This window comes from Enoplosus armatus, chromosome 7 (assembly GCF_043641665.1).
Source record: "Enoplosus armatus isolate fEnoArm2 chromosome 7, fEnoArm2.hap1, whole genome shotgun sequence".
Classification (NCBI taxonomy): domain Eukaryota; kingdom Metazoa; phylum Chordata; class Actinopteri; order Centrarchiformes; family Enoplosidae; genus Enoplosus; species Enoplosus armatus.
Window position 1 is genome coordinate 26,759,553 of NC_092186.1, and position 132,902 is coordinate 26,892,454.

At 40.4% G+C, this 132,902-nt stretch overlaps 7 protein-coding genes across 10 annotated transcripts; 3 read left to right on the forward strand and 4 right to left on the reverse strand.

Moving 5' to 3' along the window:
• Positions 1–20,553: 20,553 nt before the first annotated feature.
• Positions 20,554–33,884, forward strand: lrrc40 (leucine rich repeat containing 40). Its single transcript, XM_070909038.1, has 15 exons — positions 20,554–20,695; positions 22,234–22,415; positions 22,996–23,069; positions 25,086–25,215; positions 25,322–25,445; positions 26,165–26,304; positions 26,816–26,988; positions 27,368–27,458; positions 28,078–28,123; positions 29,602–29,704; positions 30,915–31,022; positions 31,180–31,290; positions 32,146–32,223; positions 33,051–33,236; positions 33,351–33,884. The coding sequence occupies exons 1-15, from the start codon at positions 20,554–20,556 to the stop codon at positions 33,454–33,456; spliced, it is 1,794 nt and encodes a 597-aa protein (XP_070765139.1). The 3' UTR covers positions 33,457–33,884.
• Positions 33,885–34,793: 909 nt separating this feature from the next.
• Positions 34,794–43,818, reverse strand: LOC139287948 (prothymosin alpha-A-like). 2 transcript variants are annotated; one of them, XR_011597427.1, is made up of 5 exons: positions 43,661–43,818; positions 40,943–41,011; positions 40,762–40,843; positions 38,512–38,704; positions 34,794–35,816 (listed from the first exon to the last, which is right to left on the reverse strand). XR_011597427.1 is itself a non-coding variant. In XM_070909166.1 (5 exons), the coding sequence occupies exons 1-5, from the start codon at positions 43,703–43,705 to the stop codon at positions 35,778–35,780; spliced, it is 318 nt and encodes a 105-aa protein (XP_070765267.1). In that variant the 5' UTR covers positions 43,706–43,818; the 3' UTR covers positions 34,794–35,777. The 2 variants fall into 2 exon arrangements, 1 of the variants encoding a protein (XP_070765267.1); XM_070909166.1 differs by having other exon boundaries at positions 38,622–38,704.
• Positions 43,819–55,188: 11,370 nt separating this feature from the next.
• On the reverse strand, positions 55,189–72,747 carry LOC139287523 (prohibitin-2-like). Its single transcript, XM_070908579.1, has 10 exons — positions 72,716–72,747; positions 70,612–70,744; positions 68,326–68,410; positions 62,000–62,079; positions 59,227–59,411; positions 58,773–58,902; positions 58,382–58,485; positions 58,011–58,088; positions 57,800–57,879; positions 55,189–55,815 (listed from the first exon to the last, which is right to left on the reverse strand). Exons 1-10 carry the CDS (start codon positions 72,734–72,736, stop codon positions 55,788–55,790), a joined length of 924 nt encoding a protein of 307 aa, XP_070764680.1. The 5' UTR covers positions 72,737–72,747; the 3' UTR covers positions 55,189–55,787.
• A 5,813-nt stretch (positions 72,748–78,560) lies between these two features.
• On the reverse strand, positions 78,561–93,397 carry pde6d (phosphodiesterase 6D, cGMP-specific, rod, delta). Of its 2 annotated transcripts, XR_011597429.1 has the most exons (6): positions 93,244–93,397; positions 84,024–84,112; positions 82,661–82,786; positions 80,832–80,937; positions 80,155–80,307; positions 78,561–79,697 (listed from the first exon to the last, which is right to left on the reverse strand). XR_011597429.1 is itself a non-coding variant. In XM_070909231.1 (5 exons), exons 1-5 carry the CDS (start codon positions 93,291–93,293, stop codon positions 80,226–80,228), a joined length of 453 nt encoding a protein of 150 aa, XP_070765332.1. In that variant the 5' UTR covers positions 93,294–93,397; the 3' UTR covers positions 78,561–80,225. The 2 variants fall into 2 exon arrangements, 1 of the variants encoding a protein (XP_070765332.1); XM_070909231.1 differs by having other exon boundaries at positions 78,561–80,307.
• A 10,170-nt stretch (positions 93,398–103,567) lies between these two features.
• On the reverse strand, positions 103,568–106,817 carry rpl36 (ribosomal protein L36). Its single transcript, XM_070908448.1, has 4 exons — positions 106,732–106,817; positions 105,836–105,930; positions 104,152–104,286; positions 103,568–103,690 (listed from the first exon to the last, which is right to left on the reverse strand). The coding sequence occupies exons 2-4, from the start codon at positions 105,926–105,928 to the stop codon at positions 103,601–103,603; spliced, it is 318 nt and encodes a 105-aa protein (XP_070764549.1). The 5' UTR covers positions 105,929–105,930; positions 106,732–106,817; the 3' UTR covers positions 103,568–103,600.
• A 2,594-nt stretch (positions 106,818–109,411) lies between these two features.
• On the forward strand, positions 109,412–119,167 carry lmnb2 (lamin B2). 2 transcript variants are annotated; one of them, XM_070909562.1, is made up of 13 exons: positions 109,412–109,681; positions 111,232–111,368; positions 111,530–111,686; positions 112,127–112,252; positions 112,727–112,825; positions 113,285–113,356; positions 113,593–113,718; positions 113,868–114,088; positions 115,775–116,009; positions 116,262–116,369; positions 117,217–117,336; positions 117,521–117,592; positions 119,098–119,167. In XM_070909562.1, exons 1-13 carry the CDS (start codon positions 109,469–109,471, stop codon positions 119,131–119,133), a joined length of 1,722 nt encoding a protein of 573 aa, XP_070765663.1. In that variant the 5' UTR covers positions 109,412–109,468; the 3' UTR covers positions 119,134–119,167. The 2 variants fall into 2 exon arrangements, with proteins under 2 accessions (XP_070765663.1, XP_070765664.1); XM_070909563.1 differs by having other exon boundaries at positions 117,521–117,598; positions 119,098–119,133.
• A 5,780-nt stretch (positions 119,168–124,947) lies between these two features.
• On the forward strand, positions 124,948–131,137 carry commd2 (COMM domain containing 2). The gene is made up of 6 exons (XM_070908897.1): positions 124,948–125,109; positions 126,284–126,361; positions 128,748–128,830; positions 129,426–129,500; positions 129,616–129,714; positions 130,086–131,137. The coding sequence occupies exons 1-6, from the start codon at positions 125,043–125,045 to the stop codon at positions 130,293–130,295; spliced, it is 612 nt and encodes a 203-aa protein (XP_070764998.1). The 5' UTR covers positions 124,948–125,042; the 3' UTR covers positions 130,296–131,137.
• Positions 131,138–132,902: the final 1,765 nt, after the last annotated feature.

The window sequence follows — 132,902 nt, forward strand, 5'->3', positions numbered from 1 at the left end:
GACTCGTGACTATAGTGGAACATTGTGGTGGGTGGGTCAACAAAGCGTGTGACTGTGACAAAGGAGACCACTGTTTGTTTCCTGTTTCCTACCAACAGTCAACATTGCTTTCCAACTACCAAACCTTAACCAAGTAATTCTTCTTTTACCCATGACGACTCAGGCTCCCTAACCTTAACAATAGTTTTCTTAACCCAAACCACAATCTTTACTTAACCTTAACCAAGTGCTTTCTGCGTCTAAATCAAACCAAACCTAAACCATAGCAGTGGCAGATCAGAAAATGCTCATATCATACATATATCTTTTTGTAACAGTAAATTGTATCAGTTTTGGAAGGCACTGGCACAAACTATGTTATCCTGTCAATACAGGCATGAGATCCAAAAAACACCGATACGGCTAGCGTTATTTAGCATTTCTTCGTAAATCAATCCATTTACAGTGCCTTTACCCTCAGCAGAGAACCATTGTGTAGAGGACCGGTGGTTTTTCAGGGTGTGTTGACAGTGTGGTCGGGTTAGTGTCTATGTCAGCCCACAGAGCTAGAGCCTTACAGCTGAGGGCTTGAGGTCTCTGGATCAGACCAACCACAGCCCACTGTGGAGAAGGTCAGGACTTATCCACGAAATGTCACACTGCTGTTTTAGGCTCGCCTTTAACTGGCATCATTATTTATGGTAGCATTGCTCCTCATTGTTCTTTTCAGTGGATTTTACATTATATTTACTACTGCAGGAGAGGAAAGGAGAGGAGAGGAGAGGAGAGCATTGAGACTTAAACCTAAGGGTTTAGCCATGTGAACCAGCCCACCTCCCACCACACACATGCACAATCTTATAATTAGTAGTCCAATCAATCGCCCCCTCAGTTAATTAGCCAATTAACCTCCCTCAGAGGTGTAAACATCCAGCCAATCAGACTTAAACACAGCAGCCCTAAACCAATCACAGTGTTGGTCCAGAAAAACAACAGGACATAAAGAGAGAAAATTACAGGACAGAATACACACACACACACACACACACCCACCCACACCCCGTTACCCAAACCTCCTTCAAAATCTGCTATACTTTTTCTGTCAATGCACAACATTTATCCAGTGCTGCTACCCTCTCAGGTATCACACATAATGTGCTCCACAAAAAGTGCCTGTGTGTATTTTTAGTTTAGAGTTTAATTGGAACAGCTAAATTTAGTCAACAAAATTTAATATCAGCAAGCTGTACTTGTATGATGTATGTTTGACATTATGTTGATTATCAAATAATTCTCATTTCAAGATGGACGTGTTTGAAGATTGTTTTGGTTTTTCCTCACTTTTTTCCTCACTTTTTTTTCACCTTACTTTTAAATGCTTCAAAAACAGGAGGAGATCTGAAAAATCTACATTTGAGATATTTTGCCAGCAGAATCTATTCAAGATATTCAAGCTTTGTTTCATTAGAATACATTTGTTCCAAATGATTGACAGGGATTGCATAAAGGTGATAAAGTATGTCAATGAATAGATATGAGTTTACAATTACAATTCTTTCACTGCATTGAGGATCTGAATAGCTGAGTGTTTGGTCTGTGGCGTTCCTCTGATAACTCTCATCGCTTCTTGTTTTGTTTGTACACCCCTGGCGTTTTGGAGAATACCGCAACAGACAGCGCATCGAGCATAAACGCCTGTGTGTGCACTCACAGCTTGCGCGCCCAGCTGTGGAGACCCACGCCACCTATAACATCGACCCCCGTTTTAGAAGTTCCAGACCCACTGTTTTAGACGTACGCATGCACGAACCCACCGTCATAGACATAGGCATGCACAAGTTCCAGACCCACCGTTTTAGACGTACACATGCGCGACTTGACTGAATGTAGGCCAAAGACACTGCACACATGAAAAGCAAAATGTACAATCGTTTTATTAAAAATGTCAAAATACGTGATAAAAAAAATTTATTATAGACTAACGTTATCAGCATTTGCGGTAGACGCTAAAACAAATGCCCTGCCACTGAAATCTAAGAAGTTTTTCATCCAGACTTGAATGAATCAAATCTTTGCCGCTATATCATTACTATTGATAAAATTCATGAATTCATGGTAACATTCATAAGGTACAATTCAATCATGAAGCTAGCAAGCTACCCCAAGTTATGGCTGGTTCCCAGGGTGTTAGAAAGGGTAGGCTGGCATTATTCATATAAAGTAGCAAGCTAACGTTAGCTTAATAACATTTAAGTTAACCAGTTAACCACTGTGTATGGTTATCAAAGCGTTAACATTAAAACCCAAATTAAACGGTGGGACTGGAACTCCCACATGTATATGTCTGAAACGGTGGGTCTGGGTCTGCAACTGCTGCGTCTACTTGGAGTTGAGGATGCCATCATCTACCTGCGTCTACGCCCACCTGGATAAGCCGGCGAGCACTGTGAGAGTCATGTTTTTTGACTTCTCCAGTGCGTTCAACACCATCCATCTGGCTCTACTGGGTGAGAAGCTGACGGAGATGCAGGTGGATGCCCCTCTCGTGTCCTGGATTGTCAACTACCTGACTGGCAGACCACAGTATGTGCGCTTACAACACTGTGTCAGACAGAGTGGTCAGCAACACCGGGGCCCCACAGGGGACTGTCCTCTCTCCCTTCCTCTTCACCATCCACACCACGGACTTCAGCTACTGCACAAAGACCTGCCATCTTCAGAGGTTTTCTGATGACTCAGCAATAGCTGGATGTATCAGTAATGGTGATTATGAGTACAGGGCTGCAGTGGACAACTTTGTCGCATGGTGCGAGCAGAACCACCCGCAGCTCAACGTGACAAAGACAAAGGAGCCGACTGTGGATCTGAGGAGGACCAAGGTGCTGGTGACTCCTGTTTCCATCCAGGGGGTCAGTGTGGACATTGTAGAAGATTACAAGAGCAACATTTGAATCAGAATCTGACGACAGTTTGTGGTTTGTTCGGTCAATCAAACCTGATCAAACTACACCCACACAGTCCTGTTGAAGCAGATTAAGCTGATAGCTGCTGACGTACTGAGGTATTGCGGTAAGCGTATTGCTTCACTTCCGGCTTCTGTGTCATTGGTACTGCTCTAAGCTCAAACAAGTTATATTTGTTTGGTATATATTTCATTACAGCGGCTAACCAGCCGCTAACCACTTAAACGTACATTAGTTTTGCTTAACACTGATAGTTCTCTCCTTCTTTTAGCTTTTTCGCTAATCTCAGTTGTTTACACACTATTCTGTCTGTTACATTAGCTTAGCAGCTAGCGATGGCTTCGCTCTCTCCTTCTCGCTCTCCTTCTCACTCTCCTGCTCTGTCCTGCTCGGTGTGTCAGATGTTTAGTTATTCCCCCGCCTCCTTTAGCGATAATGGTAAATGTAATAAATGTAGTTTATTTAGCGTGCTGGAGGCGAGGCTCAGCGAGTTGGAGGCGCGGTTCCGCACCATGGAGACGGCTGTAGTCAGCCAGCCCCCAGTAGCCGGTGCGGACCGACTCAGTGTAGCTCCTGCTAGCCGTCCATGGGAAGCCAGGGAGGCTGGGTGACTGTCCGAAGGAAGCATAGCCCTCAGCTGAAGCCCACGGTTCACCACCAACCACTTCATGTTTCTAACAGGTTCTCCCCACTCAGCGACACACCCGCTGAGAAGCAGATTCTGGTAATTGGCAGCTCCATAGTCAGAAACGTGAGGTTAGCGACACCAGCGACCATAGTGAAATGCATTCCTGGGGCCAGAGCGGGCGACATTGAATCAAATTTAAAACTGCTGGCTAAGGATAAGCGTAAATACAGTAAGATTGTTATTCACGTCGGCGGTAATGACTCCCGGTTACGCCAATCGGAGGTCACTAAAATTAACGTGGAGTCGGTGTGTACGTTTGCAAAAACTATGTCGGACTCCGTAGTTTTCTCTGGGCCCGCATGTCATCATTCAACCGCTGGCTGTCGAGGTGGTGTCCAGCAAACGATGTGGGCTTCGTAGATAATTGACGGACTTTCTGGAGGAGACCTGGTCTGATGAGGAGAGACGGCATTCATCCCACTTTGGATGGAGCGGCTCTCATATCTAGAAATCTGACTGACGTTATTAGTGAACCAAAACCGTGACAACCCAGAGTCCAGACCAGGAGGCAGAGTCGCTCGCAGTCCTGCACGCTTCTCTGCGCTTCCATTAGAGCAGTTACCCACCCAAAACCCCATAATGACTGTGTCTGCACCCCGACCACTTAAATTAATTCAACCAAAGTAAAACAGGAGAGGAGTCATTAATAAAAACTTAATAAAAATTAAGACCACCACTGCTATAGGCCAAAACAATAGGAAAATTAAGTGTGGACTGTTAAACATCAGATCTCTGTCATCTAAAGCTGTATTAGTAAATGAGCTAATATCAGAGAATCATATTGATCTACTGTGTCTGACAGAAACCTGGCTGTGTCATGAAGAGTATGTCAGCCTGAATGAATCCACTCCGCCCAGTCACACTAATACTCACATCCCTCGAGGCACCGGCCGAGGAGGTGGAGTTGCAGCCATCTTTGACTCAAGCCTGTTGATGAACTCTAGACCTAAACTGGATTATAACTCATTTGAAAGCCTCGTTTTGAGTCTCTCACTCCCAACCTGGAAAACACTGAAGCCAGTCTTATTCGTTATAGTCTATCGCGCTCCAGGTCCATACTCTGAATTCTCAGAGTTTTTTATCAGGTTTAGTCCTTAAAACAGACAAAGTCATTGTCGTAGGGGATTTTAATATTCATGTGGACGTTGATAAGGATAGCCTTGGTACTGCATTTACCTCTTTATTGGATTCGATCGGCTTCTGTCAGAGGGTACAGAAACCCACTCACTGTTTTAATCACACCCTCGACCTGGTTCTGACATATGGACTTCAAATTGAACATCTAATTGTCTTTCCACAGAATCCTTTGTTATCGGACCATTATTTAATAACTTTTGAATTCCTATTACTGGACTACACGCCATTAGGCAAAAAAGCTTACACCAGATATCTATCTGATAGTGCTGTAGCTAAATTTAAGGAAGTGATTCCATCGGCATTAAATTCAATGCCACGTCTCAATACAACTGAGGACTCCTATGCTAACCTTCGTCCCTCTCAAATGGACAATCTTGTTGACAGTGCTGCAGGCTCAATGCGATTGACACTTGACTCTATTGCCCCTCTTAAAAAGAAGATAATAAAACAAAGAAAGTCAGCTCCATGGTATAACACCCAAACCCGCAAATTAAAGCAAACAGTGCAGAAACTTGAAAGGAAATGGCGCTCCACCAAACTGGAGGAATCACGTTTAATTTGGCAAGATAGTCTTAGAACTTATAGGAAGGCCCTCTGTAAAGCCAGAGCAGCCTATTACTCAACATTAATAGAAGAGAATAAGAACAACCCCAGGTTTCTCTTCATCACTGTAGTCAGGCTGACAGAGTCACAGTTCTATGGAGCCATGTATTCCTATAACCCTCAGCAGTAATGATTTCATGAGCTTCTTTAATGATAAAATTCTAACTATTAGAGACAGAATTGATCACCTCCTGTCTTCAGGTAGTACCTTACCTTCAAACACAGGAATCTTAGAAATAGCTGTAAAACCTGATGTATATTTAGATTGCTTTTCTCCCATTGACATTCACCAAATTACTAAAACCATCTCTTCATCTAAGCCATCAACTTGTCTCTTAGACCCCATCCCAACCTGGCTGCTCAAAGAGGTTTTACCTTTAGTCAGCACTTCTTTACTAGACATGATCAATCTGTCTTTATTAACAGGCTACGTACCACAGTCCTTTAAAGTAGCTGTAATTAAACCTCTTCTTAAAAAGCCCACTCTTGATCCAGAGGTTTTAGTCAACTATAGACCTATATCTAACCTTCTTTCTCTCCAGGATTCTTGAGAAAGCAGTCGCCAACCAGCTGTGTGACTTTCTACATGACAATAAGTTGCTTGAGGACTTTCAGTCAGGTTTCAGAGCTCATCATAGCACAGAGACAGCACTGGTGAAAGTTACAAATGACCTAACTGCATCAGACAAGGGACTTGTCTCTATACTTGTTTTGTTAGATCTTAGTGCTGCATTCGACACCATTGACCATCATATCCTATTACAGAGACAGGAACATTTAATTGGCATCAAAGGAACCGCACTAAGCTGGTTTAAGTCGTATTTATCAGATCGATCTCAGTTTGTACATGTTAATGATGAATCCTCCATGTACGCCAAAGTCAGTCATGGAGTTCCACAAGGTGCTGTGCTTGGACCAATACTATTCACCTCATATATGCTTCCTTTAGGGGATATTATTAGAAAACACTCCATACATTTTCATTGCTATGCGGATGATACCCAGCTATATTTATCGATCAAGCCAGAAGAACCTCATCAGTTAGCCAAGCTCCAAGCATGCCTTAAGGACATAAAGACCTGGATGACCTGTAATTATCTGATGTTGAACTCAGACAAGACAGAAGTTATTGTTCTCGCCCCTGAACACCTCAGAAACACAGTATCTAAGGATATTGTTACCCTAGATGGCATTGCCCTGGCCTCCAGCGCCACCGTGAGGAATCTCGGAGTTGTCTTTGATCAGGACATGTCCTTTAACTCCCACGTAAAACAAACTTCAAGGACTGCCTTCTTTCACCTCCGTAACATTGCAAAAATCAGGAAGATCCTGTCTCAAACAGATGCAGAAAAATTAGTCCATGCATTTGTTACGTCTCGGCTGGATTATTGCAATTCCTTATTATCAGGCTGTCCCAATAAGTCCCTGAGGACTCTCCAGCTGATCCAGAATGCTGCGGCACGTGTACTGACAGGAACCAGGAAAAGAGATCATATTTCTCCTGTGTTAGCTTCGCTGCACTGGCTCCCTGTAAAATCTAGAATAGAGTTTAAAATCCTTCTCCTGACTTACAAAGCTCTTACTGGTCAGGCACCATCATATCTTAAAGAGCTCATAGTACCCTATTACCCCACTAGAGCACTGCGCTCCCAGAATGCAGGGTTGCTTGTGGTTCCTAGAGTCTCCAAAAGCAGAACAGGAGCCAGAACCTTCAGCTATCAAGCTCCCCTCCTGTGGAATCGGCTCCCAGTTTGGGTCCGGGAGGCAGACACACTCTCTACTTCTAAGAGTAGGCTTAAAACTTTGCTTTTTGATAACGCTTATAGTTAGGGCTGGCTCAGGCCTGTGTGGACCAGCCCCTAGTTATGCTGTTATAGGCCTAGACTGCTGGGGGACTTCCCATGATGCACTGAGCTTTCCTCCTCTCCCTCTTCATCTTTGCACATTCATCACAGTCCAATGCATGTTACTAACTTTATTTCTTCCCCGGAGTTTCTTTGTGCTTTGTCATCTCGCAGGTTGCTGTGGATCGTGGTCCTGGTACGCCTGGGTGCTGCCGCCATGGGCCTGCCTGACTCTCATCACTACAGTTATTATGTTTAGTCGTAGTTCTGTTACTATTAAAGCTGCTATTATTAATCTCAGCTAGTATTACAGCTGTAACTACTATTATCAGTCATATTTCCAGTATTATTATAACTATAGCTGCTATTTCTACTGCTAGTGCTGCCATACATCTCTGCCTGTCTGTCTGTCTATCTGTGTCTCTACGTCTATCTCTCTCTGTCTCTTTCTGTCTGTCTGTCTGTCTCTCCCCCTCTCTCTCTCTCTCCCCCTCTCTCTCTCTCTCTCTCTCTCTCTCTCTCTCTCAAACCCAACCGGTCAAAGCAGATGACCGCCCACCTAGAGTCTGGTTCTGCTCGAGGTTTCTGCCTCTTAAAAGGAAGTTTTTCCTTGCCACTGTCGCCAAAGTGCTTGCTCATGGTGGGAACTGTTGGGTCTCTGTAATAACATTATAAAGAGTCGGTCTAGACCTGCTCTATTTTGTAAAGTGTCATGAGATGACTGTTGTGATTTGGCGCTATATAAATAAAATTGAATTGAATACAAGTACCTGGGAGTTCACATTGACAATAAACTGGACTGGGCGAAGAACACTAATGCCCTCTACAAGAAGGGCCAGAGCGGCTGAGGTCCTTCAACATCTGCCAGACTATGCTGAGGATGTTCTATGAGTCTGTGGTGGCCAGTGCTATCCTCCATGCTGTTGCATGCTGGGGCAGCAGGCTGAGGGTAGCGGACTCCAACAGACTCAATAAACTGATCCGCAAGGCCAGTGACGTTGTTGGGGTGGAGCTGGACTCTCTGGCGGTGGTGTCAGAGAGGAGGATGCTGTCCAAGCTGCGGGTCACTTAAATATTGTAAATGTGTATATTTTTATTCTCTATTTCTTATTTTTATATTTTGTACACTTTTATTTCTAAATTTATGCTGCTTTCTAATCTTGAATGGGAGCACCAGTACTGTACAATTTCCCCCCAGGGATCAATAAAGTATTTCTGATTCTGATAGAACTGCAGAGGCTCTCCGGCTGTACAGGTTGATGTATCTCCACGGCACTCGCTGTACAAAGCCTCCTGAGGACATAATTCAGGACTGTTCACATTCATTCGTTTCACCTATTCATTTCGAAAGAGCAACTGCCAATGGGGTAACTCCAACACTTGACTGACCTGAACTTCATCACTCATTCACTCAAAATCAGGAACAGACTGTTTATAGGGTTGTCCCCGCTTTGCTGCGGTCCAGCCAAAAGTAATATCATAATTAGATTTGAATAACATTTTTATGGCCTCTGTTATCCCATTCTATCTGCTGGATGTTTTATGGAGCGATAGTATTTGAACATTACAGTGACATTACTGTGTAGACTTGTGTAACCGACTGCTGCATCTAAAACAACCTGCTTCATCTTCCAGGCTTCACCTAAATGTTGCATTTATAATTTACTAAGAGCTTTGGATTTACTTTTCATTTCCAATTATCAATATAAAGTTGCTCCATGTTATTATGAGCCACAGGCCTGGAATAATAGTGTAAAAGCATCAACACTGTCAGGAATGCTGTCTGTAAGGAAAGAAACTTTAAATAGCCTGCTATAATCACCAATCATTTTTTAGTGTAGTAATCTACACCATCCTATCTCACCTTGACAACAAAGGGAGCTATGTGAGATTAGCACCATTATTCCCTCCAGGCTCATCAAAAAGCTCAAGGACCTGGGATTAAACACCTCACTGTGCGGAGTGAGAGCCTTGACTTCCTAATGGGGAGACCCCAGGTGGTGAGGGTAGGTGGACACACCTCTTCCACCCTCATTCTTAACAGCAGAGCACCCCAGGGCTGCGTTCTGAGCCCCCTGCTGTACTCCCTGAACACACAACGTGTAGCCATTTTCAACTCCATCACCATCAAGTCTGAGGAATTTCTACTCCTGCACCCTTGAGAGCACCCTGACAGGGAACATCACTGCCTGGTACGGAAACAGCACCAAACAGGACTGCAAGGCCTTGCAAAGAGTGGTTCATTCAGCTGAACGTACAATAGACAGTGCTCCACCCTGCCTGAAAGATATTTACAACAGGTGCTGCAAGAATGAGGCTAGGAGAATCATTCAAGATCTCAACCACCTGGACAACGGCCTTTTCTCCCTGCTGCGGTCCGGAAGAAGGTACCAGATGCACCAAGCCAGCACTGAATGTACCTTAATAAAGTCACTGCATAAGACACTGCAAAATGCTGTACATAGGCAAAGAAAAGCATTAGAATGACATTAAAAACAATAAGTGATCGTCTGCGTAGCTGTGATAAGCAATGTTATTGTCATGCATGATTTGACCAAGAGAGAGCATGTACAGGTTGAACAATAGTGGCCAAGAATCGAACCCTGGGGGACTCCACGTCATGGTGATCCGCTCAGATTTATGGTCACCAATGGTAACAACATAGACCCTGCCATTGAGATATGATCTGAACCAACTAAGGACTATGCCAGATAATGCCACCCACTTGTCCAGTTTGCCAAGAAGTATTTTATGGTCTACAGTACCAAAGGCTGCACTAAGATCAAGCAGCACTAAAATTGATGTTTTACCTGAATCAGTATTGAGGAAATTTAAATATTTAAATATGCTGATGACTTGGCCTTTGTGGTCAGTTTAACAGATGAGCGCTATTGCACCTATATTGGTGCACAATGTGACCGGGGATGTGATCTAAAAGGGATTTTTTTCCCATCTCAACTTTCATGTCAGACAGGGCATTTTTACAGCAGCATACCACTCATCGTATCAGTCATCACATTCAACATTGCATCCTGGGACAACTTCCTCACAGAGAAAAGCAAGAAAACACTCAAGAATCATCAAGCATGCAACCAAAATCACCAGCACCACTCAAACTCCACTCTCAGACCTATACAGTAGTGCAGTAAAAAGAAAAGCAGACTATCACTAAGGACCCTTCACATCCCCTTCACCACTCCTTTCAGCTACTCCTATCAGGCATCCGCTTCAGTGCACCTCTGGCCAAAAAGAACTTACAAAAACTTTCATTCCCACTGCAATATCCATTTTAAACAAGGTCAAATAGATTTACTTATTTTGTTTTTAAAGCAGCTTTGCACACGTATTTGCTCTTATTTATTTATGTGAGTCTGTCATGGGTGTATGTTTTTATGTTGTTTGAGTCCCTAACCTAAGACAAACTTCTATCATTATGTGATAGACAATAAAGTTTTGAATCTTGAATCTTAAATGAATTAAAGCCTCTCAGTGCATAGTGTTTAGCTATCTGTCTATGTGTGCACATCAGACATGCATACAGAGGGCATAATAATACTTTTTATTTTCAATCAGCAATACAAAGTCATCTCATTATTCTGAGCTACAGTGATGGAATAAGAGCGTAAAAGCATCTGCACTGTAATCACAAATGAAATGCAGCTATAATCACATTCATTATGTGTTTAATAAAGTTTAGTATGTATGTAGTAAACTATCCCTCTGTCAGACATCCAGTATTAAACTCAGAGCAGACATAGAAAGCCTGGAACCTCAAAGTCATTCTTCTGACCTATAAATATAGTATATCTATTGCTCTTATCAGTACACATGTCCCTGTCACAATCATGTTTACAGCTTTTTATCTTGATCCTCTGAACTGAATGTGCTCCAGTGTAGGTTAGCCGTGCAGCATAGGTCACCATGGTGATCTATCTCGGTTTAACTGAGCGAGGTTTTGAGATACCGGAAAGCCTGATCCATGCCCAAAGAAACTGATTAACCCACTAATTTTGTTTTGTGTTTGTTTCCAAATTTCCATGAAGAAATGATCAACACCACTTTGGGAATAAGAGATAAGAAAGCATGCTCACTGAAGAGGTAAAGTGAAATTGTCATCATTTTATATTTAGTAATAACATAGTTTCAGTTTTGCCTTACACAAACAAGTAAATAAGGTTTTGTTACTTACTGATTAAGTATAAAGAATGCCAACTGAACGTCGGTTTGGAACCCTCTCAATCCTGGAGCGCTCCCCATTGAATGAATGCGGTTCACTCTTTTTACCTCAGTTTATATCACTCTCCTTTGTCTTCTTTGCCTCCTCCATCAACTGGGCTCTTTTTCTTTTGTTGGGTAGAGTTTCTCATTTAAATTAGTCATTAAATTTATCATTAAATTTGTTAGTCATTTAAAATAGCATATGTTTACATTTTGGAAATAGCCCTCTTGCAGTTGTAGGAGTAAATACTTTGTTCTGCAGTCACAAAAACCTGAGACAAGGCCAATTCACCATCTTGTACCAACAGGCGGCATGGTTACATTTAACTATGACCAATGATCTTTAAAGAGGAGGTATTATGCTCATTTCTAGCTCTATATATTTATTCTGGGACACCATTAGAGTAGCTTTGCATGATTCACAGATCAAATATATCCTTATTGATCTTATTCTGGCCCTTCATGCTGCCCCTCAGTTCACCCTCTGACACAAGCCGTTTGAACTCCTGTCTCTCCAAGGGCCGCCTTCCTAAAAGCCCACTTTCTTCTGATTGGCCAGCTCCCTGCAGCCCATGAGGGGCAGAGCACCACTTCATACTCGAGCTGCTGTGGTCGACTGCATGACAGCAACAGTAACTTAGGTTGGAAAATAGAGATATGGGGCAGTGAATTTGATGAACTTACTGTTTATCAGACCACAAATGAGACAAGAAGTAGGTTGGAAAAATGATAGCTGCTGCTGGAGCTGAGTGTTTCTGGGGACTGGGCCTCACTGATAAGTGTACAAAAACACAACTTTATTCACTGATTTTGGTGAAACTCGATCATTTTATGGAGAAAATATTTTCTGGTTTTCCCTCCGATGTCCTCCAGCTACTCTGCCTCAACTCAAGTTTCCTGACGGACAGAAAGCTTTATAAAGTAACTGCTAACTGTAGCTGCCATTAGCTCAGTTCGCTCTGAGCACCAGGGGAGTGTTGGTGTTTACACCGCCAGCACAGAAGCTTTGGACCGCCGGGAGGAGGAGGTTTTCAGGCCCGGGCTCCGAAAGTCAGATGGTTAGTCAGCTAACGAAGCATAGATACAACATCTAACATCAAGAATCTACCTACCTACCTACTTTCCTTCACAATAGAAAAAGCACTTTCTGTGAGACATACTGAACAACCTAAGAAGTAGTAAAGGGCAGTCCTGAGCAGTGCAGCCGGATAACTCAGACAGACTGAGCAGGTGGATGAGCTCGTCCCTCTACTGGACATGGACATGTTTTCCTCATTATATATCAATTATTCAGTTTTCTTTGTCATCTAAAACCAAACAAGTTGAAGACAAAGTCAAGTAAGTGCTTTGTTTAAAACAAATGTGTCCCACACCCCTCTAAAATGGATGTTTCCCAGTCCTAATTTCAAATATTTTTGGCGGGAAAGGTTGCAGTAGACACATTTCAATGTTGAAAACATGACCCAAATACAATGTTGATTCAATGGCATTTTTTCAACATTGAAACTGTAACTGCTTAAGAAATGTTAATTCAAAGTAGATTTTTCAACCTCAACCATATACCAACCTTTCTGACTGTGATGGCCACAGCCACACAGGATAATAACATCTCAATTCACACTCTCACCTTATTAGTTTTGTAAACCTACACAAGTAATTTAATTTGCGGTCAACAACACTTTATCAATTAACATCAAACTTGCTTGATTGATAATTTGTTATATTGATCATTTGTTTCTTTGTCTTTGAGTTACCGTGGTTGTTGGGGGAGGTTCCTTCCTGGTCCAGCAAAAGGCTGGCTGAGGGGCTGAGGGCTCTTAAATCCTGGCACAAGCTCATTGGGCCAAACCATGTGCTGCCTTGTCATGGGGGGAATTTGGGTTCATTTAGTTCTGCTTTGTATTTAGTTGTAGTTGGGGTCCATTTTGTTTACCCCTTGCGTTTTACTTGGTTTGGCTGAGCCACTATATATATGTTCCCTTGTGCGTCGTGGTTGGTCAGTTTGTTCAGTTAACACAGTTTAATTGTTGTTACATTACATACAGTTATGTTGTGTTGACCTCTTGTATAGGCCTAATTATCAATACCTTGGTGTATGATCCCCCCCCCCCCCCCCTTTTTTTGCTGTCTGGGTATATATTTGGATCTTGTATGCCATACATTTTTCCACAAATAAAATGTTTAAAAAAAAAATACAAGTTTATGGGTTATTATTGTGCGGCCAAAACAGGTTTTGGTACTGGGACACCACAGCAACACATTTGAATAAATACAAATAAACCAATAAGAATCAAGAGAATCGTTATCATAGTATAGCAAATTCTACTGATGAAGACTGTGATATGCAGTTAAAAGCTAGTAAATTGACTTTGAATAAACCACTGACACCAAGGTCAACAATGAACCTTCAAACTCAAATAAATATGTGTCATTGTTCACGATAGTTCTTTGTAGCACTGTAATACCATGGTAGCTCTGACAAGTAAATACTACAATTCTTGTAATTGGAGCAGCAGTGATGTAAGTCATTATATAATTTCTACAGTATTGAGAACTGTAGGGTTATTTGTCGGTGTTGTGGGCCCCTCTGGTGGTGACAGAAAACTACAGCAGTTCATAAATGTGTAGGACAGGGTGAAAGCAGGACCAACACTTATTATGCTTACACTAAGTGAAATATTCAAACCCAAGACATGGATCCATGTATTTTATGGCTGCACCATTCAATTAAATGGAAATATTCTACATGTCTTGTGCAGTATTTTAGATACATTTCCACAAAATTTAGCCTGTCAGATTGGTATCCCTGGAAACTTTCTCCACCTGAATTTAAAATTAAGTGGTTAATAGGTTACATATTCCAAAAGTACTGTGATTGGCTCACCCACCAAGAAGACTGGGGTTTAGGCAATGGATTGAAATTGTTATAAAGGTGGATGCAAAAATCAATTTTATATCTGCTATTTCTGACAATTGAAACCAAAGAAAGTCTTTTTAAAATTGTACTTCTGAATTTTAGAATGAAAAGCAAATGACCATTTGTTTTTTATTTTTCCATTTATGTCTCTAAAAGAAAACCAACAAAGGAAAAAGACAGATATGAAATAATAACAGAAATGAAAAACTTTAATTTAATACAACAATTTAATACAACACACCAGATATTGTTAATGGAATTGACAGCATAAGTGAATTCAATGCAGCCACATTCTTCAGTGAAAAGAGCACTGATAGGCCTGTGAGCAGGTGATTGATTTGATTTGATGGCAGAGTGGTGCTCTTCAGCTGGGTTTCTACAGACAGGTTTGTTTAGTATCACCTCCATCCATCTCTATAGCCCTGTTGTCATAACCCCATCCTGCTTCATCCTCCCTGCAACACAAGACAACAATAAGCAGACAGGTTAGTTATTTACTTTTCACCTGTTTTACTTGTAGTTATCAGGGGGTTAAAGTAAGTCATAATACATATGCAGTTAGCACAGTAGGGCTAAACCAGAAGCGGACAATTCTCATCCGACCCTGCGAGCATATGCGTTAACATTCTGCAAAAGTAGCGAGCAGCAGTGAAATGGCCAACAAGAAGGATGGAAAAGAAAATGTCAAAAAGTAAAATAACTTCTTTCAGTTATCAGAATCAGAATCAGAAATGCTTTATTGATCCCCAGGGGGGAATTCTACAATTAGTAAGAATTAGTAAGAATGTAAATTTTGAGCTGTTTTATTTTCTATGAAAGATAATAAAAGAAGTAACAATAAAACGTTTTTGGAGTATTATTTACCTTAAAATGTGAACAGAAACTGCTTTTAACAAAGATTGGTGTACAGGTGTCACAGTTTTAATGGAATCATGCAGTCCTCACTTGGAGATTTTTTTCATAAACTGTAAACCCTTTTATTTACTGCAGGGGTTTTCCTTGTTTATTCTGGTCGGTGTTTACATCCCACCTCAGGCCTGTGTTAGTGAGGCGTTACAACACCTGGCTGACCAGACAATTAAGGTGGAGAAAAACTAGACTCCCTGCTCATTGTTCTTGGGAATTTTAACTGAGTAAACCTCAGCCATGAACTTTCAAATTACAGGCAGCATATTAAGTGTCCCACCAGGTCTACAGGTCCCGTGCAGCTTTGGGACTCTCTGATCACTTTCTGGTTCAACTGCTAAGCCTGTGGTCAAGACTGTGAGGAGATGGACCAACGAGGCAAAACCACCTCGCTAATAAAGTACTTGCACTGCATCAGCTCTGCCCTAGTGGTCTGCATTTGGGTCCTATTCCCCGTGTGTTAATATATATATATATATAAAAGTTTAATGTTTATGTTTACCTTGTCGAGCTTGTTGTCCTTGTTTTTAGCTGAATGTATGTCTACTTTGGGGGGAAATTTTGCCTGCATCTTGAATGTCTTGGCCACCACCTGAGCTCTCTTGGTTAAACTGTTGACAGAAACAATGTTTGAGGTCTCCAGATATACAATTCTAATGACCTCCTGTCAGCCAATCGGGGGTGGCATGGTGATTCAGTGGTTAGCACTGTCGCACGGGAGGTAGAGCAGGGTAGAGCGGGTTGGGGTTTGGATCCCTGGCTCCCCCTGTCCATATGTGGAAGTGTCCTTGGGCAAGATACTGAACTCTAAGTTGCTCCCGATGGAGGTCAGCACCTTGCATGGCAACTCAGTCGCTACTGGTGTGTGAAAGTGTGTGTGAATCGGTGAATGAAACCAAACTGTATAGCGCTTTAGGAGCCGTTAAGGTTGACAAGCACTATAAAAGTCCATTTACTATTTACCACAATGAGTGATATTATAGCCACCTCTCATATCTGTTTAATTGCAGCTGAGCCAACGAAGCCAGGTTGTGTGTAATAGAATTTACAATGTAGAATATATTTCCCATCAGTGTAATAGCCTCCCAACTAATACTACCACTGTGAAGCTTTCAGTTTATACTTACAGATACTGTCAGAGAGGAGTTGACTCAGCTGTTGAATTTTGAGTCCCTAGCTTGTGGAGGTGTCTTATTAGATTGAATTATACAGCACATATTGTATTATAAAATATGAGGTGTAATTGACAGTTGACAATACTTTCACATACACAAGTAGACTTTGTAAAATTAGGCCATCAGTATCTGCCCTGATATCCAGACTCTAGCTGTTGTGTCACTCTGAATCTCTGAAGAATCCAGTATCAGATCTGTGGCATCACATGGCCCAAATAACAAAATTGGAACAATAGGGGGGCATGACTTGAAAACTGTGTACTTCTATGTCATCGTTAATATGTGACATCAATGCTTTACTAGGAGAGCAAGGTAAATAAAGGAATCTCCCAAACTTAGTTTAGCTGCAGGTTAGAGTTAAGAAGAAGGGTTTTGTTGTCTGGAATGAGCCACATCAACGAATTGGAAGCGCGGACTGACCCAGTGTAGCTCCTGCTAGCCATCCCTCGGCAGCTCCTCACCTACAAAGCTCTTACTGTTCAGGCACCATCATATGTTAAAGTGCTCATAGTACCCTATTACCCCACTAGAGCACTGTGCTCCCAGAATGCAGGGTTGCCTGTGGTTCCTAGAGTTTCCAAAAGCAGAATGGGCTCCCAGTTTGGATCTGGGAGGCAGACACACTCTCTGCTTTTGAGAGTAGGCTTAAAACTTTGTTTTTTGATAACGCTTATAGTTAGGGCTGGCTCAGGTCTGTCTGGACCAGCCCCTAGTTATGCTGCTTTAGGCCTAGACTGCTAGGGGGACTTCCCATGATGCACTGAGTTTCCTCCTCTCCCTCTCCATCTTTACACATTCATGTCCCACTAATGTATGTTACTAACTTTGTATCTTCCCCAAAGTTTCCTTGTGCTTTCTCGTCTCGCAGGTTCCTGTGGTCCTGGTACACCTGGCCGCTGCCATGGGCCTGCTTGACTGTCATCGCTACAAGTATTATTATTAGTCATATTTCTGTTTTTATCAATGCTGTTATTGCTATTATTAGTCATATTTCCATTATTATTATTATAGTTGCTATGGCTATTACTGGTGCTGCTATACATCTCTGTCTGGCTATTCGTCGGTCTGTGTGTCTGTGTCTGTGTCTCTATGTGTTTCTGTGTTTCTGTCTCTCTCTCTCTCTCTCTCTCGCTTGCTCTCTCTGTGTCTCTCTCATGAGATTACTTTTGTTGTGCTTTGGCGTTATATAAATAAAATAAAATTGAATTGAATTGAACATGGTCATTTTAAACTTGACTGTTCTCAGAAGCCACAGTCAGATAGACAGATGTTAGCCTGAGTTGGCTGCTATGTGTTATAGAAATCATCTGACTACCATTACAGGTCACTGTATCTGCTGCACACATGACATTCCAGGCTACAGAGAGGAACTCACAACTCACATCATTTTAATATTTATTAAAATGAATACATGGAAGAATAGAAACTCTTCTGTGAATTTTAAAACCAGAGGGATAAATGATTCACAAGTCTATTAAAGCCATTGAAAAGCAAAGCACTTTTTTCCCTTCACGGTTAATGAAACAGTGTATTAGAACATCAGTTTAGAAAACTTCTTTTATGTTTAACTAGGTGTGAAATGTGGAAACTGAACTAGCTGCATTACACAGATCATTGTGAGGTGTTGTGTGTGAGACCATTTGTGTGTGTAGTTGACCTGTTCTTCCTGAGCAGTCTGCGAACAATCAGGATGACGAAGACGATGAACAGGAAACCAACTACAGCTGTCAGACCCAACAACCAGGGCTGAAGAGTCATTGACTGAGATCCTGCTGCTACACGTATGCCAGACTGCACACCTGAGCACACACACACACACACACACACACACACACACACACATCATTGTGATCATTAAAGTCAAGAAGAGATTGGAATTTGGTGATAAGTGCTATGAAATGAATAAAATGGAAACTGATAGTGGACTATTTGTCTGACAGCAAATAATAACTGGAGTGTCATATTTGAGATGAGTGCACAAGACAAACATTAGTAACATTGTGATACACAGTAAGCGCATCTGTGTCAGAATCAAAATTTGAACTAAACATTGGGCCACTTTTAACATGAGCTGAGATTTTGAGTGAAGTTAAAAGAGTCTATTATGGTATTATGTGTAGGTTAGGTTTACAAGATTGAGAGAAAACATTTATAAAATCAAAATATTTAGGGAAAGAGTTGTTATATTTGAGAGAAGCTGTAATTTTATGGAAATATAGTAATGTTATGACACTAATTATATAATTTTGAAAACAATGTCACAATGTTTTGAGACTTTTTTAACAGTGCCACTAATACACCTGGGCAGGTTAACAACAAAGAGAAACATAAAATGTTATTAGAACACATTATTTCAGGGTTGGTTCACAGAATGATTTTGCCATCATTGTTTCTTACTTGAATGAGCAACATACATAGATGAATAACATATATTTATATATGTCGAGAGATGAAACAGAATAGAAAAGTTTTACCTTTGTTAGCTGAGCAGCTGGTGGCAGACAGCAGCACACACAATACAAGAAAAGACAGATTCATCCTGAATACAACAGGCCAAGTCGACTCAACACAGTACACCGGGACTAGACCGTCAGCTAAACTGGATTGCTGAGGAACACACACACACACACACACACACACACAACTCTAACTGTGGTCAAAGTTCACCATTGGGTGTGTGTTATCTGCTGTGTTACTCATCAGTAGTTTTCAGTCAGTTCCTGTATACTACATGCTACATAAACATGAAGAAGAATACAAGAATTCACAAGCACCGATGGTCTAATTTTCTGTCAGAAGCGGGAGTGACTTAATTTCCATAAATAACACGGTCAAACATCCCAGATGAGACATGTTCAGAAAAAAAAACAAAGTGGTAATTCACACCACCACACATACACGTACATTTTATTACACCACAGGTCAGTATCAGGGCTATATAAGCCAAGCAGTGCATATTGACCTTTTCCATCACCCGTTTTTCTTATTTCCATTTCAGTTACAATAAGTTGGCAGGTATTACATGTGATAAAGAAAGCCTGCCACTTTATTTCGGAATGTGCGGCATGTAAGCGCAATATAAACTGCAATAATAAAGGCCGTGAAACTAGATTTTATCTCAGAGCAACTCCATGAGTCTTTCCTTCAAGATTATGTAATTATGTGGGCCTCACTGTGAGGCACCTATCCTTTCAGTGTATATTGTGCTTTAGTGGTGCATACAGTATTACCAAACACACTTGAAGTTGATCATTTTATCACAAACTCATTTCCACCCTTCAAATCTGGAGCATTCAGACCCCCTGAGGGTCAGGAGCCCAGAGGCAGTTGCCCACTTTGGTTGGTTGGTTGGTTACTGGTTGGTAATTCATCCTTGCATACATACATATATACTACAAAATACAAGAGTAATTCTTTTAAATTTAGTTCGGTAATGGTTTGTTTGATAATATGCTAAAGCACAATAAACATTGAAATGATGAGTGCATTGAGGTTTCTTCTGCATTTTTACCCGTTATGTCCTTTAATTAGCTGATACACCGCAGACAAGGGGAGGATAGTATTCCGATTGACCTGATGGGTAATGCAATAGACTGCTTCCACTGTACATATATAATGGAAGGAATTGGGGGTCAACAGGGGCCCACAGATGATTTGTTAACCTCACCATTACCGTTTTTGCAGTGTTAAAGTGTTTGCAATGTTTGTCCTACAACAATTTGTAATTGTAACATAATGTATAAATAAAGCTTTTGGGGGACCTTTCAACAAACTCCGGTCTACCTCTCCCGATGTGCTCAAATGATCTTCAAAATAATATCAGGGAACTTTATCTTTTTTATTCTGTTGCCATTCATGTAGGTGGATGACTGATTTCAAGGGTTAACGTATTTTTCTTAAACCGCGACAGATTATGTGGTGGTCCATCGGGAGTGTTATACTTTGTGCACCTATGTGCCAAGTATTTAGTTTGGATTGAGGATATACAGCTTTTATTCTGAAGGATTCTGAACGGAAGAGTTATTTTTGTTACTGCTCGCGGGCGGAACATGCGTCGTTTGGGTGTGGATGTAAACACCCAGCCCAGTGTTACAAGGACTCATTTTTGCTAAACATATTTACAATGTCTCGATTCAAAAGAGATAAGGTGGACTCTCTGGCGGGCTTCAGGACGGAAACGACAGAAGTAACCATTCCTAACGGTCTGCTAAAGGCAGCCAGGAAAAGCGGCCAGCTCAACCTGTCCGGCCGAGGGCTGACAGAAGGTAGTTTTCACTTAGCTAGCTTACATAGTTACAATACCACTGACAGTTTAATTCTGCATTTGAAATAATTTAAAGTGTCAAATGTTTGTTTAAAATGGTGCATAAAAACGTGGATATAACGCTTGGAGTGATATACATATAAAGGCATTCATTCAAGATTGTAGGCCAGTGTTTGCGATTCGAGACACATTTAAATAATAATCATTCCTCATAATACTGCAGTTTGTTTGTAGGTGTATTCTTCTTGTTTTGGAAGAAGGATTAAACGTTTTTCCAATCTAAACTATATGTAATTTACTTAAAGTTACTAACATTGTATTAATCGCTTTTTATTGCCAATGTGTGAACGGAGTGTAATCACTTAAAGATCACTTAAAAAATGAGACTTTCTCAGTTGCCTATAACAGCCAGTGGACTGGTTTCTGAGTAAAGGACTCGGGACGAATTTACCGGGAAAATCCAAAGGATGTGACGTCATGTGCGCTCCCAGCCTGTCTTCAGCTCCATGTTCAGCTCCTCTACAGTGCAAACAGTGTGCAACACAAGCTAACGCTAGCTTAGAAATGGAGCTAACGTGAACAGACGACCAGCACCCACCAACACACAGAGCCCAATGCAATGTCCGCGTATCTTGCTTGCTAATGCGGATGAATTGCTAGCTAGCTAACGTAGCAAAATACTGTCTTGAGTGAATAACGTCAGTTATTTCATCCAGACTTCCGGGGCTGATCTGGCTGGTAAATTAGCTAGCTTGCCGTTTGCAAATTCCTTTATCCACTAACGATTCAAAGCAACCAACACCAGATCCATGCAGCCTAGCTAAGTTGCAGCTAGCTGGCTAACCTTAGCTTGCTCGCTAACAATGTTGCTAGCAAAATACTACCTGAGTGGATCTTTCAGTTGGCTAGCTTGCCAAATTACTCCACCAGCTAACGTGATCCACGATACTAACTGATGTATTATGGCAAACTGCGTTGATTTTAGCCAACAATAAATGATGTAACGGTACAAAGTATGGCTGCAACTAACAATTATTTTCATTATTGGTTAATCTGCTGATTATTGTCACGATTACTCGTTTAGTCTATAAAGTGTCAAAAAATTGTTTCAAATGCTCATCACAATTTCCCAGAGCCCAAATTGACGCCTTTAAATTGATTCTTTTGTCCAACCAACAGTCCAAAACCAAAAGACTTGTCATTTACTATTATAAACGACAAAGAAAAGCAGCAAATCTTTACATTTAAGAAGCTGGAACCAGCATTTATCGATTATCAAAATAGTTGGCAACAAATTTTCTTTCGATCAAATAATCAGTTAATCGAGTAATTCTTGCAATGAGGAACTTAGGCTCAGTGTAACACTGGTGGAAACTCTGAGTAAGTTTGCACCCATGGGTCTCATGATAATGTAAAATATTATTCCTATTATTCCACCTGATAGATCAGTCAATGCTGTAGCTGCTAATTAAGCACCTAAGTTGCATAAAGATATTGCTCCATCCATCCATTTGTAATAACCATATTGTCACGTCTCAGTCCCTCAGAATGTGTACCGTCTAAACGTTGACACACCAGAGGAGGCCCAACAGAATGTGTCCTTTGGTGAATCAGATCGCTGGTGGGAACAGACTGACCTCATCAAACTGCTGCTCTCATCCAATCAGCTTACAAAACTGTCTGATGACATCAGACTACTGCCTGGGCTCACTATACTGGATGTAAGTAACACCAACTCAGTCAGTAAGAAGCACAACTCAGTAACTCATCCACCAAATAATACAGAAATCTTATATGTGTTATGAATATGTCGGAAAAATGGAAAAAGGCACATAGAATCTATATTTTGAGATGTTTTGTACCAAACCAGTTTCACTTCACTCGGCACTCATTGTAGAAATTCAAAATGCCATATGTGGTTTATCTTTACATTTTTAAATGAGAGAAAACAACACTGCACTAAATGAAAACTAAACTGAAAAACAGAAAAAATCCGAAATGGTCTAAAAACTGAAATAAATTTGAATTGGTGGACCCAAAATAATATTAATCTGGGATAAATCCTGTAAACTCCTATAATGTGGTCCTAGCCTAAATCATAAACTTTCTTACTTTAGAACCTGCTATGTACCGAGTCACTAAGTCATTGAGTAAATACCTAGCATCTATTTTGACTTCCTTTTATTACTTGTATATATTGATGAAAGTTGTATTACTATGAGACATCGGTAGCATTTATCAAAGTGATGAGATCATTTTTAGTTCTAGCTGTGAAACTAAATGTTAATTTTACTCTGGCAGCTCCATGACAACCACCTGAACAGTTTACCTAGTGCTTTGGGAGAACTGCAGGAGCTCCAGCAACTGCGGCTTAGGTGCGCACACACACACACACACACACACACACACACACACACACACACTGTGTAGGAGGTGAAAAGGGTCACGCATGTACATGCGTGTGTGATTAATAGAACTCAGCCATGCACACGTGTGACTCTTAACACAGCCGTGCGTGTGCACGTACGTCTGTGTACGTGTACATTCTTAATCTAGGCTTGTTAAGAGTAATGTTTAACCTTTCCTTTTGAGGTACAGTATTAGCATTTTCTTTTTGAAATTAATATTTTATTTAATATATATGGGCAAGATCCGGGACCTCCCCAGATTGAGACCAACACCAGGGCCAGTGCTTAACCCTTTGAACTCTGCAATAGAAATGGCCCACCAGTGTCTACATTGATATTTGTGCTTATTGTGATGTAATTTCTTGGAGTTTCTTCAAATTCTTCATATCCCTAAAATCTGTGCAACCTAAGCAAAAAGCGTATGCAAGTCAATAAACCATAATAATTGAAAAGTATTGAAATGTCAAAAAAAATCGTGACATCTTTTTTTCATCAAATTTTGCCAGGAGCAATATTTTTGTCAACATTTGTGTTTGTGTTGTCACACAAAGTTTGAATAGTTTTTCTGTCAAAAGTCTCCATGGGACTTGGGGTGCACCCAGTGGACAGAGGTGGCTGCACACCATGAATCCTGGGGAGTGGCTGAGGTAGACTGTCTGGCTCTTTTCTTGCCATCAAGGAAAAAAAAGACACCCAAAAGACCAAAAAAAGACAAGAGGGGAAGTACTCTGAAATACACTGACTGTATTCAAAACTACTGATTATTTTCCTCAATCTCAATCTGACTTTCCAACCTGCTTCTCTTCTCTGGCCACAGTGCGTCACGCCATGTTTTGCACCGCATGTAACACAACGTAATGATGTCATCACGAGCATACAACGTGATGATGCTCAAGACAGAAGCTTTAGCTTTCTGCTCCAAAATGAATGCTCTAGCTATTATGGTTTTTATTTTCGATCGATTTGAACTGGATCATGTAAACAGTGACCTCATGTGGCTGTCCGTTTTTAAAGGGTTAATGTGTAAATCAGGAGGTCCAGGATCACAGAGAGGGTGCTGGTCCAGCAGGTCAACGGGAGAGAAGAAGTCACAGAGCACATCAAAGACATGCACCCCCCGATTTAGATAACATTAAAGGTGCTGGACCCAATCACATAGGTGCCGGTGCCAATCTGGCGTAAATTCAGCCCTGGGTCAGGCTGATTAGCTGCAGCACCTATACTCCATGCAGGTGAGAGCTTCTGGCAGGGCTTTGAGGTATCTTGTTAATTAAAAAAAAAAAAAAAAAAACAGTGAATGCATTTGGCGGCATTCAGACCAAATCCAGCATTGCGGCAAAAACACCAGTCCTCCCAGTCATTTTGAATGTGCTGCAGTGAAAAGTTGAGACAGATTTAACTTTTGGAGAAATGCAACCCTATGTCACGCTGTGGTGGCCAATCACGTAGGCCACAGATCAGACCGGAAGACGCCCACAAGAATAAGAACTTTGTCTACCTTTTACCGGCATACTAGCAGCATGGTTAGCAAATGCTAGCAACACGAATGACCAAAGAATGTAACATTATGTTTCACGTGTGATCTTTGGCCTTGTACACCAGTTTAAATCACACGGTAATGGTAGTCCTCGTATCCTGGTTATGTATCGAAAGTAAATGTGTGTTTTTAATCTGTTGATGCGGACAGACAATCACTCGTTTGTTTAGAGGCAGTTGGTAAACTGCTTTTAAGTGCATTACCGCCATCTTCTGGATCAGGACCTACCAGAGGAATGTCTGCACTTCGTCAATTGCAGTGGAAATGAAGCATATGAATGCCCAAAACTTAACTGATTTAGATAAATAACCCTAGATTTCCAATTGAGCTCCACAAAGCAGCATCATTAAGCCCTGAGTAGGACTAACCACTGAGAGAAAAATGTATGAAAAATATATATATATGATTTTAAAATCTATCATGTGTTTGCTCTCCTGTGTGGCCAGTCATAACCAGCTGAGAATGCTGCCAGTGGAGGTATGTACTCTGAAGAACCTCCGTAGTCTCACACTCCAGCAGAACCTTCTGGAGAGCCTACCAGAGCTACTGGGACAACTGGAGAACCTGACCGAGCTGGTAACTAACACATGATGTATGTAGTGTGTTACACTCCCACGGGCTCTGTCTGCTGTGTTGTGTGATTGGCTGATGGAGGTGTCCTGTTTGTTGTGATTGGTTGAAGGACCTGTCCAACAACCATCTGAAGGATCTGCCATCCAGCCTGGGCCATCTCACTTGTCTACAGAAACTGAATCTATGTCACAACAAGCTTTGCCGTCTACCTGACAGCCTGGCCCAGCTCACAAGTAAGACCAGCTATACTGCATGTCAGCTTTTCTGCTTTTTTACATGGCCGCTTTTCACACTTGATGTACCATAAATTATCAGATAGTGGCCTTTATTTACCTCAACAGTACAAAGACCAGGCCTTTTTTATACAGGGTTATAATAGAGAAAGGCCTTTATTTCTAGTGTTTTATTTTTTTAGTATGATCTGCTCCTGTTTTACCATTTACTGGTAAGACCACTATCGATGCAAAATCATTTTCCATGTTAACCTATCAGTATAATGTCCATTTCTACAGCACATCTTTCTGTCTTTTTGAAACAAATTCAATTATGTTTTATTTCCAGGGTGCTTCTGCATTTGTTTTTTTTTTATATTTGTGTAGCAGCTGTCAATGAAAGTTAACCCTTCCTGCACAGATGTTTCACATTAAAAGCCTTCAAACGGCTAAAAGGGCATAATCCCTTCCTTTTTTAGCAGGCTTTTAATTTGAAATATCTACAAAAAGTGATCTGCAGATGATGGTTCATCTGACCACCTAGAAAGTCCAAGTTTTTGTGCCTGTCCAGAACTCCCACACCGCCGCACAACCCCCGCCGCAACACCTGATTTAGTCTGAATGCAGCCTTAGGCCCTGAAAAACTTTCAAACTTGCGTTTGAGGAGCTGAAAAGTATTCAGCTAGTGCAGTATTGTGTTCTATGAAAAAAAATTAAATCAAAAAACCTTGACCTGACAGATGTTAAGCTGCTGGACTGCAGCAATAACCAACTGACTGAAATTCCTGCCAGCCTATCAGAGATGCTTGCTCTGGAGCAGCTCTACCTCAGACACAACAAGCTCCGCCTCCTTCCAAAGCTCCCTGCACCCGCGCTCAAGGTAACCAGAGCAACATGAGAGTTTCCCCAGGTCTAAAGGTCATTTGTGGTGTGAATAATGCTGATAGTGTTACATTCATGACTAGATTTACTGAGCTTTCTGTGTGTTGTCTCTGTTACATGCTCTTGGATTCATTTATGTGATTCATCAAACAGGTACTGTCAGCAGAAAACTGAAAACTGATTCTTAAAGTTTAAGACATATAGAAGTTAGTTTGGTCATTTGTTGCATAATAGAAGGCAGAGCAAGAGCATTATGGGTAATGTCTAGTAAATATGTTTCAAATAATTTTCTTCTGGTAAATTTAATTTCAGTAAAATACCCAATTTACTTGAAAATATGTATGTGTTTTGTATTTTACAAGCTTGTCATGATTCATTGATTATTGTTTGCCAACGGCCAATTAAGGGATTTTCAAGGGAATGTAAAAAAAAAAAAATCTACATTGCCTTAAATGTTGTTCATATAATATGACCTCAGTAAATATAATTTTGTGTATGTGTGTCTGTAGGAGTTGTATGTTGGGAACAACCAGATTGAGCAGTTGGAGACAGAGCAGCTGGCCTGCCTGACAACCATGTCTCTTCTAGAACTCAGAGACAACAAAATCAAAACCCTCCCTGAACAGATCACCTTACTGAGAACGCTCACGCGCCTCGACCTCACCAACAATGACATTACCACGTAGGTCACTGGCATCATGACACCATGACCACCTATTGCCATTAACTGCTTGTCCCATGAGCCAAATTCAACACATGAGTGGTGGATTCTAGAATCAGCCATTGGAACACATTTATGTACATGTACTCCAACACTATGTTGAATTTTATAATTATCTTCATCTAAATATTTCTGTTATCTGATCACACTAAATGATTCAGTGGGACATGTAGGTATACGATGTAAGCTAATAGCTAAGACTGTTGCGTCTTCCAGATCAAATATTTGCTGCAAAGACTTCAGAAAATATTTACCAGTACATACTGTCAGTACACTTTCATCACCGTCAGGTATTTTCATATGAATTAGCTATCAGCTATGAATGAGCTATCTCTGTCAGTCTTCCAGCGTCTCTCAGCCTGTTGCCTGAACTGAAGGTGTTACTGTTGGAGGGGAACCCTCTGCGAGGAATCAGGAGGGACCTGCTCACTGTAGGTGACACACTGAGGATACAAACACAGAGCATGCACAGTAAAACAGACTGGAGAAGGAAGCAAGATATTGCAGCCTATACAAATGCTATCTGAAATCACAGAATTGGCTAACTATAATACTCTGCTAAACACAGTTTTGTTTTACTAGATAAGTATCCAGCTTATCTAGATGTTATTGTTAAATTGAAAACACGTCTTGACAAATTGATGGTAATTAAGTACAAATATAAAACATGATAGATTGTGTAAGTATTAGAATACCTGGGGAAAAATCGGCTTGTGCCCAAAGAAAGTAGCACATTCTCAGCCTCAGGTAACTGTATTTCATCTGCTCCAGCTCAGTGACGAGAGAGAGATATGAGTTTTATGCGCGAGACAGTTTACTGTGTCACAGTAACCTCCCATGTAAAGACTTGTCAGCCCTAAATCATCAATTTTCAACACATTTGCCAGTAAAGCCTGTGTCGCAGTTGATATGTTTAGAGATGGTTCTGTTATGGAATTTCAGTGACCTGTTTCCATGTGTCAAATCAGCTGGTAATGTTCACGTATTGCTTCACCAGAACATTTATATTAGTATTCTACCCCCCCCCCCCTTTTGTTATCCTCATCACAGAAAGGAACCAATGAGCTTCTGAAATATTTAAGAGGAAGAATTAAAGGTAAGGTTCACTTCTTGTGCCGACTTCAAACTGCTTTGACGACTGAACCTACAAATACCTGTACAGTGCTGTTCAACACTGTTGACTCTGTGTGAGCCACATCAAAGACATATTTCCATTGCCTTGCGATGGTGATCAGCGAAGGTCACAAACCCACACAAAGAAATTTTTTTCTTGTCACCACGTTGGTCCGAATTTCCCATCAGTGTTGTTCTGTATTGTTTCACAGACAATAACTGCAACATCAGGTTATTCTTCTTTCATTTGAGCCAACATCACTGCAACAGGCATTTCTTCAGTTTCTGAGCATGGAAGTTAATTCTTGAACTTGTAACCGGAATGATTGACAAAATAATATCAAATTCAACTTAACTGACTCAAGGTCATCATCAGTGAGTGAAAGGGAGGTGCTATTTTGCTAACTTGCAATCACTAACTAATGTTAGTGTTAAGGTTTGTTTTTAACAAGTATTTGAGTGTTCTCTCTCTATTCTTATTAATTATACAGCAGGGGAGAACAAGGTAAGATGAACACTAATAATCTAATAACAAAGTGTTCATTTATATGGTCTAGCCTTAGCTGTCGACCATAAAACTCAGTTTTGTCCCATTTTCTTCTGCTTACTCCTAAAAGTCATCAGAAATTTAGCATTTAGTAGCTTATTTTTCAAAAACAAATCTCTGGGGGAGCTTACCCCGGACCCCCTTAGCAGGTCTGTGTTTTTCTCTGCTCGCACATCTTTTTCACCCCTAACCAGATCGTAATGTGGTCCATTGCATCCAATAAGAATTGAGAAGTCTTGAAAGCCATATCAGTATTTTTGTGCCATTCATGTGACAGCTGGTTCAGCCAGAGAAGGACTCAAGTGTGCGTGCTCTATGGCCCAGAAAGGCAGAAGCCTGAAAGCCTTTTTTGCTCTATGCACCTAGTGAGTACCTTTGTTTGAAAAGGGTTGCCATCTTAGAATACAGTATCCAGATCTCATGTCCCTTGGAACATTACATAAGTGAAACAGCAAGGAGCATGGACAAGAGACTGAATGAACAGCGGAAACAGACAACATCAGCTGTCTGTGAACATCTTAAGGTCAAGTCGACTGCCATTACCTTTTCCCCCCATGTACAACCACCTGTTATCATACGATTGAAGTTCACACTGAAACTGCAAAGTTCTGAAACAGCTAGTAAGTGGACCTGGAGTTGAGATTATATTTTGATGTGTTCTCACAGTGCCATGCTTCTGTTTTTTGGATTTGTATCCACAGTTGAATGTTGCTTCGTCTCAGGAGACTGGACACTACAAGCTGTGTTGCTGTAACTCACATTTAGTGTGACCATTAGTCATCACAGGGTGTCCAAATCCACCTGAACAGAACTTTTCATGATTCATTACATTTCTTAAATTAATCAAATATTTCCATTTAATTATAGGGATTATAAATAGAAAAATTGTCACAGTGTGTGTGTGTTGTTTGCAGAGGAGCCTGAGGGAGCAGATGAAGGACATACAGCTATGACATTACCCAGCCAGGCCAGGGTCAATGTACACAACATTAAAACTCTGAAGTTATTGGTGTACAGGTAAGTGATACACACTTGTGTCTGTGTTTCCCAAAAGCAAAAGAAATCATCTCACGTGTTAATCTTTTGGGTAAATTTATTTTTAACCAATAGGCTGACAAATCTGCTGAAGCGTTTTGACATCTTCATCAGAGCATGGGTGACACACACATGTCAGTTATGTACTTGGACATGATATAATTGTATTTGTACTGTCATCTTGGTCGTGTTACATAGCAGCTGATTGTTCCAGGTTGCTTCCTTTAATCTTGCCAGGAGGACAGTGAATTTCAGTTGCAGACTGCATCATGCAGCGCGCTTGCATGCTAATATTGTGGTCGCGAGTATGCTGTTTGTATGTGTCTGGGTGAGCAAGAGAAAATTATCTGAATTTGCAAATTTTGTGAAATGGGGCCCTGAATGACAAAACAGCTCTAAGAGTGCCATCCATCCATTCCCTACATTAAGCAGGGAATGGATGGATGGACACTGTTCCGGGTCAAGGGTTTGATACTGGGCAGGTTCTATACACTTAGCTTGTCTGAACTTGTTTATTGCTGTGTACAGTTTTATACTTGGTGTGCTGACAGTTGTAATCGGATCAATTACTGCTAACAAAGTTAGCTTGTAAATGTACTTAATGGAAAAAAAGGAACAGCTGACTCCTTAGAGGTCTTTTAGTACAAACCGAATGCCTCTATCCTGATTGACAGGTCGCCGTGGTAGCGAATTAAAAAAAAAAAAAAAAAAAGAAAGAAATTACAAAATAAGGCCATGATATATCAGAGAAGCAAGCAATATAAGCCATAAACTCAGTAGGACAATGTTTACTGAGGTTATAAATCAAGTGAAAAGTAGGTCATTTTCTCATAGACTTACAATCTGATTTCTTTTTGCAACCATTGGAGTCGCCCAATGCTGGCCATTAGAAAGAATGCAGGTTTAAGGCACTTCGGCAGTGATTTCACTTTTTCAGACCCGGAGGTTGGTGCTTGGCAGGGCCATTAGTTTGTTTCCAACCTGTTAGTTTGTGTCTGATCATCTGACTGTGTGTGTTTCTCAACCGGTCAAACTTCTTTTTAGTGATTTTCAGTCACTGCGTTTCCAGTCCTCAGTATTACCTTGGCGAGTACAGTGTTGTCATGCTGAACAAAACTAAATAAGACCCAATATCAAAATGTTGCTTCTGGCTGAAGAAACGAATGTAACTCTTGTGTATGTTTGTGTATAGTGAGAAGCAGGCAGGTAGTATTCCAGATGAGCTGTTTGATGCTGTGGTAGATCAAGGTGTTACCACTGTTAACTTCAGCAAGAACCAGCTGACCTCCATACCTCCCAGGTACACAGACCCAACACACAATCTCACACTCCCACTCTCAGTGCACTTGGTGCTGACAATCATCACTGTGTGGCAAAGATCAAACATTGTATCACGATAAAAGGCTGTTGGAACACAGATGATTCACAGACTAACCACGTTTGTTGTGTGTGTGCAGACTTGTGGAGTTCCAGTCCTCAATGTCAGATATTAATCTGGGTTTCAACAGACTGACCTGCTGTTCTCCTGACATCTGCAAGTTACTGCAGCTGACACACATCGACCTCAGGTACACACACGGGCACAGATTAACGCATAGATTTACAGCATATTTCCATTTGAAGACTGCTCCATAGAACTCAGTAATTATACATATTGGCACTCTACAAAGTTCTGCATAGTATTCACATGTAGGGCTGCAGCTAACAATTATTTAATGAATCTGCTCATTCATTTCTCGATTAATGGAATTTTCTATAAAATGTCAGAAAACAGTGTAAAAAATTGCCATCCCACTTTCCCAGAGTCCAAGGTAACATCTTCAAATGTCTTGTTTTGTCCAACATTCCAAAACCCCATGACAATTAGTTTACAGTGATTAAAAAAACTGAGAGCTGCAATTTGCTCACATTGGAGAGGCTGTCACCACAGACCATCAGTCTCTTAGCTTTTATTCATGTCTGCTGTTTGCAGTTTGAATATCCAGCAAAATAAGTTATACACAGCATATAAACAATTAAAACTTAAAAATGATAAAACATTAGTTTGGGACTTATTTAACTCTGCTTGGGCACTGTCACGCTGTATATTGGCAGCCAGCAGAATTCTATATTGTATCTAATAAATGATGACATTGATTTTACAGGATTTAAGAGGATCTACAGAGTTGATTAGAGTAGTGAGGGGTGGGAGTGACGTGAGTTGTAAAATCCATCACTTGATATCATTAATATTGAGCCATTATGAAACATTTACATTCAGGAGAATTATGTTTGAATGCCAAAAAGCCGTTGATGAAGCCAGCAATGTTCCAGATTCCACGTCTGAAAAGGGCTTTGCCACAGGATAGGAATAGGGTTTTAATATAGAACCAGTAAAGGGGTTAATATTGTATTTATGTCTTGCCTTTTTTTCTTTCTTTCAGGAATAACCAGCTGAGTGATTTACCATCTGAAATGAAGAACTTAATGAAACTATGCTCCATTATCCTCAATTACAACAGGTGATTCACTGTTTCATGATCAGCTCAACACATTAGCTACTACTTATTTTAAAGCCAAATATTTCATGATGGCCCATCAGGCTGTTTTGTACGTGTGTGTGTTTGTGTGTGTGCGTGTCAGTATTTACTTCGTTTCTTATTGGTGAAATTACTGATTCCAGAAAGATAAATAACACCTGGTCATTACAGATATATGTAATATATATATATATCAATACAGATACGGATTGCAGATACATTATCATACTTCTTGTCCTTAGAGGGTTGCAGGGGGGCTGGAGCAGGACCTGTGGCTAACATGGCTCCTTCCTCACTCACGTCTCTTCCTCTCATCTTAGATCAGCTCAAAGGGGATGTGTGAGAGAGATGAGGAGACGCTGATGGAGGAGTGGTATTAACCAAATGAAAGAGAATGAGTGAAAATCACTCCAGCGTAATTTTAAGCAGATGGCAATTACTGGTGACACGCGGCATATCAACTGTCCTATAATGTGAGAATTGGGGAACAGTTTTAAAGAAAAACACCTGATGACTGCTGCTCCAATAATAGGTCTATTGTGACATCTAGGGACACAGAATGTGACTGATAGAGAATTAGAAGATTTTTTATGATTCATTAATGTTTCATATTAAACACACATCTAATGATTTTAATTTTATGAATGACATCAACATCCTTGATGGTGGACCTTGATCAATTTCCAGATCTCAGGGGGAGCGAGGACGGGAGGAAGCAGAATTAGCTAAATGGAAAGCTCATATAGTGAAACAGTCAGCTAGACTATCTCTTACGGTTTGGACACTCAAAGTCTTTGTGCCGATCACAGGTTCAAGTCCTTCCCTGAAGTCCTCTATCAGATAGTTTCCTTGGAGACGGTGTTGCTTGGTAACAACCAAGTGGGCGGGGTGGACCCTTGTCGCCTTTTAAAGTTGGTTCATCTGTCAACATTGGATCTGTCAAACAATGACCTGCTGAACATCCCCCCTGAACTGGGCCTGTGCACCAGCCTCAGGTATGCAGCACACCTTAGCAAAGTAACTATCTTTCAAAAAGATCCAGCAGTAATTGTAAAATCTCGGTGAAAATCCCACACACTCGTTAAATTGAAGCCTGTGTTGTCCCTCAGGTGTCTTAGTCTGGAGGGGAATCCTTTCCGCACACCCAGAGCAGCCATCGTGGCCAAAGGAACGGATGCAGTGTTGGAGTACCTCCGCAGCCGCATACCTACATGACCCCTGACCTCAGCGACAGCCACACCGACATGATTAACGCAGATCTTTTTTCGGGCTCGTTATTCCTTTTCTTTTTCCTTTACATCTAAATGCATCATAAAGAACCTGATTGTTCTTTATCTTTTATTTTACACATGCCTGCAGCTGGGATGTCACCAGACAATAGTTGGTTTGTGGTAGATGTACGTGTTGAATGTCTGAATGTGATGAATATTTCTGGACAATCAGATTAAAAACTGAAGCCTACAAGTGTGACTGAAAAGAACCAGTGACAATGGCACTTTGCTTAATGTCTGCCCAGCATCAAGAATTATTAAGAGTGGTGTGAATTTTGTGTAGTAGCAACAGTTCATGGCCCAGTCCAAGTTCTGTAAGAAGTACTTTTCACAACCTCAGTCACAAAGTCACAATAAAACATTTTCTTCATACTTTGTAGTCTATGTCCCTCCTGTTTGGTGAAGTGACTTGTGGCTTACTGGCCTGTTTTCACTACTCATCATATCCCATGTTTTAATCAAACTGGAGAATTGACACTGTCCCACAACATGGTTCATGTGCCAACAGCTCCTCTTTCTGGTCTTTCTTTCTTAACCTATATACAACTCTATCAATTATCCAGAGTTCATTATATTACCCGTACTGAATTCTACTAGCTTTGTAATTTCAATCAAAATGTAAGCTGAAGTGACACTGACACCAGGTGGAAATTCTCTCATCCATCATCTTTTCTTCTAAAAGCGTAAGAAGAAAAACTTTGTTCACATCTCACTAAAATTGCTGTTTGGCATCACTGGACCGGGACCGGAAATGTGTAACATTTGTTGTGAAAATGTAACACACTTTCAGCTCATAACACATAGAAATATTTGACTGGTAGTACTGGAGTACAAGTAGTACTCAGAGCAAGCAGGTATAGATGGAAATGGGAAATTAAGTTTTGAAAGCACTTAAGCAATCAGTTGCACTAAATGTAGACTTCTTCTACCAAATAAACTAAAAGATTGCATACATTTTGATAGTTGGCAAATGAATCCTGACACTTGATGTCCTAACAGCCTGTTCACAAGAGCTTTTGCTCTTCATAATGAACATGTAATCATTCGTTTGCACTGAAATTCTAAAGACAGAAGAGAAGTGAGGAGTGACTTTATTCATGTGAATCATCTGCCAGCTCTTCTCCATGTGATGACATGATGAAGCTTCTATGACAGTCACTTCAATAGTAGTAGAGTCTGTTGCAGCCTGCTGTTGATTCACATCATCCACTGCTACACTTGTTTCGGATGGTGCAGTGTGAGATACGATGGTATGAAATACATAGCCTCCAGTGCACTGACTGTTTTTGAACAAATTTTATTGAAACTGTCAACCAGGACAGGTGCACCACGTTAAGCTGAATATTTTTTTCAAAGATGAGTATGAAGAGTCTCCAACAGTTAGTGTGCCAGTTTGTGATTACAATCCTCAAGCACATGGCATATTAACCAGTTATCTAAAAAAAACAAAAACAAATGAATCTGTATACCAACTTTAATCCACGAGCACAACATTCAGGGGCTTTATAGATGTGATTTCCTGCCTGTCCAAACAGAGAAATCAGTTGTGATCTGATTCTTTATTTTTAAACTGTGGACATGCAACCAATGGGAGTCACATCCGAGCACTTCTCCCTGTTGAAAAGATTACACATCACTGATAACTGATTCTCTTCTGTCTTTACCTCTGACAGGTAGAAACTAACACCACAACATCAAATGACTGTTTATTGTTCAACAAAATAGCACAGACATAAAAACATTAAAATCTGGCCATGACAAACAGACAAATAGAGACATACAGACAGCAGAAACTACAGCCTTGAAATCCCATACAAACTGCCACTAATACACACTCATACTAATACGATTCTCTGTAACGCTCACATGTGACTACAGGCCAACACACACCTTGTTCTTACTCACTCCTACATTGTAATACAAGTAAGCCAGGGTGTGGGGGTGTGTGTTGTGTTGGACATGCTGCAGTGTCTCTGAGCTGATGAAAGGCTGGACACTTCTTGTCAGTTCATACAGAATGTGGACGGCTGACGATGACAAGTCTGGATCTAAAAGTCTTCAAAGCACCACTTGATACCCAGAAAGATCACTGTTGCAAAATGGCCGACCTCCTCACAATATTTACAAAAATATAAAATGTAAATAAAAATACAAACAAATTCTCTTTTTAAAAGTATTCTTGTTAAGAAGGGAGGACTGAGGTGTTGAAGGTTTGCTGGAAAACTGGCTGTCTCGTCTTCCAGACAAGAGCGGACGTTGCAGACTCTACTTATCTGTCTTCTGTTTCTTGGTTTTAACTTCATCCTGGAAATGAGGAAGAACAAGGTGAGAGGCGCTATCTCGGGTAAATAGAGCAACATCTAGTAATCACACCTTTCATTCTACAGAGGTCTGGAGAAATGAAATCAGCAGGTTAGAAAAAAGCAGAGATTCTATGTTGTGGGCTGCGCTGTGTTAAGGTGGAGCACAGTGGTGCTGGATGCAGGGTTACCCACAAACCTTAATAAATTACAGCTCCATGCTCACTAACATGAGGAAAGACTCTAAAGCTAAAATATTTTTTTTTTTATTGCTTCTGATTATTTTCTTGTTTTCTCATATTGCCAATGGCAAAACAACATTCAATTGAAAGATGTGTAACGCATACAGAACATACAAGTATGATGAGAAACTGTATTTCACAAAATAAAGCAAAATATAATATATGAAATATGTGAAAGAAAAAGAAACCAAAACCAAAACCAAAAAGTAATAGTGATATATTACTTGAATAATATTTTTTTTTAAGCCAGAGGTACAGGGTTGTAGCCAATACTGAGGTTATGAGTCAAAGTGGTCATTTGGAGTTGCTGAGCTTCTCTATACTATAGAGATGGGCAGATGACACTCCTGTGAAGCACACTGTTTCAATTCAATGGGCCTCATGCAGCAACATTTTCTTAAATTTCTCACATATTTTCTTTTAAGAGAAAAATTTGAGAAGTCAACTCCAGATGTACCAAATACTTGATCATAAATTGGGGGTGTGTGGCCGTTTGTTTGTTATTTAGCATAGGTAACGTCTCCTAAACACTATATAAGGGCAGGTGTGTGCAAATACTCATGGGCGCATGCCCAAGAATTGGAGAGATGCCACCAAAAAAAAGCTGTAAGAAGAACTCGAGGTACTGTTAAATAGTAACTGAAGCTTTGGACGTCATCATGTGATATTGTTTTAATTTCAAACGTCACTGGTGCTTCAGAAAGCACTTAGTTCAGTTTGACAGTTTTGTATTAGCACATTAGTGGGATAAGAAGAAAGGAGAAGAATTGAACTAAAAAGATGTCAACATCACCTGATAATATCAAGTGATAATGTAATAAAAGTAATAGGCTACTTTAATGAATATCACATCACATTACGGATCATGAAATGTAAATAACACCCATGAAGTTAAAATGCATGAGCCCACAGTGACTAAATTATACCAAAAATGGTCCATTAATATTTCATGTCAGCAAAAATATTTTAAAATTAGGCTTTTCAGAAATGCATTTTACTGTATTATTGTACAATAATGTCTACATTTAATGTGGCACCTCTGAACAAAAGTAATATTTCTTGGGCTTTTATTGCACACATATGAGACTAAATCAATTAAAATCACAGAGGTGCTTGATCAGCTCCAGTCTTGAAGAGCTGCTGTAAGTTTTACGAGCCACCAGATGTCACTGTTGTGGTGGAGTTTGAAGCCCCGGGAATATTTTTCAGCACAAATAGAAAGAAAGCCCCAAAGCTTCATAAGGCTTCACCTGCCCATTATTACTATACTATACTCAGCCAGCATGACTCCTCCCAGCAGCTGTCACTGATTGAATGATGTCCAGTCTCTGCTCTCCTGCTTTGGTGGACACTGATATTGATTTTCCATTGAGTCTCCATCTTGTCTCTGAGCTGTGCAGATGATCCTCTCTATCGTCTTCCTTCTAATTGCCCAGCAGACTAGAGACTACAAGGTGAGCTAACACATCCGACTGTCCGTACTACATGTGTGGATTTGAATGGAAACTTGAAAGAACCTGTTTTATGAATCAGGCCATTTCTGTTGTCAGATCCAACATCTTCACGGTTAACGCTTCAAGAACCCTCTCCAGAAAACTCTTCGGGCCCAAAATTAGGGTTGTGTTATTTGAGTTTTGAGATTCAATGGTAAAAAAACATATTTTCTCTTTTAGTGGTGCAGTATCTAGCCATAGTTTTAGTCTTAATTGCCCAAGTTTAGAGATTTCTGTCTCTGAGATTTCTGCCTCCACGTCAGTGCAATGGACCTGAATGGAATTCGTTCGTGGTGCTCACAGCAGTGAGAATGAAATTTAAAGGCAACAGCAACTTTTATTTCCAGAAACAACTTCCTCATCTGTGTCCGAAAGCTCTCCCTCATTCACTCATTCCTCACTCCCTGTTTGACACTCAGTGGTTAACTCTACAGTGGGCAGTAAATTGAGATTTCAGACACTTATGAGTCATCTTGCATCATCACTGACAGCCGTAGAGTTATATCACTGTCATTTTTGCATCTAAATGCATCGCGTTTTAACAGAAAGTAGTGTACATGCCATGGACCACCATGCAATACTATTTCTTTCCATTGTTGGAATATATAGAGCACATATCACTATATAGTAAAAAGGGAGTGATTTCAGACATGGCCTCTATGACCCACAGAACAAGGACATTGTTCCCGGGTTTCTGTTGAATTATTTAAATGTAATTTTTTAAGTTGTCAGCACCTTGTGAGCAACTTCCATTCACCTCCACTGTATTGTCGTGGAGGCAGAAATCCCAGAGATAGATATCTCAAAATCTGTGCAAATAAAACAAAAACTATCTGAATAGTTAAAGTACTAACTATCGATAGATATCTTCTGATGTTAGAGTCTCAACTACTTCCTTATTAAGTAACTATTTCCATATGGCGTGATTAAGTTATTCTAAGGTTTAAGGCTGTGCTTTACTGACCCAATGTTTTCAGGTTGAGACTCTGCTCAGCTGGAGGGTGGAGGCCTTTATGTAGTGTGAGGGATCTGCTGTCACTTTTAGCAGCATGTTTCATGGCAACTCTTCCTCACCTCTTCATCATCATCATCATCCTCAGCCGCCCTCTTCCCCATTGGCACATCAAGGTCATCTTCTTCATCGTCCTCCTCGTCGCCTAAACACACACAGGTAATCACTGCCTGTTTGACACACAGGATAAACCCAGGCTTCAGGTTGGCATGTATTACCTGACCTGGATAACAGCACTCCCGTTAATATTACTATGTCGTTACTACAGAGCAGTGGCGTCGTCGTCATCGGGGTTCCGGGGATTTAGCCAGAAATGTTTTTTGACTAGCCCTGAATCTTTCTGGCAAAGGAAAAAAACCTATAATCATCATAAAATGTAATTAATTAAATTCTCAACCATCTCCAACCCTTGCTGCTGCCTGTGTGTGGATGTAGAGAGACTGAGGGAGTGGACAATGCTAGGTAATGTCTTCATGTAGGCTATAGCTATGCAAGCTAATTTAGCCATACTCATTTTACTATTTCCCAGCACAAACGCCCACTTGCTTAGCTGTGGGGCTTATAGTAATCATATGCCAAAATAGGCAAATCTGGCAAAAATTAAGCCCCTGTAAGGCATGATTTTGTCATGTAGGCATAGATGACATGAGTTAAAGGATATAGGGTACTTGGGGAGTTAAATGGTTAAACTCAACAAGTGTATCAATTGAATCTACTGTCATCTGCTGGTTTATTTTATTTGTACAACAAAAAGTGGCAATTAAACACTGCTGCCATACATTTGAGAATTCTCACCTGCCCTGCAGATGTCCATTTTGTTCAGAGCAATTATCTTAACATTACTATAAAAATTAAATTTCACATGAAATGTAATGTTGTTGATGTTATTACATTAAACTTTTGAGGGGACCAGTGTGAAATAGTGTGAGGATAGTAGCTGGTTGGGGAAGGACTGAGCAGCTGTCTCAGCGGCCATGTATTCCTCTGACTATACTGATAAAAGATGTAGACAGCTTCCAGGTTTATCTGTCAGGTCTGGTACTCAGGTGTATAGTCTGGGTTTATGTGCGGGTGTGTAAGATCTAAACTGATACACAAGTTAATTAAGGATGTAAATCACATTGTATATATGCAGGATGGTACCATAAGAACTCATAATATATAGACACTGCCTTTGAAAATAATATCTGTAAAAGAGGGGAAACGATGCAATACAATGAAAGCTGTAGGTTAGTATGAAGGCTAATAAACACAGTGTATTGAAGTTGATTTTGGTGGGCTGTACTGTAGCTTACTAAACAGAAGTAAAGGACACTGCAATATTGCTTGGAACAGACAACCAAATGTGTATTAATCCGCCATTGAAAATTGCCCCCAACAAAACCCCCTTGTTTCAGTAACATTTGTTAAAAACTAAAATGACCAGCTGTTTATTCACTAAAAACGAAAATGTTCTCCCTGTCTGAATTATTGTTAAGGCGACAACATGAACTTTGTGTTTGCGTTTGATGATTTATGATCAGTGTTTGACCAATGCTTTGTCTTACTGCATGTTTTAGTTTATCTTTCCAAAATGCTCAGAATGTTTAACCTCCCAAATGGCTACTGAATTTAATTAAATTTAAATTAACCTACTTGCATATGGGTTTAACTCTGAAGTATACTTGCATTCTAAATAATTTCCACCAACCACAACATTAGTAGGGAGCTGGTGGTAACTGGAGTGACTGCTTTGTAATTAAAGTCCTGTACTGTTTAACATGGTCAGGCTAATTCTTATCCTCCTCAGAGTGAGGACTGGACTGGGCCTCCGTACTGAAGCTCCAGGCAACACCCTCCAGATCCTGCAAACCATGTGACTGTGAAATAAGTCTTGTCTAAGAACTGCTATAGTGTCAAAGTATTATTTGGATACCTGTTATTCCAGTCAATTAACAATCACTTTCACTATTTGTGTAAGTAATTGTTAATTTACCATACTCATTCAAATAATCAACCATCAATTTGAATAGTATTCTGAAACTCTTCCTGGGTGCCAAGTTGACAATATATGTAAATATTTTTGTTCTGGCGACAATATCATCCCATAATAAGGAGTGTGAGTCTCACAAAAATAGGGTCAGTGGCTGTGTATCATGACCTTTGCTGTCTTTCTGTTGTTTCTTTGTCCTAGTTTGTTCAGCACGGTATGAAGACACCTACCCTCTCCATCTTCCTCCTCCTCCTCTTCTCCCACATCCTCCTCGTCCTCTACCTCATTCTCCTGCTCGCCATTCTCCTCGTCCTGCCAGGGTAAGATAGAGTTATTATTGGTCACCAGAAGAGAGACAGGGATGATGCATGTTCTACAAGCTAAGAGAGGAACGTGAGGAGCTGTTCTTACAGTTTTTCCGTTGGCAGCAGCATCCTCTCCATTCTCTGTCTCTTCAGCCTGTTTCTTCTCCTTCAGCTCCTGAAAGCAAACATATTCTTAGACCTAAGGACCAAATCTGACATGCAAAGTCTTATTGTTTACAGATGAACTTTACTAATGAGTGTGAAAGGTCAACATTCAGCTCTCTGCATTAAAATACTATATAATGGTTTTACACATTTCTGTGCTTTTCTAAACTTTGTATTATCTTTGCATATTCTTTCTGTCTCACTTTCTTGGCCCTGTGATCATACTGTCTAGGCATTGTGGCTGCATTCTATTCATCTTCTGTGTAGAACAGAGAATCATGCATTTTCATAAAGTAGACTCAGTCTCAATATGCCCAATACAGTATATGCCGAATATGTTTGAATATTTTAATGTTTATTATAATTATTATAATTATTATTATTATTAATAATAATAATAATAATAATAATAATAATAAAAATAATTATTATTATGTTTTTTTATTATTCTGAAATGCAGATGATTAACAAGTGGAATAAGTGTCACCTTTATTTACGTATATATTCATTTATATTAACTTGTTGGAATAGATTATGGTATTAACTACCTCTCTGTAGCATTTGAAAAATCTGCCTACAGTGTGGCAGCTGCTCTCTTCAGTCACTGCAGAACAAAGTATTACAAAGAAAGACATCCTTAATGGCTAAAATTACCATGGAAATTATTGTTGTTATCAAGCAAGTTTCAGTTTAATGCATTTCAGCTAAAAACCAAACAGACAATACTCGAAAATGCAGTTTCCTCCGGTACCAGATTGAAAACAGTAGATGTGGTTTGATACTAGCTTCAGTCCTCAGAGTTGATCAAACTGGGCTTTATGATTGGTAGATGAAAGAGGAGGGAAACTGAGGTGTTTTCCCTTCCATCCTCCTCACCTTCAGGAATTAGGCAGCAAGTTGCCTTTAACAGACAGGTGGTGCTTTGAAGCTCAGACATCCTATTGGTCAGTTTTTACTAAGTCCATCCTACCTCCTACTGGCTGGCTGAAACCTGACACCGTCTGTTACTGCAACAGTTTATTCAGAGTGCAGTCTAGTAGGGGAAACACAGACATGCCTACATGCCTAAGACTACAACTCCCAGCTGCACAGCAACTAATTTATTCTCTGTCAGCTAATCAGAGCAGGTGCCAAAGCAAGCAAATGTTTTTCTGCTGAAAAAAGGTCCTCCAAAAACCCAGTAGTACTGGACTTCAGTTATGTTACCTGCACACTATGTATCTCAAAAGACTGTGATACACATTAGTATTATATACTACTAAATTAAGACTTGTTCCTGTGTCCAATGTCTTCTGTCTTACTGTAGTCACTTCTCTACCATAACTGCTTGCTACCTTGTCATACAGAAGAAACCACACACACTATCGATCTAGGCGATCTGTCTGCAATCGACCTTTCCCTTTCTCATTTTTAATGAGTAGCAGGCCTCCATCATTCTAAATTCTAACTAAATCAAACTGCCTCCGTGGCTGTCACAATTTTGAGCTGCTAGAGACTGATCTTTACTCCTTTCCACCAGACTTGTGATACAGTAGGCCTGCTCTTTTACACTCTATCTATCTATCTATCTATCTATATGTCCGTCTATCTGTACTCGACTATCTGACATCCTGGTGGACGGTGCTCTTTTTTTGCAGAGCAGTCTGTTTCCCTCGCGCTGTCCTGCGGCTTGCAGTCAAACCGAGCGCTGCACGCGCGGCTCACGGTGTGTGAAGGCTGGCGCGACCCTGCCCCTCGCGCATCAGCTGCTCGAAGCAACCGACCGGAGGAGAGCACGGGCTCCATGGTATGGACACAACTGGCTAAAGTAGCCTTGTATTTAAAGGAAACATGGGATACTTTGTTTTACATGACGGCAGTTCAGAGACAAAACCGAGGGCTCGCGGGGATACACAATAACAGACGAGAACCGTCAGGTAGCCTACAAGGGGGACCGCAGAGTTCGGGAGACAGAATACATCTTTAAAAGGAAAACAATGAAGATCATCAATAGGAGAATGAGAGGAGCGAGTTTCTAGCGTCTGGTGATATAGGCAGTACCTCCACAGTGATAACAAAAATGCTGACATAAAATCCTGTGCGCTCTCAACGACAAACGTTAACTGGAGCTCGAGATGAATGAACTAAGATTATTGTTCAGTCACGTCGCCGATTGGAGTTACAGCCTGGCGAGACTAAACTGTATAGTGTATTATCTATGTAGCCCACGTCGTTTCACTATACAGTTCGGTCTGAACTCTGACACAAAAAAAACTGCTTCGGAGTATCAATTTAATATGCAGTTTCTGATATGATATAATCTTCGTGTCTGATTCCGTGTAGATTAAACAAGGAGGCTATAGGCTTAAACACACCGAGGAAGATGAAGTCGCCTATTTTCTTTTCATAAATCGGTATCTTAACCAGCCTGTCTTCACTCCATCCACACAGCTGCTTTACCTAGACACTTCAATGGACTACAATAGTACATAGTTTAATGTCAAAATGTAATACATTTGAGCTAATGATATTGTAAAGTATTTAACAAACTGAGTGTTCTTTTATGTCGACACTGTGCTTAATATAGGCAAATTAATAATATAGACTACCATTATAAATGAGGCAAGAGTTAGAAAAGGCATTGTGTCCCTATCTCTCCTTCTCTTGTCCTTAACGTTACCTTGGAGCTCAGTTCTCCGGTGCTTTCCACTTTACTGTCCGCCATGTTAGAAATAGAAACAATAATCAATATCCAGGCAGAATATTGCAAAAAAAAAATTTTTTTTTAAGTAGAGTTCTTATTCCAGATGGTGTGAAGGGAAGTCGTTGTCCTGCCCAGCGGCGTCTCCACCAGTCGGAGCTCCCGCCTTTATAGAGCAGTGGGAGGAGAAAGGTGTCCGGAAAGTGCACGGTGATTGGTCGATTAGCTTTGGAACTATTCAGCCTGCAATTGGTCAGGGTGAAACAATAGACAGCCCTCCCCTCCTGTGAGTTTGAGTGTGTTTTTGTTAGAAAAAAATATGTCCACACAAGTTTCTAATCTTGAATCTGTCACTCTCCTTCTTTGTGACACACAACACACACACAGGTATGTACACACTATAAATCTCACACACACCCTGTGTTGCCAAGACACACACACATGCATCCAGTCTACATGTATGGCTTTAATCCCATAAATTGTGCAGTCAGCACACTGTCAGTCATGCACACACTCAGTCATGTTCTCAGTTTAGGCTACTATTGGCTAAACCGACCCACTATGGCTAGCAACTATTTCTACCACTGCTACAGCAACTACTACTGCTACTAAAACCACTGCTGCAAGTCCTACTGTGGTGGGAGAAGTATTAATGCCAGTATAAAATACCCCATAACAAGTAACAGCCCTCCATTCAAAATTTGACTCCAATAAAAGGTACTTTGGTATTAGCAACAAATCGTACTCAGTCATTATGCAAAATTGCTCATTTCAGACTGTTGAAGCATTAACTAGAGGCTGCATTGTAATGTTGTAGCTGGTCCAGGTGCTGCTACTTTAAATACTGTTGGGTACCAGGGTCTACCAATTATCATATTCAATCAATGCATCACTTTTTGAGTTTATCATATGCTTTAGGCTAAGTGTCTTTATTTTAATCTTTGTTATCAACAGCTCAAGCAAAGTGCAAGTAATTCAAAATGAATGTAAAAAAAGTATTGTAAGCAGTGTGCTTGACTGCAAAGTATTTAATTCAAGTATAAACTAGTAATTAGTAGGCCTACCCATAGTACCCATAGGTAACCTGCTGTAATTATTCCAACTACCATGGTGCTGGTAGTCTTTGAGAGACAAAGGAGGGAGAGGGGGAAGAACAGAAGTCAGAGTGGCTGAGAAATAAAAGAAGGGAATGGGGAAAATAGGTGTACACGGAGTACACCTATCTGTGGACAGATATTTAAATCCTATTGATGTGAAACTGTTCTCTGTAGCATACAGAATGATGTTCAGACATAAACTCCAAACAGTCAGTGACTTATTGGTTTTTACTGTTCTTAATGATAATAATGATCATTTTCATTATGTGTAGTATCTACATTCTTAAATACAAAACGAACTAATAAATAATACAATTAAGACACTGTTAACGCAGAACACAGAAAGTAGTAATCGATACAAAAGCTAAATTTGAAAAAGAAAAAAGTTTTTTATTTTTATCGAGATTTCTACTATAAAACTTAAGATGGTTCGTCAGAAAGCGCTTCTCTGTGGTTCCAGGGTGATTTGAAGGAGCGCAAACAGCGCTGTGGTTTTTCGTCCCTCACCAACATGGCGGCCTTTAGAGTCCGTATGGCGTCGCGATTGTTGAACACTTCAACTGATTGGTTAGTGAACTGGAGTCAACATAAAGCTGACGCTTTGCGCCCGATGAGTGGCTGGTACAGCTGTCAATCAGCCAGAGCAGGCCTATGAAAGTGGGTGGGGTGTTTGGTTGCAGGTAATGGCAGGAGCGAATCACAGTCAGAGCGGACTGGCTGCTGTTCCAAAGCAGGGTGGATGTCCTCTCGACTCTGGCTTGCCTTTTAACATAAAATAAAGTAGGTAATGCAGCATCATCTACCAAGCCGCGGTGTTGGCCAATGGAATACGTGAAAGCACAATGTTCTGGTAGCTAACTTTGTAACATGGCTGGGGGTAAATTGATGGTAGCATATAGTGGTACGTGAAACAGCCCACCCGGTTGCATTAGGCTATTTTAATGATTAGCTGTTTTTTTAATCTGAAAAAGTATATATATACATACTGTATAACTGAATGAGTAGCCCCTAAAGTCCCGAAAGGTGACAACTATGACAAGTTAATTAACTTAACAAGATTTAAAAATATATAATCTTTTGGGACTTTAGGGTCTCCGTAGATGAGTATGGATGTGACAAAACTCCTTTTTATATAGTACATCAGTGACATCTGTTAGTCCAACTGGACTTACTGGATCCTATTTTATTGTCTCACACTGGCACCTTAAACAACATGCCCCCACCAATATTTTAATGTCGTTTTCTGTCTGAGGTGTTGAATGGTTTGTGCTGGCTCCCTCTGACTTATACTCTTGTTAGATGTTCTAACAGTTCAGCCATGTAAGGGAGTCCCACTGGGATGCTTCTGATGGTTCCTATTGATGTAGCTGTGTCCATCCTGGTCTGCAGGCTGGATGGGATTCTCATTTCCCCCTTGTGTCCCCAGGACCTACTGCCCCCCCCCCCCCCCCCCCCATCCTCATCCTTAATGACAAGATGTTGCACCCTGTGTAGGAGAGTCCTGATCTTTTATGTGGTTAGAGTTCAAATTGAGTTAAGACTGAAATATTTGTTGCACATGCAGTGTTTTAGGTCAAACTCAAAGTGCTAATTTTTGTGTCATGTCATAATAACCATAACCATTATTAGAATCTCATTTCTATCATCCACATCTCAAAAGGCTTATCAGATTTTTCTCCTCTTGTTATATTTTTACAATAATACTACTATGTACTACTACTCATGTGAATCAACACCTGGCTGCTTAAACTACAGGTCTTAAAGACCTTTAGTTTGTGTCTATGTGATTAATATGAATATTATTAACTGTTTAAATGTCCAGTTATCCAATTCACCAATACAATACAGTTGACTATGGGGTCATTTAAACTGTATTAAGTGTAGCTGTGGCAGCTCAAGAGCAGGGGGCAGCAGTGGACAGAGTGCGGGCAGACACACTGAGTGTAGAGGAACACACTGCTCTGTACTGAGCTGTAGTTAACAAGTAACCAGTGCATCAGTTACATGTTTCTGCTGATGAAAGGAGCACACATAAATTCCAAGCAGCTGTCTCCATCCTTTTACAGTTACGCTTTGTATGACAATAGTTGATAGTTTGAGAAGCAGAGGTTCGACTAATGAATCAATAACGGAACTATTTGAAAAATATTGAGGCTACAGCGAAACAGCAACCTGCTGAGGAGGTAGCATATACGGAACCATATGATACAATTATCAGTCATAAAACCAATACAATGTCATGACTGGCTTGAAGGGCCATGGCAATTAAGGGAATTACTGATGTCCCCTCAACTCTGAATCAACTTGAAGTAACTGATTTATTTACAAAAACATGAATTAAATTGCAAAAGAGATGAGATATGGATGGCATTAAAGTCAGTGGTGTAAGTGAGCTTGTGGGAAGTATGGTGTGCAGGTGTTGTCCCCTCGGCAGTTGCCCTCAGTGGAATCCCCCCAGCCATCATAAATGTTAATCCATTTGTCTGAAAAACTGAAGTGAACTTGAGGGGATCGACCCTTGGAGGGCTGAGGGGACGAGTCAACAACGATGGTCACTCCAGAGGTGAATATCACCCACAATGCATTGCAGTCATTCATTTGGTGCAAGGAATTACATCCATTGTTAGGTGGCAGTATGTAAAACTCTGGTTTTTTATTTATTTACCAGGCACATCTGTCATCTGTATGGAAGTTATGGATGAAATTGCTTTTCAGTTTTAATTTTTCTAATATATCTTATAGGTCTGTATAGGTGGCTTACACGTGTACAGATTCACTCACCTAGTAAGCAGAAGTTTAATGAAACGCAGCGTGGGAGTTGTCAGCCCAAGTGGACAGCCCTGCCTATCAATTACACAAACCTGCAACAGAGGAGCAACTGGCCAGAGGCCCATCACGCAGGAGGACACAGGACACAAACTTGAAAATAAAACACATAATACATAACACATAATACAAATGCAAAACATAGAGCCTGGAGTACATCCAGCCATTATCATCCCATCCAATCATCCATGGGTAAAACAGGAAGACAAAGATACCAAAGCAGAGCTACATCTGAGATCCCTGATGAGAGTGTAGTCAAACGTGCATTTAGTCAGACGGAGACAGATACTGCTGCTATAAACTCCCATCCCACAGACTTGGCACAGATACCACACAGGATCACAGCTTTTCAGGACACCGGGCCAAAGCTAGAGAAATGGAAAGGAAAGGAAAACATTTTTATCCATGTTGTTTCAGATGTAGACGAGGAGGAGCTCTGCAAGAGGGTGGAATTTGTCCGGCAGGGAGCAAACACAGGAATCTCTTGCCATTCCACCTGTTGAAGATGCAGTGTTGGACAGTGGGGAAAGCTCTGGACTTCACTCCTCTGAGGACTCTCAGGGAGAACCCACCTGAGTCTGCCTCTCCCTGCCCAGGTTCATTCAGCTGGGTTTATGTGGATGAACCCCTTCCTCGAGAGATCCCAGAGTAACTGATTACAGTGTGCGATTCAATTCAGTTTTATTTATATAGCGCCAAATCACAACAAAGGTTATCTCATGACACTTCACATAAAGAGCAGTTCTAGTACTCTTTAGAATATTGTTCTTCTCATGATTCTTATGTAAGCGTAAAGATTATTTTAGATTTTAGATTTTTCATCTGATTTCTCAATAGAAATTACACAATACAATGGGACATGTATACTGATCAAGTAAGCAAAAGTTAGCAATAAGTTAGCTCTGTGATGAATTTCACAAACAATTGGTATTGTTGTTATTGTGTTTGTTTAAAAGGAAAATAAAATTGAACCCAACTTGACTCTGAAAAACATGACTCCTCCTCCAGTCCAGACTATGTCTTTCCACTCCCTCCCTCCCTCCTCCACCTGTTCTCCTCTTCCTCCATCACAGGGCAGTTTGGCAGTTTGAAATGGCGGAGGAGAAAAGTAGCGCTGCTGGACGGCTGCATATAAAACTCAGAGTGGATCTGCAGTGCAAAGTGGAACTGGATTGACTGGGCAAGTTTCATGAGAAGAGGCAGCAAGCACACTGCAACTGCAGCTGTGTTAGAAGAACCATATTCACAACTTTGCTTTGTATGCTGAAGGATGGATTTTGATTCTTGAAACAAGAAAACACAAAGACTGAAAGAAAATGGCAGCTTCACTGATTTCACCCACAGTGTCCTTTCCCCATTACTATAATATCTTCCACCCGAATGGCTGAAATCCACTTAGAGAGGTTTGCATGATGTTTTTACTTTTTAAAAATGATGAAAAGTCACAGCCGTGAATTTGTCGATGGTAAAGTACTAAAATGACAAAAGACATGGCCAGTAGTAGAACAGTATATCAGCCCATACAATATTTGTAGAGCACACTCAGTGACAACTGACAACATATCGTGTTTTGACCAACTTTATGCAAAAAGTCAAAAAAGCAGCCCCTTTATTGTTCAGAAAATACTTATTTTATTTCTCTTCAAGATTGAGATAAATATTTTGTCAGTGTATTAAGTACAAAGATGGAGTCAGCCAATCAGTTAGCCTAGTTGAGATTTTAAGAGGGAAACAGCTAAAGACAGGCTCTGAGCTAGCCTACCTGTATGAGCAAAATTAATCATTACCATATATAGGCATGTAATATCCTGCTATTGAAAGAGTATTCTATGTGTAAGTTTTCATCTGACCTGAGGTACACTAGTGTCCTCAGTTTTCATCTGACCTGAAGTACACTATAATGTACACATTTCATTTGCATGAGAAACTTGCTTTTGCTACATGGAGTGATAAGGGAACAATCCATTCTAACCTCCCTTGCTCTCCCAATGTTATGTTTTAAAGGTCCCATATTTTACTCGTTTCAGCTCTATATTTTTATTCTGGGACTCTGGTAGCTTTGCATGATTCACAATTCAAAAAATCCCTCATTTATCTTATACTTTATGCAGCCCCTCAGTTCACCCTCTGTCTGAAACAAGCCGTTTTAGACAAACTGAACAACCTCCAAAAACTTGAAGAGCAGTCCTGAGCAGAGCGGTGGAATAACTTAGACAGACTGAGCGGGTGGATGAGCGTCCCTGTACTTAGTGGGCGTGCTGTACCTGGAGCAGATGACCTGTTGGGGGCGTGGCTGAGTGTGGTGACTGTATGGTTGTGATATCACAACTTTACAGAAGTCCTGACGGCTCATTTAAAGGCACAGTGTCTGAATACGGGCTGTGTGCATTTCTCCGTGGACTGAGCGTTTTGATACTTTCACAGTATTTATATAGCACCTAGACCTGCTTTATAATCAAAAAAAGATGACATCACTTTCTACAATATAGGACCTTAAACTAAAAATATGTGATTGTATCTGTACTTCTTTGTCACCAAGTACACTCTGGTGTATGAGCTCTGACCATCCAGCTGAAATAGATTGACTCTGTTATAGCCTACTCTATTATTCTGTTTTGTCACATATCAAAAATATAAAAATTACTTGTGTCATCATTTATTTGTTCATTTATCCACAAGGAAATACATAATTAACATGTTGTATCTCATTTGTTTCAACTGTACACAAACAGAAATGTAAACATGACAGCTAGTGCTTTTAGGGGGAGTGAGGTGCAGGAACTATTTCTTGATTAACTACAACAGTGACTGTGCCCAGCCTCACAGATTGTTGTTGTTGTTGTAGTTGCAGGGTTTGGTACCATGGTGCATGTAGAAAGACCAAAACTCCAAAAGTTGAATCTGTTTCAACTTTTTGCCACAGTGGCATAGAAGTTTTTGACTGCCAGGGAAAGTCCATGACAGTCACGACTCCTTGGTTTCTTTGGTCTTCAAGTAGTTCTTGCAAAGCTTTGAGGTGTGTTTGGGGTTATTGTCCTGCAGTAGTATGAATCCCTCTCACAAAGATGCAAACCAGAGGGTATAGCAAGTCTCTGAAGAATGGAGTAGTACTTCTCCTGGGTCAGGGTGTAGTCAATTCAGTGTAGGTTTCCAACTCCAGAGTAGGCAAAACACCCCCAGACTTGAATATTCCCACCACCATATCATTCTTTCTCCTGTTCATCTCCTTACATACACCCTTCTTACCTTCAACCTTACTGCCATAAATCTCAAACTTTGATACAACAGTAAATAGGACTTTTTTTCCAGCCATCCACAGTAAAATGTTGGTATTTCTTAGCCCACCCCAAGCGTTTGGCCTTGTTTCCCCTTCTGAGAGGTTTAGAAACTGCTACTCGTCCTCTGAGACTAAAAGACAGCCTTCTTTTAACAGTACTTTTGCTGGCTTTTGGAGTTTTGCATTCTTTATTTAGCAAATTCTACCTGAGTGTCATCTGAATGCCTGCTTCAATGGAAGGGATACAACTCAAAGAAATCTGACCTTTTGTTCGAAGGAGTTAAGTTGGTCAATGCCACAAATTTGCTTAAATTTGATTGCTGACCTAAAAATACTGCAGAATCAAAATATTTCTTCATTTTACATGTCATAACTTCTTGTGTTTTTAAATGTTTCTGAATCCTCAAACTTTGTGAGTATTTCCAGTTTTTAAAAAAAAAAATTTCAATGAGGTCTCAGACATTTGGATCCTACTATACAGTGTTTCTGTCACAGATATTTTTACGAGAATTACAGGAAAAAGGTCTCTCCTTTTCCACAATAATTTATTTGTCAGCTATCTCTGACCTGCCATGGGATTTGAGGGTAAGTACCCTGGAGTTCATCCTCTGGTGGTACGTTTTGTGAAGGACATAATGTAAAAGAGACCGATGCATAAAACTATTGTCCCTCAGTGGGATCTCGCTCTGGTTTTAGATGCTCTATGTGATGCACCTTTTGAACCTACATTCATTCTAATGGTATCGATATGCTCTCATATAAGAGGAAGTTCTTATCCAAATTAAGATCTATTACACTATTCTGGTTAAAATAGAATATCACAACCAAAAGCAGTCTAAAAACCCACCAATGTTAAAAATTCAATAAAATGTCAAATACCACCACCAAAGCATTTTTCCCAGTTTACATCACATGGTTTGGCCAGGTCTGAATTATGAACCCTTAACTCTGGTGGTGACAGGTAACAGCCCAGACATACAGAAAATGAATCAGTCATCCTCCAGTAGAACTGGCTGCAGTCCCTCAGCTGTGTCAACACAACTCAAACAAACCAAAAGAAATTACATCCGAAAAAACAACATGAGGCATTCTGAGAACGAGCGAGTTTTGTGAGTGCACTGTATTGGTAAAAGTTTTCAATTTGAAGGACCATACTAACAGTGTAGCATGTTTTAGCCCATTTACTACAAACCAGCAGTTCCAGGCAGTATGAGAATCCATGTAGACTCTTCAAACTTACTTACAAGATACTTTTTGTTTAAACAGAAACAGAAGTCTTGCTCAAAGAGAAGTTTTGCTCTGAAATCTCACGAGAGGTTTGAGTTGTTGTAGGAAGACAACAGTGTTCAGCAGTGTTTTTATGGGCACAATTGCCCCCAAGGATTACATTGCAGCCCGCTGCCAGTTGAGGCAATCAACTAGACCAATTCTAAAACTATTCTGTTCATTTAGACACCAAAATATTTCGGGCCCAGGTTTAAAAATTTCCCTTTAATCTACTGCTATAACAGCCTCCACCCCTCTGGTCTCAGTCTTCCCACCAGATTTTGGAAGCTGGCTGCAGGGATTTGCTTCCATTCAGCCACAAGAGCATTAGTGAGGTCCAACACATTTGGTGACAAGGCCTGGTTGAGGTCAGGGCTCTGTGCAGACCTGTCAAGTTCCTCCACACATAACCGTGAAAAACATGTCTTTAAGGACTTGTCTTTGAGCAGAGGGGCACTGTCGTGCTGAAACAAAAAGGACCAAACAAAAACTGTTGACACAAAGTTGGAAGAACATTATTGTCTAAAATGCATATAACTGTATGCTGCAAAATTTATATTTTTCTTATTGGAAGTAAGAAGCCTAGCCCGAACCAGGAAAAACAGACCCAGACCAAAAGTATGTAGGCATTTGGTCTGGGTGTGTTTTGGCCCATATGTGTATATGATCTGTAAGAGTTTAACAATGCAAATACACTGGTACAGTCCTTTGAAGAATGTACAGAATAGGTGACAAGGAAAAACCAACAGCTTCTGCTGTCCTAATCATAGATTCTCCAAGTATGTGGAACTCTACTGGATGGATGACAACATTCTCTCATTTGGTGTTTTGATGACAAAATCTTCCTTAGGTGTTAAATTCAGTTGAGATCTGGTGCCTGAAGACCACAGCTTGTGATTCACATAATTTTCATTCTCGTCAAACCATTCAGTGAATCCCTGTCTTATGTGGAAACATCTACAGTGCATCCGGAAAGTATTCACGGCGCTTCACTTTTTCCACATTTTGTTATGTTACACCCTTATTCCAAAATGGATTAAATTAATTTTTTCCTCAAAATTCTACACACAACACCCCATAATGACAATGTGAAAAAAGTTTTTTTGAAATTTTTGCAAATTTATTAAAAATAAAAAACTAAGAAATCACATGTACATAAGTATTCACAGCCTTTGCCATGAAGCTCAAAATTGAGCTCAGGTGCATCCTGTTTCCACTGATCATCCTTGAGATGTTTCTGCAGCTTAATTGGAGTCCACCTGTGGTAAATTCAGTTGATTGGACATGATTTGGAAAGGCACACACCTGTCTATATAAGGTCCCTCAGTTGACAGTGCATGTCAGAGCACAAACCAAGCATGAAGTCAAAGGAATTGTCTGTAGACCTCCGAGACAGGATTGTCTCGAGGCACAAATCTGGGGAAGGTTACAGAAAAATTTCTGCTGCTTTGAAGGTCCCAATGAGCACAGTGGCCTCCATCATCCGTAAGTGGAAGAAGTTCGGAACCACCAGGACTCTTCCTAGAGCTGGCCGGCCATCTAAACTGAGTAATCGGGGGAGAAGGGCCTTAGTCAGGGAGGTGACCAAGAACCCGATGGTCACTCTGTCAGAGCTCCAGAGTTCCTCTGTGGAGAGAGGAGAACCTTCCAGAAGGACAACCATCTCTGCAGCAATCCACCAATCAGGCCTGTATGGTAGAGTGGCCAGACGGAAGCCACTCCTTAGTAAAAGGCACATAGCAGCCCGCCTGGAGTTTGCCAAAAGGCACCTGAAGGACTCTCAGACCATGAGAAACAAAATTCTCTGGTCTGATGAGACAAAGATTGAACTCTTTGGTGTGAATGCCAGGCGTGACGTTTGGAGGAAACCAGGCACCGCTCATCACCAGGCCAATACCATCCCTACAGTGAAGCATGGTGGTGGCAGCATCATGCTGTGGGGATGTTTTTCAGCGGCAGGAACTGGGAGACTAGTCAGGATAGAGGGAAAGATGAATGCAGCAAAGTACAGAGACATCCTGGATGAAAACCTGCTCCAGAGCGCTCTTGACCTCAGACTGGGGCGACGGTTTATCTTTCAGCAGGACAACGACCCTAAGCACACAGCCAAGATATCAAAGGAGTGGCTTCAGGACAACTCTGTGAATGTCCTTGAGTGGCCCAGCCAGAGCCCAGACTTGAATCCGATTGAACATCTCTGGAGAGATCTGAAAATGGCTGTGCACCGACGCTTCCCATCCAACCTGATGGAGCTTGAGAGGTGCTGCAAAGAGGAATGGGTGAAACTGCCCAAAGATAGGTGTGCCAAGCTTGTGGCATCATATTCAAAAAGACTTGAGGCTGTAATTGCTGCCAAAGGTGCATCAACAAAGTATTGAGCAAAGGCTGTGAATACTTATGTACATGTGATTTCTCAGGTTTTTTATTTTTAATAAATTTGCAAAAATCTCAAAACTTTTTTCACGTTGTCATTATGGGGTGTTGTGTGTAGAATTTTGAGGAAAAAAATGAATTTAATCCATTTTGGTATAAGGCTGCAACATAACAAAATGTGGAAAAAGTGAAGCGCTGTGAATACTTTCCGGATGCACTGTATATTCGCAAGGTTTGTAATTCAGTTTTTCCCTTTAATTTGTCACCTGTGATTGGTAAAGTGATTACAAACTCTCTTGACTTGGAATTCCAGAGAGTTGTGACTTTAGTTACTTTAGACAATCATCTGTGCCAATTGACACTGGAGTTCACGAGAATAAGCCCATTATTTTGGAAAAATATGGGCATGATTTCTATAATCATATGTGTTACCATGGAGAAACTGACATACAACTGGTGAAAGTAGATGACCGCCCACTGGTCTGGTTCAAGATTTCTGCCTCTTCAAGGCTTTTTGTTTTGTTAGATCTTAGTGCTGCATTCGACACCATTGACCATCATATCCTATTACAGAGACTGGAACATTCAATTGGCATCAAAGGAACCGCACTAAGCTGGTTAAATTCAATAAAATCATACTTTTAAAATATATTAATGACATGAGAATGTGTACTTAAAAGTTTATTAACAGACTGAAACACTGGTGGGTGCAATATGGAGGAGGAAGACTGGAACATTTGATGAGATGTGTGTTGTGCCAGGAAAAGGTTGGCAGCCAAATATCGATTAAATATGGGAGATGAATGCAGTAGTGACATGTCACGTCATTTAGCACATGACACATAATATCCTATTGGGTCCCCCTGATAGAAGACACTGATCTGAATTATTTTGAATTGTTGTTGTATTCTTATTCAGAGGACACAGCATTCTATTGAAAAGCAACTGGATATGTGCTTATCCTTACGTTTTGTTGATTTTGTACTATTTTACAAATAAATCCCAGATATTTTTAATTGTGAAGGGAGATCGCTGTTCTGTTCCACTACAATAATTGATTGACAAACTTCAAGGATAATACAGGCCACTCCCAACTGCAGAGAGAGGTAAAAAACATAACAAAAACAAATGTAAATTCTTGTTGTCCACATTCACACCTGTCCAGAGTCATGTATGTTGATTCTCTATTCTCTATGTCTCAAACAAAACCATGACTGTTCAGATGAAGTTGATGACAGGGACAGTTCTGCCTCCCTTCATCTCCTCTTCAGCACTTCTTTTGGCCCAGTGACATGCTGAAAAACAACATCACACATTATTAACCAGCAAGCACTGTCACAAGGAAGAAGGGCATCAGGTTTATTCTTGTTACTGGGAGACTTTTTTGTGTACCTTTTTGTAAAAGTCAGCAATTTTACTTTAAAAGCTTGGACTAGATGGAGTTTGAGTCATACCTGTAATGGATAAGATTTAAAATGCACCAGTTTACCTTGAGTTACAAAGTTATTTGCAGATTTTAGTTCAACACATTTCATGGACTACTAAAAACACTAAATAGACAACCTTCAAAGTGAATTTCTCCTCATTATTTCCTCCAAAACATGTTAGGGAGAGTTCAATTTGAATGTGCCCATTTGGTGTTTTTAGCAGTCCATAAAGTGTGTTGAGTGACCGGGTTGAGGATGCCGAGATGCTCCAAAGAAGGATTTAGAAGGCCTTTTGTGCCCACAGCTTGTTTTCTGAGATATGGATTGTTTTCAATAAGGGTGCTTTCAACAAGGGCCGATAACGATCGGTGGCCGATCAATCAGAGCACCCTTATTTTTCAACATAGTTTGTAAGATCTCAATTTATATGTATTCTATTTGCCTTTGTCAATTTTAAAAAGGTTTTATTTCATAGAAATTGCCTGTATTACTGGTCCTTTTTTAGGGGCATTACTTAAGGTCAACTTTTTATTTATTGTATTAATTAATTATTGATTGTATTAATATCTTGTTTTAAAATTTAGATGCTAGGCACCTGTGCTATACGAATGTTCTCTTGGAACATATGAGTTAGTTTTTGTGCTAGTGTTACTATTGTTGTGGCATTATGTCTTTTCATATGTTGCCTGCTGTGAGCTGTCTGACTTGTTTATCATTTGTTATTTTGCATGGGCAACCAAACTAGTTTCCCCTTAATTAATAAAGTTATCAATCATAGATAACGGATGTGTCAGGCTGAAACTAGCAAATTAGTTTGTGATATTACGAGTTTGGTGGATCTGACTTAGAACGCTCGTATGTGCAAGCCTAAGTCTAATGTAAGAGAAGTTTACGATAAGAATAAGTTAATGCTCTTCCATATACCTTTTCCACAGCAGACATTTTTGACATGTCATAGCAGAAAGGCATAGGTGCATTTAATGGCATTAATGCTACATTATACTTAGGGAAGGTCCTGGTATTATGGATGCTGGCTCACTGGAATAACTTGCTGGGATACTTTATGGAACTGAGCCATCATTACAGCAAGTCAAAATGTCTGGGAAAAAAAGGTCTACTGTCATCAAGATGTTGTCATCTCCACAACAATTAAGCAAACTTCATCCACTGAAGAGAACCATGAGATACTGTTGAAAGCTCAGATAGTGTGTGAACCTTGAGTGTTTTTTGTCAATCTACTGTCAAGAATGAAGTTTGTGTTTTTATTGTGTTTTTGTAAGTTTTAGTCCATTTAAAAACAGATCACATACTGCATTCTTTATATTATAGACTATTTTCTTAGCCTGACATCGCCCAACTAATTTGCTCTCAGTTCATTTGCAATTTCCAAGGGCCAACCAAAATGCCTCTGGACACAATTGGATAGACCTACAACCAATCAGAGCAACAAAATGTGTCAAAATCTATAAGTGCAGTTGTTCATTCTTTTAGAGAAAATATACTGGCCAGTTTGTTTAATACTGACGTGATAGCAGATTCAACATAACGTTCCACATCAGTCATCTCTGTCAGTCATCGTATCAAACCCCATCTCCCATATTAGATAAACTGTTTTGATTGGCCCGACCCATGCAGATTTGGCAGGTCAGCCTTAGTTAACATGACAGACGAATTTAAAAAGTAGTAACTTATAAGGCACTGACTATTATTGTCTTTGTGTTTGTATGTATGCATGTATGTGAGTGAGTGAGTGAGTGAGTGAGTGAGAACGTGTGTGTGTGTGTGTGTGTGTGTGTGTGTGTGTGTGTGTGTGTGTGTGTGTGTGTGTGTGTGTGTGTGTGTGTAAACCTACCTGTTAAAAAATGTCTGGTCTTGTAGGTTCAGAACCAAACTGTCAGCATTGAGGTACACCTTGTTCTGAGATGATGCCACCTGGAAGCAGACAACAGCCATCATTATCAATAGTCATCAGTTTTTAACTGCTCATTCTGGGATTCTGCAATACTCCCACAGAATTTAAATGTGTTTTATTCAAAAATCTCGAGATAAACACCAATACTGACCGTCTTTGCAATGTTCTGTGCTGCTCGGATTCTCCTCAGCTTCAGGTAACCTGGGTTCTTAGTCACTGCAAGGCCCAGCTGACACCACACACACACACAGTTTCCGTTTAGTTAATATATTGCCATTCATACAACATGACCAGAAATGTAATGCAAGGTAGACAATGACCCTTTTCAGTCTTCTTTAGATATTTAGTCATTAAAGTCAATAACACTCTCCAGGTTTGTTTCACTGTCTGACTGAAGTTTACGTCAAAACAGAAACTTGCAGAGCTGTTATTTCACATCAGTTCATTTCTTAATAGGATACAACTACTGAAGTGGAGCACTTCTGTTTCCATTCTAACAGTGAGAACCAGTCAGTCAGTCACCATTTTGGCAGCTTCAGCCTCTCCCTCAGCCTGGATGATCTTCTGTCTCTGATCCTGTTTGGCTTTCTCCACATAGAACTGGGCTCTCTGGGCCTCTTGCTGGGCTAAAAACACACACAAACATGCATTATTACTGAAGTTTTTTTTGGATAGTTTAGCAGCCATATATACATTATTGCACACAATGGTCATCTAGTATTTATGCACACACTGGGGTTGTGCCAGCTGACGATCCTTTAAATGCAATGAACATTTCTGAAATGTTTACGCTCAACAGTATTTTCTGTTTCTGTTAATCTGTTTGAGATTAATGGGGCTGTTGAGCAACATAAACACGTTGCCAGTCAGTATGAGGCATTCTGCTGCCCGAGTGTGGTATTCTGAGCCTTACCAACTTGCTTGGCCTCCACAGCAGCAGTGTACTGGCTGCTGAAGCTCAGCTCGGTGATGGACACATCATCAAGAATGATGTTGAAGTCTTTGGCTCTCTCAAACAGCTCCCTGCGCACCAGCAGGGACACCTAGACATTAATACAGACCAACAATATTCAACACTGGACTGGAAATATCACACAGATATGGACTGGAATGGCAAATTTTGATGAAGTGGTTTGTAGTTATATTGGATTGCATTATATTCTGAGGTTTTTGGGAGCCTGACACAGTCTAAAAAACATTATAAGCGTCATAATATTAGTAATTGTTGCAGATAGAACTGTAACAGTTGATTAATATGAGAGTCAATCAAGATTTAAGTTTATATATGAATATAGACTGGGATAAAAACAAATATCATAGGCGTTCATCATCCCAGCAGCCATGTTAGGCTGTAGTGACAACAGTACCTGTGCTCTCTGTGTGATTAGCTGCGAGGCGTTAAACTTTGCCACCACAGACTTGAGGACCTCGTTTACAATGGAGGGCAGGACTCTCTCATCGTAGTCCTTCCCCAGCTGTTGGTACATGACTGGCAGGTTGGAAGCTAGGGGCCTGGACAATACCCGCACCGCTATGTTCACCATCTGCAGATCTGCCCATACACACACACAAATAAATACCTCACATAAATTCAATATATCTCTGTTATAGTACACTGACTAAAATATGACAGTTTAACTTGTTTAAATGAACACTGACCACTCTTTCTGAGTAGGGGTTAGTTTCTTTTACAAAAGCAAGCACAAGGCATCCTGTGTTCATTACTGCACATCACCAAGTCATCATATGTGATTTGCTGCATTACTTCACATGCTACCAACTATCCGTGTGTACACCTGTGGTCTGTTTCATCTTTACATACTAGTGCCCTCTCTTATTTTTATATCCAAAACTTCCTTAACAAGTGTTTTATATCAATACGTTCTCTCTATTGTTTCTATTTAATTCTAAACATACACTACATCCATACTAACACAATAAATAAACAGAAAACAAAGGGCAAATTCATAAGCATATGCAAAAATGTATTCAATTTATATATTTACATGCTTCATATTCACTTTCTTTGTGCCTTGACAACTGAAGCTACACATGATGATATTCCCAAAAATTTTTTTTTTCTACAGCTGACTTAGGAAATTCTGATAGCACATTACTGCACTGTATTTTCTGAAATACAGATGTTTAACTCTCCAGATATACATACATACATACATTTAGGCACAGTGGCTTTTATTTAATAAATCCCCCCACTAGAGGCACATGTAATATATCCTTTGTCAGAAACGGAAAATTCTACATTCCTTTGTGTTAAATGTAGAGCCCCGATTCAAACCTCATGTTGTCCGTTGAAGCATCAGACTTTTTCTTTATTTTTAAGAGTAAAATGAGATGATAACAAGGCGGGCTACCAAGTTTTACAAACTGAACAGAACTGTACATTAGCTAATCATAAAAAGCAAAAGTAACAACTCAGTGTGTGTGTGTGTGTGTGTGTGTGTGTGTGTGTGTGTGCGCACATGCATGTGGGGTGGTAAGGGTCACGGAGGATGAGACGCACGTATGTACATTTGTGTGATTATTTACTTAAAGTCCCACGTATGTATGAACGTGCGTGTGTGATAAGTACAACTTAGCTGTGTGACTCTTAACACACAGACGTGCATGCTTACGTATGTATTTATCCGCATCCTGCGACAGTACGTGCGTACGTCCGTGCGCGCGTGTGCCTCTTCACCCACCTTCAGCAGCAGGTGAACTCTGTTGTCACAGAGGCAGCAGGTTCAGGTCTTTTATCCAGTAGAATCAGGACTTGTTAAAAGCTTCTACTATTTAAGTTGAGTTCACCTGCAGGACTGAAGTCAAATGATGTGGAGCCTTTCCTTTTGAGGGTTAGTATTAGCATTTTCTTTTTGAAATTAATATTTCATTTATTATATATGGGCAACATCCAGGATCTCCCCAGATTGGGACCAGCACCAAGGCTGGTGCTTAATGTGTATACCAGGATCACAAAGAGGGTTCTGGTCCTGCAGGTCACGGAGCACATCAATGATCCACAGAGCCTGTGGACACAGCACATTGGACAACGCCTCAGCGCTCAGAGGAGGAGAAACAGCTGATTACAGTCTGCAGCGCTCTCTCTCTGGGCCGAAGGTTTTACAACGACGAAAAGCAAAAGCAGCAGGCTGAACTATGTGTCTGTCCCTCCGTCCCTCCGTCCCCCCTCCACTCCTTCAGTACTATGGACAGCGCTGCACCTCCTCACCCCGATTTAGACAACATTAAAGGTGCCGGTCCCAATGTGGTGAGGTCCCGAATCCTGTTCCGGCAGGATCCGGTACAAACGAAGTCCTGGGTCAGGTTGATTAGCAGCAGGTACTCCATGCAGGTGAGCTAAAACAGCTAAAACAAAAAAGATTAATAATAGACTGATAATATTAGCCTATAATTATTAATAGGTCTATTATTATTCTAGTTCATTGATTAGTATAAATAGACATGAGTAGAAACAAATGGAGTTATATTGTATTGTTTTAGTTCATAATGTCAGAGAAGGATGTCATTTAATGGACAGATCATACAGCTGCATTATGATTTATAGTCAGTTAATAGATCAATTAATTAAAGTAGATAAGCAGCTAGTTTCTGCTGCCTTTGTGATAACAAAATTCACCTGCTGCTGAAGGTGGATTAACAGTCACACGTGCGCACGCACGTACTGTCATGGGATGTGCGTGTGTGGCTGAGTTGTACTAATCACACACACACGCACGCACATACATACACTCGTATGGGACTTTCAGTAAATAATCACACAAACGTATCTACGTGCGTCTCATCCTCCGTGACCCTTTGCACCCCGATGGCAGTGGTTAGCGCTGTCGCACGGGAGGTAAAGCTGGTTAGAGCGGGTTGGGGTTCGATCCCCGGCTGCCCCCGTCATGTCGAAGTGTCCTTGAGCAAGACACCTAAGTTGCTCCCAATGGAGACCAGCACCTTGCATGGCAGCTCGGTCGCCATTGGTGTGTGAATGTGTGAGTGAATGGGTGAATGAGACTTAGCTGTAAAGCGCTTTGGGAACTGTGAAGGTTGAAGAGCGCTATATAAGTGAGATCATTTACCCCCCATAGTGTGTGTGTGTGTGTATGTGTGTGTGTGTGTGTGTGTGTTTGTTACCTTTGCTGCCGGTCAAAGAGGAAATCTTCCTGGGTTTGGCTCGGATATCATAGATGATAGGGTACTGAAACCATGGCATCCTACAACACAGACGCATATGTCACAGCACAGGTAGTACTGGTAAAATGATTTGAGCCTTATGACTATACCAGCTACTAACAGGCCACAACATAAACCGAATGTCTCTTTCAATCCTCTTCTTGAGATGCCAAACGTGATATGAGCTTGCTGTTGGTTTCATTTGATTTAGGTCAACAAATAAATGTAGACAGAAACTAAACCAAAGTACTTTAGGGACGTGGGTTATTATTCATTGTCTATCATGATCTCAATGGAAGGTTGCTGGCTCGGCAGCAAGCCATTCTCTCCTCTCCTTCCCATTTTTACTTCCATCATTTAAGACCCCTACATCACACACATCCACAGCAAGAGCAAATGGCAAGATAAAGTTGGGAGCTTTCAGTACCAGGGTGCTGGACTCTGATCCAAAAGAGGCCATTTTTCATTGCTATTTTCATTTCATTTAAAAACTATGTCCACAAACTATGAGTTTTCATCAAAAAGTGGTAGTACGTTTATAAATCCAAGATGGCGCCGCGGATGGCTGCCTCGGTCTGTTGGAGCGCATTGTTTTGCCTTGTTTTGTTTGTAAACAGTGTTTTTTGTTTTGGTTCACGGAGCTCTTTCACCAGAGAAGAGCTCATGAACATCAGGGGAACATCTCCAGTGGATTTGTTTCCCGAATTTCTGGCACCTTTAACTGTTTTATGGGACATTCTGGTCAAAGGTGCTCTCACCTTTGCAGCTCTACGTCGCCGTAGAGGGAAACGTGCCGGTGCGCTCGTGCGTCTTCGCCGGCGAGGACAACGCACACCGCTACCCGGAATATTTCTCTCTAACGTGCGCTCACTGGGGAATAAGATGGACGAACTCCAGCTGCTGATGAGGAGAAACAAGGACTTTTATTCATCTGCTGTTTTGTGCTTCACGGAGACATGGCTGGGGGAAAGAACTCCCGACGCGGCGCTGCAGCTGGACGGATTCCAGCTTCTCCGAGCGGACCGCGACGCACACCTCTCCAGCAAAACAAAGGGTGGAGGTATTTGTTTCTACATCAACAGCAGCTGGTGTAACGACGTGACAGTGATCCGACGGCATTGCTCTCCTTCCCTGGAAACCTTTTTCATAAACTGTAAACCTTACTACTCCCCCCGTGAGTTCGCTTCATTCATTCTGGTCGGTGTTTACATTCCACCGGAGGCCAACGTGCAGGACGCACAGCGCGCACTCGCCGACCAGATACTGGAAACGGAGCAGACCAACCCGGACTCCTTAGTTATTGTCCTCGGTGACTTTAACAAAGGTAATCTCAGACATGAACTCCCAAAATACAAACAGTTTATTAAATGCCCCACCAGGGAGGGGAACACTCTGGATCACTGTTACACCACAGTCAGTAACGCTTTTCACGCCGTCACCCGCGCTGCACTGGGACACTCTGACCACGACATGGTCCACCTGATTCCCACATACAGGCAGAAATTAAAACTTTCTAAGCCTGTTGTGAGAACTTCGAAGAAGTGGACCAGTGAAGCTGCAGAGGACCTGAAGGCGTGTTTGGACTGTACTGACTGGGATGTTTTCAGGACTGCTACCAACAGTCTGGACGAGTACACAGAGGCTGTGACTTCATATATCAGCTTCTGTGAGGACTGCTGCGTACCAACTCGGACCAGGGTGAGTTATAACAACGACAAACCCTGGTTCACAGCAAGACTGCGACAGCTGAGGTTGGAAAAGGAAGAGGCGTTTAAGAGTGGCAACAGAGCAGAGTTTAAGGAAGCCAAGTACAAGTTTAGCAAGGCGGTGAGGGAAGCTAAACGACTGTACTCAGAGAGACTACAAGACCAGTTCTCCTCCAACGACTCTGCTTCTGTGTGGAGGGGGCTCAGGCAGATCACCAACTACAAGCCAAGAGCCCCCAACTCTGCTAACGACCGACGCCTCGCCAACAGCCTCAACGACTTCTACTGTCGCTTTGAAAGACAATGGGACAGTCCTAACACCATCCCCCACACCATCACCCACCAGCTCCAGCCCAACAGCCCCAACCCCCTCATCACACCTGGGGCTGAACTCTCACACCTCCTACCACCACAGCTGCCCCCCACAGCGCCCCCCACTCCTCCAGCATCAACACCTCTGTCTGTCCTTGAAAGAGATGTGAACAGGCTCTTCAAGAGACAAAACCCGCGTAAAGCTGCTGGACCAGACTCCATCTCCCCATCCTGCCTGAAGCGCTGCGCCGATCAGCTGTCTCCGGTGTTCACGGACATCTTCAACACCTCACTGGAGACATGCCACGTGCCAGCCTGCTTCAAGGCCTCCACCATCATCCCCGTCCCCAAAAAACCAGGGCCCACTGGATTAAATGACTACAGACCCGTCGCCCTGACCTCTGTGGTCATGAAATCATTTGAACGCCTGGTTTTGTCCCACCTCAAATCCATCACAGACTCTCTGCTGGACCCCCTGCAGTTCGCCTACAGAGCCAACAGGTCTGTAGACGACGCCGTCAACCTGGCTCTACACTTCATCCTCCAGCACCTGGACTCCGCAGGATCCTATGCCAGGATCCTGTTTGTGGACTTCAGCTCTGCCTTCAACACGATCGTCCCGGCTCTTCTTCAGGACAAGCTCTCCCAGCTCAACGTGCCTGACCCCACCTGCAGGTGGATCACAGATTTCCTGTCTGACAGGAAGCAGCACGTGAAGCTGGGGAAACACGTCTCTGACTCGCGGACGATCAGCACCGGCTCCCCTCAAGGCTGCGTTCTTTCTCCTCTACTCTTCTCCCTCTACACCAACAGCTGCACCTCCAGTCACCAGTCTGTCAAGCTCCTGAAGTTCGCGGACGACACCACCCTCATCGGACTCATCTCTGGAGAGGATGAGTCTGCCTACAGGTGGGAGATTGACCATCTGGTGACCTGGTGCAACAGCAACAACCTGGAGCTTAACGCTTCAAAGACAGTGGAGATGGTTGTTGACTTCAGGAAGAGCGCAGCCCCACCCGCCCCCATCACCCTGTGTGACTCTGCAGTGGACACTGTGGAGTCCTTCCGTTTCCTGGGCTCCATCATCAGCCAGGACCTCCGGTGGGAGCTGAACATCAGCTCCCTCATCAAGAAAGCCCAACAGAGGATGTACTTCCTGAGGCAGCTGAGGAAGTTTAACCTGCCACAAAAAATGCTGGTTCACTTCTACACTGCCATCATAGAGTCCATCCTCACCTCCTCCATCACCGTCTGGTACGCTGCTGCCTCCACCAAGGACAGACGCAGACTGCAGCGTATCATCCGCTCTGCAGAGAGGGTGATCGGCTGCAACCTTCCATCTCTTCAGGACCTGTACTCCTCCAGGACCCTGAGGAGAGCAGGGAAGATCGCTGCCGACCCCTCCCACCCCGGACACCATCTGTTCGACCCCCTCCCCTCTGGCAGGAGGCTGCGGTCCATCAGGACCAAAACCTCCCGCCACAAAAACAGTTTCTTCCCCTCTGCAGTCAACCTGACAAACTCTCACTGACCCCCCCCCAGAACACAAACACAAGCTATACGTTATATTAACGTACATCACCCCTGTCCCCACTGCGTTACATTAACGCACCCACCCCCTACTGGACACTTTATCTGGACACTTTACTTTATTCTGGTCACTGCACTGTTGTTATTTATCTTATCTTATTTTTTTTTATTTTTATTCTTATTCTTATTTTAGCTTTTATATTCTACTTATTTGTTATCAAAACAATAGCACCTTCAGACCACAGCAAATTCCTTGTAATGTATGTTACTTGGCAATAAACAGTTTCTGATTCTGATTCTGATAAAGCTGGCTTATTTCTCATTGCTCTCATTGCTCTAACTTTGTCCATTTTTTCCTTTTGGGCCCTATCAGAGTTTTCTCTATTTCTCTATCAGCTCTTTCCTTTTCTTTTTGTTGCCCTTGTTGTTTTCTCTCTCTTTTACCATTTTCTTCTCTTTCTCCTGCTCTAACCAAATATTTTGTAAATAGAGAGCTTCCACCAATTTTAGTGGTAGTGTCGGTTTTGCCATATTTTTCCCCAAGTCAACTTCATCCTGCACTACAATCTCAATTAACTCCTCCCTTTTGAGCCATCTGTGTCATCTCCTCAATACCCAAATGGACTCTTCTGAATCAGAAGCCATTATCCCACAGTTACAGTTGCTGATTCACAAACAGTGAAACAGCAACACGTTTGAGCATTCTGCAGACATTACTATCAAAACTGAACCACTGCCACCAAACGAGCCTCTAACAAGCCTATTCAACACATATTCAGTCTTGCCAACTACTAACTCAAAAAGAAACAAAACGACCAATCACTGAGAACTCCCTCAAACCAAACAAAAAAACACTAGCCTATATCGTTTCTTACTGCTGACTACCATCCTGCAGCTAACACTAACACTATAAACGAACACCATCTGCCATGCCCAAAACTCTGTATGTGAGGTTACTTAAGATGAATGCCTAATCTGCTCATAAAATACACACTTCTTTAACTATGTAAATCTGGCAGTGAGCCCTTTTTAAAATCAGCCAAATATGACTTGGGTGCCTTTACCTGTCCCAGACAGATTTAATATCCTAAACTAAAACTATTAGTCACATTATGTAACAAAATTGCACAATCTTTTAGTTAATGCATGTCAAGATTGGGGACAAGGCCCCATTTATGTCATGACACAGGTAGTACTGTTAACATGATTAGTTTTACGTCTAGGGGATTTAATTTCCAGTGAGCCTTATGGCCATACCAGCTACTGACAAATAGACACTACTAACATAACCTGGATGTGTTGATTGACATAGACAAGAAAAGGATGTAGGCCATAGGTCACTAACAGGCGGACCGTGGTCCGGGTCTGGACCCAGACGCCGTCCTATACAGACCTGGACCTATAATCAATAAATTATTAAGGGATTTTAAATTTTGACGGGGCGCTTCTATTTTAACCGGTGCAGCTTTTCTAGTCTTTAAAACACTGGTTTAGCGGCTCAGAAAACTCACAGACCAATTGCATACGAGTTAAGCCAGCCCACGTGATGCTACTCAGCCAATCAAATCTGTGCATTCCAGGCGCTAAACATTGCGACTCTGAATAGACAGACGAGAGAGGTGAGAGGCTAGTGACAGATGATAAGACGAGTGAACGATACAGGGAGAGAAGACAATTCAATTCTCTCACTGAACAACAGAAAGTGGGGGAGTGGGATATAAGAGGGAAAGAAATAGAAACTATAAAACTGTTCAATTGTTATGATGTGTTGAGATTTATTTATTGTGAATTTATTGGTTGAGACTGTTAAGTCAAGATGTGAAACAGTTAACAAAGAAAAAGGGAAACTCAAGGTGCTGCTACACTTTATTTTATCTTTCTAAAATTAAGTACTTTATTTTAAGATGCACAATTTTTCAAAAGTGATTTATTTATTTTCTCTATTTTATTTTTAAATACAGCCCTTCTTTTATTTAATGAGAAGAACATTATATATATCTACAGTATTATATATCTGTTCAGTTCAATGTTAAGTGACAATAAATATTGTCAAAATGTTTTTGAATTGTACTTTCTTTATTTGATTTGACAGTCAGTTGTTGATTACATGCAGACGTTGACACAACTACTAGGCTACTTCAATATATATCACACTAAATCACAACGCAAGTTAGACATTATGATGCTCTGGACCTTTGCTTGAGGAAATTTTCTCTAACTGGACCTCTTCGAATTTTAGTTGAATACCCCTGATGTAGGCCTTAGCTGAATCCCTGTGTGTCCAACCCACTGTCAGCAGTGGCTTAATTCGTCCTCTGCAATGTCGCTCACTCGACTGCATGGTTGGGCTGGGTTGGCCAGCCCCCTCCAGTCCTCTTCTTGGGACACCAATCATGCACTAACCTCAGCGTTGGTTTCAGTTCATATAGGTCAGCAATAGACACAGGCAGTACATCAAAATACTTTAGGGATGTGAGTTATCATTCATTGACCATCATGGTCTCAACAGGCGGCTGCTGGCTGGCAGCAGCAAAGTCCCGTGCGTTCCTCTATTCTCTTTCCCCTGGTGACTGCCTTAAGACCAGCTCATATTACACAAGGCCCGCCTTCTTGAGGTTGGACCAATTAAAAATGAAAAATGACAACCTGTGACCATGACATTAATCAAAGCCCTGAGAGAAAACAGACTGACCAGTATAGCTATTGGAACAAGTCAGTTAATAAATCTGCTGATCCTACCTGAAATGCAGCCCCTCAGCCAGAATAGTATCCATCTGCATCCCTCCAATCCTGTTAAAGATGATGGCTCTGTGACCACCCTCCACTGCTCTCACACACATAAACACAAAGAATATGAGATTAACAAACATTATGTACAATATAAGCACTGGGAAAGATTCAACATAGTTTTTAGAAAAAACGTTTTGACTTGTTGCTACAAATGACAGCTTTTATGAATAATAAAATCAGAATCAGAAATACTTTATTGATCCCTGGGGAGAAATTACACAGTTATGTGCTCCCGCTCAAGAGCAGAAAAGTAGCATAATAAAAAAAAATATATATACAATAACAATGTATATGTATGTGTATATATACATATATGTATTGCACTGGTAGTTTGTTTATTCTGATTGTTTTTATTATTCTTATTATTATCATTTTAGACACTCAGAGGGAAGCGTTAAACAGTTTGATGGCCACAGGCGCTCTGTTTTGCATTTGGAATGAGTTTTTCACTTTTCATTCTTGTGCCTGACCAGTACATCATGGAGAGGATGTGAAACATTGTCCAAGATGACCTGTAGCTTGGACAGCATCCTCCTATCTGACACCACCATCAGAGAGTCCAGCTGTGCCCCCACAACATCACTGGGTTGATGGTTGGTTGAGTCTGTTGGAGTCCGCCACCCTTAGCCTGCTGCCCCAGCATAGAGGATAGCTCTGGCCACCACAGATTCATAGAACATCCTCAGCATAGTCCAGCAGATGCTGAAGGACCTCAGCCGCCTCAGAAAATAGAGACGGCTCTGGCCCTTCTTGTAGAGGGCATTAGTGTTCTTCGCCCAGTCCAGTTTATTGTCAATGTGAACTCCTAGGTACTTGTAATCCTCTACAACGTCCACACTGACCCCCTGGATGGAAACAGGGGTCATCTGTCCTCCTAAGATCCACAGTCAGCTCCTTTGTCTTAATCACGTTGAGCTGTAGATGGTTCTGTTCGCACCATATGACAAAGTTGTCCACAGCAGCCCTGTACTCATCCTCATCACCCTTACTGATACATCCAACCATTGCTGACTCATCAGAAAACTTCTGAAGATGGCAGGTCTCTGTGCAGTAGCTGAAGTCTGTGGTGTAGATGGTGAAGAGGAAGGGAGAGAGGACAGTCCCCTGCAGGGCCCCGGTGTTGCTGACCACTCTGACACACAGTGTTGCAAGTGCACATACTGTGGTCTGCCAGTCAGGTAGTTGACAGTCCAGGACATGAGGGGGGCATCCACCAGCATCTCCGTCAGCTTCTCACCCAGTAGAGCTGGACGGATGGTGTTGAACGCACTGGAGAAGTCAAAAAACAGTGCTCGCCAGCTTATCCAGGTGGGCATAGACGCGGCTGAGCAGGTAGATGATGGCATCCTCAACTCCAAGTCGGGGCTGAAGGGGGTCCAAGTGTGGCTTGACCATGGGCCAGAACTGCTCCAGGACAAGTCTCTCCAGGGCGAGTCTCTCCAGGGCCTTCATGATGTGGGAGGTCAGTGCCACGGGTCTGTAGTCTTTGGAGCCACTGGGACACGGCGTCTTCGGCACAGGAACGAGGCAGGACGTCTTCCACAGCACGGGGACCCTCTGAAGACTCAGGCTCATGTTGAAGACATGGTGAAGTACTCCACATAGCTGGGGGGCACAGGCTTGAGCACCCTGGGGCTGACACCATCAGGACCCGCAGCCTTGCTTGAGTGGAGTCTCATCAGCTGTCTCCTAACATGGTCAGCAGTGAAGCACACTGTAGGGGTGACCGGTGGGGGAGGGGTGGAGTCGTCTGGTTGGAGAGTGCCGTCAGCATGTTTGCAGTGCATTTCTTTATACTGTGTCCTTGTTTTCAGCTGGCAAAGTATTTTCTTAATTTGCTTTTTTTTTTAATTAACGTTTTATATATAAATAATATATACAAAAAAAATAAATGAAACAAATGTGTTGTGCGTTTGCTTGTGTTTTTTTGAGTTGTATTATCTTGATACCGTATCTCGCAGCTAGGTTTGGTGTCTTGCTCAAGGACTTCAACATGTTGACAGGGAGAGTCAGGGATCAAACAACAAACCTTACAATGAATGGCCCTCTCTACCAATTGAGCTACAATTGGCTGCAGCCCTACAGGTGGAACTCTGCCTAGGAACCACATATAACAGCCAGTGGCATCTTCTAGTCATCCTAATCTCCTGGTAGTTTTTGTGGAGCCCTTTGGGGACATGAACCACCTGCCTGCATCCGTCACAGATTGAGAGCTTGGCACAAGTCTGTGTTTACCTGTGTAGGTGGCTTCTTTAATGCCATATGCCAAAGCACCAGCTCCAAGCAGCAGCTTCAGTCCTAATCCTGCCCCTCTGCCACCAGATGAAGACATCCGACCTGCCAGATCCCGCAGGTGCTGGACGAAGCGCTACAGTTTGTGCGTGAGTGGAGATGAAAGAGTAACATAGAGACAATGAAAATAAGATCAGAGTCATGTCCTTGCAGGAATGGGTGACTTTAGTGTAGTGATGACCGCCCCTTCATTCAAATCAGTCATTGGGCGCTGCAGCTGGTCAGACAGCTCTGATACTACATTACAGCAGATCTGAGCAGTTTACAAACTGTGGTTTGATGGATCTGTTTATAATATAAATATGAACTGGAGGTTTTTAATGAATGTGAAGATGCTTGTCAAGGGGAAATATGCAAAGACTGATGTTTAACATTTACTTTTGTAATATTGGAGAACGTCACTACACAGGGTTACAATGAAGCTGAACAATTAAATCGAAATATTATCGAAATCTCAATATGGTCAAGTGCAATATCAAAATAGCAGGAGCTGCAATTTTGTGATAAAAAGGTAAAATGTGTCACAACATACCATTATAAATGAAGCATTGTGGTGCTACAGAGATGCCCCAGCCTACAATCATATTCTCCAGATGTAAGGGAACATGCTTGTTTGGAACACACCCCAGCAAAAATCCCGTCATTTTTTTCAGTGAAAATGAAATGCAAAAATTACCATTCCCACTAAAATCGTGACTCATATCGCAATTGCAATATCTGACGAAATAATGGCAAAATTATTTTGTTTGCATTTAGTTCAGCCCTAGCATTGACACTAACAACTGTGCACCCTAATTAATATTTGGGCAGATAGTGTCATGTATATTATCTGTTCAAATAGAAACTCTAATGCATGCATAGCTGTTAACACTTGTAGACTGATAAGTGATCCAGCCGTGCCAACAATTCAGATGAGTTTGAAGGACATCTCGGCCCAGGTCCAGTGCCTTTGGGAGACTTTGGGAGTTGCTCCTGCCACTGTGAATTCAGCAAAATATTTGAGGGCTCTGTAGCAAACTTTTACAGTCCTTTTCCCAAGGTGTTCCATACATTCACACCTTGGCAGACATTTATGAAGGGGACAACCCACTAATGCATTGCGTTATGACATTAAAACATCAATTACAGTAGAATTGTGCATTATAAAAACAGAAAAACAAACATAAAATGGAATGAGTTGACATGTTCCTTTTAATCATAATCACATATGATGTTAACCATCACTATGTGCGTAGTCTAGTTGTTTGTCTTACGGATTTTGACTTCAGATATGTTGACTGAGTCCAACAGAACTGTTTTGCCAATCAACAGAAAGCCAACAACAAATACTCCAGACATTAAACTAAATACAGTCTGGAACGTCAACCTCATACTATACTGGGCATTAAGGTGTTTCTGTCCAGGTAACATACTTTCCCAAAGTCCCATTCATCAAACAGAGTTTGGAGCCCACACACCTTCCTGCACTCGCTTAACGTTAAAGTCCATAGGGTTCAGGATTCAGGGGTCACCGTTCAGGGCTAGAGAGGGAGGGACGAGTTTCCCAGATTCCTCTCTCCTCGCATTACTTCCTTGCATAACGCGATGATAAAACGCAAGTGAGGGAAACGAGGATACATAAAAGACATCTTGTGTATCTGGAATATTTAGCATTAACGGTCTGGACTTACCTTAAACTGAACAGATGATTGAGCAAACCGAATGAATGAATCAAGGCCTACTGACCAGTTCCATTCAGTCTCTGATTATACCAGTATAGGATATTAGTTTTCTAATAACCATAAACAGTCAGGTCAGGTCATACAATGCGACCTTGCTAATAAAGACGGCTGTTTGTGAAGTTCAGCGATGCACGAGCTAGCAGAACAGTCAACAGTAATGCGACATGCTAACTGACCTGAACACTAACGACGTTTTCTTTACCGGTTGGTTAATAGAGTTAACGTTAACTCATTACCAGCCCATTAGTTACTGCAGCGGTAGATAAATATATCATTCAGCACCGTAAAAACACGTATCAAAATAATTTAGCATATCATACACTTACATTCGGCTCCTTGCTCGCCATGCTGCTATACGTCAAACTCCAAGGTCGAGACAATCCACGCAACCCCTCCTCCTCGTGGACCGCAAAGTCTACTGGGACATGTAGTTCGAGAGCATGGGCCCATCTCAGTAGAATACTCAAAAATCCCTTTTCAATCATTGTAAGTTTTCTCTATTGGTGTATTAACATACATTTTATTATTACTACTATTATTATAGTTATCATTATTGTTATTATTATCATCAAATTAAAAGGCCAGCTCATACACGGGAGGAGGTCTATAGGAGGTCAGTCTACAGCAGCACAGAGTCAGCCATCATTGTCAGTGTTGCGAGAACTGTATACTATATAAAGATTTATAGTTGAAACTTCACTCGGAAAGAGCAAAAATTTTAACTGTCAGAAGCAGCCATAAATCTCTAACTTGGATTCATCAGACCACTACAAGACAGCCTTCTTTTGACAGTACTTTTGCTGATTGGAGTCTTGCATTCTTTATTTAGCAGATTCTGTATCTGTGATGAAGTTGCTTTTCTTATCCATTAGGGAACTAAGCTTGATATATTGATCTTCTGATGGTATGGTCACTTTTGGTCTGCCTGATCGTGCTTTGGATACAACTGATGCCTTTTCTGCAAGACGCTTTAGAGTTCCATGCACTGCCCCCTTAGAAACCTTTAGTCTAGCCATGATTTGACACTGAGAGGGCCCCTCTTTGTTCACAATAACAATTTGACTTCGGACACTTTCACTTAGTTCGGATGCCATGTTTCCCACTATCACAATGCTACTTAGTAAACAATGATCTGTTTGAAACTTGAGGCACAGCCATATTTATAACAGGTTAACATTGGCTGCAAGCTTAGTTAATTGAACAAGCCTCCGATGAGTAGATCAAATCCTGAGTGTCATCTGAATGCATGCTTTCATGGGAGGGATATAACTCAAAGAAATCTTACTCCCTTGTACAAAGGAGTTAAGTTTGTCAATTTCACAAATTTGCTTAAATTTGATTGCTGACCCAAAAATAGTACAGAATCAAAATATTTCTTCTTCATTTTACATTTTACAATTCGTGACTTGTGTTTTAAATGTTTCTGAATCCTAAAACTTTGTGATTATTATTTATTATCATTATTATTATTATTATTTTCAATGTGATCTCAGACTTTTGGACCCCACTGTGTGTGTATATATATACACACACACATATATATATATATATATATATATATATATACATATATGTATATATACACATACACTACTATTCTAATCATTATCTCTGGTTAATAATAAGCTTGTAGAGATATAAAGGAAAGTTTCAGGTTCTCAATGGCTATAGGTGCACAAAATCAGCAGTACAATACACAATAGTGTTATCAGCATAAAGATCAACTTGACAGCCACTTAATGAAGAGTCAAAAATCAGTCAAGAATCATTATTATAAATGGTGAAGAGGACAGGACCCAATTGAACCTTGCGGAACACCTTTTGTCACTGGCAAGAACTCTGAGACTGGACTTCCTGACTTAACACACTGACTTTCAAACGAAGAATTCTGAAACCAATCACAAGCCTTTCTATCAAATCCAATACTGCATAACCTTTGTAAGAGCAAAGGATGATCAAGTGTATCAAATGCTTTTAACAGATCTATAAAAAGGGCAGCACAATGTTTCTTATTGTCCAAAGCAGATATTATATTATTTGTAACTAATGTAATGTAACATCCCATTAGTCTTTGCCTGTTGTGTTCTTGTCGTTTTCGTTCGTCTTGTCATGTTCCATGTTTTATGTTGCACATTTCCTGTTTTATTTTGTGGTACCTCTCCTCTCGTTTCAGACACTTCACTTCACTTCCTGCCCTCTTGTGTCGAACTTTGCTTGCTTCTTTGTGAAGACTATGGGGTTTTTTTTACCTACAAACACATTTGTGTCTGAGTCATGCATTTGAGTCCACTTCCTTGTGCCTCCAGTCATTACAAACCAATAGGATGGATCCCCAAAGTGTCTGGAAAGTGACCAGGTTCTGTTGCTTTCTTTTAAATAAAGCTGATTCGGGTGAAAACCATGGAGTTAATCTATCTTTTATTCTAAGCTTTTTGAATGGTGCTTGTTTGTTAATGACTGAAAGAAGGGTTTTGTGAAAAGAAATCCAGTGCCATTTCAACATCTGGGATTTCAGATGTATAGTGTATGTTTCTATGGAAAATGTCATTTAAAAAGGTTTGGTCACTAAAGTGTCATAGATTTCTCTTTGTAACCGTGTGAGCTTTTGCCTTCTTTAACCGAGTATTTCTCATACATGCTATAGGGCAATGATCATGAATAAGACACCACAGGCAATAGTTTTGTCAATCCTTTTGGAAAAAATGTAATAATTTAGGGTACTCTTAGAGTAATCTTTCAAATTTTGCCTAGTGTGTTGTATAATCAGCTGAAATGAATTGAGGTTACTACAACCCTCCTTGAGAAAGCAGATGTATTATTCAGCCAATTCAGATTAAAGTCACCCACAACAATTAATTCAACATCGGAATACTGAGATCTGCTATTTTGTCAATGGAACTTGTATCAGCAGATGGGGTCTATAGACCCCTACCACAATTACTGAATGAAGCCCTAACTGAACCTTAAGTGCAAGAAATTCAAAATATGTTGGTATGGTGACAGCATTTAGAATTGTTACAGAGGAAACTGATCTAACATATATAACCACCACACCTTTATTGCTACATCCAAGTAATTTACACACCAAGATATCAGAATCTGTCTGCAGAACTAATATATTTACATGATCTAAGCTCTGAAGTAAATTTCTAATATTCAAATGAATTATCCCTAGGCTGTTTCTGTTCTTAAAGGTATGTGGGTTAAATAGAGTGTCTGGAGTGGGATCAGAAGTAGCGATAGAAGGCTGGAGGGGGATTGTAATTAAATTTGATGCAGTAACAATACGATTTGAATAATGAATAGGGTATCTAACAGTGATTCAAGTAGGAATGATCGAAGGAGTAATATATTGTTCGACCTTAGGGATGATTAAAGGAATCAAATCAGATACAGGTGACAAGCCTGGGCTGGAGGGTAAAGGCCTGAGCGGGCACCAAAGCCCGACAAACTGGGAGGCTTGGACTTCATTGATATCAATCAGAGGGGGAATGAGACACATAATCATTAGGCACAGAGGTGGCTGGCTCCCACTTGAGAGATTGTACTGCAAGATTGTTCAGAGGAAGTCAAAATATTTTCTAAATCTTGGCAGAGGCAAGAGGATAAATCTGTATTCATTTGACTGGTCTGCCTCATTCATGAGGGGGGAAATAAAAGGCATGAGACAAGGTTCTAGGCCAAAGAAGAGGCCAACAACAAAACGGTAAAAAAAGAAAAATGGCTGTGTAATGATAATCACCAATTGAAGGATGATTGCTCATCTTAATTTGAGGATGATGAATATAGTGTATTAATGTTTCAAGCGAACATTTCACAAAGGAAAGGCTCTAGCATCAAGCCTCATGCATCTTCAACTACCTAATAAAAGATACCTAGTAAAAGATAAACATGACTAAAGCAAACAAAGCCCTCAACCAGCTAACATGTTATGGCACCGCTTCTCTGCCAACTTGTGACATCCAGAATTCGATGGCAATCCCATAAATTAATCTGGTTTTTGAGCATTCAGTCATATAACAGGCCAGTAACAGATACATTTTGGATTAATTCACTAAAGGGCAGCACTGGAAACTTTAAGGGGGCTATTAACACATAAATTCTTATCAAGGTCCTCACAGAGCCAACTCTCCATTAAAGAGGCACTTTGCAAATGAAAGCAGTCTATGGCCTGCTAGAAAGTTAGAAAGAGGATGTGAGTTCTCTGCAGCCTATTCCTTCTATTTGAGATCTATAATTATATTATTATATATTTGGTATATATTGGTATTATATGTATAATGGGTTCTCAAACCCAAACGGTCAAAGCAGATGACCACCCACCCAGAGGCTGGTTCTGCTCAAGGTTTCTGCCTCTTAAAAGGCAGTTTTTCCTTGCCACTGTCACCAAAGTGCTTGCTCCTGGTGGGAACTGTTGTGTTTCTGTAATAATAAAGAGTATTTAAAAAAAGAGTACTTGTAAAGTGTCATGAGATGACTTTTGTTGTGATTTGACACTATATAAATAGAATTGAATTGAATGTGTCTTGCAGTTATGAGAAGATGAGAGTAACGTCTACACAGCAGTTAGACACATTGCCAGACCCAGCAACATCTTGCATTTTGGCTGGATCTAGTTCTGCTTTTGGCTGGATCTATCTTTTGCTTTTTGATAATGCTTATAGTTAGGGCTGGCTCAGGCCTGCCTGGACAAGCCCCTAGTTATGCTGCTATAGGCCTAGACTGCTGAGGGACTTCCCATGATGCACTGAGCTTTCCTCCTCTCCCTCTCCATCTTTACACATTCATGTCCCACCAATGCACGTTACTAACTTTATATCTTCCCTTGAGTTTCTTTGTGCTTTCTTGTCTCGCAGGCTCCTGTGGATTGTATTATTATTATTACTAAAGCTGTTATTGTTATTATTAGTCAGATTTCAGTTATTATTATTACAGCTGTAACTACTAGTATCAGTCATATTTCTATTATTATTATAATTACAGTTGCTATGGCTACTGCTGGTGCTGCTATACATCTCTGCCTGTCTGTCTGTCTGTGTCTCTGCGTCCCTCTGTATCCCTCTCTCCCACCCAACCGGTCAAAGCAGATGTCCGCCCACCTAGAGTCTGGTTCTGCTCGAGGTATCTGCCTCTTAGTTTTTCCTTGTCACTGTCACCAAAATGCTTCCTCGTGGTGGGAACTGTTGTTGTTACATTATAAAGAGTACGGTCTGGACCTGCTCTATTTGTAAAGTGTCATGAGATGACTTTTGTTGTGATTTGGCTATACAAATAAAATTCAATTGAAAATTGAATTGAATTGAATTGAATTGACCGGTGAGTCTAATTTTTTTTTGTTTGCTGTTGTGTAAAATCAGATTGGCCCAAATAGCCTTTTCCATTGTTGTCCTCACTGAGAACCATCAGGAAACCAGCTGAACTTGTCAAGACAGATGCCCTCTCTCAGGTTAATTTGGATTTAAACTTGATTCCCTCATTTTCACAAATGACTTCTCTGTAGCGAGTGTTGGAGAGCTGGATACCAGCAACAATGAGGACACATCACTTCAGCAACTTGATGTAAGGTATATTTTCCATTACAGTGACAAATGTTAGCATATGAATTATATCCTGCATGCTTGATGGTTATATTCTGGTCTCAGCATTAGTGATTTGCAGTCATGTGATGCTATTCTCATGTTATTTTATTATGTTTAGTATGACATCACTGGATTTGAGTGAACGATGACACCATCAGAGTCTGTCTCATCTTTGGAGGAAGAAACCAGGGAAGTCGATAGTGATGACGACAGTGATGAAGACAGTGATGGCGATTATGCGCTCCCTCTGTGTGTATGGTAAGTCACAAACTTCCTTTCTCTGGTGTATGTAATGATCTAACCATCCATTTATATATGTCTCCATGCAATAGTAAAGCCATTTTGATAGTGCTTTTTAATGTTTCCCAACAGAACTGGTGCTGTTCATACTGGCATTCACTTGGATGTACTTCCAGCCATCATGTATGGAGGCATCTATAATTAGCACAAGTATTTTCAATAAATATTATTTGCTAGATGGCACTGCATTTTTGTCACTGTGTTCAAACATGATTAACCCACACAGGTGCATGTAACGTTATTTAAAGTAACAAACTAAAGACCACACACACACACACACACACACACATCATGTTATTACAACATTGGATGACTTTAATTGACAACTCCTGTCTTATTAAAACACAAGTCTATTTTACACAGCTCATTTAGCAGCTAAGAAAAAACAAACAATGACATGAACGCAGTGAATTGGATGGGAAGTCAAAGTTAAAAATCTAGCCAAGATGTACAGAGCAGAGCTGCCTTAAAAACCTTAAACAGCTGTTAACATCTGGGTCTAGTTGGGATACAATTGTAAACAGGTGAACTACTAAAAATAAATTCTTATAAATTATGCAGGTCTTGGTCTACACCAGATGATGATTTAGTTGAAAGTTGAATATTTTAAGTAAGTATACCTCTGAAAGTAAATATAAATGAATGTAACAAAACCCCCTCCTGTTTGCTGATGAATGTCCCTCAAACACAGTGCTTTTCAAACATGTGTCATCATGACAGTGTGCAGGTTTTCATTCCAAACAATACAGACAAGATGCAATCCAGTTAAATAAGCGGCTCTTGTGGTGGACTGGAATAAAAACAGGCGCTTGGTCCTCCATCACACTATACATTGAAAACCACTGCTCTAAACTAGTTCATATAGTCAGAAAACAGGAAAGGTTTAGTTGGTAGAAGCTGCGTCCCACTGCAGAGGCTACCTGCAAAAGGTATGTCCTTCAGAGGACTAAAGCTACATCAGCAGTTCCAATACTTGACCTCACAGAGACCACCTTTAAGAGTGCATTCAGGCAATCCTTATCAACTCGTAAAAGTGGAGATTTCAGAGTTGAGTTTTTGGCCAACAAAGTAAATATGTCCAAATATATCTATATAAAACTTTCATTTCTCTGACAATAGACTGAACAATTTTCTGACTTTATAAGTAGACAAAAACTGACCAGTGCAAAGGATTTTGGGATATTGAGGACGACAAACAATACACCTGCTGTGTTCGTCAAATGCGTACTAATAGAGGCTGCATTTCACTGTGCCTTTGGAATGGGACAGCCTTATTTACCTATGATGACAAACTGCCAAATGTGGACTTCACAGGAGGTAGCCTCTGGAATGTGACACAGGTAGAGGAAATGTTACCTAGTATAATGAAGACCTCTTGAACGTAGCTCAGTAGAGACACCGAGCTGCATCTTCCCACGACACTGACATGCTGCTCGTGTTTAAATGGACGACACATGGAGAGCAGTGTTTCCATGTTGAGACAGAAAGGAGAAGATCAGATCAGACAGGTTAAAAGTCTGGTGTTTTGTTCCTGAGTAAATGCAACCTTGGAGTGAGTGAGTTAAAAAAAGCATGAATCGTGTCATTTCAGAGTGGCTCCCTGGCTAATCAGTTGTAAGGTATTTACAATGGAGCAGTCTGGGTGTGGGGGTGGGGGGGGGGGGGTGCAGAGAGAGGATCTTGGAACGAAGGAAACAACAGAGTGCTCTCTCCTCCTCTTCCCTCTCCTCCCAAGGTCTAGAAGAAGTTTTCAGGTCAACACAAAACAAGAGAACAACCAAACACAAAGCTCACTTTATTGACTGTGGGACCACAGCTGTGTTTCACCCAATTGTGCTGATTCCAAGTCAGCAATGAGCTGTTTACTGCTGCAAATTGTAGCTAACCTTGGTAATTTATAGACCTTGGCAGGACGTCAGCATTTTGGACGGTAGAGTCAGGGGTCAAGGATCAAAGGTCAGACGTAGAAAAGTCGTACCCTGGAGGTACTGACATGGAGGTCATCATCGTAGAACTTGGTCTCTATGATCACATTACCACTGGAATACAAAGACACATGTCAACTTTAACTGAGATATCAAATCTCTCAGACAATTCCACTACTATCTCTGCCACAAAAAATACATGTACACTATATAACATGATTGCAAGAATCAACACAGAGTTAAAGGGAAATTTCAGTTGATCACAACTTGGCTCTTAATCCTGTTGTTTTCATTCTTGTCAATTATGATAACACTGTACTCACCAAGTGAATTAAGAGATCTTAAGAGACCTGAGAACATGGTTATATCACTTAAATAGAATCTGACGGAGCAAGAAACTCAAGCAGTCAGACAGGTTGGAAACAAACCAACAGTTTATCCAGATTATCTAAACCACTTAATTTCAAAAGTCAAAGTGAGTGCACTTTTCTTTACAACATATAATCATGTTAGACATAACCTGTAACTAACATGTAGACGTACACTTGTTTTTGTATTACTGAATGTTATGATATATTCAATACTCAGCGGTACAGACACATAAAACAGAGAAATAAAGATCATGTGTGGAGACTCACGTTAAAACATTGGCTGGCATCATCTGGGACTCTGGAGCTGCTTCTATAAGAGACTGCCATGTGTTGGTGGAGTTGGGGATAACAAAACCAAACTCAAAGAACCATTCTGCACAGACACAGACAAAGAAAGAGCTCAGTGCTGCCTTAACAACATACATCATTATTAGGATTACTGGGTTTATACAGTGTGTTAATGGTCCTAATACTGTTTCAGAGACTTTTTCCCTCTCTGGTGGAAACCAGCAACATAAACATGTTGTGTTGGTGTCGATTGTGTGTTGTCCCCTGGGGCTCCCAGTAACCTCACCTCTGTACAGCAGGGACAGCACTCCAAACACACAGTAACAGGGAAGTGACAACAATTTACAAAAGATCACAGCTAACTGAGCTGTCTGTTGGTGAAGCTCCTGTTCTTCTCTTACCCTATCATAATAACTCTGCGCATGTGTGTGCTTTAAAACATTAACAGTAAGGTGGGGCAGAAGTTTGAAGATCTGAGGGTGTTAAAGCAACTGCTGTATCTTATGTTTGAGGGAACCAAGCACTCATTCTCGAATGGAACTCTCTTTTCACCTTTATAAATAACTTTGGCTTTGGGGATGCAATAATTTCCTAGGTTGATCATTTATATACTTCTACGGTTTCTGTATGCACCGAAGAAATTCAATCTGATTTTCCTTTGTTTGGAGGGACACGCCAAGGCTGCACCCGCTCCTCCCTGTCTGATTTTATTTTTTCACTGTGATTTTTATGGCTGATGCAAACCAAAATAGATTGATTAATTGATTTAATCATTCTGAATATTAAAAGCTGTGTTTTATCAGTCTAGTCTCAATCTAGTATCTCTGTAGGTTGCAGCAGTGGTTTAATAGTATTTCTATAGTAAAATTTCTGATTGTGGTCAGCTTTGTTTTATCAGAGGGCAGAAGTGTTTTGAAGATTTTGTCTATGAGTGTGTGATTTTGGCCTGGTGCAAGTTTGATATTTCATGTGGATTCACTCATTTTGTTACCACCTTATTTCCTAATTTTCCTTCTTAACCTCAATCTCAGCCTTACATCTGTAAATATGAACCTTTTCAGAAACATTTGATTTCACAGATTTATGATAATATAATGACCCTAGATATGCAAGAAGGCAATTGGCCCCACAACATGTATTGATGATATGAAAGATGCTGCAACTCATGATTACAACCTCAGTCATATGTTTCCATTGTTTTTTTTTTTTTTTTTTACACATAATGCTGTTGAGGTCTCTGCAGGACCCCCCATTCCCTTGACATTTACCTTTCAGATGCTCTACAAGCAAGTCTAAGATTTATGAAGAGACAGCATTTAGAGTCTAAAAAACTGACAGTCTGACTTATTCAATGTGCCCTGTGGAGTTTTCTTGTAAACAAATAAAAGTTATGTTAACATTCAATGTTTCTCATCAAAACACACCGTGTGTATATCCTTGAGGTCTAACAAATGAGTTGAATTCTTTTCCTTCCTTTGGAAATTTGCAAAGCAGGTTTTTTGACAATTTTGAAACATAGTGTTTACATCCATGTGAACTTGCTAGCTTCTTCTTCCCTGCCTTTTGTTGGCGCATTGCTGTGTTTCTTGTCATGTCACTGCCACCACTTTATCAGTTGGTGTGATGTACATGCTTGCCAATGGTTCCACTGTGTTCATGAGAACAAACAACAGTAACCCACTTGTTAAAACACTGATCCACAGTGCTATTATTAATCAATCAAGTAGTCAAAGCACCACAGGGTACCTTTAACTGACTAACCTTCAGGTTCTTGTCCCTGTAATCAGTTAAGTATTTGGGCTGATTACCTTCTAGACACTGCCCTTTGAAGAAAACTTTCTGCTCCAGTCTGAACTTCTCCAGTTTCTCTGAAGAGGAAAAATTCAGTTCTCTGGACACTGCTTTACACTTCAGGATCTTCTTTGGGACACGAGCTGGGAAGACAGTGAGAAACAATAAACAATTGTGTTGACAGTTCGTTTTGACAGTGTACAATAGAGGTTCACTGGCAGAGCTATGGATTCAAGGCTTGCAACTTGTTCAGTTGCAAAATGTGACTAATAGCAACCAGAGTTTTCAAAAGCAAACCATTTTGTTTTTAGGTTACCTTTTCCCTTTAAGCTTTGTAGGTTTCCATCAAAGTGAGACAATGAGACAATGTGTGGCACTGGTTGATTGCCACATGCTGAAAGAGGCCTGTAAACAGTGAAGTACCAATTCTAGCCCTACTTAAACACTGACACTTTTTTGAGACGTTCTATCACCAAATGCTAAAAATGTGTAGAAATTAGCATTATCTTCAATATTTAAAAAAGCCACATATTCAACATTACTCACGTAATTGTATTTTTAAACATTACAGAATACCCTAATTCTTTCTCAGAGAGCCTGTTAATTAACTTCTTAAAGCCAATTGAGGACCACTGCATTGTACTGGACATCATGACTCATTATTTGTTAATTTATAATCATGAAGTAAAAATGTTGACATCCAGCAACTCTGGACAAAGATTTTAGTTACAGCAACACCTTCTTGCATGGCATGGTTCATTACACAGCTTTAATCTTTAATTATAAAGGTTCTGTGTGGTGTTTTCAGAAAGTCCTTGTTATTAATGACACCGCTGGCCGTTAAGTGAACGGTAGTCAGCATCCTTGCGCAAGCATCCTGGGCATGAGCATGAGGGTTTCATGAAGAGTAGACATTATACTAGGTTAGTTCTATATTTAAGTGATTATTCATTTGTAAATAACATTTCATATTTCATAACATTGAGCATAACTTTATCTTCACTACACCTAAAGGTTCTATGTGGAGTTTTGTCCTTGTTATTAATGACACCGTTAAGTGAATGGCAGTCAACATCCTTTTGCTCGCTCACGCTTAGAGTCCGAGTGTGAGCATCCTGGGCATTGGCCAAAACGGTGATGTGACATACACCAGACTGATTTATAATCATATTTAGAATAACATTGCTATCTGTAATGGTCCTCAGTAATGATCTCAGATAATGTAGCTGATAAGCAAATGTTATGTGAACTGAAGAATGGCACAATGTGAAAAAAAGGTCAAAATAGTGGAAAAAAAGATTTTCAAAAGCCATCAACTTGTTCTGCTACGATACATATAGTGTATGTGTGTCTAATTCTAAATTTGGTGTGTGAATATACCTTCATGTTCTACTCCTGGTACAGAGAGGTCCTCAGTTCCCTGCCACAGCACTTTGCCCGTCTCTGCATCACGGAGATTCATCCAGTTTCTGCCAGGAAAAGGTTAAGTGACAACAACCAAAATAAAGAATATACAAAATGAACTGAATTGAAATATCCATGGAACAATTTAAATACTAGAAGGAAAACAGACTGATCCACTTTTAATGCAGTATCTATCACTTGACATTTTAAGAGTTAACTTTAAACGAACTCATTTCATCATATCCACTCTGGAAAGTTTCTTTTATTTCTCCTACAAAATAGTTCTATAGTTCCCCAACCCACTCTACCCTGCTCTACCTTCTGTGCAACAGAGCTAACCACTGCGCCACCATGCCGCCCAGAAGACTCAGGGAACAGGTAAGACGAGGCTGTGGTGGAGCTTTAATCAGCTCACAGTCGTTCAGATGGAAGAAATAAGCAGGGTAAGAACCTCTGTTCAGGTTAACAGGGAAAGGATAGAGATTAGGGGTGGCCATCACAGGTTAACTTACAAAGCAATACTATCACAAAATTCTGCCCAATGGCATCACTATACAAGTGATTCAGTAATATTGGACAATTTGCAGGACAGTCATCTACAATACGTTGATATCTTTGTAGCAAAATATGAATTCTATTTTTTTCCCAAATCAGAAAAAACATATATTGTATTTAAAATAGAAAAGTAACAAAATTCCAAAATCTCCAATTGGAGATAGGGCGATCAGATCACTGATACTTATCAGCTGATATTTATTAGCAAATAAGGTAAATTAGCTAGCTAGCTAAGTTAATAAGTAAAACAAGTGCAACCTTTCCCTTCAGTTCTTTCCCTGAATCAAAAGGTCACCCTCCACCAATTGCAATCCTAACATAACAGCTTATGGTAACATTTGATTTATGGAGCTTGCTGGGAGCACAACATTGCCTGGGTTAAAACATACATTTAGTCACTAATGACATTTCAACTTCCTGCCCAGCCATCTACCAGCTACCAGCTATGACAGGGATGCTTATCACCTGTTCACATGTATCTTCAGATTACTTTTACTGTACTGGACCACTTACTGAAAGTATTTGAGGATTAACAGAATCAGAAATACTTTATTGATCCCCGGGGGGAAATTGTACAACCACAAGTTCTTTACAATTTTGCAGACTTGCAGTTTTAGACTCCACTGGTTACTCCAGTTTGGTGCAAAAAACAACAACAAAAAAGACACAAATAAGGTTGGAGACTGCAGTATGATTTTTTTTTTATATAATTTCTGTGTGGCTGCAACTCTGTCCAGCACAGAAAACTGGCCTTGCAGTTTCTTTGCAGCTAAAGGGCTGTATACTATAATATATGAACCGACTATGTAGACCTGTGGTTGTACACCATTAAGACCAAGCTACGATATATGTGCAAATATACAAACTGATATACAGCTAACTAGGACAGTGCTGAAGTACATTTCTTATAATCATTACATGAATTTCTCTATGTAATGTATCTTGTGATCCCAATTGTCAACACTATTTTAGACACTTTACCTTACTGTCATGAGAAAGAGCTATTTTTAGTAGGACTAAACACTGACTAAAACAACAGAGGCAATGCAGAGCAACACATGCAGAGCCTCAGTCTACACCGCAGGAGGATATACTGTTGACAACTGTGGGAGCTGAAACACAGTCTAATAAACTTACCTGTTGAATAAAGTGTGCACACTTAATCATACACTATCTGTTTAATTCAAAACACAATTTTAATTCCTAAGCATTATTTTACCAGAGGAGATTTGTGATAAGATTCAGTTTTTATTTGAACTGCAACCGTTTTGTTACAAAGAACACCTGAAGGTCTATTATTAGCAAACAAGGCTAACTAGGCACTAGTATTTGACGTAGAGCACAATATTGGTCCAAAATTACAGCAAATAATATCATGCTTAAGAAATCCATATTAGTCAAAATCTAGCTGAGGACGGATGACAAGAAACATTGCTAGCTTATAGGTAACCTAAAGAGAACAGTGTGTAAGGGAGAAAGAGAAAGCTGAAGAAGCATTTGTGTAGATGATGCTGGCTGCTAGCTGTCCCATCAGTCAGTTGGTCAGCTGTTCCTGACCTCCACACACATTAAATACAATACAACCGTCAATCACAGAGCCTGTAAAGACCTAGTCAGTGATTCCACTGTACATTACAGCATCTCATGCTGTGTCTTCACAATCATTATAACAACATATCTGGGGCCATACTGCAAAAAAATTACTGCTACTGATCTATCAATGTATACACACCTTTTTAACTGTGGAAACCAGGAGAGGAAATTAAGGAATGAGAAGATGACCATTTTAACTGAATTATCCTGTGGTGTATAATATACTTTACACTAAGGAGAGATGGCTGCTGCAGGAGTGAGAAAGAGTCATGTAAAGGTTTTTGTAATGCCAAATCGATTCATTTTCAGTTCTGTACACTAATATGGTTGTCATTATCGTTTCTCAAAACTAAATATGCTATGTTGTTGTTTTGAGGTTTGAACCCATTTTGACATTCAACCATTGCCTTGGGCCTGACTAAGGATAAAATGTCAAGCCTATGCCTTTTTGACACTGCTTTCAACAGTTCAACCTGGGATTCTAAGTTGGTCAGTGTTGTTGCTGCTTTTGTGACTGCTAGTAATCAAGACACTGTGTTGAAAGTTGAGAAAGCCAAATTTTATCTTTGGTTTCAGACTGATGGACACCAATAAAGAACCATCATCCCACAGCCCTCTGTTCTCGAAGATTCTCCACTCAGCATCCTGTCACATTCAGATACTACTTAGTGTCACACGCACTTGACTCCACACCATCTGTGAGGCCCTTTTTTCCACCTCACGACCACAATCAACTGCCTCAAAAGACACAGCTTCTAAAGATCCAGGACTCTGACATGCTAGCATACTATTATCTATGCAGTAAACTGAGAGGACACAATTTATTTTGCACATCAGCTTTCACGTGGCTCCTGTTGCATTCAGGGACACAAGGTAGCAGGACTTGTAGAAGAAAAGTTTGTGCAAGTGCCACTGTAATGAAGACAGGCATCTTCACCAGCATGCAAGTCATATAATATTACATCAATTAGACTAAAGATTAGTGTAATTCATTTTAATTTATTTGTTTTACCTTCTGCAAGACTTTTCCATTTGCAAAATCTAGTCTTACCTCTATACTCTATACATACATTTTATTTGATGTTTTATCTCAAATGATTTAGACCTTAAATTGTTTAATTTCTTTGTTTGCATGAAAGTCTCCAGTGAGAGGTATAAAAATACCAATAATCAACAAATACTGAGCTAGTGAAACAGCAAGGGTGAGCAAACCATATATGGACTACATTTATTAAGTAGCAAACCCTAAAATACTTTAGTGAGGCTTTTTTAAATGGCTTTTCAAAATAAAGTTTATAATTTAAAATAAAATTTAGGGGCATAAAAATGATCATATTATATCATTATTAAACAATTATCAACATTAGTGCTGTATTGGCCTACAGAAACCCTTGAGGGTCAGATCGAACTGACAGCAGAGCTCCACTACCTCCACCATCCCCCACCTCTTCCTCTGGCTTTCTAGTAAAGTGTGCTGAGTTGAATGGTTTCTGTAATCCTCTCAAGTCTAACTAAATCCAATCTCCTACATCAAACTCATCATCCTCCACACCTTCCAGAATAATCAAGGCCACACTGCAATGTCCCTCTAAATTATGCTCTTTCGCACTACTCTAAACTCTAAATCACCACTCAAGCTGCAGTTTATATCCATGTTTGTCCAGGCGCATATAAGATATGTAGATTCGGTACTTTTGTTCTATCCTAGATGCCAAGCCTCTGTGAGTAGTGTGAGTGTATGTGAAACTCACTAACTCATTCACAGGGTCATGATCAGCAAGGCGCGCTCCAAAACGTTGTTTGCAGTCACGTGATTCTAATGACGCTCAAAATTCAGGATGAGACAGGAAGTGAAAGGCAGAGATATGAGATATGAGGAAAGCCCGTACTGTGCTAGTTAATGTTTACTCATTGTGTCGTCCCAGTCAACGTGTGTGAAATTGCCTGGAATTGCCCAATTCATTCTTTATGGCTGAAAACCTCTTTTGAGGTCACAATGACCTTCGAGACAAGTGTCACTTATTCAGTAGCCAACCAACTGTGAAATATGGTCACAATCTCCCCTTCTGTTCCTGACTTATGGTGTTGAATAATGGCCAAAAAGAAAGTTTTTTTCAAGGATATTATGATGTCACAGTGAAGTTGACCTTTGACCTTTTGGGTAAAAAAAAAATCACTTCATCGTTTAATTACTGCATCAATTCTTGAATTATGGCCAAAAAGTTTGTCAAGGTCATCTTGAGGTCACAGTGACCTTTGAATCAAAAGTGTCACCAATTCATTGTCTGACCAACTGTGAAATATGGTCATCAATTCGTGAGTTATGGCCAAAAATGTGTTTTGTGAGGTCACAGTGACCTTGATCTTTGACCAAATTCTAATCAGGTCATCCTTGAGTCCAAGTGGATGTTTGTGGCAAATTTGAAGACTCAAGGCATTCCTGAGATATCGCCTTCACGAGAATGGGACGGACAACCCGAAAACAACACTCTGGACACGACTATCGCCAGCGCGGAGGCATAAAAAAAAGAAGAGAAAATGAATACACACGTACTTTTAGCAGGACGCCAACAAAAGAAGTGGGCAACTTCTTATAGGAAGGAAACCATAATCAAAAAACATTTACTGTTCACATCTGATAATGTGTGCCCTTTTCCTTGATTCTATCTGAAATCACTTCCTCACAAACTAAACAGAAGAAAATCTTGTACAGCAATTGATTTAAGCTCCATCAGCATCATGCAAGGTTGTATCATGGCCTCCTCAGGGCCTGCTGAACATTGTGTATGTGTAAACCACCAGGGTGCCTACACAAATCTGTCAGAACATACACACACAAGTTAATGAGCCCCCAGTGAAAAGCTGCTGTCACAGTTAAGTCTGCATTTATTTTTAAAGACGCGTTAATGGCTCAAAGTGCAGGCACCAACATACTCGTATTAAACAGATACAAGTTTTCAATTCAGTCAGTTCATACTGCAATAACTCAGCAACACTATAAATACATGTAAACCATGGAATGTATCCTTGCCATCCATTCATTTTAAGTCAATACTTGTGGTTTTCAAAGCTTCACTATTATAATATTGTAGTAGTATTTGTAATGCGTACCTACATTTACAATTTTATAATGAATTTTTCCTTTTGCATTAGATAAAAAGAAGGCATGCGAACAACAGGGCAAACTGAGCCCAATCCTGCCACACTATAGACAGGCAGAGGAGAATCACCCTTACACACAATATCCACATTTCAACAATTTCAACAATGAACTAATGAACTGCTTTTTTTTTTAAATCAGATTTTTGTTATCAATTAGTCTATTGACTATTTTTCAGTTGATTAGTATATCGAATGAAAAAAAGACAAATCGAGAAGAGTATTCATTTGATGACATGTTAAAATTATTAATAAATAACTGTCATTCATTATTTTTCTGTCAATCGGTCAATTAACCAGTTAATTGACAAATCTTTCTGCAAAACAATGCAGACATTTGTTAACATTTTATTGAAAATGTATTATTAAATGAAATATTGTGCGTATGAATAACCACTTTTAAATCAGAGGACTGTTTCAACAAGATGTTTTTAGGTCGGCATGGTGGCCCAGTGGTTAGAACTGTCACACGGGAGGTAAAGCTGGTTAGAGCGGGTTGGGGGTAAAATCCCCGGCTGCCCCCGTCATGTCAAAGTGTCCTTGAGCAAGACACTGAACCCTAAGCTGCTCCCGATGGAGACCAGCATGGCAGCTCGGTCACCATTGGTGTGTGAATGTGTGAGTGAATGGGTGAATGAGACTTAGCTGTAAAGCGCTTTGGGAACTGTGAAGGTTGAAAAGCGCTATATAAGTGAGATCATTTACAGAGTTACCTATAGAAGTATCTCATGGTGTCCCAACAAAATCTCTTTAGTTTTACTTAAGAAGACATCATCATTTCAATCTAGGTTACACAACTTAGTGAACCTGCTTCTTGGAGCAGGCCCAAGTGTGTAAATGAGTGTAGTTGCCAGGCTGAATCCCAACCGTGTCTGTCCAGAACACTCTGATTCATGTGCTACCAATAACTCAGTCTGACTCAATGGATATGGATAAGTCAGATTATCATCCTGTGATTTGACTATTGCATTCTGATTCCTTCTCTCCAATGGTCATCTTATATAGGAACTTAGATGCTAACTTTGACAAAACATTTAACAATGCATGAGGCCCATAATTAGCCTTTTGACTGGTATTAGAAATTCAGGGCAAAGAATACCAGTCTGTACACTGTTTTCACAACAATGAATAAAAATTTTCTGGGAGCAAAAGAACAGTGTGCAGATTCTATTATAATCAGCTATGTCAAAATGACAAATTTACCGTTACAGTGTAGAAAAGAAATAAAACAGAATCATATGCTGTTTAGCCTCTGTGCTGGCTCTAATGATGCTGTATGGACAGAAGGTAGTAAATCCCTGTTCCACTAAATCATGGATTTAGGCATTACCACACTACAGCAAGAGGCCTGACCTTACTAAGAAACATATACAAACATTCACATCTTCATCTTATGTATAGACCGAGATAAGTAAAGGGGACATGTTTCCTAAATAGCTAAATGACTAAACTAAATGTTTACTTTTAGCTAAACTAAAGTAGTTTTAGTTAAGCTACAGTTGTATGGTAATGTTGTCGCTGACTGGGCCTCCATTGAAGTGAATGTAGCAGGCTGCTGATTATTCTAGAAGGTATTACTGGGGCTAATTCAGTCCTACACGGTCACATGAAGACACAGTCCAGTCAGTAATATGGACAGCATCTCACACACACACACACACACACACAAATATTCAAACAATATTTTCAGGTGAATGACGCTTGGCAAATTTATGGTAGCAGAGGGGAAGTGAAAATGTGAAGGCAGGTGCTGTGAACTTATACAATATATGCACACACAATACAATACAATATACACCAATGACAGGATTTGTTGTTCCAAACATAGATGTCATTTTAGAAAGTTTGGCAATAAATTCTGTTTACTTTTTGGGTTGCCCGTTTTGCAGAGAGGCAAGGCCCAGTCACTCCCTCACCAGATATATAGTGATGCCTAAGTAAGAAGGGCTGGTCCTATGGCGTAATAAGTTGCCCAATAAGTGGCTTCAGCCTACACCTTTTTCCTTTTAAATTTTATGTTGTATTTTCCCATTGGTTTTGTCGTATTCAATTGATTTACTATCATTTTGTTCTACCAAAGACTTTTTACTATTAGTAGCTCCCCTCAGTGCTTTAAAATGTGACACAATAATCATTTTGATTCCCTTGTGTATAAAACACCTCAGTGAAGAGTTTATAAATACCTCTGTCCCCCTTGTGCTACACCTCCAAAATCATGTTTTGTAACATGTACTGTAATTAATTTCATTTAACGTATTTTAACATAAAATGTCAGAATGGCTCAAGTAGATTAACAACACTATTAGGTGTTACGATCTCCCTTGCCTATCTAATCTGAAACGGCCTACCCAAGTGTTTTTCCACCATCTATAAATCTAAGTTAAAAAAGTTAAAGTATGTGTAAAAGCAGCTGGCAAGTCAGAGCTGAATAGCTGCTATTGAGCTGGAAGCTGTTTTTTGGATAGCCTTGACAATGTGAGAACATATGTTTCCTCATATTAGCTTATTGGACCATGAACACAGAAAATCGTTTGAAAAGTCTGGACAAATTAAACAGAGAAACTCACGGCTTATCTCAAGCAGAGAATGAATGTTCAGCCAGGCTTATATGTATACACAATTTAAAGTATGTTGTAGATGATCTTACCCTAAGCAACATATTGCAAGTCATACTACAAGCAAACCCAACCAGATGAGTGTTGTCAAAACAAATGAGTGCTATAAAGAGCAGTACAGGAGAAAAATATCAGCAAACTAATCAAGTGCCAGGGTGTTCAGGTGAGCTAGTGGTCTAGGACGCATACCATACAAATAGAAAATCACATGTTTGAATAAGGCCTGTCGTACCCCACTCTCTTTCTCTTCCTGTGCTTTCTCTGCTCAGTATACTATCTAATAAAGACAAATGCTAAAGCAAAATAAAAAATAAAAAGTGCCTGGTGTGTGTGTGTGTGGAGAATATGCACAATATAAAACCTGGCTGACATAAATTCACTTGCAAAGTAATTTCACTTTTAAAATCCCTCTTGAAACAAAGTGACTATTTTCAAATAGCTGCTGTCTGATTTGAAAATTTACTGCAACACCATTCAACAATGACAACAGCTCTGACAGTAATACAAGCAGACGTTGTGGTCACTGTGATAGAAACAAAAACATTCAAGACCTTAAAACACCATTGTAAGTATATAGTGGATGGGATAAAACATTCAAAATACACTAGTATGATCTTTAAGCAGCAATGAAATTCACTGATTTGTAATAAAGTTTAGCATCACTTCCATACAAACAAGGGGCGCACCTGGGTTTGACATCTTCCAATATGTACGTAGCTGCCATACAGCTAACAGGCTACATACTTGACGCTAGTAAAATTTCTGCTTTTAACTTTAAGCTAAGAGCTCACTAATAGTAAACGTTTGACAAAGGTCAGCCGGTATCTGACAACCACCTTCGTCAATCTTAACATTATCTCCATCGCATGTCACTGTTGCTATATAGGGTATTTATCGTTACAGCTGCCACAGCAAGCGCACTGAGCAGTTAGCCAGGCAAGTTAGCCACGGGACGAGGCCACTCATTTTATCAGACAGGCCATCATTCAGATATGAACTAGCTAGGTCCGTAACTGCAGGAACAAGTTCTTTGGTCTCATCAAATAAAGACAAACATCAGCTGTGTAGCTGCCGTTATCAAGTGAGACGTGAAAATGACAGGTTAGCCACAACTGCTAACCTTACTGTACTCAACAACAGTCACAAGATCTCAACACATCTTGCTAATGTTAGATGGCGTTATCTAGTAATAAACAGGACAAACAGTTAACCTAATACAATGTGTCTAACCTTCGCAGAACATCACCAAACCGCCTCAACAGCAAAAAGGATACAGTTTGAAGCCCTTCAAAATTTCCTTGGCCCTGTCTTCGTCTGAAGACATTTCAGAAATCGTCTGTTTTCGTTCCTTACAGAAAACCCAGGATCTGCTGAAATAACAACACTGCTGTTGGTGATAGCTTAACTAGTGAGCTAACTACACTGCCAGTTAATGTTTGCCTGAAAATAGCATAAACTATGTGTACTTAACTCTATATTGTTGGACTGCAGGTTAAATCTGATCCGATAATGCAATCAGCTTAATATACCCAGCTAACTAACAGACAGCTACCCTAGCCAGTCAAAGGCACAGGGTAACTACTAACAGCCAATCATAGGCCGAGAATGAGAAGTATGGGTGGGACTAAACTGGCTAGAGACGCGTCACCAGGGGCAACGCCGCACACACTACGAAGTGTGATTGGGGCCAAGGCGGAATGGTCCGTGTATGTACCACTCATTGACTATGGTACCACTCATTTTCTCATTCAAAAAGTATACATGCATACTACCTCAAAAGCAAAATACAACATTTCCCACATCAAAACAAATGGATGGGAAAACAGAGAACATGAAACAAAAGTTTGAGACTATTGAATAAAACAAAAATATGGAGTGAGTCAATAGCCTTAGTTTTTTCACACTATTTTACCTTATGGCTTGAATTCGTTTACTTGGCTCACACCAGTCCCCATCCAGAGCATTCTGCCTGAAGAAGCCAATCATATTCTTAGTAATAGTATATTGTGGTAGTGGTAGTAGTGGTAGTAGTAGTAGAAGAACAAGAAATACTAGTGGGTGATTCAAAGAGAAGGGTCCAACTGCGGCAAGAGAACCTGGCTGCTTCCTTATACAGGAAGTCGTGTGACACCAAAAGCTGGAAATTGTCGCCTTTTAACACCATCGCTGGTTCATTTTTTTTTTTATTTGAAACATTAAAAGACATTTGAAAATCTGAGTTTTTATTTTGTGCCCACCTAATTGTAACCCGTGGTTAAATTGATATCGAAACATTGAAAACTTGTATTTGAAAAAATTGTATTGCCACTGAAAAAAGTCCAAGCTTCCAATAAAGAATTGTAACATACTTGTTCCTTTTTTGACCATGTACAGTTTTATTATCTTTGTTTTGATATTGTTTGCATTCTGATGGTTTTTCAGTGACAATCTGCAAATTATTTTCCTCATGTCAATTTTTTTTTTCAGTTTCTATTCAGTAACAGTGGTTGTCAATTTCAAGTCTCAACTGGGTTTCAAGAAGAGTAGACATTATACTAGGTTAGTTCTATATTTAAGTGATTATTCATTTGTAAATAACATTTCATATTTCATAACATTGAGCATAACTTTATCTTCACTACACCTAAAGGTTCTATGTGGAGTTTTGTCCTTGTTATTAATGACACCGTTAAGTGAATGGCAGTCAACATCAAATCCATCACAGACTCTCTGCTGGACCCCCTGCAGTTCGCCTACAGAGCCAACAGGTCTGTAGACAACACCGTCAACCTGGCTCTACACTTCATCCTCCAGCACCTGGACTCCGCAGGATCCTATGCCAGGATCCTATTTGTGGACTTCAGCTCTGCCTTCAACACGATCGTCCCGGCTCTTCTTCAGGACAAGCTCTCCCAGCTCAACGTGCCTGACCCCACCTGCAGGTGGATCACAGATTTCCTGTCTGACAGGAAGCAGCACGTGAAGCTGGGGAAACACGTCTCAGATTCGCGGACGATCAGCACCGGCTCCCCTCAAGGCTGCGTTCTTTCTCCACTACTCTTCTCCCTCTACACCAACAGCTGCTCCTCCAGTCACCAGTCTGTCAAGCTCCTGAAGTTCGCGGACGACACCACCCTCATCGGACTCATCTCTGGAGAGGATGAGTCTGCCTACAGGTGGGAGATTGACCACCTGGTGACCTGGTGCAACAGCAACAACCTGGAGCTTAACGCTTCAAAGACAGTGGAGATGGTTGTTGACTTCAGGAAGAGCGCAGCCCCACCCGCCCCCATCACCCTGTGTGACTCTCCAGTGGACACTGTGGAGTCCTTCCGTTTCCTGGGCTCCATCATCAGCCAGGACCTCCGGTGGGAGCTGAACATCAGCTCCCTCATCAAGAAAGCCCAACAGAGGATGTACTTCCTGAGGCAGCTGAGGAAGTTTAACCTGCCACAAAAAATGCTGGTTCACTTCTACACTGCCATCATACAGTCCATCCTCACCTCCTCCATCACCGTCTGGTACGCTGCTGCCTCCACCAAGGACAGACGCAGACTGCAGTGTATCATCCGCTCTGCAGAGAGGGTGATCGGCTGCAACCTCCCATCTCTTCAGGACCTGTACTCCTCCAGGACCCTGAGGAGAGCAGGGAAGATCGCTGCCGACCCCTCCCACCCCGGACACCATCTGTTCGACCCCCTCCCCTCTGGCAGGAGGCTGCGGTCCATCAGGACCAAAACCTCCCGCCACAAAAACAGTTTCGTCCCCTCTGCAGTCAACCTGACAAACTCTCACTGACCCCCCCCCCAGAACACAAACACAAGCTGTACGTTATATTAACGTACATCACCCCTGTCCCCACTGCGTTACATTAACGTATTAATTTGGACCATTGGCTCCATGATACTAACTCTCTTGCTGTTTGCAAATTACTTCATCAACTAACGTTACGAAGCAACCAATGCCAGATCCATGCCATGTAGCTAAGTTACAGCTAGCGGGATAACCTTAGGTTAGAGTTAGGTAGTTGTCCACCCCTGCCTTGCATCACTCTTGGCTAGTAGAAAGCCATTGTCAGCTATACACCTTTGCTTTGTACTGTTACATAATTTATTGTTGGCTAAAATCAACACAGTACATCAGTTAGTATCATGGTGAAGTAATTTGGCAAGCTAGCCAACTAACAGATGTAGTTTGCTAGCAATAACATCAGTGAGTAGGGTTGCCAACTGTCCAATAAAATAAGGAATCCTTACGTAATTGGAAAATAAAAGACTATTTACTATATACTATATACTATAACTATTTTTGAGAATCAATTCAGTGCAAGTCTATGGGAGAGAAATATATAAGATTTGACTATAAAGGCAGGGCGATTTGTATGAGATAGGAGGAAATCCTCCTGCTCTGTTATCCCTCAGCCTATCTGTCATGTTATATTCCACTACACAGAAGCAGGGGGAGGCGCATAGAAACAACTGTTTGTGGCCCTCTCACTCTTTCATTGACTGTCACTTAATTTCCCTGTCGTTTCCATTCTGTCTGTACCTTTACAATTGATTGCCTTTTCATCGACATTTAGTGTTGTTTTGTTCATAATCATCCATGCCAAATTTTCCTTAAGACCCTGCAGATTTATAAAACATCTAAAATAAGCAAGTTCACTACGTGAGTGGCTTGTATATCAACAAGAAACGAAACTCTAGGAGTTATGAATGTTTGGTGAGGTACAATCACTGCTAATTAATGTCCTCTCTCATACCACACTGCATCATCAGATGGATGAATTCCTTTATTTATTCACCAATAACTGATCATGAATGAATAAAACATTTCTGCCCCTTTGCTATCAGAATCAGAATCAGAATCAGAAACTGTTTATTGCCAAGTAACATACATTACAAGGAATTTGCTGTGGTCTGAAGGTGCTATTGTTTTGATAACAAATAAGTAGAATATAAAAGCTAAAATAACAATAAGAATAAAAATAAAAATAAGATAAGATAAATAACAACAGTGCAGTGACCAGAATAAAGTAAAGTGTCCAGATAAAGTGTCCAGTAGGGGGTGAGTGCGTTAATGTAACGCAGTGGGGACGGGGGTGATGTACGTTAATATAACGTATAGCTTGTGGTAGTGTTCGGGGGGGTGTCAGTGAGAGTTTGTCAGGTTGACTGCAGAGGGGAAGAAACTGTTTTTGTGGCGGGAGGTTTTGGTCCTGTGCCTGGTTTGCTCACTCCACATGAAAGTGTTTTCAGTCAGACGGACATAACCGTGCTTGTCCCTCCAATGTTATTGCTCTCATTCACAACACCACCATACCGGCATTTGAAAGATAAAGCCAAAAAGCAGCAACTGTGATTGCTGAGCCTATAGTCTCGCATAGCCAGACCTATCTCCACACTTCGGAGATAGGTCTGGCTCAACCCATTGTCATTCTGGGATAGGGGACCAACAATCTGTCTTGTATGTATTTCTTTAAACCAATTGCAAAGTCCAGAATCCAGCAACGGTGCCCTTGCAAAACGGTAACACACAGATAGTGGAAGGGGTGGAGAATTCAGACTGAAATAGTCAGCCAATGGCAGACGTCTGCCAACAGCCTACATCCGGTGGGTTTGGGTTTCCTCGTGAATGTCAGATTTTGTTAACATGCCATTACTGTAGAGTTACTTGTGAACAGTTCAGCTCATCCTTCAGGTCTGCAGCCTCAGAGTTGTGGCTGTCAACAATGTACTTGTGCACATTAACCTGATCAAAATGTTTTCTGCAAACACTGCAACTGTATGGTTTCGCTACTGTGTGGACTCTTATGTCTCTCCTCAGATCTCCCATCTCATTAAAACATTTATGATTTTAACTATGACACAGGACAGACTGGACCCCCTCCAGTGTGCTTATAAGGCCATGAGAGGGGTTGAAGATGCTATTGCTACCCTGTTGAATCTTATTTTGAGGCATCTGGAATAGAAATAAAAACGTGCAAGACTGCTCTTCATTGATTTCTCCTTAGCTTTTAATTGTATTCAGCCCCACATGCTTGCACATAGGCTGCTGTCAAATTTGAACTTTGATTTTAATATTGATTATTGTTAATAAACAATAGAGAGATAATAGAGAGAGAGGGGAGAGGGCAGCAGATGATGGAGAGGTGAACAGTGCACGCACTACACTACATGAATTGTGTGCGTGAGTGAAAAAAAAACCTTTTAATATTCCAATGAACTAATATATAAACATAAATACACTGTTTTTCCAACTCTAGACAGAAAATGTTTAATGAAAGCAATTGTGAAGTATTACTAATGCTAATTGCTAACAACTACTAATATTTTTAACATCAGAATTCATAACTGATCTGAAAAGTAAACAACAGTTTTTGAGGTAAACTCAAAGACATGTACTTTGAATGTAAATAATAGAGCAAAATAGAGCTTGTTTAACAAAATCATCTTTTTCTTTCTTCAGTCCTCCTGAGCCACCATCCTCTCCACTATCCTTCCCGCGTTTGGGTCGTTGAAAATTCACATGTACTGCTTCAAGACATGATGGTGCCAATAGGCCCCAGACTGGCAAATGCCAATCTTCCCATTTTCAGTAATATTGCGGGTAGCTGTCGGCGGTCATCCTAACCCCTACTCCGCCCTGCAGATACCCAGCCTGTCCGTTCCACCTAGCCCAGAGACATTACAGCAGCGAAGAGGGGCTCTGGAGAAGGAGCGACTCCAAGAGGAGTAGCAGCGGGCCGGGCAGGAAGGACTACGATAGCCGAAAAAGTTGGTGTGTTCAGTGGGGAAACTACAGCTCACAATCCGCTGTATCAGCACAGCTGCTGTCTGTTTGTTTTACAAACCAACCGCATGAAAAAAACAGGTCACAACCAGAGCTACACATAATACAGCGTCTGTGCATGACTCAAACAGTTAACTCAGTTAACAGAGCTGTTTTTGTTTGGTGCCAATGTTCTTGTAATATATTACAACAAGTTTGCGTTTTAGTTGTCAAATCACCCGCAAAAGCATTGGCAAGGCAACCATGAACATGGATTCAAATATGCCATCATCGGACTCTTGTGCCTGGTTTGCTCACTCCACATGAAAGTGTTTTCCGTCAGACGGACATAACCGTGCTTGTCCCTCCAATGTTATTGCTCTCATTCACAACACCACCATACCGGCATTTGAAAGATAAAGCCAAAAAGCAGCAACTGTGATTGCTGAGCCTATAGTCTCGCATAGCCAGACCTATCTCCACACTTCGGAGATAGGTCTGGCTCAACCCATTGTCATTCTGGGATAGGGGACCAACAATCTGTCTTGTATGTATTTCTTTAAACCAATTGCAAAGTCCAGAATCCAGCAACGGTGCCCTTGCAAAACGGTAACACACAGATAGTGGAAGGGGTGGAGAATTCAGACTGAAATAGTCAGCCAATGGCAGACGTCTGCCAACAGCCTACATCCGGTGGGTTTGGGTTTCCTCGTGAATGTCAGATTTTGTTAACATGCCATTACTGTAGAGTTACTTGTGAACAGTTCAGCTCATCCTTCAGGTCTGCAGCCTCAGAGTTGTGGCTGTCAACAATGTACTTGTGCACATTAACCTGATCAAAATGTTTTCTGCAAACACTGCAACTGTATGGTTTCGCTACTGTGTGGACTCTTATGTCTCTCCTCAGATCTCCCATCTCATTAAAACATTTATGACAGACTGCACAACTAAAAGGTTTCACTCCTGTATGGAGAATTGTTAGCCTGGCATCGCCTGACCAATTCCCAAATGCAAATTGGTCTGAAACCTCAGTTAATTTTAGATTTCCAAGAGGCGTTATCAGCAGGCGCAGACCAAAATGCCTCTGGACGCAACAACCAATCAGAGCAATGGAATAATGTGTGACGTAGAGGTAGGCTTCTAGGCTTTGTAGCTTGTTCCAACATCCAATTCCTAGGCTTCTAGTTCAACATAATACACAGACATTGGGCACGACATGATTTAGAAGCCAAGACTTACCATTTGTACATAACGTGAACTACCGTCCAGTTCCGTTTAATACTGACATAATAGCGGATTCAGAACATTCCACATCAGCGGCAGATGAGCCATCTTGGTTATTTATGAAAATGCCTCAACGGTGCTTAAACTCCTTAAACAGGAGGGGGGCCAGACGCATCTGCCAGAGCAAATAAAACATGAGCTCACAGATTCATCTGTTTCCCAGGCTAGAGAATTGTATGTCTCTTAAGATATCCTTTTTCACCAAAACCTTTACCACAGAGCAACTACAGTGAGTATATGACAACCTGTGACAACTGAGCCATCTCCATTAGGGCAGCATGGTGGCGCAGTGGTTAGCACTGTCACACGGGAGGTAAAGCTCAGGGCCGGCTCTGGGCATAGGCGAACTAGGCGGTCGCCTAGGGCGCCACCTGCCGGAGGGGGCGCCGCTCCAAGCCTTCAGAAAAAAAAAATGAAAACAACAAATAAAATAAAATAAATAATAGTTATAATTTAGAGCCCCGACAGGCGCCCTTTCCTCGTGCTCTGCCTTGAAAATAAAAAGTGAACAAATACTGAAAAAAAAACACCCGCCCCCCTCCCCGTTGTTTGTCATTATTGGTTTGACCTGGCCTGAAACTGACCTGCACCGTACAAGGTGGGAGAGGGCAGAGGGGGAGGGGGCGACTTATCAGTGCGCATCTCAGGCAGCAGTTTGATATTGACAGACGTGACGAAGTCAATTTTTTGAGACAATTACCATCATGAAAAGGCCGTCAAAGCCCTCAGGGTCAGCTTTCAGAAAAAGAAGAAAAGAGGAGGCGGAAAAGAGGTCGCAGTATAGAGGTATGTCGTCTTTTCTAACATTAAAAATGACCCTGTTTTATTGATGTTATTTAATTTAATTATTATTTTATTATTTATATTTTATAGTGTGTGCTAGTTGTGTGTTTGATCAACAATTAAACCTTTAAGGTCTGTCATACGGCTGTTGTTATTAATGTTATAATGTTTGCCGTGTATGCGCGCGGGGGGGGGGGGGGGGGGGGGGGCAAAATCATAATCTCGCCTAGGGCACCAAAATGGCTAGGGCCAGCACTGGTAAAGCTGGTTAGAGTGGGTTGGGGATTCGATCCCCGGCTGCCCCCGTCATGTCGAAGTGTCCTTGAGCAAGACACTGAACCCTAAGTTGCTCCCGATGGAGACCAGCACCTTGCATGGCAGCTCGTCGCCATTGGTGTGTGAATGTGTGAGTGAATGGGTGAATGAAACTTAGCTGTAAAGCGCTTTGGGAACCGTGAAGGTTGAAAGGCGCTATATAAGTGAGATCATTTACCACTTACCATTCCATTACCACTGAGCAAACTCCATCCACTGATGAAGATCGTGAGATGTGGTTGAAACCCCAAAAGCAGCTAGTAAGTGGACCTTGAGTTTTTTTTGTCAACTTCAATAAATGTTTGAGAGGAAGCAGGAAAACACCAATAAGTTTAAAGATGTGCTCCATTATCAGTTCATGTATGTCAAACAGTGCAAAGTGAAAGGTGAAGTGGAATACAAATTGGAGGGTGTGGTGTTTAATAAATACACTATATGGACAAAAGTATTGGGCCACCTACACATTACACCTACAGGAGCTTTTATGACATCCCATTCCAAATTCGTAGGCATTAATATGAAGTTGGTCCCCCCTTCGCAGCTATAACAGCTTCCACCCTTCTGGGACGGCTTTCTACAAGATTTTGGAGTGTGTCTGTGGGAATTTTTGCCCTTTCATTCAGAAGAGCATTTGTGAGGTCACACACTGATGTTGGACGAGAGGGCCTGGCTCGCAATCTCTGTTCTAGTTCATCCCAAAGGTGTTCAATGGGGTTGAGGTCAGGGCTCTGTGTGGGCCAGCCAAGTTCTTCCACACCAAACTCATCCAACCATGCCTTTATGGACCTTGCTTTGTGCACTGGGGAACAGTCATGCTGGAACAGCAAAGGGCCTTCCCTAAAAGTAGGACGCATAGAATTGTCCAAAATGACTTGGTAAGATGAAGCATTAATATTTCCCTTCACTGGAACTAAGGGGCCTAGGCCAACCCCAGAAAAACAACCCCATAGCATTATCCCTCCTCCACCAAACTTTACAGTTGGCATAATGCAGTCAGGTAGGTTCTCCTGGCATTCGCCAAACCCTGACTGAAGCATGATTCGTCACTCCACAGAACACGTTTCCACTGCGACAGAGTCCAGTGGCGGCGTGCTTTACACCACTCCATCCGGCGCTTGGCATTGTGCTTGGTGATGTAAGGCTTGCATGCAGCTGCTTGGTCATGGAAACCCATGCCATGAAGCTCCCGGCACAGTTTTGGTGCTGATATTAATGCCACAGCTGGTTTGGAACTCTGCAGTTATTGCGTCAGCAGAGCTTTGGTGACTTTTATGCACTATGTGCCTCAGCACTCGGCAACCCCGCTCTGTAACATTACGTGGTATGCCACTTCGTGGCTGAGTTGCTGTGGTTCCTAAACATTTCCACTTTGCAATACCACCACTTACAGTTGATCGTGGAATATCTCTGAGATCATAAATTTCATGAATTGACTTGTTGCAACAGTGGCATCCTATTACAGTACCACGTTCAAATTCAGTGAGCTCTTTAGAACGATTCATTCTTTCACAAATGTTTGTAAAGGCAGACTGCATGGCTAGGTGCTTGATTTTATACACCTGTGGCAATGGGACTGAATGAAACACCTGAATTCAATGATTAAGAGGAGTGGCCCAATACTTCTGTCCATATAGTGTACATACATAAATACACTCAGCCAGTCACATCACGGCTGTGCCAATCACAGTGAAGCTCGACAATAACTCAACTTCTTCAGGAAATCCTGTTGTTGGGTTGAATGTAGAGCAGCACGTAGACATTCGCAGTGTGTAGAGGTGTGTGGTTATTTTGTAGATTAAAAATTTTACTACACAACTCTAATAATCAGGCCATAATTAAACTTAAGAAATTGAAATTTAAAGTGAATTAACTTGAAAATATAAGTGACAATGAAAAAAGGGAAATTTAAAAAACAAAAGCTTAAATTGTAAATATGAAATGGCAATTGAAAAGGGAAACATTCTCAGCTCTTCAGAAATGGAAGGTGGCTAGTGAGGGGCAGTCTATTTTCCAATTGTAGAATCTGCAATTTCAACGCTATATTAACTAATTCCATCTGAAGTTGACAAATTAGGCTGCTTTGGTTCAGCTTCAATCACCTGTCACAGTAAAATCTGATCTGACCGATACATTGTCATTTCTAGTGATCAACAACATGCTGTAAATGATCTCACTTATATTGCGCTTTATAGCTGAGTCTCATTCACTCACACACCAACGGCAACCGAGCTGCCATGCAAAGTGCTGGTCTCCATCGGGAGCAACTTAGGGTTCAGTGTCTTGCTCAAGGACACTTCGACATGACGGGGGCAGCCGGGGATTGAACCTCCATGCATACAGGTGTGCGTATGAACAGAGCTGAGGTGGAATTTATTACTAGTCAGGGATTAACATACATGTTCATCAGAACCAGACCTGATGACTGACAAGTAAAAGCAAAGCAGAAAAACAGACCATCAGTCTGGCTTTTGTAGTACATCAAACTTTTATTGAATGACATTAGTCCTTCTTGGCGGCGGCTTTCCTCATGGCAGCCAGGACGTTGCTCAGTTCCTCTCTCTTTCTCTTGGCCCGAATGTGAGTGCCAATCTACAGAAGAAACAACATTAGTTGTGGAGTAGGAGCAATGCACCATGTCCATCAAGGAGAGGAGGGGTGTGTGTCACAACAAGGACAGATTCAAAATGAGGCTAAACCCTTCAGCATTCTCCAAAAACCTGCTACTGTCTCAGGCAGCTGTCTCATACAGTGCTGTGAGCTAACGCCACTCACTGCATCTGTGGGGGCTAGATAAATATAACTGTAGGTTCAAAAGTACAACTCTATACATACAAAAGGCATAAATACACACAATCTAGATTTGTAAGGTTTGAGTACATGTGGCTCAGTATAAAGCTAACTCAATGCAACCGTGCACATAAGTCAATTTAACACTGTTATCATAGATGAGAAACGAATGGGAAAATGCTACTGTGGCTGTTCAATAGTTGCTCAAATTTCTACTGGCATGCACCTTTAAGGGCTCCAACTTAACAGCAATAAAATCTCACCCTCTTCTTGATAAACTTGAGGGCTCTCTTGTCCTTAGACACCTTCAGCAGCTCCATGGCCCGCCTTTCATATGGAGCAAAACCACACACTTCACGGATCATGTCTCGAACAAACTTGCTGTGTTTGGTCAGACGCTGCATGGAACAGACAAGACATATTAAGACAAAGCCAAAATTCAGGACTATTTAGGGGATGGAATAGATGTCTCTCCTCCTATGCACAGCATTCGAGTACTGATTTGAAAGGTAGAAGCTTTGAAGCATTCAGGTCAGCCCTAGTATATTTATTATCAACAAATCTCATGGCAAGATCAAAACCAGGGTGTCTACATGTATAAGCAAGTTAAATTTAAGACTTCATTGCCATCGTTTAAATTTAAGGCCAATTTTGCAAAAAATAAACTAAAATGTAGCGTACTCCTCTGAATAAATACATACATTGTCAGTTCAAAATTAGAAGCAAGGCAAAATGACAACTATTTTTCAAGTAGGCTTGAAAAAGACTTTTTTCGGACAACACATGTATTAAGTTATTTTACAGCAGCATATTGCTAAATAATGTTCATTTGCTGCAGCACCTCTGATCAAGGGTGTTCTAAATATAAATTTGGACTTTCATTGTGCTCATATGAGACAATACAATCTGTGGTGTTGTGGTGCTTTGGCTCCAGTCTTGAAGGGCTGCTATAAAAGTTTTGCAAACCACCACATGTCGCTGTGCTTATACATGTTTTTAAAAATGGCTAAGCAATTTCTCAAAACAGCAGGACCCTGTAGTTTTTAGCAAACATTACTAAACAGGAGGAAATGGTGGATTTGTTGGGAACCATTTTCAGCACCATCCTGCTGTTCTCCTGTCAGAAATACTCACTGCAGCAGAACGGTATACATGGGATTGAGTCCAAATAAATCTACAGTGGGACTCCAAGTACATCACGATTGTCAATTAATCACTTGTTTGGGCTGAAAATAGTAAATGCCCATCATAACTTCCAAAAGCCAAGATTTATATATTCAGATTTATTTTTTGGTTATTTGAACGATTAAACGATGTATTGTTTCCATTGTTACATTAAGAAATATGCTGTTAATTTTGGGACATCAAGGGAGCTGTTGGTCAGATGAATGTTTATGGAATTTGTTGACTATTGCAAAATATATTAGCATCACCAAACTCATCCTTAAAAGCTTAAAGTGATGCAAAATCTATCAGATTATAAGAAAACACTGTCTGCAGGCTTGAAATGTGGCTAATCAAACATCTATGGTGCAGAGTTTCTTAATCTGAGCTGATGTTAAGATCTTATAAGAATAAGATGTTTATCTGTGAAATATTGAAGACAATTAAATACAAATTCTGTTTCTAGTCATTACCAAAAATTGGTTACCTTTAAGTTGAGGATTTCCGTTTCACATGTTTATTACAATGCTGCATGATACTTGTGAAATTACATGGTGACAAGTGTGGGTTTCATTTTTTTTTTTAAATCTGTAAACCAACTTCTCTCAAACCTGGTCATTGACCATCACAATCTACTGAAAATTATGGAGTGGTTTACAGCCATGAGACCAGCTTTTTTCATCATATTAGCTAGTAGAAAAAAGAAAAAACAGCTTTGGCACTAATTGACAAGGACCAACAAACCATGCACAAAATACCAGTCACTCAACAGCAGATACTCACCCCACGTCGGCGGCTGTGTTTGGGAGCAGTTACATTTTTGGTCACAGGATGGCCTTTGTTAAGGCCAACGGCCATGGGATAGCGAATAGCCATATCTGCAGAAGACCACACACATATCAGTTCAATTGCAAACAACAGTTTTAATTAACTGCTTGACCACACAGGAAGTGGGGACATCACATCCCCCTTTCAAGCAATCAAACACGTTTGGGTGCTACCACCAAACAACGCCAGATCACCACATTTTCTCCCAACTTGCCGTTTGAAATGTAACAGTCAACAGTAGCTCATAACTTTGAAACAATATCTTTGAACATGGCTAAAATGCAGCTTAATTTTTCAACATTTTGTTGTGAACAAAACGGAACATGGTCATTTCAGCTTAACAGTCGTCATGGTACACTGTGATAAAACAGTACGTTAACCTACATACCATAGACTACTTAAATGAGTTACTTATTAAGCTCGTTTGTTGCCACCAACGAAAACGATGCGGTACAGGCGGGTGGAAAGCATTCAATGTAAAAGTTAATACTATTCAACATGGACGCTTGCGAACAGTGTCAAATTCAATAGATTTCGTGCTGAAATTTGTCTCTAAACACGTAACGTTACTGCGACTTTAACTCTGCTTGTTCCTTTACAGAACAAATGGAGCTTATTATTTGCCGCTTTGTGTTGAACGAACAGTACCACAGATGCTGGTTAGTCACTAACGCAGCTACACGTTTTAATTTGTTTCATTTATTGCAATTTATTGTAGTGTTACAATATTGGACACACACATTAGGTGAAGTAAATAGATAACAGTAGTTCTGATTTATTTGGTATAAATCGATGGATGGCAGAGATTATACGTGGGTTTCAGTTGTTAATAGTCAACATTAAAATCCTACCTGCTGTCTGCGATGGCGGTTTAGCCGGAAGGACTGTTAGATGACCGAAGCGGGGCAATGAGAAGGTTGAACCGGAAGACACTTCTGCGAAGTCGGCAGAACACTGCCCCTGCAGGGCTGAAAGAGGTACTGTTAGGCATCCACGCACCAAAGGCGTTGAAACCCTATTATTTTAGGATCAGAATCAGGCTCCATGCCAAGTAGGTTTTCACATACAATGAATTTACCTTGCTGGTGAGGCCAGCTGGGGTTGGGAATAAACTGTTTATTAGAGCTAACTCTCTGAACTGTCAACCGATTTTCAAGTTGAATCAGAATCAGAAATACTTTATTGATCCCCGGGGGGAAATTGTACTTGTAATTGTACTTGAAATTGTTTGGTGTTAAAAAGGGCAGACATGTATTTATGATACAGGATACTTGGTTAAATTGTAAATGCGTGTTTTCATACCAAAATACTTTATCTTATGTATATGGTAATATTAGTAATTGGTAATGTTACTATAATATAATATTGAAGATGAACTATGTAATACGTGTTCAGTTATATTATTCTTTTGTACTGCATTGTAAAATTTGCTGCCTTGATCTAATTTTGTTTATAATTTTGGTTAGCGCAATGAAACAGTTATAAACAAACACTTTAAAGTAGGTCATTTAGCTTAACACAATAATACATAGAGCAACATAGTTGATAATAATGATTTATGTGACTGGTAGGGTATTATCTTCCCTGCTTGCCTTAGGGTTCTGGTTCTGGTGTGAGGTAACAAGTTGGCCATATGAACTTAAAAGGTGATATGTCAATGTTGTGTTCACAACTTGTTTACTATACAGCATGCAAAAGGCTGATAGTGTTTTTGCTAACATGTCAAGTTCATGCAGGAGGAATCTTGCTAACATATCAACTTAATGCAGGAAGTGCCTGATGTGCATTCACATCTGCTCATATTGGGTCATCTTTTCACTTTTTTGGATAAGTTAGCAACCTAAAAAGTTGTTTATTAACCTAATCTTTTCCTTAACCCCAAGATTAAACCTACAGGAGATCTCAAGCCTAATTGTAACTTCAACCATAGATGATTTTCTATTTTTTGTGATCAACAAAGATACACTTTTTCCTCCTTGTACTTCTGGCAAGGCTGCAACTGTGACTAGACTTCCTTGTAGATTTTCCAATGTCTTTTACCTGACTGTTGATAAATTCTCAAATTGACCATCACAATGTTATACTGGAAAATGTGGGGGTGTGTATTCTGATATCAATGTAGTATCTTGTGTTAATAGATGCCCAAACGAGCTACAGCAGATTCTGTATGCCTTCATACTTGATGTGCATCAAATAAACTGATCTCATATTGTATGTGTATTATTCAGTCTAGTTTGCCTAATTTTCCAAGCTTTAGAAATATAACTTGCCCATACTTTTCATCAAACCAAAATAATTCTGGATTTTTGTTCTGAATTCTTTCAAAGGTGTGCACAGGCTATCATATAAAGTAGCCGGAGTGTGCACTGCTATGTCCTGCAAAACCACGCCCATCCGGGTGAAATGCCAAGAATCGATTCCCATGGTCAGTGAAACAGCTTGACATTTAAAAAAATGTTTCCCAGGCTGGATGGTGTGGAAGAAGGCATACATGTCCATAGTGGATCAACTCACAATAAAAAAGTACTTTTCAATTGCGATTGCTTTTTTTTTTCATACATAACACATTAAATTAATCGGTGAAATCTCAGATTAGAAAAAGTTTTTAGGCTATCAAGGAAGGTTTAAATTAGGTCTACAACTATGGAATGCCCTTTACATAAATAAAGAAATTTCCACCATAAATTGATTCAGAAAAGGCACAAATTGGTGCATAAAAAGATCACTTGCTTAAAGTCGAGATGAAACAGCATTTAGAGAGTATCTAGCTTCCATACCATGACGTATTTTCAAGTGAAATTAGATAGGCAGGCAGGACATTTGACATTTGATTTGCACACCCAAAGACACACGTATCGTGCTGTTTCTAGCTTGCTAACTAATGAATGATAGCTCTGTGCTGCTAAAAGTTGAAGATTAATTGATGGGTGGATAGATGTCATGATATTAATGGTTGAAATTGTTGGTTTCAACTTACCTAAGCACGTGTCGTATTTTGTTTTACAGGAAGAAAACATGATTGTTTTCTTATATAAAAATACACAGAGCAAAAAGGTGGAATATTATCAGACATTTTAATGATTTCTGATTCACTATATGTTTATAGCAGATATTAACCTTTACTGTTTGATTGGTTGACCAGGGTTGACAGATGGCCTGTAGCCTGCATAATAATGATATTGGCATTATTGGACCAGAAATATCCCAACGTATAGGCTGCAGTAGGCCAAGCATTGTACTGATAATGATGTCGTGTTAAAAAAGTTACAGAAGAATATGTATGTATATATGTGTGTGTGTGAGAGAGAGAATGTTTCTTTCTTTCTTTCTTTCTTTCCTTCCCATCATCCATTGCGAGACAGGAAGTGTTCTCTGCTTTTGGCGCGGTGTTGGTAGCGGTGTCGGCCATCTTTGAATCACATTTGTATTACAGGCAACTCTCTGAGACATTGCATGAGCATACTACCGACATCGTAATTAAGAAGAGAACCCGTTTTTGTGTTCTCGTTTAGCAAAGCCGACAGATACGATTGTTTTCTATTGCTCACTGGGCGGTGAAGCAAACTCAGGATTATCAAAAAAACCGTTATGGCGACTGCTACCCCAAGCCGTGAAGCTGGCCGGTTGGCGGCCTCTACTCCTCTCTCCCCGACCCGGATCTCTCGCTTACAAGAGAAACAAGATTTGCAGCACCTGAACGATAGGCTGGCCGTGTATATCGACCGTGTCCGGGCATTGGAACTGGAGAACGACCGGCTGATGGTCAAAGTGTCTGAGAAAGAGGAGGTGACTACTAGGGAGGTGAGTCCAACCAAAATAGTCAAACACCAGGCTGAGTGTTTGTACATCACTTGGTTTAACGTTACGTCTTAACTAACGTCACAGTGAACCAAACTAAACAAGACGTTCACGTGTGGTTATGAAGGAATCGATCAAAACGATTAACGTTGTATAGCAATACTAATGATTAACGTCAGTTGTTAATTGTCGGTGGCAACTGGCCATAAAAACGTAGAAGTTAAACTGACTAATAATTTGCTCGAATAATTTGCACATATGGCCGTAACATCCACTTAACAACTTTGTTAACGTTAATAATATGTGTGCTAATGCATTTCCATATTCAAATGTAACTGGACCGGGAGGATTGAGCGGGTCGTTGAGCGCGCCAATCCATAAGTATGACCAATGAGATTCCATTATGTGTACTTCACTTGTTGTCAAACGCGCATAACCTATATTATCTTGGAGCATTAACTTACAACATGTTTCCGTAGCGTTAAGTTAAAGCTTCTTGTCATTGTAGTTTGTGCTAATTACCACCGCCCTTAAAGCCTATTTTGGTAGTAAGACTGCAAAACCTGCAAAGCAGATCACTGAGTCACAACAAATCGTAAGAATTCAGTGCCTATTCTGTTGCACTTGATATAATTGATAGTGCTTACCTTGTTGTATTCCTCAGGGGTATAAATGACAAGTTTGAAGTGAGAGAGTTGCTTCATTTGGATTTAATGCATGGTAAAACTACAGTCAAGGGTATATTTCAGCAGTTATAGCACACAACTAATTATGCTGGTCTGTAATGGGATGAACTGGTTGGAATAACGACAGATGGTGTCCTGTCAATGACAGGGAGCAAAAATGGCACTGACTGTTTAGGTGGGCTTCACCACTGGCCACTAATGGGTCAGACAATGTCTGAGGCAGCCAAAAGTGCTTTCAAGAGCAGCCTGCAGTTTAATGCACTGCACTGTTTGTTATTCATCTTATCTTATTCTTTTACCTTTATATTTTTACATGCTTGTTGTCTGTCAGATTATATGTTATATGTTAAAAAAAAACGTAGCACCATCAGACCACAGCAAATTCCTTGTAATGTATGTTACTTGGCAATAAATAGATTCTGATTCTGATTCTGAATGGAGCCTCTATCTGAAATCAGCTGGACAGGTCTACAGGGGAACAAACTAGTTTACAGGCATTCAAATAAAAACTGAAATCCAGACATCAGAGCATTTGATTAGCAAACTGTACTAACTGTTTTATATATTTTTAGTTGTCTTGTTTTAATGTGTATATACCCAGGACTTATTGGCAAGCAGTATTGATACCAAATTAATTATCCTGGTGAAATTAAGTAAATATTGAGAATTGTAGAACATAAGAGTCATAGTTTTTTTTTTTTTACCACTAATATATACATAAATAAATTTGAAACTATGTATATTAGTTCCAGGATGTCACATCTTATAATCACAAATCCACTTAACAACAGTCGATCAGTAAGTCGTAATTTTTTATTTTTCACCTAGCCAAGCCATCTAGTAATGAATTTGTCTCCCTCTCTTTAGGTGACCGGGCTGAAGGTTCTGTATGAGGCAGAGTTAGCTGATGCTCGACGGGTTTTGGATGAAACTGCTAAAGAGAGAGCCAGGCTGCAGATAGACCTGGGCAAGGCTCAGGCTGACCTGGAAGAAGCCACACGCAGGTAATATTATACAGTACACCCAATTATCACACAGGTCACATTGTTTCAGATCAGAATAATCTGGGGACCAGGTAAGCATTTGGAATCAGTGTCACTTATAAGGGCAGGATCAATGGCCAGTTTGATAACTCTCCTTTCCCTCCTCGGTCCATGTGTTGCAGTGCCAAGAAGAAGGATAGTGATCTTGTCACAGCTGTGTCCAGGGCCAGTGGTTTGGAAGGTCAGCTGAATAAGAGTGAAGCAACTCTTTCTACAGCTCTAAGCCAAAATGCTGCCCTGACATCTGAGCTGGCTGATGTCAAGAGCCTGCTGGCTAAGGTGTGTACTGCAAGTTCAAGTTCTGTTCAGAAAAAAGGAGGGAGGAAAGAAACTAGAAATTGTATATTTACAATGGCCATAACGGAAGATTTAGGTATGAAGGTATTACGCATCCAAATTCGTCAGTGTGGCAGCACTCCAGTAAATATTTCATGTAATAGTCCACATGATAACAAAGATTATGACACCCAACATAAAGAAGCAGTTCCTCTTAAAGCCCACAAGGGAAAGTTAACAAATCAAACTCAGGGTCATTAGGTTAGAATATAAGAATAAATCCATGTTCATCCCACTGCATATATTCTTATCTACTGAGAGGACTGTAAGCCAGACTTGCAAGTAAATCTTTTCAGCTTTTCTTCCACAACTTGCTCATCATCAGTTAAACTTGTTGGAGTGTCTGTGTGTTAATATTTCTAATGCCATTACGTGGTGTATAGGCAGAGGACAGCCATGCTGTTGCTAAGCGCCAGCTGGAGGCTGAGACACTGATGCGTGTAGACTTGGAGAACCGTTGTCAATCACTGAGTGAAGAGCTGGAGTTCAGGAAGAGCATGTTTGAAGAGGTAAGGTGCGTGTGTGTGTGTATGTGAAGGGCAATGACGTGCATAGGACTGCCATGAATCATTATTTCCATTATCAACTAATATAGCAGTTATTTTCTAATTAATCATGATGAAAATAATGACAAATTCTCATCTCAAAAGTTAAAAACATGAAATACTGCTGTTAATTAACTATTGATTCAATATATTTTAATATTTTCTGTTCAAAACCAAATGATCATATTACTATGTGAACTACTATCTCATCACTACTATATTAACCATAGTTAACCATAGTCAGGTCATAATCGTGTTCTCTGCCATAAACGTATCTACCATAAAACCTTATGTGTATGCACAGTGTATACAATACAATAGAGTCACATCTGCACCCAAAGGAGAAAGATTGTTTTAATAGACAGACCAAACCCGTGAAGTCTATGTGGAATTAAGAATTTCTCCCAGTTGCACTCCCATCTTTCTCCTTGTGTTCAGGAGGTGCGCGAGTCTCGGCGTCGACAGGAGCAGAGAATAGTGGAGGTGGACTCAGGAGTCAGACAGGACTATGAGTTCAAACTGGCACAAGCTTTACAGGTATGTTGGGGGATACATTTACAGCAGCTGTCATTTCTGCTGTTTTCATGTGTATTGTATGGCCTGGCAATGGGCAATAGACACAATACATAAAGGAAGTTTTTCCTTGCCATTTTCGCCAAGTGCTTGCTCATGGTGTGAACTGTTGGGTCTCTCTAATAATAATATAAAGAGTACAGTCTAGACCTGCTCTGTATGTGAAGTGGCATGAGGTGACTTTTGTTGTGATTTGGCACTATATAAATAAAATTGAATTGAATATCAATATCAATATATAATAATATCAATGAATAAGAATAGTCCTTAAAATGTCTTAAATTCAGTTTATCAAACACTAGGCAGTAACAATCCTTGAACTGTCTTGTTGATGCAGTAACAATCCTTGAATTGCCCCCCCCCCCCCCAGGGAGCTTTTATTTGAGGGTTAAGTTTCTGATCAGGTTTGTGTGATCCCACCAGGACCTAAGGAGGCAACATGATGAGCAAGTTTCTCTTTATAAGGAAGAACTGGAGCAAACCTTCCTGGCCAAGGTGAGAGATTTTTTTTTATTTGATTGATTTAATTTTTGACTCTGATGAAGACACAGTTGTGATGAAATGTCTGATTGCAGTATGAAAGGCTGAAAATGAACCAGTGTGCTCCAGTCCTGTTTTTTTTCCCCCCTTGGAAGTTTGCCATTCTTCCGCTGACAAGCACCTGATTCTGATGCATACTGCTGAAAGATGCACGGAGAACTCTTTCTAACACATAGTCTGTCTCCCTCTAGTTGGATAATGCCAAGGTGTCCTCTGAGATTAATGACAAAGCAATGAGCACAGCCAGGGAGGAGCTGCAGGAGTCCCGTATGAGAATAGAGAGCCTCGGATATCAGCTGACTGCCCTGCAGAAACAGGTACAGCTTAATGACAATCGGTACACACAGTTAGACCTCCTCCACAGCAGTTTCAGGTACTTTTGCCATTCAGCTTCATGATTGGTATTGCTAATGTGCTTTACTATTTGATTGTTATGCTGGTCTGATGTGTGTGTTTGTATTTGTAGGTGGCTGCCTCAGAGGATCGTATCAGGGAGCTGGAGGAAATTTTGTCAGCAGAGCGAGACAAGCACCGCCGTGCCATTGAAGGAAAAGAACAAGAGATGAGTGAGCTGAGAGACAGGATGAATGCTCAGCTCAGTGAATACCAGGAGCTGTTGGACGTGAAGCTTGCCCTAGACATGGAGATCAATGCATACAGGAAACTGCTGGAGGGAGAGGAGCACAGGTACAACACACACACAGGCCTAGGATTCATACTATGTGAAACAGCTAAATGTTGTTATAAATGAAAGTGAGTTCCAGATTTTAAGTTTGATCGTGTGATTATTTTCCCCAGTTTCCCCGAGGTGTCAGTTATTGATATTGTTAATGTTTTGAAACAAGGATGATGTTCGTAGACTGGCTGGTGATTGCCCTACTGTATGTCCATCCATGTGCTGTCTATTTGAGATGGATTCACTTGAATTAAATTGAAGCTGCTTGTATAATAAATGATATATAAATAAATAATAGAAACAGTGGCTTTTATGCTTTTATGTTTCCCCAGGTTTTTGTTTTTTCGGGTAGGCAATGTAATTGCCAGCTGCCGGCCAAACAGCCGACTACCTATTTAAGTCCAGCCACCTACTTAATTATATTATTTTTTGATCCCAATAAGATGACAAGTTGCGGTTCCTTATGCATGTACATTTAACGACCACTAGCCTCCGCTTCAAAACAATGCTAGCATTATGATAGAGAAATGTGCCTATATGAATGTGTGTATGTGTGCGTGCATGCTCAGCTGACTGTCCTGCCGACATTTGCGGTGCGTATTATCCGGTTGAAATTCGCATACATTTTGTAAGCGCTTGAAGATCCAATCATCACTTAAGCGTTTGTCGTGCAAGAGAGCCAGTAAAAACGGAATGGAATGGTCAAAGTTGTCATTGACATTGAAGGTTTGTTGATTGATTCACGACGTCAACTCATGCATTGATTAAGATGCAAGACAACATTCCACTGGAAAAGTTGCCGGTAGCTGCCAGTGTCGCCTTGAATTGAACTTTTTTCCCCAATCTACAGTAGGGGTGGACAGTATAGAAAGTACACCAATATGAATTTGCCCTGCGCTATGTATTTTGACTATATCGTGCTGACTGGTAGAGTCCTCATTTTGCTTGACCCCCAAAAAATTGTCCCAGGGTTCATTGCAGGATTCGTTGTCACCCTGCAGCAGTCTCGTCGTCTGGAAAACATGAGAGCCCTTAAATCCATCCTCGCTGTCGCTATCTGATCTGTACAGCCTGCCTGATCGGTACAATGCATGTGCAAATCTAAACAGAGATGAGAAGGAAGCGAGATGGCTCACTCGTTAGCTACTTCCATCATCAGCTCCGGAAAAAAAACAATGTGTTTAATTCAGAATATTAAGACTTTTTTAAAAACAAGTTTTAATGCATTCTGGATATAGTCTGATGAAGTATATGATATGAGTGTCTATGGTGACTTATATGTACATCACATCTATAAGCACATAGATAAATAAATTGATTGATATATGTATGAGACATACATGGACATATACACTATTATACTATTACACTAATGTGTAGTTTACATATTTTGTCATATATCAGATTTGTATGGGATTGCTCCCTATGGAGAAATATATCATATACCTCATGACATACCTTGTGACATAATCCAGACTGATTTACATTCATATTTAGCATAATGTTGCTATCTGTAATGTTGCTATATTTTATGTGGACCATTGGCTCCATGATACTACCTAGTTTGCTGTTTGCAAGTTACTTTATCAGCTGACATTACGAAGCAACCAACGATAACCTCTGACCGCTCAGACCCTGCTGTGTCATGGAGTGGTGGATAGCCATTAACTCACTGGTGAGTGGTGTGCTTCTTTCAGACTGAAGCTGTCTCCCAGCCCATCTCCTCGAGTCACTGTTTCCAGGATAACAGGATCTTCCTCCTCCCGCTCCTCCAAGAGGAAGAGAGTGGACGTAGAGGCTAAGGATGTGCCAGAGATGGGAGGAGAGGGGCAGCTGCTGGTGTCAGAAGAGGCCACAGCTAGCGGAGCAGTCACCATATCACCCACTGACATGGATGGAAACGCAGTCACGCTGACCAATGATACTGAGCAGGTATGTAGTCTCCACAGATGACTAGCAGTTGGTGATTAGTAGCATCACATAGTCACAAGAAAAATGGAATTTGATGGGTTTTATTAAGGTTGGATTTATTCCACCATGATAACAGTACATGCTGATTATGTAAGGTAGAATAGCCTGCTGAGGGCTGCAATAATTTAAGGAAAATGGAGTGTAAGTGTGCATCAATAGGTTTAGTGTTAAAACATTCTATACTCGTAAGTTACTGTTTCTTGTGTTTTGCAGGACCAGCCTTTGGGGAACTGGAGGTTGAAGAGACAGGTTGACAACGGAGACGAGGTCATCTACAAGTTCTCCCCAAAGTTTGTCCTCAAGGCTGAACAGTCAGTTACGGTGAGAAATTTGAAGTAGAAAAGAATGTTTGTGCTGTCTGTGTGAAGGGGGCTTGTGTTTTTCCATGAAAATGATTAATTAATTAATTTTGCTTTGCTTGTATAATTTTGTATCTAGGCTTAAATGTTCAGATCATCCAAAACACATGCACAAATATAATTTCTCACACTTAGTCCAATCAATGTGTAGTAGTGTTTTCAAGATTTCTGCTGCCACCAATGCACAATGGAGGTGAACGGAACCTATTGAAAAAGACATTTGAGCGATATGTCTTTCCAACCACAGCCTCACAGGATCATCCATAAAGCATGATGTGAACAGTTTTACTTGGACCTACTTTCTACTAAAGAAATAGCGCTGGAAGATAAAGGGTTAGATAAACCACCTCTAACAGTCTTGAAGCTAATGATCAATGATCAAAATGATACTGACATTTTATTATGTCTTCATTTTGGCTTCTGAACTAATGTCAGTTTCAAAGACTGACGGGACAAGCTGCTCTACAGTCTGAGAGGTCCTGATTCAGAGCTGTGAAGATGTGAAGCTTAGACTGAGTCAGGGAGGTGAACAGAGATCATGCAAAGATAAAGTAATGTTTCATGTTAATGATATACAGAGACTTACCCTGCTGACCACTGCGTCAGGAAATATACATGGAAGCAAATTCACTCTTTGCATTTGTGTCATTTTAATGTAAAATGTGTTGTATAAAAGTCACAGTGTGAAGTAGCAAAATTATGAAACATTTAAGTATATTTAAAAGTTTATTTTAAAGTTCTGTAAAGTTCTTCATTATGAACAGTTTCTTTGACTTCATGATGTATTTACCTGCACTTTGTGTATACAGGTGTGGTCTGCTGATGCTGGTATGGCCCACAGTCCACCATCTGATTTGTTGTGGAAGAGTCAGGCTTCCTGGGGCACAGGAAATGAAATAGTTACCATTTTGATCAATGCTGATGGCGAGGTAAAGACATCCATGCATGACTAATTATACTGCTTTTCTCCGCATTTATGTGTCCCTTATTTTGTGCGCAGACCATCATGTTATATATTGAATGTTCCTGTGTGTTATCCTTGGCGAGGGCACTTGAGCCTTGCAGTATGGTGTTTCTGTTTTGAGTCATGTGGTCTGACTGACTGTCCTGCAGGAGGTGGCCAGAAGGAGTGTAACCAAGACTCAGGTGGAGGTAGAGAACGGAGAGGAAGAGGAAGAAGTTGCAGTGAGTGCACTTGTGTTTCTTGCCAGATTTACCTGCAAGTTTAATTTCCCCATTTCATTTTGTCTCCTTATTTTGTTCTCTTCAAACTTTGTTCATTTGTTTTTCTGTTGTTCTTTTGATTACATTTCTATGAATTAATTACAATCTTTAAAATGTATACAGCTCTGGAAAAAAATAAGAGACCACTGCTAAAATATTAGTTTTTCTGTTATAGGTATGTGTTTGAGTAAATTGATTTTTTTTGTTTCATCCTTTAAACTACTGACAACATTTCCCCCAAATCCAAAATAATAAAGATGCTGTGTTTTCAGACCTCAATAAATGCAAAAACAACAGCAACAAAAAAAGTTCATATTTATTTTTAAACACAATACTAATGTGGATTAACCCTGATTTTTAATCACAGCTTTCATGCATCTTGGCATGCTCTCCACATTGCTGTTGGGTGACTTTATGCCACTCCTGGCACAAAAAATTCAAGCAGCTCGGCTTTTTGTTTGATGGCTTGTGACCATCCATCTTCCTCTTGATCACATTCCAGAGGTTTGGCATTAAGGTCTGAAGATTTGGCTGGCCATGACAGGGTCTTGATCTGGTGGTCCTCCATCCACACCTTGATTTACCTGGCTGTGTGGCATTGTCCTGCTGGAAAATCCAATCCTCAGAGTTGGGGACCGTTGTCAGAACAGAAGGAAGCAAGTTTTTTTCCAGGATAGCCTTGTATGTGGCTTGATTCATGCGTCCTGTAAAAAAACCTATCTGCCCGATTCCAGCCCTGCAGAAGCACCCCCAAATCATCACCGATCCTCCACCAAATTTCACAGTGGGTGCGAGACACTGTGGCTTGTAGGCTCCAGGTCTCAGGTGTTGGACAAAGCTGAAAATTGGACTCATCAGAGAAGATTACCTTACTCCAGTCCTCTGCAGTCCAATCCTTATGGTCTTTTGTAAACCTCAGCGTGACTGTTCTTTGCCTCTCATTGATGAAGATCTTTTTTCTAGCTTTGCACGACTTCAGCCCTGACTCTAGTTTTCTAGAAAGAAAGAACCAAGTAACGTTAAAATACCGGATCGGTAAGGGTAGTAATACCGTTCTCTTAAGAATATGCATCCTTACCGATCAATAATTTGTAATTATTTCATTTCCAACAAAGTTTACTGTTTGAAAGGAACTACGGTCAGCTTTTATAATTCAGTTTTTTGTCTAGCTAAAATGAATGCGGTTTATAACGACAGTCCTGCAATAATTCCAAAGTTTTTAATGTCCAAAAATGTCCATGTTTGCGAAAGTTGCCAAATGTCATGTTTGGAAGGAAAAAAAATAGTGGTTTGATATATTGTTGTCAGATGTTTTATTGCACCTCAAAAACACCTGGGCTCTAATTATTTCTTCTTTTTAATCTTTCTTGTAAAGTACATGCTTATGTCATCAAAAGTTGCCATATAGATGCCTCATAATGCTTTTTTCTTTTATGATAATCTGGACCTTTTTGTTTCTCCTATAGGGCAAGGTGTCATCCAGAGAGTGTTCCATCATGTGAAGCCTTCTTGTCCTGTTGATGGCTTTGACTTCCCCTTTTTTTTTTTTTTTTTTTTTTAGAGCCACTCAGGTCCATTGCCTCATCATTTGGTGTTTTTATTGTTCAAGCCAGTATAAGAATGTTTGGACTAATGGACTCTTTCTACTGCCCTCCACGTTTCTGGACCTGCTTTAATGAGCAATTTCCCTAAATATTACTCGCAATGCCGACGTCTGTAGATCACGCAAAGATGATGAATGCAAATATTCAGTCAAACTGATGTTGCAGCTGAATTTTCTCACCCCTACTAATATTACTCTACATATCAATGATTCAGTCCACTGGCTGTTTTTCATTCTTCAGTCGTGAGCATTTTAGTGTAATCCTTCATGCACAGTAGAAGACAATGTGTAACAATTCCACAGAAAAAACTCAAATAACCTTCTATTTGACTTCTCAAGATAAAGGACCCCCGCTGTATGGCCATAAAGATATAATTAATTAACAACTTTAGTGTTATTCCAATCTTTCTTTGAAAGACCTGCAAAGAAATACAGTTGAAATTACAGATTGATTGAAAAGGCTGTTGAAACTATGAATTAAACACAAACATCTGAAACTTCAAAGGTTTTGTGAGGAGGTGCCTGGCGCCTCATGTGATGTTATCTTCAAGTTCTGCGTTGAAGCTGTATTTCACAGTTAACTGTTGCTGTTACCTGTAGGGGACTCCCTGCAGCAGGGCCAACTCTTCTTGAACAGAAACACTACAGTTGAATTTTGACTGACAACCTTTGATTTCTGATAGCAATTATATGGAAAAGAAGAGAATCAGTTATCTGTGCTGCTTTTGTGTGGTCTGTCGTAGAAAGAAAATGTGCTCTGTCCTGAAAAGCAGGGCGTTGACTCAGTTACTCCAGACATCCCAACAAAAATCTTGAGTTACAGAATGGTGATATCAGCAGTTTTTGCAAATACTGATGGCAGCTAGAAGGTCTTCTGTGCTACCTTGGAGCACTTGGTTCACATCTTGCTTACCCAGTAGCATTAGGGGCAGAGGGGGTCAGTCAGTAGCAGTGGCCAGTTAATATTGGATTCTTCTGAAAAATATTTAAAACCTTTGAAAACCCTTAGAACACACCAAAATCCTGAAGTCCTCAGTAAAATCTTTAACAATGAAGTGGAGCTTATCAGGATTTTTCTTTTGTCGTGTTTAATATAATAGGTTTACAGCCATAAAACTTGTTAACTCATGGTTATCTGTTAAAATGATGTTTAAATGCTGTAATAACAGTCACAATTTCTATGCTGGGATTGCCATGGGATGGACTGGTCTGGACTGTCTCTGCTTGCCTAAAACACGGAGTGGCCAAAATTTGGCTAGAGTTATTGCTGGTGGATGTGGGTTTGGTGTTTTTATCCTTAGTTGGGCCACTTAAATAATGAGCTGAAAAGAAAAGCCGCATGAGTGGCTTTGTCAAACGTAAATATTAAACTGACATAAAATTGCCTCCATTTGTTATAGTACATAGAAGGTAAACGGTGAAATCAACACTTGATTACATTATACGGTCTATGAGGTGATATTCTGATGGATTGCATTATCGCCATCTTCTGTTTTTTTTGGATTGCAGTACATTGTACAAGTATTGCTCTCGCACCTTGTGTGCCATCTTGGGAAAACTAAATTTTTCTTGTGTTTTTTATGCTGTGCTTTACATTGCTAGTTATTATGTTAGAGTTCTTTTCTATGTAATCTAATTTTGTTTACATGAAATAATTCATGTATTATCTCGTGTTTAGGATTTCTGGGGTGATTTTAAGGTTGGGTGTTAATGGCCTAAACAGAAGGGTAAACACTGATTCTTGGGCTTAAATGGGTTTCAAGATTCTGGTAATACTGAACACCACTTCTGTAGTATTCTTAGAGTGTAAAGTCTTCACTTGATGAATGAAAGAAATGAAAACCATTTTCTGAGTTTCATATTGGCAGAAGCAACAACTTTTTGTTGTCAAAATTAAGTCTAACTGCCAATGCTAATTTTACCAGTCACTGCAATTTTAATACAGAATTTGATTTAATATAGAACCCTTTTCCCAAGCCAAAGTCAAATGAGCTTCAGTCTCTGTTTTTCTGAATCTTTTGTTGCATATTAGTATGCATGGTCATCAGTTTGTTCCTTAATCATGAAAGTTTCCATTTATTAACTGTTGTTGAACTACTTTTTGTACACACAATAAATGTTTTGCATATACACATTTGATATCACTAGTGGTTATTAATTCACACAGCAGCTATTTTCCTCTAACGTCACGTTCCGGGTGGAGCGCTCAAATACTGTTATCATGTCGTACGGTGTTCCAGGTTGCAAGTCGTAAAATTGTAGGGAATTTCACTGCCTCCCGATTGACCAGACATGACAATAGACTGAAAATCCAGAGGGATGTTGTGCCATATTTATTATATTTATTGTTTAATTTGTGAGGGAAATTCATCATCAAACTGTACTGTACTGAACTGCAGGGGTCTTTGCTAAACGCAGGGAGAAAGCCAAAGGAATCAAACCACCTCATACATTAGAAGGACATTACTGCCTCTCATGGTTAGGTAGAATATCCTGCTTTGTAAAGTAGACAACATGAAGTAACTGTCAAATCCTAGGCATTGTGTGCGTATGTGTGTGTATATATATATATATATATATATATATATATATATATATAATTAATATACAGTACAGAAAATACATATTGGTTTTTACTGGCTTTGTCAAAACTTAAAACCAAATAGTCACAATAATAGTAATATTAATAAGATAAATATTGGTGTGAAATATTGTTAGAATGAGTGTTTTCATGGGAAAATGTTTCTGTGGAAAGAAAATGTTATTTTAGTTGTTAGATGAATGTAGGCTACACATGCTGGTCATTTGTTTCACTTTTCAGCTTACTGAAAGGTATTCCTATGAAGGTGTATGCTAGTCTAATGATAATAGCTAATACTTGAGTTATTTACTGTGATTGATGTGAAGGGACAGATTTAAAATGGATGAAAGTCGTTTATTTCATGTTTATTACATTAAGTTAATGAGCATTTCGTATATGGAACTATTTACATTGTCATTTTTATTTCATATCCATATATGAACTATGTGCACAGTATATTGATACATGCTTTGTATTCTATTTTTCAGTTTTACAAAAACATCAGTAAAGCCACACCTTTTTCCAGAACACGGTTTTATAGGAGTTTTTGTTCGCTTTTTGAGTAGCCATGCTCAGACACGCAATTGAGAGGACAGAGTAGTAATACTCACCATATACAGTATCAACACCATGATGAGTCTGATAATAAAAAGCTTGTAGATGTTGGTTTTCATCAGACACAGGATATCCAGAATGACAGTAGTGTGTTTTTATATCTTGCTTGTTTAAAACTCCACCTTATGTAAATCAAAAGAAGACAAGAATGATCTGATTTTGGAAATTTTATTGAGCTTTTCTTGAAAGAAGCAAAACTGGACAATTCTCCAAACATAACAAACCAGAGAGCTGCACTAAAAATGATCCCAATATTTTAATTAATTAATATACAGCTTGCTTAATATTTTTAGTCAGCAAACCAAGCTTACTGTGAAGCAGCCTGGTAGAATGTGTTTTTATGAAGGAGAGGGGCCAGAGGCATTATTGTCCTACCATGTGCATTGGAGCTGAACTGGTGTCAGTTGTTGGAAGAAAATACATGTTATTTGCATTTCCGCAAATGATCTTGGAGAAGAATGATTGACGAGCATTCTATAAATCTATATTATAGGTGCGCAAGCTGTCTCATAAATATCATAGTGGACCTTGAATTTAGTCTTGTGCCACTTCAACTTCATTTAATCTTTTGACGTTGTCTTTTAAGTTGTCTTCTTGACAGTATTTTGCCAAGGAGTTACTGTATATGCTTTCCTGAGACAGTTTTTCTCTTAATAGGTGCAAAATCAATGATTTGGTCATTGTATAATTAAAACTTGTCACAACATCTGCTGGCAGTGCAGACTGTACAGAGAATGTGGATATAGTATTCAAATTTCTGCAGTATTTTCATCGATATGGCACCTTTTAACAATTCTTTGACTCATTTGTAATTCAGGCTTCACAGGTACATCAGCAAAAATCAGAGGTGTAGTGCTATTTGTTTAAATGTCCCATATTGTAGAAAGATTTCCATGTCTTGTCTGATCATAAAGCAGGTCTAGGTGCTATATAAATAGTGTGAAAGTATCAAAATGCTCAGTCCACAAAGAAATGCACACAGCCCTTATTCAGAAACTGTATCTTTTAATTGAGCTGTCAGGACTTCCTTAAGGTTGTGATGTCACAACTACACAGTCACCGCTCTCAGCCTCGCCCCCAGCAAGTCATCTGCTCCAGGCACAGCACGCCCACCAAGTACAGGGACACTCATCCACCCGCTCAGTCACTGAATAGTTTAGAGAATCTTATGTGGCAGTCAGCCAAACATCTAGCTAAGGAGTATTAGCCGCTACCATGGATGTAGCAGGTTGTAATTAGCGTGACATTAAGCAATATAGGTGAAAGAACACAAGTAGTTTGTGTTTTGAATGATTTCATATACGTACTTGTGCCGAGCAAATGAAGCCGCATTGGAAACATCCACTCTGAGGAAAAGTTGCAGTGCATGCAGAGGTTGTTTTGGTGCTTTTTTTAATCTCTACTAATTAACGTTTGCTAGCTATAGACAGGAGACAAGATAGTTTAATCTCTGTGCCAGCACGTCTACATGCAACTTTTAAGGTGGAATGTTTTCTTGCATGTAACTCAATACATGAGTTGACGTGAATCAAACACACCTTAAATGTCAATATGACAACTTTTACCATTGCATATTTTTTATTGGCTATCTTGCATGACATACGCTTAGTGATAATTGGACTTCAAGCGCTTGTAAAAATGTATATGAATTTCAACTGATTGATTGATTATGCAAACTGCAAATATTCTGTTTCCTCACTTAGAGAAAGAAAGTGGCAGAGGGTCGTTCAAGTGCGCTCCGGCAGCACGACACCTATGGCAAAAATACAGAAGTGATCAGAAATGGCAACATATTTAACTGAGACACAGACCAACACCAAGACCCTTTGTGGTTAAAAAGTCTAAAGCATGGCATCAGTCAGGTCCTGATAGATGCTGAAAAAGCCCAAGAGCATCCAGTACACTTATTATTATTTCATTATGGTCAGTGGGGCTGTCCATGTGAATCCACAATCAAAATCCATGCGGATTTTGGACAGTAACCTACCAGATACTTTCTAAAGCATTTCAAGAGTTACAGGGCTTAAAATAATAACCGCACTGAATTAAGTGCTTTGAAAATATGAACTGAAGTTTTTATTTAAAGTTTGTGTGACTGGTTGTCTGCTCACTCAGACCAAAGCAAAGCCCACAACACAACTGGCTCCACTCAGTCTTGATTGACCGACAAAGAGTGGTTATGAAATAAAAACGTGACGACTGTGAAAAAAATAAATAAATAAAATCTGCTGGAATTAAATAAGAATGAGCGACAATAAACTGTCCAAGAAAAGAAGCATAGATATAATAACATTTCATAACTAAGTTAAATGTCATGGTATTTTCATATTTTTTTTTTTTCACTTTGTATTGTCTATTTAATATTGAACACTTTTGGTCTCCACACAGTCACGAGAACACTAGGACTCGACAGAAACATGGACAGGCACGTTGAAGGAGGTGATTAAGTCCAGAAGATGGCAGTAATGCAATAATAAGGATAGCAGCTGCAGTAAAATACAAAAGAAGAAGGGAAGCTGTACGGTCCAAATCGTTTTCCGGGTTGACGGGTAAATTTGTGTCTGACTGTTAAATTGTTGTTGGGCTGTTGGAACAGGACGCTGTTCTTCAGGATGCTGCTGGTTTTGTCTGATGATCACAAAGAACACCTTGCCTTCCTGCCGAAGGTTGACGCCGCAGGTAAATAACTGGTCTTTCAGTGGTATGACGGAGGTTCAGGACCATAGCAACATGTTGGCTGCAATAACAGATCAGCTTCTTCTTCTGTAATGTTAACTGGTGAATGCGCTGATTGTGAACACGGGATGTGTAGCTTGAATCAACTACACTAGCAAGAATGTGCTATTAGGAAAATAGTTATTAGTCTCTATCACCTACACAAAATGTTAAGCTACACAAGCGCGTTGCAACATTAACCCTATCATAATCATCGCTTCAGTAATAGAAACTCAATCAAATGTGAGAAGTCGTGATAATATGCTACTCTAACTTAGGCAATCGAACCAACTCCGTTACAGTACAGAAACATAATCAGCACATGTACTGAAATTATTAAAAGGAAAAGTACTTTAGTACTTTACTTTTACTTCACTACAGAATACCTCCTTTCAGAGTGTTATAATGGAGATATTGTATATGTATGTATTGGGAGCTAATGTTAATTGCTTTATATCATGTTTATAGTTAAATCAGCACATCAAAACAGCACATCATATTTTAATTTTGTCAGTAAATTCTTAATCTGTGAAGTAACTAGCAACAAGTCAATTAAATGTAGTGGAGTAAAACGTACAACATTTCCCTCTGAAATGTAGTGAAATAGAGATATATAAAGTACCATCAAATACTCAAAGTATATTTGAAGAATAAGGTTTCATGCACTTTGGCACACATTTTTCTAGCTAAGTTGTATGTATTCAATGTATAAACATACATTATGCGTGACTGTGTGTGACTATTTGTGTTTCTTAGATACTGCTGAAATGTGCCTCTGCTATGAACTAGTCAATCTTCTTTATTATTACGTCCAATTTGGGACCCATGGAAGTGTCTCCACAAATGACAAAAGTGTAACACTAAAACTGATGGCGAGAGCAAGAGAACATTTGTTTTTGATAATGACAGCTGCCCATCTCTTGTTAAAGTTGCATGAGGGGGGAAAAAGACATTTGTGCTCCATATGGATCTCAGTTTCTTAGGTGCCGCCTCTGACAGATGTGTCTCCTGTATATAACACCTGAATTATTGGAATGTATAAATGTTAGAATAGTACCTGAATGGTGACATCAACTTTGTCTATATATCATCTTAACCCCAAATATGAATTTAACACATTGATGGTTTTTGTGTGCAGTGGTTGGAGAGTTTGGTCGCATAGCACTGGAGTTCCTAAGGAGAGGAGTCAGCCCCAAGATCTATGAGGGAGCAGCCAGTAAGACTAGAGCTTTAATTACATACTACTAAGTAGCTGACTGATCCACTCTGAATGCTGCTAAAAGCTTGTCAATGGCAATATGGTATTAAACCACATGCTCTTATCCAATGTTTTATTTTATATATTTATGTTGAGGACAAGAAGGTGAGTTCAGCTGTGCTTCTGCAAAACCTGGTGAAGTATGAAATCAGTATAATTGAAACCCCTTTTCATGCACAGTACTAAAAATTTATTAGACCACCACCCAGTGTAAGGTGTTTGCCACCGCTGCCCTAAATTAACAGTATTGCTGATTTTGGTAAAAAAATATGTTTCTGTAATGGTTAATCCACCAGTATGTGCAAGCTCTTTAATCAAAATGATATCTTTAATGCTAAAATATAATTATTGTTGTTATCCATGAATTTTCAAATTTACTGTTTACAAAAAAGCAGAAAAAAATAGTAAAGCACATTATTATTTTTTGATTGAGATGACAAATTACAGTTATTTACTTGCATTCCTGAACAGAAAATTTTGTTTTAGTGGCTGTATGTTATTCTTGATTAAGTTCTGACTTCTCAGAAAATTCCAATGTGCTGGCTCAAATTTGGGTATAAAAATGAGAATTCAGTTTGAAATTCCTCACTCCTGTTCAAAATGGTGAAGCGTAGGGAACTCACCGAGAAAGAAAGAGTCCGAATTAAAGCACTTCATAATGCTGGATGGTCTTTGAGACAAATAGGGCAAGACATAAAGTGTTCTCACAGTGTGGTCAAGTATGCCTTGGACTCGATTGCAGAGACTGATACTTACAAAATGCGTCAAGGAAGAGGCCGAAAACGAAAGCTAACTGAAGCAGATGTCAGGCACCTCAAGATTTTAAGTACTGGAGACAGAAGGAAGACCACTGCTGATCTTCAGGCAGAGATTAATGCTTCTAGATCAGAATCTGAGAAAGTCTCCAGAATGACCATAAGCAGACGACTGAAGGAACAAGGCTTAAAGGGAAGAATAGCTGCTAAGAAGCCATTATTGAGGTCTGTAAACATCCAAAAACGCCTAAAATTTGCCAGGGAGCACAAATACTGGACTGTAGTTGACTGGAAGAAGGTACTCTGGACGGACGAGTCCAAGTTTGAACTCTTCGGTCAGCATCGTCATGTTTATGTCTGCAGAAAAGCTGGAGAACGTTTTGATGCTAGATGCATTGCACCCACAGTGAAACACGGTGGAGATTCCATTATGGTATGGGGATCCATTTGTGGAAACGGCATGGGTAAATTAGTTAAAATTGACGGTATCATGAACAAGAAGGTCTACCACAACACCTTGGTGCATCATGGAATCCCTTCTGGATTGAACCTGATTGGTTTAGGGTTCATATACCAAGAAGACAATGACCCCAAGCATACTGCAAAGCTGTGCAGAGACTACTTGACCAAGAAAAAGGAATCTGGAGTACTGGAACTGATGGACTGGCCAAGTCAAAGTCCAGACTTGAATCCTATTGAACGGATCTGGGATTTATTGAATTCAAAAATAGATCGCGCAAGAGTTTCATCCAAAGCAAGTCTCTGGGTACAGCTACAAACTATTTGGAACTCAATAACAAAAGAGACTGTCGAAAAGTACATAAAAACAATGCCAGCAAGAATGCAAGCTGTTATCAGGGCCAAAGGAGGTCATACAAAATATTAAGATTTTTGGTTAATATATGTGAATAAGGACTATTTAGTTGTTCCAGTTTGTTATTTGCCTAATAAATAACAATACCATTTTTAGTTTGAAACAAGTTTTTGACAGATTTCTAAAATATTAGTGTTTTCTCGTTTTTATGACAGGTAGTCTAATAAATTTGTTAAGCACTGTATATATACACTACAAACATTGTGACAGATATACACACATTATATGGGACAACATGGCCCAGTGTTTAGGTGGTTCATCATCATCATTTACATTTTTCATATTAGTCTCACAATCGTCTTTAAGCTCCTCCTTTGAATGTCATATATTGTACGTGTAGAAAAACCCTCAAGCATTTTATTTAACCAAGTAAACTAACAAACAAAAGAGATGTTAACAGAGTGAGACAGCTGTCAGACTCAGTAGAGTGTGCCCTTGACAATATTGGGTGAGGCACTAGCAAAGTCACTTTACAGTGTCTACAGTGTCAGGTCTGCAATAGTAATAATGACAGTTAATGCATGTCACATGTCTAATGTGTCACCACAGTAAAACAATCCACAATTAGACATAATCATTTAAATAATTGGTACAGCTCAATTCACCATTAATAACTAAAAGAGACAAAGCATGAATAGTTTGAGATGGTGGAATAAGCTGGTTCTAGTAGTTTGATTAACTTCATAGTAAATCCATAATGACCCACTGCTTGCAGGGAAGCTGTGTGTTCCTGTGGAAATGGTGCAGCATGGAGTGGAAGGCCTGATGTTCCTGATGTCAGAGAGCTCCAAACACATGGTGACTCACACACACTCCAACACTTGTCTCTGTGTTTGAAATGGCAGAGGTTCATGAAGATTGTATGACATGTCTAGACTACTCTGAATTCCAAGATCCATCCCACAGATTAGTGCCAAACAGGTGCATTGTCCACATGCCACAATTTATTTAGAAACCCATTGTGTCTTGATGTAAAACAAGTACAAAAAGGAGAAGGCTCTGAGAGAAAACACTGGTGAAAGTGGACAGGTGAATTACCATAACCGTGAACCTAGACTGGATGTACAGGTGTGTGTGTGTACAGGATAATACTTTTTTTGTCTTCAGTTTTTACTTTCATAGCAGACTTTTTTGACTTGTCATAGCAGAAGCACAGAGACCTAGAGACAACATTAATGATGACTTTCTTCTGTTTTAGTCGCAGTTCTGTTCAGTGTCAGTGAGCCAGCCTGCACATTACCTGTGCAATAATTCTACCTGTCCTTTTCGCCTATAACATGTCAATGTATCTGTAACATGCAGTTATGTGTGGTGTTTTATGTAAAAACTGGTGAGCCAGATATTTCGCGAGCTGTGGCGTACATTAAAATATTGAAGTCAACTGTGTGTGTAGCTCTCCCAAGTGGATTTCCTGGACTCAGTGTTGGTTTTGGGGTTTGGAGAGGAGCTTAACCAGATCCTTTTACAGGTGACTTTTAATCTGTTTTATTTACCTAAGATAATTTGAGCAGTGTACACTTCAGTCAGTGTGTCTGACTGTTTTCATTGCACTCCAGTTCAGTGTGTGAGGTTTTTTTTTGCAGCTCTACCTGGAGCACCACAGTCAAATCCGCAGCATCCTGAGTCAGTTGCCCTCCAACCTGCCTGCCTACCACAACCTGGAATGGAGACTGGATGTACAGGTGTGTATTTGTGTGTGCATGCTGAATCATTTAGAGATTATTATTTAGCGACTGTGGATTCAAATGGATAAAGTAGTAGATATGTGAACATGGTTGTTTCTGCTATGTATATAGTTTTTAAGATAATCAGTTAATAGCATTAGACCATCAGACCTTGTGAGCCTGTAGGTATGAAATGTGGAAGACAGGGTACGCTACAAACTGAAAAACCTAGATAGATTGGTTTATATTTATAACCCGTGTGCATACATTTAGTGTTTTTAGCACTTTAGCACAAGGTTCAGTTTATCAATATTCAGATTTTCATTTATTTTCTTCCCATTGTTTCTCTGTCACTTCTTACTGGGGTTTCCTCCACTCCTTCCTGGCAGTTGGCGAGTCGTTCAGTCCGTCAGCAGGTCATTCCCATGCTGACAATGCGTCTGCTCCTGACGAGAGGTTGCGACAGCCGCAGTGACCACAGCAGCAGGATTCTCCAGACAGACCCCAGCACCCTCCTGCACCTCATCTCCACACTGGAGGCTGCTCTGGCTGCCATCAAAACCAGTCACGCTCGTCGCATATTACGCAACATCAAATAACCCCTCAGGTCATTGTCTAAGTAATGTGTGCCTCCTGCCACCTGCAGAACATGACCTTTTACAGCCTTTATACCTGGAAAACAGTAAGCAGTGTTTCTGTATTCTTCAGTGCATTGTGGCAATGTTTCTTTTGATTTGGTCCTGGATGTTAAACTAGGTTTTTGCCCATCTGACTGGCAAATGGTTGTCGTTTTTTTTACCCGAGTCACCATAAGTGCTAAATGGTATGAACTGTATATAAGCTTTCTACAGTGCTGCTATTTTATTGAAGTGTAAAACAGAGATAAAATGCCATTCTTGCGGTTTGTCAAAGCCAACAATGTAAAGGCAGAAGGGCCCTGACTTCAAGGAGTACAGTACATGTGTCAACATTTAACTGGAACAGAACAATGACATACATACATGGTACTATGTTGCTGATGAGTGTTAAAACCCAGCAGAAAATGGACAGTCATTGCTGTTTTCAGTGAAAGCCATGTGACGTTTATTCAATTCATGTTTGTATGCTGCATAACAATGCTTTTGAACAGTTTATTAATTATGTTGGTTGATCCAGAGCCCTGTTTTATAAAGGTACATTAAGCATCGTGAAAACTTTGCACAGTTGAAGTAGGAATGTGTTAACTGTGTGCATAAACATTTCCATACTTAGAATATGATTTATAAGTATCATCTTGTCTGTGAAAGTAAATTTGGAAGCACTTCTGACCATGCGTATTTAGATATGCCTCATGAGGAAGGTAATTACAGCGATGTGTACAAAATGCAAACTGTCCACCCCATTTGCAGCATTGTTGAAATTAGTCAACACAGTTGCTACCAAATAAAGTTCACAGATGAGAGATTGTTCAGGGAACTTTAATAGAAGTAAAATCATATAAAAAGGGACACCTACAGATTGTTTGCAATAATACAGACAATGCCAAGCTTACCTTACTGGAGGATTTGGCTAATGGAGTGCTGTGCAGAGAGCACATTTTCAGGGACCATGGGGACCTTTTTGCAGAGTGCAGACTGATGGGTAGATTTTGTTTACCAAGGCCAATCTTACTTGATTGTAGGGGAACCTGATAGCACACATACATTAGCCTGAGGTAGGCTGTATTGCTTTCAGAGGAGGAATATTAGCGAACATGACGTTCACCTTCATGTCAGGTTATTGATCATTGATACATTACAATTACAAGTATTATAACAATATAGTTACATTGGCGTACGTTTTGACGGCACACATATTTCAGTGTAACACCACTTGCTGTAATTGTACAGTACAAAAAATCCTGTAACTTACCACAACAGCAACCCACCCAGAACCCTCACATGCATGTGTAGCGGTGCACAGAATGTCACACAGGCTCAATCTGGTGCTACACATTTAATGAAGAATTTCTGCAGAATACAAAAACATCACTTTAGGTTTACAATCGCCATACAGCGTTTTCTGCTTCAGTGTGGTACACAGAGATTTTCCTTGAACTCCCTCGCTCACAACAAACAATGATGAAACAACACTAATGCACGAAAATGAAAGATTACACCACCCCTCAACTCAACTAGGGTGATATATCTCATTCATTTCCCTACAAATCATTTATGTTCAGCATAACACCATATCTCTTCAAATCCCAGTAAATACAACAAGGATTGACAATCATAAAACATGCTAACATGAGTAACGGGTTTTTTTCCCCGCACGAGGGCTTCTTATCAAGGCTACCACTTCGCGCCCCTACTACTACAATGGCGGCCGTAAACCTCCATTAGCTGCTAACTAGCTAAATTTACACAGTTGATACAGTCGCTAATAAACACTTACAGAACAAAACACAGTGTCAGAGAAGTACAGTGCAAATCTTGCCTTAGTCCAGGATACCTAAATAACATCACCAGTTTACCTGCAGAATGCAAAAACATCACTTTAGGTTTACAATCGCTACACAGCGTTTTCTGCTTCAGTGTGGTACACAGAGATTTTCCTTGAACTCACTCGCTCACGCGAGACGTCCCTGTGACTCTCCCACCTCATACGCTACTTGTATACCGACACTGACACCTTCTGGCGATTTCCTGCCATAACTGCATAACAACGACACTGAAAATGAATAACATTGTACCTTAAATTCTAACCATAATGAACAGTTTTTTCCCACTAACAAATATGTACACGTAGGAAACCTACCTAAAACTCTCTTATCTAACATTACATCCAAGAAATGACTCTGTTTAAGAACCTACACATAGCTTATGGTGCCACACATGCACACTTACCTTACGCCACACTCTGCCATCCGACGGTGAATTCTTTCACCAACCCCAAAAGGCCTTGCAATGTCACCGATGGACAACCTTGCAATGAGGAGGAGGGCGCCCAACTATCCCAGCATTATTTGTGCGGTATACATTATATGTCTCGGCAATGTCATTTAGATGTCATTTAGAGTACAGAATTAATTTATGTAGTTGATAATAACTATAAGTCATTCTTACCTGAACATTGATACTGTGGAAGGATTTTCTGTTCACGAAATCCCCATTATGTGTACCTGAGGGGAGTTTTATCCAAATGTGCTAACAGCTCAGCCCACCAATAACCTCAGGGAAATCTGC

Coding starts and splice junctions, on each gene's coding strand:
- LOC139287948 (XM_070909166.1), bottom strand. CDS start 43,705: ATGGCGGACAGTAAAGTGGAAAGCACCGGAGAACTGAGCTCCAAG. Junction 38,705..40,761: donor GGAGGAGGAAGATGGAGAGG/GTAGGTGTCTTC, acceptor GTGTGTGTTTAG/GCGACGAGGAGGACGATGAA. Junction 35,817..38,621: donor ATGATGATGATGATGAAGAG/GTGAGGAAGAGT, acceptor CCTCATTTCCAG/GATGAAGTTAAAACCAAGAA.
- lmnb2 (XM_070909563.1), top strand. CDS start 109,469: ATGGCGACTGCTACCCCAAGCCGTGAAGCTGGCCGGTTGGCGGCCTCT. Junction 109,682..111,231: donor AGGAGGTGACTACTAGGGAG/GTGAGTCCAACC, acceptor CCCTCTCTTTAG/GTGACCGGGCTGAAGGTTCT. Junction 112,826..113,284: donor AACTGGCACAAGCTTTACAG/GTATGTTGGGGG, acceptor TGATCCCACCAG/GACCTAAGGAGGCAACATGA.
- LOC139287523 (XM_070908579.1), bottom strand. CDS start 72,736: ATGGCGAGCAAGGAGCCGAAT. Junction 62,080..68,325: donor GCTGAGGGGCTGCATTTCAG/GTAGGATCAGCA, acceptor TCTGTGTTGTAG/GATGCCATGGTTTCAGTACC. Junction 57,880..58,010: donor CACAGAACATTGCAAAGACG/GTCAGTATTGGT, acceptor GTCTGCTTCCAG/GTGGCATCATCTCAGAACAA.
- lrrc40 (XM_070909038.1), top strand. CDS start 20,554: ATGTCTCGATTCAAAAGAGATAAGGTGGACTCTCTGGCGGGCTTCAGG. Junction 26,989..27,367: donor ACCAACAATGACATTACCAC/GTAGGTCACTGG, acceptor TATCTCTGTCAG/TCTTCCAGCGTCTCTCAGCC. Junction 31,291..32,145: donor CTGACACACATCGACCTCAG/GTACACACACGG, acceptor TCTTTCTTTCAG/GAATAACCAGCTGAGTGATT.
- commd2 (XM_070908897.1), top strand. CDS start 125,043: ATGCTGCTGGTTTTGTCTGATGATCACAAAGAACACCTTGCCTTCCTG. Junction 125,110..126,283: donor GCCGAAGGTTGACGCCGCAG/GTAAATAACTGG, acceptor TTTTGTGTGCAG/TGGTTGGAGAGTTTGGTCGC. Junction 129,501..129,615: donor TTAACCAGATCCTTTTACAG/GTGACTTTTAAT, acceptor TTTTTTTTGCAG/CTCTACCTGGAGCACCACAG.
- rpl36 (XM_070908448.1), bottom strand. CDS start 105,928: ATGGCTATTCGCTATCCCATGGCCGTTGGCCTTAACAAAGGCCATCCT. Junction 104,287..105,835: donor AACACAGCCGCCGACGTGGG/GTGAGTATCTGC, acceptor TGTTCCATGCAG/CGTCTGACCAAACACAGCAA. Junction 103,691..104,151: donor TCAAGTTTATCAAGAAGAGG/GTGAGATTTTAT, acceptor TTTCTTCTGTAG/ATTGGCACTCACATTCGGGC.
- pde6d (XM_070909231.1), bottom strand. CDS start 93,293: ATGTCTTCAGACGAAGACAGGGCCAAGGAAATTTTGAAGGGCTTCAAA. Junction 82,787..84,023: donor ACCAGGAGTAGAACATGAAG/GTATATTCACAC, acceptor CTGTCTTCCCAG/CTCGTGTCCCAAAGAAGATC. Junction 80,938..82,660: donor CAAAGGGCAGTGTCTAGAAG/GTAATCAGCCCA, acceptor GTGTCTGTGCAG/AATGGTTCTTTGAGTTTGGT.